We start from the raw sequence: 144,179 nt of genomic DNA on the forward strand, positions 1-144,179 counted from the left end.
ACTCGTATACGTAGATGTGTGTGTGCATATGTATGGTGCCTTTTTTACATCCTTTGGTGCTCACAGAACATAAACGCCTATACTCATTTTATACTATACAGGTACGTGTTTTATGGGGCACTTCTTATTCGCTAGCTTGCATTTGTTAACTTTCTTTTAGTTCTTTTGACTAACATAATATGGACATACAATGACTTAAAGAATATGCACTTGGAACATGAATTACACTGGTCAACAAAATATTACAAAAAAAAACATGGCATGAAATTGTGTAAAAAGCATAAATCATAAATCATAATCAAAAAAAAAAAAAGGACAGTCCAAATATAATAAAAATTGATTTCATTAAATCAAAATTAAATGTTCACTTGTTAACCTAAGGAGTTTGACCCAATTTCTGGATACTAAATATCCAATGCCAACAATAAAGCACATTTAATAAACAAAGCCGTTTTTATTTTTAATGCCTCAATTCAGGAAGTGTGTCCTTTTTTCGAGAAATGAATAAAATACGAGTGACTGATTTCTAGTATTTACCGATAAAAACAGTATTAAAGTAATCATTCGTTTTAATCAACAATATTTTTTAATAATATTTGCAGTCTCAAAAAAAAATTTTATTTACGTATATTTAAATATAAAAAATAATTCCAAGACTATTGATGATGGATACTTGATAATACTTGAAACAGCTGGATGGTCAGCCAAAAATTTAATTTATTGAAATAATATAAGAAAAATCGTTTGTTGTTGTAGTTCATTACTTTTCGCAACGTCTTTATTTTTTGATAATAATAAAAATATTCTATGTGAAATAAAATATTTATATAATTTTATACAAAATTTATTTTTAAATTAAGAAAATTTCAAATTCTATTTTAATTAGCAAAAAATTAAAAATTTTATTTATTAGCTTATGATTATAAAATATATAAAGTAATATATAAAGTAAAATAAAGTAATAATAATCTTCAAATGCTGTCTTAAAAACGTTATATCATTATATTTCATTGCACTACAATGGACTATTTTGTGAAAAGAATTGAACTGTCAAAGTTTTTTCAGCGATAGATATCCTTATCAAAGAAGTTCTTGAAAGTAAAAAAATATAAATAATTACACAACAGTTTTATTGAAACTTAAATTTCTGTTCTCAATCATGGAAATATAACTAAAAATAAGCTTAGTGAAAAGTAAGCAAGACTCCCTAATTCCTTTGTAGAGCCTCCCGAACAATTCCTCTTCCTGCTTGTCGCAGACACAAATTACGTTATGATCTTTCTTACAATGGCGCAACAAAAATGAGTCCAATCTTTAGCAGCGCGATCAAAGGAATTATAAAACACGAGCTGGAAATATGGAATTTTTGATTTGATCCATATAAACAAGTCTAGAATTATATGGGTACTCTTTGAAATTCGGATACAGAGAGATTTCAGAGATACTTTTCATTCTAAGACCATATCGTCAGTGAAGGCGGCAAATTCTATATCCTCATTGTAAGTTCTTTTGTTTGGAGAATTTTTTTGTAAAACATGATTTAGTACGAGGGACATAACTAATAACTATGGGTAATCCTCCATGTATTACCAAAAAAAAAATCTTTTTAGAATTAATGATTACTACAATTAATTAGTTATTAATAATAAGTTACTCTTGTTTCTCCCATTGTAACCAAAGTAGAAGAGTAGAATCATTTTATCTATTCTCAGAATAGAGTAGAATAAAACGGAATATAATAAAAATAATTTAAAATCATTAAAGGAGAGGGAGTTTTCTCTTACAATAACTAGCTCTCCACTCTAATGTGTAGCTTACTTACTTTCTCACTGCTGTCCTACTCTCCTAAGTGGAACATATGGCCTCAGTGTGTAGCTGCATTGTTCTTCTTTAATTGCATTTTAATGTCATCAAAATGCAACATTGTGTAGCCCAGTGTATCAGCTTTGTTTAGTTTTTCTGGCTTGTAAATTTAATTGTACTTTCAGCGCGAAGTTGTGACGAATGACCGCAATTTTTCTAAAGGACGAGAAGAAATTAAAAAACAAATGAAATTTAATTCTCTTTCTTTTAAAATAAATTCAAAAGTAATTAAGAACAGAAAGGAGAAACCCCGATTTATACAAAATAATAAAGATAAAAGTTATTTGAAGCAGTGAGAATATAAATATTTAGAATAATGATATGGAAGTTGTGGGTATGCTTGGAGTAATATTTACCTTACCAGAGAAAGGACAAAAGCAAAGCGATTAATAAATGAAATGAAAATTAAGGGAGTAGAAAAGGCAAGTTATTAATTTTTAGATATTTTAAGTAGTGGGTGTTAAGCCTGAGCCGGAGACTATTACTTAGTTTCTGTCTTTGTTGTGAATGGTGATTTTTCACTGACATTAAAGCTAATTCCTCCTACAACTTATATATGAATAGTTCGAATGTTCTTAACTCTCAGATCAGATCTTTATGTTGAGCTAAAAAGTGTATAGCTTCATTCTGAATTAGCTTTCTTTTGATCACAACTATAGTTCCACCCCACCATTGTAAAGCAGTGTGTACCCAAATTAAGCAAATCTATCAACACATTTCATATTTGAAACAACAGATAAGTTGAATAAAAATCAAGTTTAGGCATATATAACTCCTCATTGTAATAAGAAAATTATTAGTCTTTCATTCTCAAACTTTAACCCAATCGCTTCGAAAATATTTGCATTAATTAACCTAATTTGTCTCCTTGAATGTATTGAGTAATTCAGTATTGCTATATAGCATTATAATGCTACATTATACCACTTTTCGAAATAATTTTTATATATAAACCATAAGCAGTAGTAAACAACAGGATATAGAACCTTATTTTGATATAAATGAGATCAAATACTATGAGTTTATTTTTGCCACTTTCGTTCGACAATTATTATGAAGTACTAATTGCTTTTTGATTTTGATTTATCTCTACAGACATATTTGATGGTTGGAAAATAAAATTAAATTATTATCATCCATAAACTTGTGTATATTTTTCCAACAAGGACACACATTTATGTTTCTTGCTCCGGTCTCCAACTATTTATATACATCATCTTTATATTGTTATAAACTCCAACTTTGCCACCCTTTTCTTCTTTTAATATTTTCATTGGGTATACATAGAGTTCACATAATTACGATTTATTTAAAATAGTATACGGCATGTGTATATCAACCCTTCTTTCTGTTTGCCTCTTATTTACATAAACAATAAATTAAAAAAATTAGTTATGCTTTGACACCTGTGATTCGTGAAAACTGCTCAATTTAACCCTGTAATGCTAGATATTTTTTTGCAAAATTATTTATTTTGTTCCAAAATTCAAAAACATAACCAAATAAACTTTTGATAGCTGTTTATATAAAGCCCGCCTTGGAGTGGGGCTGGGCATTAAAGGGTTAATGTCAACGGCAATACTTTTTACCTAATGGGTTATTAAAATCAGTACAATGGCCATCAACAGAATATGATGAGATGAAATTCCCTTAAAACATCTGAGAGCAATGCACTGCCAATGGTTGCAAGACAAACGATTATTGTGTAATAAATGTCATATCAAGAATTTTTGTCTTAATTTAAAGAACTTTAACCGTAGAAAAAAATGGATTAGCAGCGTCTATCAGAAGGTGAAAAATATCCTTATTTGAAAACCTTTTTTCCATTCCGACGGTCTGCGTGAATAGATTGCATCCATGTTTTATGAGGGTGGTGAATTTTATAAATGATTGATGAAAACTGTATAAATAACAATCAAATCAATATTTTTCTAGAACTGTAAACCTACTAATATTTATTTTATTTTCTCTATTTTCAGGTGTGTGCCTCACTTATACTTTTTTGATGTACAGAAACCCAACTTCCTTACATTTCATGCTATTCTTAGCGAGATTATGTGTAAAATAAGTGAAAGTCTAAATACAATGAGTGCTTATCTCTCTTATAATGTACTCTATTGGACACATTAAAAACTTGTTCGTAGTAGTCGATAAGGACTAGTGTAAGTTAATTATAGCTATAAATATTGTCAACATTTCTTAATCTGAGTGTCAACACTTTTTAATTTTTTCTACATATTTTTTAACTTTTTTAACTTAACGATGTGCAATGAGTCTATCTACAATCCATCCAAATTTGCAATGTCGGCATTATAATTCTTAATAATTATTGGTATTTCTATATCTAGTTTATTCTATTCTTAGTCACTTTGCTTTGGTAATGCATTCTTCTGCTTTTGCCGCATTTATTATAAAACTAGTAGATGAACGGTAAAAAAGTCTAAAACCGCTGAATGTTAGTACTGCAGTACTTCTAGTACAAAACACAGAAAAAAATATTAAAACTATACGGATAGGTGAGGTTCCGCCAAGCTACAAGTTAGATACTTAATGAATACTGCATAAATAGAGTGCTATAAATAACCTATATTAATTCAATCTATATTACTGGTTTATTAAAAATAGACGTAGAAACCAGAGAACCAGGGAAGAATATGGAGAAGCTAATATTCCAGCCGACTACAATATGTTTAGGTCATTGTACCGGAAAGCGAAAATATTGTATTGGTAATCCATCTAGTTATTAAGTGAAAATGTATTTGTGAATAATAACATTAGTCGACTACCCGACAGATTCAAAGCTTTTACAAATCATCTTTACTGACTTTATCATTTCATCTTATGCTAATAAATAGAAATTTAGCGAATGAAGTCAATTTGAAGCGAATTAGTCAATAAAATTACAGAAAAGTCCTTGTGGTGAAGTCACAAGAATTATATTTACTCTAAGCAATGTTTTTAACAAATTCTGAATATTTTTCTGAATATATTTTTTTATTTTTAATGTTTGCATAAAACTTGATAAAAAAAAGCTTTGTTTATAAAAAATGAAACTCAATATTTAAAGCTAAATATCTTTGCAATTCTACAATATGCTTGTTCTTTGCATAACCTAGTATCTTAGTTCACTAGCGAAACGTATTGTTTGTATGATAAAACCGTTCGGATTTCTTTTTAATTTAATTAAATTTTTATCTAGTTAGTTATGACTTGGTTCATGGACAGCTATGATTTCTATCCAGGCGATATTTACTCCTTTGCTTAAGAAAAATGGAATATAAATATTTTTTATGAACTTGAATAAAGGATTTAAGTGACGAAGTCCCACAACTGCAATCTCAACTCCCAATTCACAATTCTCCAGGATATCAGTTGACGTTTCGAATGCAATTTACTTCGTTTGTATATCAAATTGTATTTGAAGTAAATAGGAATCTGCTTTGAATAGATTTTAATTTAGTTTGTTTAGTAAAGATAAAGTAAAATAATATTTTCCAATTGGATTACGTTTAGTTTTCATTTATATTTTTATTTAAATTAAAATTGAGTTTTTAATTTAACTCCACGATTGCCAAAAGCAGTGCGGGTGGTAGAAAGAACTAATCCAGCCAACTGACAACTAAAACGAATGTGGAAAAGTGTTCAAAAAATGGTGGAAAATTAATGGAAATTGTGGAGAACAGCAACTATTTGACATTGGCAACATATTGATAAGTTTTATTTTTATTATTTATTTTCAAACTAATTTATTTGAAAGTTTCTACCATTGTTGGAAATGATAATTTATGAAAGTGAGTTTTATTTAAATATTTTTAATTCTCATTAAAATCACCGCAAGATTTTTATTTTATTTTTGTCGTTTTTATAGTGGGAAGTTATCAAGTTAAATTTTAATGCCAAAACCAAAGCCAATGAGTCATTATTTGTTGTCCAAAATGTATGTAGCCGTATACGTGTTCGGCTTTAATGGCGTCATTAACAAAATCATAACCATTTAATTGGACCGAGCAGCATGTCCAGTCTTGCCTCACTGGACAGTAAATTCGGAATTATTTCATTTTTATAGCATACTTTAGTGCGCTTCAGTGCAGCACTGTTACCACCGACAGAGGCATCTGCATGCTGCATGCTGCATGCACATCAAATGCGCTTGACTTGCTATGACATATTTGTGCGTGTGTATGCTGCCTCCTTTGAGTTCCCTGAATGCATAAAAACTGTGTGCATAGGAATTATTATTTGATGGATATATAATGTGGAGAACGCTGATGCCCGTCAGGAATATTACCATACAATTTATTCTGTGCGGGCAGGCATACATGCAATGTGAGCACTTATGTATGTATAAATATGCAAGTAGGAAGCGACATGGTTTATATTTGATCTAATATGTTTTATAGAATTCTGTATATTAAGCTCAGATAACATGAGAAAACTATATCGCATAAAGTTTGTGATTGTTCTGAATAGTAGTGAGGATTACTAATACACCATTCTATGAAAAAAATCTGCTGAAAAGTATTTTGAGGTGATAGAACCAAATGCTCTAAAATAAGTTTATAACAAACTCATATATATATAGATAACTTTTAATTATCAAAATCGTGTGTTTCCTATTTGAGATTAATTCACAATTTTAACGACATGTATTTTTGTATTGCTACAATAATAAGCAAAAAGAATTGAAATCAAAAACTTTATGATGAAAATATATCATTTTGATATAATGCATATATCTATACTTATATTCAACAACGGCAAGTATTTAATAACTTCTTTAGGTATATGTTTTTGTACGGTATAATTGGTCGACGATTAATAACATACAACTGTTAAATTAGTTTTAAAAATACTTTTTTATATTAATTACTTATATCGACTATAGTCTATAGTCTCTATATCTTCAAGATACCTCATTATGAAATGAATATTTCTTGGCTAAATAATATGTAGTGCTTACAGTTTGGGTAAGTTGTGCTTCCAAATGAAACTTGACACCATATCCAGCAAGTAAACCTAACACTAAAACATTAAAGAGTAGATAGACAAACGACCGACTGTATTCGTTCTGCTACCACTTTTTGGATATTTTCGGTCACAGAAATATTTGTCAGACAACTTCTTCGAAGAAAATAGAATGTCAGTTCATTTCCAGTTTGGATCGGATATACATAAAACATCTATCCTTAGCTGATAAAAAAAAAGTTTATTTAGGTTTTCATTTCAAGCGCTGAGCACCTTCTCTTCACTTTGGGTCGATCGCTTGCATTAAAAACCCACCATGATCATAACACTTAACTTCGTTAGCAGCTCAGAAAACTTAAAACTTTTATTTTAGTACAATTTTCAGGAAAGTATCTTTGTCGGAATAATTCATAACAAATGTGAAAAAACTATTAAGTGTCCTAAAGTCCTAAAATTCTATTACTAGGAGAAATACAATAGTCTTCGGAATGGAACCACTCAATACTCTTCGGAGTAATATGGATAATAAGTTTCACTTGCGGTACCGAAGAGTCAGGACATAAAGCTGTCCAATTGAGGGTGGCACCTTTAATGGGAGTATCGTGCTGGCTGTGGTTAAAACTTATTGTGGTATGACTGTATGCAGATGGTATGACTGTGTACATTCCATTCATTTGATGTAGATTTGCATTTTCCAACCAGGTGCTGTGATCTAAAGAACAGCACAGGTATTAGGTGAGCCTAGCTCTGTTATATGAAAGAAATTATATCCAATTAGTATCGGCAGAGTTCCTTAGGATTCCAATAGGAGTGTTTATCGTCGTATTATTCTCATACCTGTGTGAAGAGTACCATCGTGTTAAGCCTTAACGGCAGGTAATGACATTAAAAAACTGTGGACTCATTGTCCGTACATTATTCCACAATTATCTAATCTGAAATAAAAGTTAATATTCGCCTTCTGTTATATTATATTTTTTTTTGTCGGCTATATATTAAATCATGTCTCAAAAAAAATAAATCACAGTTAAATATGAACAATTTTGCGCAAATTTTTAATTGTACGTTAAAGTGTGAAGTAGATGTATATCTACCATCATTTAGTAAAAGACGTGACTGCAGTAAGAATTTTCATGGAACCAATATCTTCAAATCTAGGACTGATTGTGTGAATTTCAATTCTCTACAATTAAACTTCACAACTATAAGGATTTTTACCTTTGAATAGTTATAAAAATGTAACATTAATCTTCGATTTTATTTGGTTGAATGACAGATATTGTTCTCTCTTCATTATAATTGTGTTTAACGTACTATCATTTTAAGAGCTTCCTTGTGTAATATAGTCTTTACTTAACCGCCATAACTTAAGAATATTTATGGAACATTAAACTATCCCAGCACCAAATTTTCACATGTATTCATAAAATATGTTTTGTTACCAAAATGTAATTTTGGTAATTTCTTTCTTCCCCCACCCTCTTTCATCCACTTCGCTATTCATGTTTACAAGCGAAATTATGACACCATTTATTGTAGATTTTATTTGAAATCTGATAAGGAACATGTAAGCAGGACGAAATGCAAAACGCAAAGGAAATAAAAATGGCGGTAATTATTGTGATCATTTGGATAGGTCAACCATGCGTGCCTCTAACAAGCGCATATCCTTAATTCCACAGGACAATAGACATGCGAAAAACTTAAATAATGGATGAAAGAAAAGAAAATGCCATGCATTTGACATGACAGCGCTGTCGCTCATACGATTACCTCATATCCTTAGTGCAATATTTTTATATAATATTTTACTGTCCTATTTTATTTATCTATTTTTTTTTGTGTTGCTCCTTTTTTAATATTTTTTTTAATTTTTTTTCATATTTTTTTACTTGTCTTCATAAACGTATGAATAACATTTATATTATTATCTTTAATAGACTGTCATTTATTATTAATTAAAGCTCATGTCTTGCAGTTGATAACTCAATGTGTATAAATTAAGAGGACATGACATAAACGTTCTAATAAAATAACAAACAAAAGCCGTAAAACTAATGACAATTATTAAAAAAAAGAAATGGGAAAACTGTAACTGAGACTGAAACTAAAAAGGAGTACGAAACGTATTAAAAAGTGGTAAGAAGAGGCAGATATGGAATATATATCAAAATGGTCAAAACCATAATGGTGCTGTTATGACACAGGATGGCAAACTTCCGCTCTATTCGGCATTTGTCGCAGCAGTTCCTTCTTGCCGTTGCTCCTGCTCCTGCTCCTGCTTCTACTCCTGCTCCTGCTTCTACTCCTGCTGTTATTGTGTATAATTGGAAACGGAAATGCTTTGTTTAACCATTTTGCCTGTACTTTTTTCTGTTTGCGTACGTAGGAAAGCTGGTGTGTGCGTATGGAAATTTTTATGGTTATTTTAAGCAGGAACTAACTCACACAAACACACAGACACATATATATTTACGCACACATTTCTACAGTGAAAGCATTAGTTTTGCATGTAACAGCCGTAAATGTAATCGCATTCATAGTATTCGATATCGTCAGTCGTGAGTCGTCAGTCGTGAATCGTGAGTCGCGAGTCGAGCGAGCACAACAATCACAAATGACAACTGCCAGGATATGACAGTATTCACATTTCTATTTGAATTTATTTGGCTTGTCAGTTAATCAGCGCATTGTCCTTGTGCCGTTATATGCGTTCTTCATTGTCCTCTTGTATTTCGTATTGTAGTTTTTGGCATTCACTGCTGTCACTGTTTTCTCTTATGCTAAAAATCCTGCACTGATTGACGTCAGTATTTTATTTAACTGCCTCTGGCTCGGTGTGGTTGGTTGACTTGGGTTGGACTAACTGAAATCAGACTGAAGTGTTCTGGTTTGAGTGGATTATTTCTCGGTTTGTCTACGTGCGTTTATGGTTTTCTTCCTTTGTACTCTTTTCCTTCTTCTTCTTCTTCTTCTTCTTCTTCTTCCTTTGTCTATTTCAGTTTAGGCACATTTTTGCCCAATTAACTTTCAAGCAGGAAATGTGTTAACTGCTGTGTGGCACATTTTAATGCAATAAATGTGGAAAATTCAGTTGGAATATTTTCATCCTCAACAGAGAGAATACTTTTGGTGAATACCTATTGCACAAACAATTATTTGCTTTGAAATGCAATGGCATTAAGGAAATATTTGATGAAATATTAGTTTGAATGCAATTTTTTTAAACTGAATTAAATCTCAGAACATATTTTCTCTAAACCATTTGGATGTAAGATTTCTTTGAAGTGTGGTTTTTGAAGCAGGAATTCAGGTATAATGGTCATGTGATATGATCTTCCATATATGAAAAAATCTTGTCCTTTTCAAAGCATTCTTTTCAAATAATATTCTATTTGTTTTGTGTAGGAAATTCTCATCCACATATTCTTAATAACTTCTCAATGCTCCTTGAAGATTCGATAACTAACAAAAGTGTTTAAATATTAAATGAAAACTCGGAAAATATTCTATACAAATTTATTATAGGGCTTTTTTGAAGTAAAGTATTCAAGTGTATAATTCTCTGTATAGCAAAAATTTAGGTATGGTTGCCATATAAAATGATAATCCATGTGGGCAAAAAATCTAATATTGTACTTTTCTATGCTTTCATTGTTAATATAATTTTATTTATTTTGAAAAGCAGAAATGTGGACGACATATTTTTAATAACTGCTCAATGATTTGCTCAAAGATGCAATAACCGACCTGTACGCCATGATTCCTGATCCCATATTCCGGCTAGGTATTGTGCAAAAAATTCATCTAAGTATGTAAGCCCTTTATATATATTTCTGTGCCAATAATAATAAATAAATTTATTATTAAATTATTTATGAATATTTATATGTATTAAAATAATTTTAATTATTTACTGATATTAATTATTGTTAATTTAATTTACCTAATATTATGTTTAATATATTTAAATATTATTACTGACATCGATAGGTCAACTGCAACAGACTTAGTATTACCCTATGGTAATACAAATTGATAGTTACTCGAGACGTAGTAAAATTTAAACCAAGTTCGTCTATTTAGAGCATAGTAAGGTCATAGAAGAGGTCCACTTAGGAGAGCAGGACAACAGTAATAGTAAAAAATCTGTTTAATTTAGCTTTCGGACCGCGTTACGGAATATGCATAATACAATTGCAAATTTCTATAACAATAACAATAGCTACACAGAAAATATGAATATATATTCCTACTTATATTGTTTTATAATATACTTGGCACAAAAACTATACGTAATTTGTACAATAATTGCATTGCTAATATCATATCTCACAACTACATCTCACTCGCTTAATCCATTAATATAACAAAATATTTCCTTTAAAAACTTTACAGTGGTGATTAAGTCCTAAGATAACTGCCGTAACTATATATCGTTCTGCTCCAAAAATGGAAAAAGTTCCTGGGATGCTTAAGTAAAGCCAAATCGAAGCTTTTTCGAAGAATATTCACTTACACTCACTATTACATTACGTTAAGTGCAGCAATGTAGTTTTAAGTGCACTTATTTAGCACTTTTCTAAATAATAAGTATAGTTTTAATATATATAAACTGTGACAGTACAAGTGATTTTTACAAGTGATTTTTAAGCTTTAAGTTAATACTGAGTATATGTGATTCATATGGAAATAAATCATTACCATCGTAGTCAACTTATCAAAAAGCGAGTATGAACTGCAGATTTGGTAGGGTAGAAACTATTTAAGTTTCTTTATATACTTTAACTAATTGCAGGAAATACAGATTCTAGTCTGTTGAAGTGTTTGATAAAATGTTGTAGTTCTGTCAGTTTTTTTTTTTTTGCAAACTAGACAAGGCTCTAGTACTATATTTGAAGAAGTCTTTAATTTACTATATCCCTAGTTATAATAGAACTGAAAGTAAAAGTGCAAAGTAAATAATTGCACTTTTATCCGTAAAATGTAATTCTGTTATTTTCTTATTTAATTTTTTTTTACAACAATATAACAGAAGCAGTGGGGATAATTTTGCTAATAAAAGTGATATTAAAAGAATCAGTTAAGGAATATGCGATACGGTTTCTCAAAAGATAGTTATTCGTATGCTAAATGCTTCAGACTCGTGTCTCTGAAATGGTCCTTTTGAATTGGTGGACGAAAAAAGTGACTTATTCGTCATATTACAATATACTATTATTCGTGTTTAAGTTGACTTTGGTGTACAATGGTTTTACTAAAACTTAATCTAATCTTATATGTGATGCGGAAATATTAAGAAAAAGATCACCCAAAGCAATTTAACGTAAACATACTGTTCAAAGAGAACATACCGTCCACAAAATAAGATAATACCTTAAAAAATAAGAAGATAAATATTAATACTTTAATTATCTGTTAAAATACACAGATTATTTTAAGTCAGTTTTATTTAATCCTTAAGTTAAAAGGGACATAGACATATATTGTACAATCTTTCTATAGTCATCTCTATTTGGTTACGTACCTCTTGTTAATTATAAGTAATTATCTGCCCTTAATCTATAACCAATCTATTAGCTATAACCAACTTCATTTACGAAATCAAGCTTTCGAGTTGTTTTTGAGAACATTTAATGGCGTTAGCCTCTTTGTAAACATCTTACTAATGATTGTAATGCCCTTAACGGGTTTCATTAATTTTTTCGACCTTTTTATCACGCAACGAATAGTATTATTCAATTTAGATACCAGATATACCCAACTCATAGCAACCACTGTGCTAACACAGCTTTTTGAAAACTTATGATAGCATCAATATATTTAACACTAAGTCCACTAAAATGCCTAAAGCTTCTTTCAATCTCCTTTGGGCAGTTGACATATTTTGTACTATTGCCAACATATCGGATGTTATTCAAGTGACGCATCTGCGACAAATCTGGAACAAATTAGCTCTTCTATAAAGAACTGTTTGCGAAGATGTAGATTCGCTAGATATAAGTATCATTTCAGTAAGAATTTTTTATGCTCGAAACTTTTTTCTTGAAAATGAATCTTATCATTACATGAGGTTCATTAAGAGCCATTGTTGGAAATAAACTGACAGTTCAATGTCAAGTGGCTTCTAAACGAAGAATAACCATAATTAATAGTAGTGTTAAACAACCTAGTGCTAAGTAGAGCTAAGTACTTCTCAAGTATGCTGCATAAAATATCTATTATGCCAAATTTCGAACTAATTTGTACATTTAATGCCGTGTAACCTTTAAGGTATTTATATTTTAATTAAAATGTTATTTTCTATTTATTAAAATAAGTACATTTTATGTAGATGTTCTACTGCTACTCTTCATTAAATTTTATTATCCTCTCCTGACATGCCAATATTGTTTGCTAGCCATCAACTTCTAAGCATCCTTAATGATGAACATTAAAAATTAATATGAAAATTAACTTTTATGTGTTTTTAATAACACAAATTTTCACAAAAACTTATCTTAATGAATACTACAATGTACGTGCATTACATGAAAACTACAGGACGAAGCAAGTTGCACTGCTTTTGTGATAATAATAAGGAAAAAGGATTCCTTATTATTCCGACTTCAACAAATTTTACACAAACTTGTTAGTTTTTAGTATTCATTAAATTAATGAATGGTAAATTACGGAAAATCATTAAATACAGTGTTGTACTAAAGTAGAACTTAATAGTGCACCCTGTATTTGGCTGCAGCTATTTGATCCTTTGAAAGTATACTTTAATATATTTTCCAATACGACAAAGTGCAACAGAAATGGTTTCCATTTTGCGCTCATTCCTAATTTCTGCTAAGTGAGCTCGAGTCCGTATTCCATTAGCAAGAAATGGAATACGGACTCGAATTTTTAACAGTTTTTCCCAAAAGTTCTCAGCTGTCTAGCAAGGATGTGTATGCCATAGAGTATGTCTATTCGTATATAAGTAAATATTCAACATATAAATGCATTTCTGTAAATCCTTAGGAAAACGTATTGTATCCGACTGTCCACCCGTCTCCCTGCCCCCTGTTTGTTTGGTTGACATTTACGCAAGCACTAACATTTTTGTCCAGCACATTGGTTCCGTTTCCAGCGTTTATTGTATTGCACCACTCCATGGTGCCACTATTGCCAAAGCCTCTGACCCGAATTGTGTTACTGGCTTTTAATTAAAAATGTAATGTATGCAATCGTGCTCGTTGTACATAGAATTTCTCCTACAACAGTTCAAGTCAATTAGGGTTTCTTAAATTATTTGAGATATAGATTTTAGTTGAAACGAATGAATGGCTTCGGTTTTTAACACGCACACGTGTTAAGTTCATGAAAATTGAAAACTTGAAGAAATATAATTTCTTGAAAATTTTTTAAAACGAAAGCAGATGGAAGCAAGTACCATTAACTCGAAGTTTTACTTGTTTTGATTCGTATAATATTATTTAGAAGGGAATGCATTGTCAGATTTTATCCAAGAAGCAAGGAAAGCAAATATTCTTATATGTTTAATAGAAAAGATTTTATTAGGCCAGATGTAAACTACTAAAAGCGAACTAGATATCTGATATTGCTGCATGCAACCGCGGCTGATAATACTGCAGAACTGGCAATCGATTAAACAGCGGAAAATTCAACGAAAATGGTATTAAATCAGATGAAGGAGTCTAAAAGTTAATAATAGTAAGTACACAACGTGCTATTACTATTTAACACATAAAAAAATATAAAGTATTGCCTGTTATATGTGGATAGTTTGGATTTACCACACTCAAGGCAACGTTTTTAACCTTGCCATAGTACTATATACAAAATAAGATTGTGGAACTAGGCTTGGTGTTCCCCAACTCTGTATGGTATTGCGGTGCTAATGCAGACTAACTAATATACCACAACGATTCAAAAAGAAAATATTTTGTCATATGGTTGAATTTTATTAAAAAAAATTGGATCATATAGTTACTTTAAATGTTCCAGCAGTCTAAAAAGCTGGAACAAAGATCTCCAAGCACCAAATAAAATGCCTTGCAATAACCGCTTCCATTTTATCAGACAAAGGTCTATGCCTTAGAGCTATGAGCGAGAGAGTGCCTACGTAGGGGCACTCAAGGTACCAAAATATGCATTTTTTCGGACAGCCAAGCAGCTCTAAAATCTGTAGCAAACTTCTCATTCCATTCAAAGTTGGTCTGGGAATGCTTTCAACTTCTCAATTTTATTAACTCTTAATTTTCTTTTAATAGCTAGTTTAGGATGTCATTAAATCAAAATAGTCTGTTTAATTTTAATCTGTTTAGATTATATGAGCGCTGGTTGGATAAAGATTACTAAAACGTAATTGTTTTAAGAGCCTCAACTTAAATGATGAGAGGCTAATGGCACGCAGTTCATTATGGCTTTTGTGAGAGATTTTACTTGCTTTGGGTATAAAAAAACTCTAACTTCCTTCCACTTATTTGTAGCATAGTTAAAAGTCCGTTGCACATTTGCTCCTTGACACGCACGAACTGTGTCAGGTGCAGATGACTCAATCCTAATGATTTGAAGAGTTTAAAACTAGAAAGTTACCTTTTACTCTGTGTCTGTAGGATTAATTAAATAAAGTTAACCGAGAAGAGCACCAAACGATAAATGGACGCTTCTGCCGAAATAGATAATTGTAGAAAGTGGGTTTAAAATGGATTTAGCAGTTTAAACATCACTATTTATCATAACTCACCACGTTCATTTGTATTGAACCTGCTCCAAACCTCATGATGACCGTTAACTTCGCAGCCAATTAACAGCTTTATTTTAAGTTTTTATTGGACATAATATTGTTCATCTAAATAAACATATTTTGAGATATAGAGGTTTTTAAGACTGTTTCTAAAAGCTAACTCAATATGTTATATATGGAATATGTTTACTGTTATTACCCATAACTTCAATCTTATCTATTGGATTTGTTCGCTTGTTAGACATATATGTCTAACATATATATAAATTTTAACAAAATTTATATAATATAAAACGTAGTTGATTTGAACTATCTTATGAAAGTGATAAACATCAAACTGCTCATGATAATTAAATGAGTGCTTCACAGTATCTCCTCAAGAATTGGGCTAAACTTAATGCTGCAGATAAAGTAAGAATGTATTTTCAAATATACTACTCAATAAATTTAATCGCAAAATCAATAGTAGATAAATTTATGAAAAGTAGATAAATTTATGCAAACTGTTTTGTGAATTCTCAATAACTCCGTGTGGTGCTGTGTTCTTCAAGCTTCAAGAAGTCCAAGTCTACTTCACATCAGTTCAAAAATATTTGCTAGTTTGTCTTCATCTTTCTTCTCATCTAGTTATATGAATTTAGTGCTGCAATATATCTGTAAGGTGTCATATTCCTTCATATTTCTAAAAAAAATTCATAATTTATATATATAAACTTATTAGACATGATTGAAAATGTCTAACTTTCTGTTAATAATATAATTATCAACTTGGTTTGATTTCACATCACATTGATTGTAATTCTCTTTGCTAAACCGAAGGCAGATGATGATTAAATATTGTAAAGTAGTTGAAGTGATAAAAAAAGAATCCTATTAATTAATTGCTTTTTTTAATATAAAAATATTTTCAACGACGAGTTCTTAACTTTCCTTTGTTTTATACTACTTAACAACTTATTGTTTTATTATTTATTCTTCATTTTATTCTTTACTTTTAATTCTTTATTTACTTTACAAAAATACAATTAACCAAATTATTAGTCTATGAAAAAATATATAATGGATTATAATAAATTCATTTACACGAAGTTCTTTAATCGAATAAACATACAAAAAAATTCTTACGGATTAGGTCTATGTAACCTATTTTTACCGATGTGTTGACTCTGCTTAAACTGCAAAATTGAAATAATTTGTGACGTTTAACGATTGTATGCCACAGATCTGATTTTCAGATAACTGGCATATTCATTCCAATTCAAACATCTTTTGGTTAAAGAAACCTCTTTAACTTTGTGTTATACTATTTCATCGAATTTCTCAAGTCGATGTTCGTTCACATTTACCACAATTTTCCTTTAGTGATACATTATAATAAAGAAGTGATATAATCCAGCACTTTTGAAAATAATGATTGTACTTTTATTGCTAACTTGAGAGAATTACTATTCATTCATATTTGCTACTTTTTTTCTGTTTTAATTTAAAAGTTAAGTATATATATATATAAAGTACATATATATATAAAAGTATATATTGAGTTGTGCATTAATATATTCACAAATCCTTTCTTTAAACTTTATTCCAGGAGTGAAATTATTCACATACATAACACAAAATTCAATTTAGAAGACTAGTGTTGGGCCTATAATAGGAGAATAATTCTCCGTTAATCTCTTAACAGCCTAAATTTAATCACATTTTTTACATAGTCTCCTTTTCAAACGGTTTTTGTCTCCTACGAATCTTTGAAGAATACATTGACTCAACAAAACATTTCTCTTCATTATGTTTCCGGACATGGCGACTCTCCAGAAAAATGCATCTGGGGAACATACTCATATTCACATTCAACATATGACTGGTATCATTCGAACAATGATTTAACCTTTTAACCTTCAGTTCAGTTAGTCTTAAGCTTCAATTACTCATCTGAAGAGTAACTGACTCAACTATAAGAAGAGTATAATCAATTATGAGACTGACAACTTTATGAAGTATCTTAATCAGTTTGTCAAACTTTTTCCTATTTAATAACACCTGTTTATATATTAAAATTTGCTAAGTTTCTTTAAAATGCGAAGATAATGTTATACAAAATTTTCTTAAAAATTCTCATAATAAAATTAATGACGATATACAATAATACGTAAAGGTGGGAACAATAGTTTCATCTGCTCAACAGCTGCAAAAATCGGCTATATAACATCATATGTAGGAAACTATGCTCAATTAGTACTAGTTCTGTCGTTGAAGGATTGAAGAAATATCATTGGCGAACAAGCGAAATTTTAGTTTACCAGCGGCATACTCATACAAGATAGGAAGTATTTATATCGATATAGGCAGGAAAAACAAGAAACTAGTGACAAAGGAGATTATGGAACATCTCATATATTCTGCTGCTTAGCTACAAATATGCTTTGAAGCTCAACAATGTTATGAGTTGGAAGATGTTTCATGAATAGATCTTCAAACTCTCTTCAGATTCGCAGCAAAAGACATTTCGTAATGAGCCTTTTACAAGGCTTTACCTCTGTTTAGAGGTGAAGTTCTAGCTGAGACCCAAAGATTTATGTGGAATTAACGAGCGGCCAAGTTGACTTAGTATAACCTTTGTAAAAGACGTACCATTTGGTGTTGTGATGGTACTATCTGATCATGAGTTTTAATTCAATTTATGTTCATTATTTATTGTTTTTAATTTAAAAATGGTTGCACAAAAATTGATTTTGAATTAAGATCTTTTTTTTGAAAATAAGATTTGAAGCAGATATTAATTTATTGCCAAATAAAATTTAATTTTGACTTTTAAACTTTTAGTTTTCAATAAATATCATATGAGAATATGAGAAGTTTCATCTTTGTTTCCCTCTGAACTCGATATTACGGAAACGCAATAGTTTTAAAATTAAAAAGATTTTATTTCTTTCAACTTTAATTTAATGAAAACCGAAATTAAATTAACTTCACCTACCGTGCATGCTCAACCTTAATCCTGATTTCGCTTAATCCTTTCTGCTCGTATGCGATTTAATATGGCATTTACCTCTTCCCTCTCGCATCTTGTGCTTCTTAATTAAGTCAGCATTAATCATGCATGAGACACCACTTTTTCCTGCAAAAAAATGTATCTTTTGACATTTATTATTTTATGATGTGTGAGCTACTTTACTTTTCAGCGCATTAAAAAGACGGAAGGAAGTAAAATAATTAAATAATATTTTAAATTAGTTATTAAACTTTTGAAATGAAAAATTCTCTTTATACCTTGATGCATTTATATCCTTTCATCTGCGAATTTTCATGTGTAAGGTAGCTTCTACTTTTACTTTGGGCAAAAATATTGTGCGGATGATTAGGATTCAATGAAAGAAGTTTTATTAAAGTTTCAACAGAAACTAATAAAAATTTTAATTCAAATTTTAGAATACAACCGATTAAATTTTAATTCGTTCTCGAACATAATTTATAGTATTCTTAATCACATGTGATAATAGTAAACAGAAGATGGTTTCAGACTATATGAAGAAATGATATACAAATATTTTTTACGTGCCTGAAATGACAAATAAGAAAAACAAAAGAAGAAGACATAGTATTATGACACGCCTTTAAGTGAAGCACCAAGGAATAGTTGTACCAAGAATCACGTTCCCAACATTTTTTCACTTATTGAAATTGCTTACCCTTAACCGCTCCAGTAATCATTTTTGTGTATTCTAACAATATTTATTCCTATGTATAAATATGTTAATGTATGTTAGAAATATATGTATTTCTAACATATATTCTGTGATTCTTTTAATTAATATGCGTTATCAATGCCTACCAAAAAAAATATATGGGGTTTACCTAATTCAACACTACGTCCATTATGCAGTACTAACAGCTAAGCAGCACCGACGGCATACGCATATGAAACCTCTGAGATTTTGCCTCTGATGAAATTAAAAAGCAATAGTAGGGATATTATAGCAATATATTTGAAAACTAAAGTGGCTACTGTAATGGACCTCGAACATCTCATTGTGAATACATTTTTGGTGCCTCCAAGCGTTATATAATGCCCATGTTATGTACATATGAGCCAGAGGTGCCCTCCCCATTCACCAGATTCAAATGTCTTTGACATATTCGTATGGAACATTTTGCTAGCCACTGTCATTTATTAATATAGATGTAGATCGACGGACTTTTCAATATGACACATGGCGTTATGCAAGCCAAAATCAACACCGATATTAACCAGAGTTTTGACATGGTCAAGTCAGTTTTTCTTCATGTAAATGCATAAAGATCCTGTGGGTTAGTATTTATGCAGCATGCAACATATAGCTGCATAAATTAGTCGACGGCCATGGAGTCAAAATTTACGCCATCATAAATTATTAGAAAATCGAAGTGAAATTTAGGAATTTGATCAATTTTCAATATTGGTTTGGTTTGTTCAATAAAATCAAGTTAAAAAAAAACTCTGAAATCTGAATAGTTTCTATGTAGTATACTCTGTCACAATCTTTTCACTGCATTAACAGGCAGTAAGCCGATTCCAAAAAAATAACATATTTAAAATGGCATTAGCTTGATTACATGCTTCAAAAGAAAGTCATTGCATTGCAATGGCACCTGTAGTGCTCGTTCTAGAAGATACTGCAAGTCTAAAATTACTGACTGACAGACTAAAAGAATTGACTCAAGCAAAAGAATCGTTGGCGACTAATCTAGTAGAAAATCTCACTTATTTTTGCTCTATACTCTGTATAAATGAAGTTAAATACTTCATATCACAGCGTATAAAATATCTTGGCAAATGCTATACATACTTATTTTTTGACAAAATAGAAAAAAGTACAATGTAATATATTTATCATCATCTTCGGTAGGTTTTATTTAAATTCGAAGCCTCACAGTGTATTTACTATTGCGCTATATGTAAATCGAGTCATTAGGAATGTAACATCCTTCTGACATTTTCATTGTTCAAGTTGTTCAAACAGGCTTAGCCGGCATAAGACTGCTAAATAGTTTGCTTAAAATATGATATTAATATTAATCTAATTACTATTTTCATGGTAATGATTTAAAGTTTAAGGATTTCACAAAAGATTTCCAGTTCAATCAGTGCGATCACACACAGTTCCAATTTCAGCAAGCACTATTTTTCTATGCATTTTTGATGTCTTCCACGTTGTCTTGCGAATTGTGGGTTTCAGGTCAGTGGTGCATGGCTTATGTGATTAAAGGTTTTCGAATTGTCTTGTCTTAGTTTTAACAGTAACTAGCCATGCCTCAGAGAAGCACAGATTTAATATAAACATAAGTTGTTTAGATCTTAGTAGAGTATATGTTATATTATATATTAAACATATAATATAATTATTAGAATTATTGTATAATATTATTATTATTATTATATTATTTTTAGTGTATTATATTTCGCAACATGGGTCAATGTCGAATGGGTCTTTGTTTACAACTTCCAATATCATGTTTTGCTTTGTCGTCAGTTGAAAGCACTGTTTCCAAGTTAATGGAACAGCTGATATATGCATTGTTTTGAGCCAAGTAATATCAAAATGATTGATATTAAATTTTTCAGAATAATAAAGTTACCGGAAATATTACACCATAATCAATTTAAAACTATTTAAAAACAACATATAGTTTTTTAGCGAGCCTGCAACAAATGATCATATCATATACCGAATAAAGACATGAAGAACTAAAAGAATACATGATTATTCCGAAGAAAGAGCATTTGAATGTCATTAGAATAACAAACAATATTGTCTAAATTGAAGCAATCAAAGCCGCAGCAATTGTAAGTCGCGTGGCGACTCAAGAAACCAACACAAAAACAACCACAGGCAACTCACTAAAGCAGTTGCTAGCGACTAGTTACGTATGCATGCCAGCCACCTCCAACTGAGCCAGCAATTCTTACCATCAAATATAAAATTTAGTGTGCCTATGTGTATGCATATATATATATATATATATATATATATATATATATGTGTGTAAGAAACTACTGCGTACTTGTGTACTCCTTTATCAGCATACGTGTTTTGATGCCAGTATTGATATTTGCGTTTATGCATTTTTAACGTAAGCCAAGAATAATTGACATTTCGAGTGTATTTTTAGTCCTGCAACTTCGATGTGATGTAGTCATAGGTACGTATGCACTGCTGTTAATAATGATGCCTTGACTGCGCTCTTGCCAATGTCACATCGTATACTTAGAGTCCAATGAATGGTTTTATTATCGTATATTGTTACGGTTTATGCTTACCATTTTAGCTGCGCCCTAACTTTTATGGCACTATTAAAAATTTTTATTAGTTTTTGTTGACTTTTCGTTTGGTTGCACTGCACCTGAGTTTTACGACATTCCACTTTCTGTATAACGCTACTGTGTTCATCACCCATCACCACCCACAGATGTTTACGGTTTTAATGCAACAACTTCCAATTGACTTGTAATTTATTACGAATTGTTAGTATTTCAATGAAGTCAAGAACTTCATTGCTTGTAAGAGCACATTTCATAAAAGAAAAACCATTAAAATTTTCTAAAATCCATATCTATACCCCGTATGTGAAATTTGAAAGAATTTTTTAAATGAAATTTTGGTTATTATCTTACGCTTTCAATATTTTCCAAACAAGCAAAATAAAACGCAAATGAAAATCGCATAAATTGCAATCTCTTTGGATTTCCATAGCACGTACCATTTTGATTTATTTGCAATCTACCGTCATCCATTTACTTCATCCAATTCCCACCTTTCAGCAACTCAATTTACTAGTTTCCACAGCTTCCGCTGTGCTTGATACCTTTTCATTTGCGGAGCACACTGCGAACAACATCAATTGATTGCAATGGCATTTTATATATGTTGTTGACCAACAACTCAACATCATCAAGCCACCATCATCAACAGCACCGCCAACAGCAGCTGCAGGTGCAGCACCTACCGAGGCAGTAATAGCATTAGCCATTCCATTCACATACACATACACACACATAAGCTTATGCAACTGTAACGGAAGTCCGCAAATGAAATCAAGAAAAAAATGGCGGCTTGTTGCCAGGCTGACTCTGGTAAATTCTAGTAAAATATCTTAAATTCCACGTTGCACAATATTTTGTGCATAAAAAGTATTCTAAATGGCTTAAAATTTCAGTAGAATTGATTTAATAGTGAAATAAAAAACTTATTATACCTAGGTATGTCCTTTCAGTAGGATAACAAATAATAAGAAATTTTGAGTTAACACATTGCCGTTAGCAATAATTTTTGCTTGAATTTTTGAAACACAAGTTGTTTCAGTAATTCAATTTTAAATATTTCACATTTCACATGAAAATACACACTTTCACAAAAGAATCTTTAACTTTTCCAGAATTTTTGAAAGCTATAGCTTATGCCCAATCGACTTCAAGGCTGCCAGTCTTAACCCATATCAAGTATCCTCGCACCATTTAACACAACAAAATATTTAACAACTTAACAACAATTCGAAACTTTTCAACAAGATTTTCACTTGCAACTCGCATTACAAAATAAAATCAAAAAATACCTTAAATATCAAAACTTTAAGAAAATTCTTTTAGAAAAATATAGAGGGAAATACAATGGAAGGAATGCAAGCTGCGAGAAGGAACGCAGTAGAACGGTAACAACCCGAGAAGTTTGCCGAGTACGAAACTCAATTAATTACTCCAAAAAAAACAAAAGGACGTTATAATTTTTTATCACCTGCCAACGTAACAAGCTTACGGACAACAGCAACAACAACAACAACAATAACACCAACAACGGCAACAATAACAGCAACAGAAATGAATAACGGCAATAACTACAACAACAAATAAAGTTGTTATCGTTCCACGAAAAAAATCTGCTAAAAAGTGTGCGATTAGTTGAATTTTTTGTAAGCATTTCCGGGAACTTTTTAATTTTATTGTTTCATTGTTAATTGGTCGCAAATTCTGTTCCATTAACGGTAACGGAAGCCAGAATATATGTAAGGACTTAATAACAATTAACAGATGTCATAAAAACAATTCCGTGTGAAATTGCACTTCCTGCTAACGAATGCATCCCCTGAAGGTGGAACGGGAAAAATAAGCAGAATAAAAGCTACTTGTAGATGGATACGGCACCTCCATCAATGAGATACAATAGATGATTTTCTATGCTGAATGGTGTGATTTCATATGAAAACATATATAGAAACAAAGCGTAATCCACTAAATTGAGTTTTCATTACGGGATTCCGAGAATAAATTTAATGAAAAATAATTGACAAAAAAACACAGTGGCAACAACACTAATGAAAAATTTTTAATAAAATCTGTCAAAATTATTCCAATTATGACATTCAAATGATTACGCATTTACTTATAGCGGGCTTAGTGAGGCTAGTTTTCATATTTTCAGAATAATGAACTCAAAGAAAATTTTATGTTTTGATTTTTCATTGATAGCTTAAGCTTATCCTGCTAAGTGCTACCCGGACTCAGCAACATCGAGAGAAATGGTAGAGAAGTGGTGGAGAAGTGGTGTGAACGCGTTAACCAGACGTCCAAAATTTAGTATCGAAACTTTAAAAAATTTGATTTTTGAATATTAAAATTTTATCATTATTACCCTCATTTCTCGTGACAAGACACAGAACTTTTAATAAAAATAAAAAGGATGAAATTCTACAGTTATTGCTGTACAGCATTATACCGCCATCATATTTAGCGGGGGCAGTATGCCACACTCTTTTATTATGAGTATTACTTTTGACATGCTTTTAGGAGGCGCTTCAACCTATATGTTTGGGTTGCTTTAACAATTTTATTCATGTAAAAATGATTTTACTTTTTCGCTAACTTCCCTTGAGATCGCTGCAACTTCCGTTTATTGCCGTTGCTTTCAGAATTACAACAACTGGTGTGAACAAGTGTGAAAATATGAATTAATTGAAGAGTTAATCAATTGCCTTTGACAGCAAAAAACAATGCAATTACACTTCATTACAATCCTTTGCATTTCGATCAATTTTCATTACAGCATGTACAACTATCGGATATCAGGATATCTCGCATACAGTAAAGGACAACTTATCGATTGAGGCGTTAAGCGAAATTAACTAAAACTAAATATGAATGGATTTGTGTGAGACTCAGTGCTTGACGATGAAAATATTTTAATCAAATACCACGTATCATATCACGCCCATATCAATTTCAACGCCTCCTCCGAGTTTGATACTTTCGTTGATTAAAATATTTTCATTGCTGTCGCTGTCGCTGTCGCTGTCGCCATCGCGTTGTTGCTTGGAAAACTTTTTCAGTTTTCCACAATCGCAAAAAGTCGGAAAATCGAAAAGTCTCTCTATGCTATTGTTGTTGTTGTGGTTGTTGCTGTTGTTTTGGTAGTTGTTGTATCTGTTGTAATTGTAGTATCCCATTTGAGAATGTTTCATTTATTGTATTTAACATTTTTATATATTATTTATTTTTTATTTGTATTTTAGCTCTTGACACAAAATTTGCGTTTCGCCTTCAAACTGACAAAAGCAAAACATTGAATCAAAAATTTTAAATACCAAAAAAAATAAATAAATAAATAAAAAAAAATTACAATAACCAAAAATTACTATAAAAAAGGAGTAGTGAAAAAGCGAGTATGAAAAAAGGACGAAGGAGGATAAAAAAAGCAGAGAGTACGAGTTTTCACAAAGAAAAGCAAATATATTAAATTTATGGCTTTTGATGTGTAAATCAAGTCAAAACCACTTTAGGGAAAACATTCTGGAAATTTCATTAACAGAAAAACAATATTAAAATGTTGGAGCATATCACCGTGAGCATACACAGTCACACATTCACACACGGTCATACATGCTCACACACGCATACAGACTCAAACATATGCAAAACAGCAAAGCCAGACATCTACTTATGCAAAAGAAAAAATTAAGTATGAAAATGGACGCATTATGGCTTACAAAATGGCTTTAAGTATCTATATCTGCATTTGTATCCGCATCCGCATCCGTATCCGTATCCGGTACTCATTGTTGAAATCTCTGAATCGTAGTATGTGAGTGTGTGTTAGAGTTTGTGTTTGTATGAGTTTTGGTGCGCTTATGGCATCAACCCAAAAATGGCACATTTGCATTTAAATTTGAAAACAATGAACGAAATTTTCTATTAAAAAAAACTTTTTGCATATTTTTATTTGATTGTTTTTTATTCTATTTTACGCTTTACACATTTAACGCTAATTTAGTTGATTTATTAAACTGGATAAGCCGCTCCTACCAAACCAAAAATTCCATAATATCATGTTTTTCCTCTGTGTTTGTATGTAATTGCCGTACTCAGTTTACACCATTTTTTCCAGTGCTTGTCACACAATTAGTATAAAATAATAGATGCACAATAGAACAGTGAAAAATCGTCCTTGTTTACAATTTTGCGAATTCATTTAAGATAACAAAAGAAAATTTTAATATGAAGTATATTATATGAGGTAAACATACTAAAAAAATCCATTCTTTGGGTTTAGGGTAATAAAATTGCCGTAACATATGGGTTAAAGGAGTAAGGAATAGAGATAATATATAAGGTATACGTTTTGGTGTAGGGAAATAGGGTAATAATGTAAAGTATGGTGGTAAGAAAATCGCAAAACTGCTATAACTTAGTTTAACTCAACTTTTTTAAATTTAATGTCCTGCCTAAAAGTCTATCTATTCTGTTTAGGGTCTATTAGTGGAATAACGACTGACCAAATAGAAATTAGTATTGGTTTCTGTAAACTTGCATGTAAGTTCTACCTGTATAAGCTTGTTGGCCCGTTACGATACCACCAATTCCCACTTAAGTAATCCCTCGTCGTTCCACAGAGTCTGGCTAACATCGAAAAGTAGAATAAGTTCAACTTTGCTATTTCCCTCAGATTATCGAAGAATTCTTTCCCTTATGCGAATTTGGCATAAAACTGCATAGTTAAAAAGTGCATGTTCGATCATACCCTCATCATAATCATCATGGAAGTGTCAATCATGGCCAATCATGGTCAATATTAAAATTAATCAAAGCTGATCTACAAAAGTTTATGAAATCTGTAATCATTTATATCCTTGAAATACGAATTTTATCAAAAAATTATGAATACGTTTCATAATCATTATCTTAGAGCAACAGAACTTAAGTAAAAAACAAAGATGAACTAGATGGACTAAGATGAAAGTATGAAACTCACTACTGGGCATTTAAGTTGAAACACTGGGTATCCAGTATTGAACATTTCCCTATTGAAAACACTCTCCAATTTTTTTAACTCATTTTTGTATCAGTAGCAATGACAAAGATCTACATAATACGTTAGAGTCTGCATTAGTGTAGCGTATTCTAATAAATGCACTTTCTTGATTGCTTAAGATGGTAATGTTAATATCAGTTTAATATCAGTTTATATTAAATAAATTATATTTAAAAAGTTAGGTTATGACATGTATGTTCGAAAAGTTAGGTTAAGAAAGTTAGGTTTGAAAAGGCATTTATATTATAGCGTCATTAAAGATTCTGAAAATTTGTATAGAGACAGAACAATTTTTAAATAAATCACAGTTATAATCTGACAACCGTATTATGACTGACAGCAACATTTTACTCTAAAGTAAGCAATTGTTGAACATCTAAGAATATCTTGATGTTTAGGAAGAATTTTTTTTCTTAATATTTTGCTTAGAAATGGACTTCGAATTACATTTAAAATAAGTAAACAAAATGTTAGTTTTTTTAACGAATTTTAAAAAAAATTTATTCTGCATCAGAACTCATCAGAGATATCATTAAATCTAATTTGACAGCAAATAAGCATATAATAAAAATAATTTCCCTTAGATCGCTACAAAGACTAGAAGAAATAGTCGAAAAAGTGAATAGAAAAGTTTATCAGGTAATAAAATAAAAAAAAATATCGATACCTTTAAAAATTAATTATTTAAATTAGAATTAGAATTATCATACAATTGCATTTCTGTCTTATGTGAAATCATTCGTTATCCACTCCCACTTAAAGGTGCAAGGTATACGTTTTTAAAAACTTTATGATTTCGATCAATTTCTCAATAAATCAATTTTCCATTCGGAACTTTATAAATTCGATATAGTTATCAACTGTCCAATCCTCTACAGTTATTGCAGTGCGTTACAGTGTAGTTTGGATATAATTTTTTTTTTAAAGTGTGTCATACAAACATTACATAAACAAGTACGTTAACTTAAATGTGAAAGTAAACTTGAACGTAAATGTAAACGTAACAGTACACGTTAACGGATACGAATCCGTAATGTCTTTCTATTGGCCTACACTGCTGCATAATTTTCACATGAATAAATGGAAAATTTTCGTTGCACGCAATTCGTATGCAAATTCAGCAAAACGGTTTCGTTTCCATTTTCGTGTTTCATATTGAATTAATGTTCGTTTCATTGCTGAGAATGTTACTGTTCTTCTTCTTTTTGTTGTTGTTGTAAGTTTAAGTATTTGAAATTGTTGTTGTTGCTGCTGTCTTCATACGTGTTATTTTTGTTTGGGTTTGTTGTTTTTGTTTCATTTATGTGAAGCAAAAAATTTAGTGCACGAAAAAACAAAATTAAGAAAGAAATACGAATGGCATTAAAATGTGCTTGCCTAGTGATTTCGTTTTATAAATTCGTGCATGTAGATGTGTAGATGTGCATGTACATAGGAATGTATGTAGATATTTGTTGCTTTTTTTTTTGCTACATCATAACGACTTCTTATTTGCATTTGGACATTTGTAGACGTCAACGTAACGCTGTGATAAGACAATAACAACATTAACAAATGCTAAAACAACAACAAAGGCAACTATAAAGTAGTAGAAACCAACAACAAAAACAATAGCTCCAATAATAGCAACAGTGTTGCAACAACAAATAGAAGATAGAATAAATAGAAAAAATAGAAGCAAAGCAAAACAAAGACAATATTGCCATAAAGTGCACGTAACCTCAAACGTATTCCTTTGAATCCATTCAAATTTTGTTTAAAGAAAATTGAAATAACTGAAATACTCATACTCGTAATGCGTTTAATGGCGTTTGCATGTATGCTTAAGTGCTGCCAAAGCGAAAGGGAGGGACTTTGCTCTGATCATGACATGAAAAACAATATATCAATGAATTCATGATATCAAATACGAATACAAATAACAAAGCGCCCATGCATGACATGCGTTTGTATGGATTTGAATCGAAATTGAATCGAAACTGAAACTGAAATTGAGTTGAACTTAAGTGAAATTGAAATGCATTAACTAGCAAGACAGCAAAAGCGGGCCAAGGTTAAAAAGTCACTCATACGCACTGTTGACTGTAAATGATTAACGTGCAAATCATTTAAAACGTTTTTTTCTTTGTAGAAATGTTAAAATTATTTGAAATGCATTTACATAAGCAAATATATCACTTACACAGCACTTCAAAAAAATAAAACTAAAGAGTGTGCCTGTGTGTGATTATGAAATCATGTTTTCATATATTAACTTTTAAAATTATTCATGTAAGATAATTTTTTTTATAAAGTTTTATTTTTTGTTTGCTTTAATAAAAAATGATCTTTATTTATTTTTTTTTTGTTTTGGTTAAATGAAGAATTTTTAATATTTCAGAATCGTACTGAAAAGTTAATTTTTACAATTATAATTTAATAAAAAAATTAAATTAATTTGATTATTAATTAAATTTAATTAAAATAATTATTTAATAATAATTTAAATAATTTCTGTAAAGTAAATTTAAACATTTTCAATATCTAAAATTTTTAAAAAAATATTTTTTTATTTAAAAAAATATTTATAGGTACGTTACCTTAAATTGGGTCCGATAGAGCAAGTTGTTGCATACACACATCACGTGCTCTATTTTTTTTTTATTTTCTGCATATAGTATATCATAGTTATGATCTTCAACCAAACCCAAAGCCATTTTGGGCATGTTATCATATGACAGTGTCTCGTTAGTACATTTATTTTTTGCAGTAACAAACAGAATCTTCAAATTTACACTGGACAAAAAATATAATTTACTCGTAGTAAAGTATTCCTTACTGATCTCTTTCTCTGTTTTTATCTAATAAAATTCTAATTCGGCAGGTCATCAGTTTAATTCCTAGTACTTGTAGTTCCAAAAAATTATTTACGAATAATTAAATACAAGAATTGCCAAATGGCAATACTTGAAACAGCTGTATGGTCAGCCAAAAATTCAAATAATGAAAATAATATAAAAAAAGTATTTTTGTTGTTGTAGTTCACTATTTTTCGCAAAAGCCTCTTAATTAAATATTATAAAAATTATAGGTAACCATATATTCGTATTATCAACGTTTTCAAATTATTGTAAATCACTTAATTTAACTCAATATTTTGCTAAAACTTAATTATTCTACGCCATAGTTACTTTAACAACTCTGTTGTGCACATACATGACATTGCGCTCACTCACACACACATACACATGCACATACATATCCTTACAATACTGAGCGTGGCAAAATGATTGCTCAGCTCAGGTGCTCACTCGCCCATATGCAAAAATCATGTTTATTAACACAGCGGAAAGTGCAGCTAATGAAAACCCTGGAGGCCACTTACCGAACACATGTCAACACAACAATTGCAACAACAACAATGACTCGTTATGCTTTTGTTGTAATTAGTTCAGCGGCAGCAGCATATGGTTACGTTGAGTAGAAATTATGGCAAATAAGCTAGTGCTGATGTTGTTGTTGCCATTGTTGCCGTTGGTGCCGTTGGTGCCGTTGTTGTTGTTAAACAAAATTCCACACAATGCAGAGTAATTGGTTAAAATGTTAACAATATCCAATTGGAGAGCATGTGGTCAGTCATACATGGATCCTATTATTAATAGGAATTAACAATGATGAAACTATTTCTATGGGGAGTTGCAAAACAAATTTAATAACAATTGAAATTCTGAAACATTAATAGGAAAATAGCAGATGTGGGAGTATGTGTATGCATGTGTGTGTGTGGTGGCGGCTTACCGCATGTATGTAGCTAAATTAATTATTGCATTTTTTTGAAAAAATGCAGAGAACAGGTGTGGCAGAAAATTAGTTTTAATAAGAGTTCAAGTAAATTAAAAAAATTAAAAAATTTATATTAAAAAAAACTTAATTTAAAGACAATAAAAACTTCAGCTTTAAATCCACTCCCTGTCAATGAGTCGTACGTTGTTAATTCCTAAGTGCATAAACCTACAACTTAACAAGGCGTGAAGTTGAGAGTACCGAATGTCTTTTATATCGTTGGTCACCTGGTTCGCTATAGTTGTGAGCATCCACTACTGCGTTTTTCACCAGCTGATACTGAATTAAAAACACCTTTCTAGCTTCATGACCAATCTAGCGCAGTCTCTAAATTATTACACGCTTTACTTTGTTGATGTTGCGATACAGCTCGTATAGTTCATCTTTCCAACTAATTCAATACTAGTTGCCAAAGCATTAACGAACACAGAACTCTCGAAAATCTTTTCCCTCATATACTCCTAACATCTTCTTATCACTGTCGGTAATTGTCTAATAAAAGCTTATGGACCATACAGAAAGACAGGTATGATAAGAGACTTGTAAGGTGTGAGAATTATGCTTTTTTTCACAATTGCCTACTTAGCTCAAAGTATTATCTGTTAGCAAGAGTGATTCTTCGTTGAGTCTCTAGACTAACATCATTTTTGGTGTTTAAGCTAGTTCTCAAATACACAAAGTTTCTTACAACATTTAACTATCGAAAGAATGGCCTAAACAATGAAAATATTCTTACTTAAGTCACTAGCATTATTGTTGGAGCAAAAAGAAAATTAAATCCAATTCTCACTATCCAGGAATGTGTACTCCAGACAGCATTGGCAATCACAGTTGATCCTAAATTCTATAAGGATGAAACTAAAACCATGTAAAGTAGAAGAAGCCCTCAAAATATGAGGTGAGTCTAGCACTCAAGAGTTTCGGTTTTGAACTAATAGAGAGTTGCAATTCAAAAAAGCTCTACCAAAAGTGTGCAGTTAGATGGAAATATACTAAGGACAGTACTAATTATACTAACGAATTAGTTCAGCCTAAAAAACCGTATTCCAAAAAAATTAAAATACTCGTAAAAGGTCATTTAAATATCTTTAGTCTAAGCTTAAATGTATTTAGAAATTACATTGATTCAAATTTGATTCCGGATTAATTTTTTTGAAAAGCTTATTTATCACTAAATGGTTTAACATTTTTTCTTCGTTTTTCATATATCAATATTTTATTTTCTTATACAGCTTTCTTTTTTTGAAGAATTGTTCATTTGTCTTAGACTGGCTTCTTGCAAACGCCTTTTGACGCGAGCTAACCTCTGGACTCCTCTCAAAAATTTCTCAAATCAATGAAAGTACAGTTTTCAAATATGTGTAAAACAATTTTAGCAAAATCGAAAAGTCGCTAATGTTAATAATAAACAATTGACTACATTTGGTATATTCTATATCAATAGACTTCATTAAAAATGAATCATCAGGAATTATTTTTATACTAAAACTATATGTATTACTTTACTAAAGTGCTAGTTTGTATCATTTTAATTCTGTTAAAAAATACTTAAAGATAGTGATACATAATATCACAAATCTTTTTAGATTCATAAGAAGAAAGACAACGAACATGCCCTGATATCATCTGGAGAAGTAATGTTCGAGACAAAGCACGAAAATATGTCTTGTGACGGGTATAGACAATGTCGCTCAATACTGGCGATCTTAAGGATCCACTTAGACAAATTAGCTCATTGTGATACCGTTAAGAAACTCAGAGATTTAAAATTCACCTTGAACCTTTGGTAACAACTGAAAAGCTCTTTAGGAGGACCTTAAATTGACCAAGAACATTAAAAACAAATACATGATACCATAGCAAATATGAGATTCTTTCATCGTTTCCCCACATTATTTTTTAATAATGAGAGACCTCTTGACGTCTATGTGTCTCTAGAGCGGAACTCGATATTAAAATAAAATAAATTACTTTTTAAAACCTTCAAGATGATTTTGATTTATTTAAATGAACAACATTTGAACAAAATCTGTAGTAAAATTTGAATTTGTATCTTTACTTGTATTTGGACTTGCATTCTTGTATAATAATTATAAAAGACCGTTCAATTACGATTGAATGAATTATAGTATTAAACAAATGGATCAAAATGCTTTATCAGTGACCTGACACATGATTAATTGTCTTTACAACACATCATTCACAGATCATCTCCATCATTTACAGAACCTGAGATACACAGGTATTACAATACTTAATTAATTGGCTTTACAACACATCATTCACAGATCAACTCCATCATTTAGAGAGCCTGAGATACAGAGCTATTTCGATTTTAAAAAAAGGACTCATAGAAATCATAAAATTTCTTCACAAACAGAGGTGCTAAAATCAGAAACTGTTTCGCTTTTTATAGAATGACCCCGTGTTATAAATTTCAAAACTATTAAGTTGAAAGAATTAAATAAATAATTATACCACGGAACTTGAAATTAAGAATTCAAGAAAAGAAGCACTGCATTCAGTAATATACTAATAACCTTCGTGTATTGACGTCGTCTCCGACCATATAAACTATGTAGCTCTTTTGACTAGTCAGAGTATGAGTGGTTCCACTTTTGTTTACGATACATCCAAATACATCCATAAAGAAGGCACAGCATGATTGTCTTCATAGACAAGTGACAAGTAAGTCGATCCACTTCAATTTCGATTTAAATTAATAACCCGCTGAGAACCCGCAGTGACTAACTTCAAAGTCCTCTGCTCTACACTGTGCAATTATAATTATTATTTAATTAAATTATCCTGGAGTTGGAGCAACTCCATCTCACCACTCATTTGCATGTTAATATATTGCTTAATATTAACTTTCAACTTTCAAATGTCAATTAAATGCTGAGTGTAAACAATAAAACTTTGTGTTCAACTGTCGAAAAAAAGTGTACCCACTGCGAAGCATGGCTTATGAAAGTTCACTTGACAAAGGTCAAAAGGTAGCGAAGCGTATGTCTTGTATACTTAAGTAATTATATACAACAATTACACCCACAACAACAACAGCAACAACAACAACAGTAATAAGAAGAAGACACAGCATAAATAATACTAAATCAACAGTTTTGAGTAAATGAAAGTGCTGCCAATGTTATTAAGGTTGCGAGTCATGCTGGTATTGCTCGTGCTTCCACTGTTATTGTTGTTGTTGTTTTTGTTTTTGTTGTTGTTTTTGTTTATCAGTTTAGTTGTTGTTTGGCATTACTGGCATGTAAATACGTAAATTTTGGCATTATCGTTAATGCAAATATGCTTGACATGCCTCGCAAATTTGTGTAGGCCGGCACATGCCATATGCCACATGCCACACTCTCCTACCAGCTCCGACTATGGAAACCGAAACCGAAACCGAAAACGAAATCAAATCAAATGAAATGATGGCAGCAAGTGACAAAGCGAATTCGCTGCCCACTAACAGAGTGCCAATAACAGAACCAATGGTAAACGTAAGACACATGGGGAAGGGAACAGAGTATCGTCAGGTACATCAACAAAATTTGTCAAATGCTAATGCCACCAACATGAAAAGCCTCCACTAACTCCACTAAATCCGGTGAGTTCGCCGCTGCCACCTGTGAGCTAACAATAGCGTTAGCGTGCCATTCAACCATGTTGACAGGAGCAGCACTGCTGCAACGACGACGCCCACGCGTTGCCCACCTCGCCACCTCGCCTCGCCTTGTTAGCTTTGCTTTGCTCTTGGCGTAATGCAATTTGGCATTTCACATTTTTGAGATTTGGTTAATTTTATTAAATTTCACTAAACAAGTCCCGGCGTTTCGCTTTGATGTACTTTTGTTGAACTTTCTTCATCTTTAAATTGGCCATTAAGTGTACACAAATCGTTTGGCTTATGAATGAAAAGGTATATCCTGTAAATTTGTTTGTCATGACCTTTCCATATGTTGCTAAACTTCCAATATCAAATTTAATAAAATCTCAAGGAAAACTTTTACAGTTTGTTTAAATATATATATTTTTAGTTGAGTTGAGTTGATATTTATTTGTTATTAAAGTCAGCAACACTCTTCACTTCCCGCCCGCATATTTAGTGTACTTGAAAGAATTTTAGGTTTTCCTTTAAATTTTCGCTTTTGTTAGCTTACTCTTTCTGATGAGTATAAATATATATAGCTTAATCATTAAGAGTTTAAGCTTCACTTCGAGGATATCTTAGTATTCTGACTTTTATGAATTCATTCATTCTGTGCAAGCCATTTGAGATTGACGTCTCAGTATATGGAGTATATGAAAAGAATTTAAACATCGTACATCGTAATATTTATTTTCTTTAGTTTCAAGACTTCTAAAAATTTTATGTCTGCTACTTAAAAAAAATGGCTTGAAAGTGTACAGGTTTTTTTCAAAGTGCTTAATAGGATTTAAAAATGATCCACCTTCAAACCAGTATAGACACTAAAAATTGTTGCAAAAATAGTTTTACAGTTCACCGAATGATCGAAAGATATTAAGTAGAAGGAAGAGATAGAAATGCTGTTATGCCTTAATTCAATTTTCATTTTTTTTTTTCAGAAGTATTGTTCATCTGTCATTGACTCTTAAGAATTTCTCAAATCAAAAAAGTACAGTTTCCCAATTTAAAGCAATTTAAAACAATTTCAGTGAAATCAAGAAATCGTTAACGTTAAGAATAAACAATTGACTACATTTGTAAATTTTATATTAACATTACACTTCATTATAAGTAAACCACAATGAGTTATTTTTATACTAAAACTGTAGGTGTTACTTTGCTGAAGTGCTACTATCTATCGCTTTAATGCTATTTAAGATAACTTAACGATAGTGCTATAGAATCACACTAGATTTGAGAGAACATATTCCGAGCAATAAAATAACATTTGTGATTGGTTATTTTATTAATCTTAAGCAGCTTTCTAAATTTTGTGAAAACATCTATTAATAATACTACCCTAAACTTACTTTAATAACATAGCTTTAATAGTTACATGGTATATGCATAGCACGAGCAAAGCTTGAAATGGGAATGAGAAGCTATTTTTATTCGAATAAAATAGTGAAGCTATATCTTCAATTAAATAGCATTTAAAAAAATTGGTCGTTGCCTTAAAATGAAAAAACCGATATTCAGTATTGCATTAATATTGTACACTCACTTCTCTGTATTGTTTCAGAGGGACTTTCTAATCTACTTCTGGTCTCTACTCTCACACCCACCCATTAATATTTTGTATTGAAATAGGCTTATCCTCTACTATTTCCCTTAATTGTAATTGTCATAGTGGTGTTGAGGATTATAACAAGATTTTAACTTAGGAGGTAACGAAGAGATTAATTGATTAAATATGATTAAAATGCTTGACACACGCACAAGTAATCGTTTTAAAGTATTTATTTAGTATTTTTCCTAATTAACTTATTTTAGGGAATAATTTGGAATTTCTTATATTTAACAAAGCTATTAAGTATTTATATTAAATTTGTGTTACTAATATTATAATTACAAAAGCCACATTCACAGCCATGCTTAATTGATATCCTGTAGGCAATTCAAGAAATTTTGGCAACTTGGCAAACATTTGTCTTGGCTGAGTTATATGAAATTCGAAATTAATTGAATAGTTTATTTGCAGATATTATACCAAATGATAAACATTTATCCTTTACAATTGGATTATTCCATATATTTAGAATTGGAAATGCAATTCAATTTCGGACATTCTTGGAGATTTGACATCTTGCGGCTAGTTTTGGTTAAGTTAACTGACAAAAATTATTGTCAACAACTGTCAATAGTTATTCCGATTCACGAATTTTCTATTGATGTCAATTAATTTATATTTCAATCTGTTACAGTTCGAATCATCCTTCCATCACAGTCTTGGATTCGTCACTGTCATATTGAAAACCTTGAGCGAAAGATTCGAAATGCTGTTAGCCACATTTATTTAACCGAGAAATGTTTTCAATGCAGTTTTGGACAAGTTAGTTGGAGTAATTGAACGACTTTTTAATGATGTTGACTGCACATTGATTGCTCTTGCAATGAATCAATTGATTTCAGTTTCTCCATTTATATGAGAAAGTCTGTTCTGTTTAGTACTTTACTGCTTTCCGAATATGTTCAAGTTTTTATGTCCGTAACACTTCATTTTTATTACATAAAATAATACATAATATTAATTATTATTAGTATTAATGTTTTATAATTTGGCTCAAAATTACGTATATGTGTACCGCTTCAACCAATATTTTAAGACCAAGTATTGATTTCACATCATAGATGTCCCACATTAAGAGTTCAAGGAAATATGCATTCTAAAAACACATTTGGAGCATCCCCTTAAAAGTGATTTTCGATTTGACGGAAGTTTTTTTACAAGTCTTCGTTTAAAAATAAAAACACCCGTATCTCTGAAAAAAATTATAAATCACAAAATCAGAAATACAGACCCATGAGGTTTTGAGAATAAAACAGTTTTTAATTCGCCATATCTCAAGATCTGTAAATCTCAAGATGTACAATTTTGTGCTTTGTTATAATAATTTATTGAACTTTTTGTAAATAATATAGTGAAAAATTATTATTTATAGCTTAATTCTAGATCTCTTCTATAAATTAGTTCTTACCTGTTCTGCTTAAGTTAATCATTTAATTTAACAGTACAGCTCAGAAGGGATCTTTCTATATACCACTTGAAACTCAAACAAAAAACGTTTTCTTTGAAATCCAATCAAGCAAAAAGCATCTTGACTCGGTTACTCCATGATCTCTTCTGTTTAACATTGTTGTAGACAACCTATTTCTTGTCCCCACTGTTGATGGATTATAAAAATTAGTAATTTTCGTGACATTTAAAAAGCAAATCACAAAAGCGACGTTATAAATTTCTTCCCGTAAGAATATAAGTCATTAATATGCCGAGCTTTGAGATAAGTGTATACATTTCAAATGGTAAGGAACGTCCGAATTTGATCAATTTAATTTTTCAACGGTCTCACAAGTTAGTAGCTGCTGATTTTTATAAATTAATATCTTTATTTTGTCTTCATCAACTTCCACTGGTCTTCTAGAACTAGGTACATTTTTAACATTAAAATTGTCGGTTCAAAATATTGTCAGCCTATTTTGACAGTGGTGTTCTGTCCATATTATTATTATTGTTACGCGATGTGGCAGGGCGACCGTCGGGTCTATTGTGCCCCTTCTTGATTTAGAGTAGGTCTCGAACCTTTGTCAATAAAAAGTAATATAGAACCTACTTTACAGAGTTTTATTGCCTCTCCCATAAGAATATACATACCCAGGAGCCTATTCTGGACTATATGCATTAGCACAGGGCATTTTAACAGCACATGTGTGGACGACTCCTCATTCTCTTTACAGAATCTACAGTTTGCATCCGTAGTTCTGTCCATATATCTGCTCCACAGATATCGGATCCGCTTTGTAATACTTCAATAATATTTTTAGCTTTTCAATTCTAAAATAGTTAAGTTCCATGAAAGTTTTTGTTTTTACTTTTTATATTTAAAAGAATACCAATTAAAAACTGTTTAATAGAATCACTCCGATTTTAATTTCTGAAGTCCCATTTAACAAATAGCATCACTTTTTTTATAAATATCGGTATTTCAAGTGCTTTGAACTGGTTCATCTTTTTACTTCATATCAAAATATATAATGATTATGCAGCTTAAATGTAAAGTTATTGGGAAAAAGTAAAATTACTATATTAGGGTGTTTTGGCAGGAACAACAATATATCACTTAGGTTTGGATGTACAGTTATGACTTCTGAAACCAATAATAAGAATAATACAATTTATTTATATAAAATAATGATTTCAGAAATTCAATTTTTAATTTTTTACTCTAAATTTTAATTCCAATCTCTTTGGTTCTAATTACAGAATAATTCTGTGACATTTGTTACAATCGTGCGATGCGAGTGGATCTAAGAAATCAAACTGAAACACATTATTGGATTGTAAGTATTAGCCAGAAATAATTGCATTAAATCTAAATTAATTCATTACAAAACTCAAATTCTTCCTAATGACTGCATTGTTGAAAAGGAACCGCCATTTATTATCCTAGCTCTAACCAAACGAAACCACATTTACCTAAAACCATCATATGTATATTATAAAAATTATTAACCTGAAGCGGGGCCAAGGAAACTTATCGTAAATGAGTCCAGCAGCCAAAACCTTCCAAGTACCACAAAAAAAAACAGAAAAGAACGAACACGAACTCGTTGAGAGCCACAATTATTTAGTGATATTCTTATGAAAGTATGCAAAGTTGTCTGTATAGCACCTTATTCTTCATCTGCCGTCTTCGTGATTGTTGCAATATTGGCCTCCAGCCAAACACCAGTGGCAAACAGTACCACTAAATACACACTTCGCTATAGATACAGTCCACATTTGCCACAGTTGCCACACTTGCCACACTTCGAATGACTAAAATTATTAAGCGGCTCAAGCGCCGATAAGCAGAAATAAGGAATGACACCGCTAAACTTGGTTGAAGTGACGATGGAATATCATTGTTTAACAATTTGTTTGAATTTATTATTTTCATTTAGATTATTTTTTTTAATTTTGTTCTTATTTCTTTTAAATAATTTTATTGCATATTTTCCTTAAATTGAATTTCATATTAATTTTGAAAACATTTTTGGCAAAGGTTGGTGTCTGTGCTGTGTGCTGCTCCGCCGCTTCATTGCTTTGTTGTTTTGTTGTTTTGCCATCGGCAGATGCTCCAGCCAAGCGGAGTGTATGGCCACATGCAACATGTCATGCCAAAGACTCGACTACGTAATGAAGTACCTCGCATTTATTTGCATTTGGCATTGGAAACGTTGCCTCCGCAAAGAATCCGTTTGTCACGTGTTCGATTGTTGCCACTTAACTTTTGATCAAGTGGCATATTTTTCAATTATGACAAAAATTTTTAAGTGCGGTTAACAAAAACAAAACGAAGACAAAAAAAAATTAAATAAAATTAAAATAAATTCTAAAAGTTGTTTGACGTTTTACTGTTGCACGAAGAATAACGATTCCAGCTTCAACAGTTCTTCAAAGTTGAATAACTTTTTCAACTGTCAGATTATAACACTATAGCATGGAAGTTTATTTACATGGTGCATGTCATTTTTTCTTTTTCTTTTGTTGTGTTGAGCAGGTGGAATGAAACCGACCGTAGTCGAAATAGGGTGTCCGACTCCCTAACATTAATATGTAGTGTATACGGACTAAAACACCTCATCTCTTCCCTCTTCGGCGAGACGTATTACCCCTCGGAACCGCTTTCGCATTACTTCGAGGAGGGTCTCTTTTATGTTGGCATTTCAAGCCACGCTCTTGCGATTTTCGATCATGGTGCATGTCCTTTTGTGACTTTAAAATCGAATTAATCTTAAATGGAAAGTAGTAAACCTTTCTTTTTGATAGTCTTACATCAGAAGGTTACAGTTTTGATGTTAAATTCAATATAAGAACAATGTAAATAGCCACTTGCTGGTGCCTTTATTTTACAACATCTTAACTTGTCCTGAAATATCGTATATGTTTCAGCAGCAAATACAGAGTCATGGAGTTGTTGCTGAAATATGGAGTTGTTAAGACCATCGAGCAATTTCTAACATCTCTTTTTACACATATGATATTTTATATATGAAAAGCTATAGAGTCAAACTTCCATAACTCGAACTTCTATAACTCGAATTTCTCTATAACTCGAACAAAAATATTATCACGTGCCGATAGAAATATGAAAAAGTGCATTATTTAAGTCAAATTTTTGTTTTAAGTATGAATCCATTTTGGTGTTAGGGGAAGTCCCTTTTTCCAAACCAATCGATTCAATTTTTTCTTTCTAATGTTGCTTCTTTGTGCAAATGCCAGTTGCTGATAAATGGTAGTCAAACGATAGCGCACTGCTTTAACAAAGTTGAACTTAGCCAATTTTCTGCATGAGAGGAACAAGACGAGATTCCTTTAATATTCTTGAATAACATTGACGAAGACCGTGAATTAATGTAAAAGTAAAGTAAAATTGAAGCAAATAAATAACTTTCACAGCTACTCTTAACCATTATATAATATTAAGCTCCCCTATCTCAATATAGGGGACCCCATTCCAAGCGCAACGGAAAGTAATGATGAGGGTTCGGTTGATGAAATTGTTCATCAGCTTTCCAAGAATAAAGTAGAAAACTAATTCAGAATCCTGAATTTTTATTTGCAAACGAATGATAAATTGGAATCTCTTTTTACTAAATGTAAGAAGAAGAAAATTTTTAATCCCAAACCCTAATTTCTGAATATTTTACTTCACTATAACTTAAATATCTTAAAATGTGATTCTAGTTTCTTTCAATCACACAAAAAAAAAAAAATATTTTTTAACTTGAAGTCTCCATAAGTCGAACCTTTTTTTTTCAAAATGGTACTACGAGTTATGGAAGTTTGACTGTTTGATTCAGTTTAGTCCCATGTATTTTAATATGTGTAATACTTATTGTATAGCAGGCTAGGTAGCATTTGTTCTTCATTTCAAGACATATGTTTTTCTTCAATTTTATGCTTTTTGGATCATCTACAACAAGCATCTGAATTAGCTGTGACCTTAATATGTAGTCGTCTTACTCTTTCTCTAAGTACTATTAATATTATTTTTTGCTGCATATTATTGATTGCTTTCAGTCGACCGCACGAATTGAAATAGTCTTATTAAAATTGATCTGGATATGGAGCCAAGGGGCTATACAAAATTCATATGCTTTCAATTATTATTCTATTAATCTTATACTTAATGCTGCAAACCTAATAATATATGGGATATAAATAAAGGGATGTACAAGCTTAAAAAAACAATTTAAGGAAATGTAGATAGACTATATAATTGTATTATGATGGTACAGAAACTCTCTACATTGACGTTATGTTCTTGTACCAGTCCATAAGCAAATATGTAAGAAAATTTCGGAGATATTTTTTTTACTTTTTCGACGAGTCACATTTTTCCGTAAAAGCTAAATCGATATCGTTAGATATCGATATAGTTCTTCTTTTTTAAATAGCATTCAATAATCCATTTTTAGAGTTTTACCAAAATTCTTTCTCAGTAATGGTTTCTCCTATTCCAAGGAAAATAATAAATATTATTCCGTACTTATCTCAAATAAATTGCATCATATATTCAACCGGCTGTTGTGCCTTGATTAAATCCAAACATAGTTGTCTATACTCAGTTCTGACCCAGAAATGGTTTCGTGCTTCATCCATAGTTACGTGTTTTAGGAAAAAAATTGTGTTTCTTAAGCTCAATAAACTCCATTATTTTTCCTATTCCCAATTCAATGATGTCTGCAAATTCCCAATCACTCGAGTAACCCAATTCCAGATCAAGTAATTAATTTTTTTTTTGTCGCTGGAGCGGAATTTCACTTCTTCGTTTTTAATTTAGCGCCATTTATTATTTTTCACTTCCATAACCTTTTGCTAATTGAAACAATATTTTTTATTAGCAAAATGAGCAGTTAACATGATTTCTACCCCTGCCCTTCAGCGGTGGAACTTCGCAGTTAACAAACATGGGAATCCATAGAAACAATTCGAGTTGAAATTATGGATTCGCACGCGAATCATGCGTTGCGCACATAAAATAAAAAACCCATTAAAGTATTTAATAATTTTTGTAAATTATGTACATAAATTTCCTCTTAAAACTTTTTTTAGTAAAAATTTAATTCAGATTTATCGAAAATGAATTAATTTTCTTTCCCCTACAAAATATAGTTGGCACTTTTAGTTCCAGAAGTGATACACTTCACTATATGTGTTTACTACAAAAATAGCAAATCATATTACTCAAGAAGGCAAAATACACTGTCCGAATAAATAAGAGATAGGGGAAGGAAATTTTTTCTCCTGGAAACCCACTTCGTAGAGTTCTGTAACCTACTATGCAACATTAATTTTGCATTATTTTTCTTAAAACATGAAGCGTAAAGAAGACGTTGAATGAGTTTTACAGTCCCAATGCAGAAGTCCTAATGAGAGAAGTTAAGGAATGTGACGTAAGGTTAAAAAATAGTACTTACTAATAAAAAAACGCATTAATAATACCTATTTTATGTCCAGATCTGTAAGGTGCCATATAAATTGTAAGGAATAACATATCATCTCAATGGCAACCATGGTTTTGTTGATATATATGAATTATTTGTGAAAAGGTTTTTGATCTAATCGTCTTCGATCTTAAAAATTTTCAATTTTTTTCCTAGCAATTTACATTTTAACAATTTGAATCTAAATGAATAAATATTTTTGATGGTATATATTTTAGAAATTATTTTAATTAAAATTGCGTGGGTTTGCGTAATAATACTTCTAAAGATAACGCCATCAGAATATAAGTCAATTTTGTATAAAATTTTCTAATGAATATACATTAAAATGAAAAATAAAATTTCCCATGTTTATTTAAAAGAAAGATTTTTTAGCAAATAATATTAAGTAATCAAACGAAAGAAATTTTAATTTAATTTAATTTTAATTACTGAAAACATTTCTGAAATACTTTATTAATTGTATTTCTAACAACTTGTTTCAATAATTTACAAACCCCGAGACTTGACCATTTTAAAATTGATCTATGGTATAATGCAGATTCCCAAAACCCAATATAACCCCTCAACACTTGTCAACTATGGCAATACAAATGAGCGTTATTTCTAGTCTATCTCTCGAACCACATATTCTACAGAAGACGCAAAGTAATCAGAAATTCAATCTGAATCAGCTGAAAGATCAACAGGCAAAAGCAGTAAATAATAGGGCTACAGCCTCATTAACCCCATCACAGTTCAAACCAAACGCAATAAAGCAAAGCACGCTAGGACGCAATTAATCAGTGCAATATCCGATATCACTCCAAAATACTTCACAAGCACTATGGAAATCTCTTCCACCTCTTTTATACCTCATAACTTTTTCGTTTTTCGTTACGTGTATTTTTATTTGAAAGAAAAGACCTCATATTTTTTTACGATTTTATCAGAATCGCAGGTAATAGAGTGAGAATATAATTTTCTTATGCGGAAATCTATTCTCTTCAAATAGTAGTCATATTAAAACTTATGGGCCAATTTACATAATATTGAGATATTAAATAGATGAATTCCAACATTTTTTGTCTTATTCTATGCTACCCCGTTCAAGTAAATGAAGAACTTATTTTAGGTATACAAATATATATGCAGATACACTCGAGTTTACTTTCTCCTTAAATGTTGAGCTTAAGTCTTTGTAACAGAAATTCTTCTTAAATAAAGAAAGAACAGAAACTGGAGCAGGGGAGGTTTCCGTTTGCGAATGCAATTAGAAAACTAAAATGGTTTTCGTTTGCATTTCGCACTTGCTAACACATTATAATGATTAAGTAAAAAAATAGAATGGAAATTCACTATACGACTATGAACTTTTCTGACAGCGTCATTCAAAAAAGAAAACTCAATTCTCAGCGATTTCCATAATTGGATTTCCGAAGTTTGAATTGCTGCATGCAAAGTTGACGTTTATCGACAGCATTTGTACTGCTCGCCTGCAATTAGAAAAAGTTGTGTCCTTTGAACTGAAATTCCTTAGACATGCACACATAACAGCAATTTAAGCTTTGTTCAGCACAAATTTAAAATCTTTTATTCTTTTTTTTCAGAACTTTGGTACAATTTAGTAAAATCTTCAAGATCAAAAACATTATTTTTTTAAGGCTTAGTTCTACTTACCACGTGAAGAGAAATGTATGCTTATATCTAAACCATATTTTATCAGATATTTGAGGATTAAGGAATCAGATAGTGAAGTAATCTAGTCGATAATCATGATTTATGAATGTATGAATGGAAATCTCAATGGGTCTCTGCGGTGTACACTCTTTTTTCTATTTTTCTCAACCACTTATTAATTTTTTAGCGCTGTAATATAGCATATGAGTGCTGCAATCTAGAATTTTTAAAACAATGATTGCAATTTCATTATAAATACAGTGTTTAGTATTACATAATTTTGATGATATGTTTTAATAGAATTTATTGCCTTTAATCTGGCTTTACATGGCCAGATTTGTCATATTCCAAAATACCATATAATAAAAGATATTAATAATTTAGCAAAAAGACAAAACGGATAATTTGTTTTTATTAAACGAACAATTCGAATATAATAACAGTTTGCCATAATAAATTTCCGTGAATTTGTTTCGGATATTAATTACCCTGTAAGCGCTTTTTTATAAAGCTTAAGAGAAAAATCGTAATACTTTCTCCCAACTAAATACTTAATATATGGGAGTAATCAGTGTTTAAAGTATCAGAAATTTATAATTTAAAAAACTTGCCTTCTTTGATTGGTTGGTTTCATGGGCGTCAGAATTTCCTGTTCTGCCTAAGTGGCGTATGAATTACAGCAAAAACCCAGAGGTTAGTATTAAAACCAACCGGCATTGTTGATAAAGCAGATTTTTTTATGCGATCTATATTTGAGGCTTATTAGTTTAAAAATTTCAGTAATGAAATATCCCAAAGTTTCCAGACCTTAGAACTTGCAAAGGAAGTATTTAGTTATATCGTTTGTCGTCTGATTTACTTTATCTTCTACATTGTCTTCCAGAGGCAAATGTTCTAATTTTTTTCGTATAAATTATATTTGACTTCTGTATTTGTATTCTGAAAATGAATAGGGAGAAATATAAGAATAGAATGCTCATATTTATACATTATCAGAAAAAATTATTCGAAATTTTTGAACCTAAGTGACTTTTAATATTCTCGAAACTTTAAGTATCTAAAGAAAAACATTTGAAGCTGACTACAGCCATAAGGCGTTAAAGTCAATATTTAAATCAACTTAGGAAAACTGTGAACTATATATAAAATATTAGGGGAAGTTCTGATGTTGGAACATTTTACGCAAAGGGATCTACTTTGATGGCGACAAAAGAGCTTTTGTTTGATTGACGATTTTGTATATCACATGTAATAGCTAAGTATATTTTCCACACTGAATGGATGTATATACTGCGTTAAAATTCATAGATTTTTTATTGGAAATATAATTTATCCATTATACCAAAGAATCAAGCTTTTGGTTAATGTCGCTTTGAACCCTGACATTGTGTAGGTATGCATCTTAATTTCTAGTAATGAAACAACATATTAAAAAAAGTGATATCTGCTTAATTGTAATTATAATCAAACTAACATTAAGAATAAGATGGACTTAAGTAAGCCTGTCCCCAATAAGCTAAGAAAGTCATAATGATTCCACATTTTTTGTAATAGTGGGTAGAAAGATTGGCATATTAGAACCAGCCGAAAGCATTGATAAATGCAAGTACCTGGCCAATATTAATACTGGAAATATCGGCAAGTGTATTAAAGAACGTTGCGCCCACATCAATTATTATTTTCAATTTATTAAAAAAAACTTTAATATTAATACAATATTATTTTAATGCTGAAATAAATTTATTTTACAGGTCGTCTTTTGGTGTCAAAAACATTATTTTTTTAAGGCTTAGTTCTACTTACCACGTGAAGAGAAATGTATGCTTATATCTAAACCATATTTTATCAGATATTTGAGGATTAAGGAATCAGATAGTGAAGTAATCTAGTCGATAATCATGATTTATGAATGTATGAATGGAAATCTCAATGGGTCTCTGCGGTGTACACTCTTTTTTCTATTTTTCTCAACCACTTATTAATTTTTTAGCGCTGTAATATAGCATATGAGTGCTGCAATCTAGAATTTTTAAAACAATGATTGCAATTTCATTATAAATACAGTGTTTAGTATTACATAATTTTGATGATATGTTTTAATAGAATTTATTGCCTTTAATCTGGCTTTACATGGCCAGATTTGTCATATTCCAAAATACCATATAATAAAAGATATTAATAATTTAGCAAAAAGACAAAACGGATAATTTGTTTTTATTAAACGAACAATTCGAATATAATAACAGTTTGCCATAATAAATTTCCGTGAATTTGTTTCGGATATTAATTACCCTGTAAGCGCTTTTTTATAAAGCTTAAGAGAAAAATCGTAATACTTTCTCCCAACTAAATACTTAATATATGGGAGTAATCAGTGTTTAAAGTATCAGAAATTTATAATTTAAAAAACTTGCCTTCTTTGATTGGTTGGTTTCATGGGCGTCAGAATTTCCTGTTCTGCCTAAGTGGCGTATGAATTACAGCAAAAACCCAGAGGTTAGTATTAAAACCAACCGGCATTGTTGATAAAGCAGATTTTTTTATGCGATCTATATTTGAGGCTTATTAGTTTAAAAATTTCAGTAATGAAATATCCCAAAGTTTCCAGACCTTAGAACTTGCAAAGGAAGTATTTAGTTATATCGTTTGTCGTCTGATTTACTTTATCTTCTACATTGTCTTCCAGAGGCAAATGTTCTAATTTTTTTCGTATAAATTATATTTGACTTCTGTATTTGTATTCTGAAAATGAATAGGGAGAAATATAAGAATAGAATGCTCATATTTATACATTATCAGAAAAAATTATTCGAAATTTTTGAACCTAAGTGACTTTTAATATTCTCGAAACTTTAAGTATCTAAAGAAAAACATTTGAAGCTGACTACAGCCATAAGGCGTTAAAGTCAATATTTAAATCAACTTAGGAAAACTGTGAACTATATATAAAATATTAGGGGAAGTTCTGATGTTGGAACATTTTACGCAAAGGGATCTACTTTGATGGCGACAAAAGAGCTTTTGTTTGATTGACGATTTTGTATATCACATGTAATAGCTAAGTATATTTTCCACACTGAATGGATGTATATACTGCGTTAAAATTCATAGATTTTTTATTGGAAATATAATTTATCCATTATACCAAAGAATCAAGCTTTTGGTTAATGTCGCTTTGAACCCTGACATTGTGTAGGTATGCATCTTAATTTCTAGTAATGAAACAACATATTAAAAAAAGTGATATCTGCTTAATTGTAATTATAATCAAACTAACATTAAGAATAAGATGGACTTAAGTAAGCCTGTCCCCAATAAGCTAAGAAAGTCATAATGATTCCACATTTTTTGTAATAGTGGGTAGAAAGATTGGCATATTAGAACCAGCCGAAAGCATTGATAAATGCAAGTACCTGGTCAATATTAATACTGGAAATATCGGCAAGTGTATTAAAGAACGTTGCGCCCACATCAATTATTATTTTCAATTTATTAAAAAAAACTTTAATATTAATACAATATTATTTTAATGCTGAAATAAATTTATTTTACAGGTCGTCTTTTGGTGTGCCTTAGGTGCCATTATTTTGGGTGGAATCGTTTTCATTTCATATTGGATACGAAGATGCAGGTATGCATACTATTGTTATGTATAAGACTACAGTAAAAACGAATATTTGAATATAATATAAATAGCATTAAAACATTTGTGTATAGCTTATAGCATTAGAAGTGAAGAATTTTAACTTAAGATTTGTACTTATAAAGAAAGTACAATTTTCGAAGTGAAAGCGCAAAAAACTTTCAAACAAAATTGCGATTACCGAAATCTAAAAGGTAAAAGGAATTTTATTGAAAAAGTTACTGCCAAAGAATGTGTAAAACAAAAGATTTACTTAACCTTTGAAATGTTAAATGTTCTAGAATATAAATGTCAGGCATGCGGTATTGACTTTGTGGGTGCGAGCCGCCTTAGCCGCTTCAGCCGCAAAATGTAAATGCGGCACAGTGCCTTTTAAAAGTTACTCATACGCCCGGCGTCATTTGTGAGCAGCAATTTTGACGCCCACATTTTGGGGCCAGAAATAAACATCATCAAATGAATTGAAAAATATGCAGGTTGACTGTGTGTATGAATGCAGGTGCGAATCGGCGTGTGTGTAGAGTCGCTTTCATGTGGTTACTGATAATAGGGGCTAAAACAATACCTCACAAACATACAAGCTCTTTGCCTCCGATGAGCGTGCACAAATAGGTACTTTTGTATGCACCTAAATGGGCCTACAAAAATAAAATGGATTGCTGTCTTAAGCTCCACAATGAGTACACGTGACTGAAAGAAATACAAACACATTTACACAAATAAACCATAAATAAATACTGACACCCGCCGGACACAGCTAAAGTGCATTCAAATCGTAGTACTGTACAAAAGCGTTGGGGGAGGGAAAATGACTAAATAAATATTTGCATTTTAGTGAAGAAAATTGGCTAAGTGTCCAATTTTCCAACGCTGTATTTAAGTAAATGAAACAAAGCAAAAAAAACAAAAAAAAACGAATATTAATGAAACAATGAAATGAATTACAAGAAATAGGAAAAAAAAAATAAATTGAAATAAAAACAAGCAGAGTGAGGCAACAACATGCAACAAAATAAAACACAATCAATTATTTAAACTGACAATTTCCACACGAATGTGAATGTTTTATTTAATGTCTAAGGCCATCACTTTGACTACATACATATTTACACAATCACACAATTACACATTTACACAATAACGAAATTAAACATTCGAACAGAAAAGCAACAAACGTTCAAGGATATAAATGAGCCGTACTTATGCTAGGCCCCAGCTAAGGCAAAGGCACTGTGTACTCACATATGTAATTGCACACAAACAAATACATGAACTGTCGTAAAATATATCAAATGACATTTAGTTTACAAACGCCCCTTTAATAAGACCCCTAACCCAATAGACCATAAGTAAATATTTAAATGTGTTATGTACCGTTCAGAGCAATTGTTCTGTTTGGAATCTTTGTAGCACGCTTCAGAGTGTTACAATACTACAATATTCGAATAGTTCGCGTACTTTTAGATTCGAACAGTTAGAGATCAAACACATATTCATAAAAAATTTCTACTTCGTTTTATTTTCACTATGTTTTAATAAAATTTGTATAACAGAAAATATTCGAACATTATATGATATTCGAATATACTATGACACACTATGCTCAAGTCAAAATGATATCAAGTAGATTCAAATTTGAATATTAAGATTTTATATTTTGAATATTCGAAATTATTCCAGCTGCTTCATTTTTCTTTTCGTTTTCGAATCTCAACATTAAGAGTTCACACTTCCAATATTCGAAATTATTCCAGCTGCTTTATTTTTCTTTTTGTGTTCGAATCTCAATGTTAAGAATTTCCACTTTGAATATTCGAAATTATTCCAGCTGCATCATTTTTCTTTTCATTTTCGAATCTTAACATTTAGATTTTATACTTCGAATATTCAAAAATGTTTAAGCTGCTTCATTTTATTTCGTTCTGCTTTTTTTGTTTTATACAACTGCATATAACAGCCAATATTCGAACTTCATATGAAATTCGAATATTTTCGAATGGCACGCTGTGGTCAACTCAAATCCTCCAACAAAAATATACTTTAATATCAAACTGCATAAAGCTTTGAAGTAGTCAAAGAAAATTTGAACCCCTAGTTTTTAGGGTTAACCTTAAACACGTATCGAAATGATGGAAAAATATATATACCCATAAAATTTGTTTTAAATTTCATTAGAAAAGAGAAACTCTAATCTTTAGAAAATACACTACCATTCAGTACCTGCAGATCCTGCAAAATAAAAGGTACCTCCGAGTATTTAACTAAATAAAATTTTTTAAAAATTAAATTTTGCAGAGAAAAATGTGAACACAGTTTTATTTACATTCGATTTCAAATTTATAAATATATACCTAAAAACTTAAAAAAAGACAATTAGTAAAAGTAATGTTAAATTAATTAATTTATATCAAACAAAATAAACTATTCTTTTTTTCGATTGATTTTCAAACTGATTTTTTAAATAATTTAACACATAAATATGCAATAAATTCAATGTTCGATAATTATGGCAACCCTTAGCGCTCTGGTATTTAAGTGCGCAACCCTCCACCTTCAATTGGGCAGTTCAAAAGAAATCCGAACTATCAACTTAACACATTAGAAAACCATAAGTGCTCATGCAGCAACAGCGGCAGTAACGGCAGCAGCAGCAGCAGCAGCTCCATAAGTTTTTAACAATACAGCGCTTCACCAGCAATAGTAAAAACAATAACAAATACAGAAAGCACAAAAACAATAACTGTATATGTTTTTTGTCTTGAATTTCATAGCGCAACTTTTTTACGACGTATCAAAACAAGAAACAAAAACTAGCAACAGCAACAACAACAACGAAAACAAAAACAAAAACACAAATACAGTATTATTAGGAAAGAAATGTTAAAAAGCCCTTTTAATGCTTTTTACAACTTCAATGGTTGCTTTTTTTCTCATAATTGTTGTTTCCATTTAAAGCAAATACACAACCAAATGCAGGAGTATGTGTACATGTGTAACTATTATGCGCATATACACACATATATGAAACTAAACTACTTGCTGGTTTATTGTTAACATTAGCTGAACTTACCAGTGAAAAAGAAAATACTTATCACATTGAAGTAAAGAAAAAAAATGTATGTTAGTTGTTAGTGTGTTTATGTATTGTATAAGGATTTGTTGTTGTCGAAACGTATTGTAAAATAGTTGCCCTTTGAGTAATCGACAGTTCCAAAAGTCTAACTAACGATACAGTGGATCAATGCTGGGAAAATAGTATACAAATGTATACGCATTATAATCATTAAAATGAAGGAATAATATATAAAAATTCAAAAACTTTTATAAATTATAAAAGTCACAAATAAATATATATAAATTATAGTATATAATAAAATTAATTAAACTGTTCTATGTATAAATATGTATGAATTATATATATAAATTGAAATAAATTATAAAACAAATGTGTACACAAAATTTAATTAAACTATACAATCAAGTATAATTCGCAATCCCAATATATAAAACTCAGCTTAGTAAAAGTATGTATGTATGTATGTTGATCCTTTTTTCGAGTCAGCGCAACTGGGCACTTTTACTCTTTGATAGCTGGGGGTACTACAGGGTCCCACCCATCTCATTGACTAATTTATGTATTCCTTATAAGTTTCATGATTATTCAGTGATTGATCTAAGATCTGTGTACCTCCCCGTGTGGAGAGTGATTACTCTAAGATTAGATAGTGCTAAGTAGGATAGCCTGTCAGTTTTCGCATATAACTTCAGGGCTCTGTCCCTTATATATATTTTGATCGGGTCTATTCTAAGATCTCTTAGCATGTCGTTTGTGCGGACATGCAAACGGAATTGTGGAACGATATAATATTATATATGCTATTAACAACCATAAGTTGTAGGTAACTAGGTAGGTAAAGTGGAAGGAGAATTAAATTCTTTTCAATTAACTAAGAAAGCCGTTTTAATTCCATATTCCTCTTAATTGTGCGTAGAAGGATGGGCATATTAAAATTAGCTGGACGTATTGATAAATGTAAATATCTAGCCAATAATAATGTTGAAAATATCGGTGATTGTGCTAAAGAATGCAGCGCTCAATAGCTTAAGCCTGGTATTAGAGAAATTTGTACATGAGCACAACAATTACTCTAGTATCTCCTCTTCGAGCGTTGGTAAACATGTACTACAGGTGGTTTGACAAGACAAGCCAATCCTACTTTCACGCCGTCCTGTAGTTCAGGATCCCTTTAGAACTCATATACTAACTTGGATACTTTCTATTCACTATGTTCTATGTATTAAGGTTCATGTAGATCTTAACCTGGCTGCTAAGAAAATAAAAGCCCAATTTGTTTTTTTCTGTCGCAATAAATGGTCGTAAATCCACTTTCATCTTTGGGTGACACGAGCAATTGAAACGGAAGTTTTCACAGAAAATGCACAAAATCTTGGAAGCAACATTAGAATAACCAGGAATTCAAATTAAAGTTTCCTTGGAGCCAGTGCCTACTATGTTACATCGTCTATTTTCATAAACTATTTTAGACAAGAAGTAGACTACTAAAATAAAATTTATAGCTGCCTAATTATCAGTGATAATGTAGAGTTTTTTTTTTTGAAAGTTCATGCTGGCAGTAAGAGAAAAAGCTCCTATAATGGCGAAAACTTAGTCTGAAATATGGAGGTAAAGTTTCCAAAGTAGTAGGATTCACAAATCCCTAGATCCACAGAACAAATTCCGGTTCTTTTGCCATTATCCTTCCTTGATCCGTTAATATAAACAATTTTTGGCCTCACTTGTGTTGTGATCCGCTCTTTCTCTCTATCCCCTTATAAGGGAGTTCTAGTGGCAAAGCTGTTATCAAAGTATAAGTTATGAATTTAAGTTGTATTTTTACTTCTTCTTCGATAGAGTTTTTTTCTTCACGTGACCTTATAACTCTCGTTTTCATTCCCGGAAAATGATAGATATGGCAAATAGATGCCATATCCGTCGATTTCCTCACGATTATATACATTTCAGAAATTTTCATTAGTGACATAATGTGACAAATATTTTATCTTCCCAGCTCAACTTGGACATTAGCTCTAATGGTAGAGAACGAAAAGTACATAAATGGTCGCAAATTGCAATCATTATTATTTTTGAAATTTTCCTCACTGTGCTCATCAGTTTCTCAATAGTTGAAATGCTCTGGGCACTTGACAGAAAAATTAAAAATCAATTTTTTTAATCCAGTTAGGGATTTGCTTGCTTCGCCACCAACTCAGGCCGCTGGCAAAGGTGCACTCACATTCACTTAAAGCTCAACATCGATGAGAAGTCCACTACTACATGTGCGGCAAGCAACAGCAATTGTAATGTACAAACACACGCGCAAACACAGCAAAGGAAAGTGTAAGCACACACACACACTAACACACAGGCCAACAAACGGACAGACAAGCTCGTCGACTAATAGCAAATTCAATAGTTTTTCCGCTTGAACCAAAAGAATTTTCGAAATTCTCTTTCATTGTTAAATGAAACGTCGCGCTGCGTTGATTTTTACAATTTTCACAATTTTTCCGATTTTTGTTTTTCGCTTTTCCAATTTGTTTATTTGTATTAGTCGCCGATTACGTCAACGTTTGAAGTGCAGCGCCATTTTCTTCTGATGAAATAAATTTTGTGTTAATTTTTAATTAAAAAAAAATTTTTTTCAATTAAAAAATAAATAATTTTTTTTAATTAAAAAATAAATAATTTTTTTGTGTGAAAAAGTTTCATTTCAAAAAAAACCCACAACTTAAAGTGATATTTAAGCGGAAATTTGCCTTCATTGTTCGCGCCAAACAAAAAGTTTATGAAAAAAAATTTAATTATAAAAACATTAAATATGTTTTAAAAGGTTTTTAATTAAATTACATTTATAAACTGTAAAATTTAATTATAAAAAAAAACTTACACAATATTACAATGGCTTAAACCATTGCACCGACCAAATGGACAGACAACCGATCGTACCTACAAACATTTTATTATTTTACATAAAAAATATATATATTAAAGTTTTTGTTTTCTTTAAAATATTTTAAACAATATAAACACACAGATGGAATAAGCACTTAATTTAATTTTTAATTTAATTTAAATTGAATTAACATATAAAAATTTTAATTTATTATTTTTATTTTTGAAACCGGCTAAGTAATCAATTAGTCAATGTTTCAAATAATACACAATACTTAAAATTATTTTTGAAAATAATATTTTATTTAAGCCAATACACTATAATCGAAATATTGCTGAAAATAATATATAGTTTTTACAAGTAATTTAACAAGTTATATGTAGAAATTAGTCCGTTTTAAAAATAAAAATAATAAAAATTTTGGATAAATTTTAATAAAAATTATAAATTAATTTTTAATAAAATGTATTGAAAAATACACAAAATATATTCTAATTTATTAGATCTGATCAAATTGGTTTGATATTAAATCATTTAAGGTCATAGCAAAAATAATAATTGTATATTTTATTATACAATAATATTATTTTTATATATTATATTAATAATAATTGTTGTTTTATTTTTTATATGTAATATAATTAAAAAAAGTACCAGACAAATTAGATTTTATTTTAGCGAAACTTTAGTATTCTTTATTTATGGGTAGTTGAATTGGTCTCAAATCGGATCTTTTCTAAATATTTATTTTACACATATTTATCTTTTTGTTCGTATGCTTAATGCGATGGTATGGTATTGTGGGGCTTTGGCTCCTTTGCAATGCGATTATTTATATCAAAGTAATTTAATTTAAATAATTTTTTATCTGAACATTATATATTTGATCTATAAAATAGATCAAGTGAATTGTTTCATATTTGAATCAGATGGGCTTAGATTCATAAAACTTTTGACTTTTGCTATTCAACACTAGAGCAACAACTTCATTAGCTCTAAGGTAGTGGTTCCATATAAATAGACAGACAAAAAGCAACGCTGACAAAGAGCTAGACAAAAAATTAGACAAACATTAGACATACAGCCCGAAAATCTGAACAAATCTATTTTATCACGTTTAGAAATTTATGATAATCTCTGTAAAATGCTACCCATCATGTCTTGAACATGCAATTAAGCCAATCACTTAATTTTAATGGACCCCAAAAATATGCAATTAAACTAAAATTAATTCAAATTAATAGATCAAGTTTATGTAATTTAATACAAATTTATTGCATAACAGTTGAATGAGTAGGAGTAAAATCCTTACAGAGAGAGAGTTGTAGGAATGTGATATATACACATTTGAAGATAGCCAAAACTGATAAAATGTTATATTTTGAGGGACCAATGCAGTAACAAAAATAATTTTTAATTTTACAAACTAAAACTAAAAATTGAATTCTAATAACGATTAGACCATTTAGCCTAACAGCATTACGAGATGAAAGTCTATAACTAAGAGAGTTGCAGAGAATTATGCTTCTAACTCTGGCTATGTATACAAAAACTTAAAACTATTAAAAATATATAGAGTTAAAATATTGTTTTGAGAAAATAGAAAAGTAGTAAATTTTATATAATATTTAATCTAAAATAAACAGTTAACAATCTCTAGTAAACTTATCTGTCTTTTTATCATAAAAACTAAATTGCCTACTTTCTATACATCTCCGGTTATGCAGTACTTTGCGCCTATTAACTATATCTAATTAAGATAAAGCATAAATCAACGTTTCCTAAATTGAAATACTAATGATATTCTCCTAAGCTTTTCTTAACGCAACTCCATTCACATAGATACTATTAATCACATATTATATATCAATTACATTGACTTGTATCTCAAGAATCTCAAAGATTGTTGATTTGATATTTTCATTTAACTGTCATGAAAGGAGAAAGAAATTTGAAAACTTTAACATTAACATATTTTGAGATTTATCGATAATCCTCCTCCGATAATCCTCTTTTTCCGTGTATCGTGAAAAAATTTTCACAATTTTTTTTCTCAAGAGTGCGGATCCATAGGGTTTTATATATATTTATTTGCATAGGATTTTGAGAGTAATATGTTTATTTCTTGTGGCATTTATTTCGATTTCTTTTATAAAAATTATTTGATTTTCTTTCTATTTCAGTTATATATTTTTATTTGCTCCGTGACCGGAATGATAGTTCAAGAACTAACACTTGCCTGCATTCTATAATTTTTATTATTATTAATAACTTTAGTTATGATATATAAATAATCAATTTAATAACGAAATCTACGAGAACTAGATATCTGATCAATGTTATCAATATTAATAGTTTAGCTTAACCCATTTCGGACCGCTGTGTGGTATACACGGCTAGTTTTGAATATTTTTTAATATTCAAAGAATATTTTATATTTTTTAGGTTAAAAGAAAGTGAGAGTAATCTCTCATATAAATATTAAACATTTCTCATCTACTAAAACTTGTTATATTTTACTATGTGCATAGGCATATAGATTTTTATCTTAATTTTTGAATATGAAGAATCAAAAAAATTATTATTATCTACATCCGAACGTTTCCATGCAATGCTTCTGCATCTCGTAATTTTAACTTTCAACTCTTTGATTACTGCATGTAATATAACTTCACCCCTATGGGTATAGAATAGGAATCAGTGATAGGATCCAGTGAAATGACATGAGGTCCAGCCCCGCTTCAGCACTTGCTAATTTTATAATGCTTTAAAATTGTATCACTTAATCCACTTAGATTTGATTTATTCCTTCTACTTTGATCCCTAGAAACTTTCATCAATGGTTTAATTAATATGATTTTAGAAACCACTTTACTAAAATAAATAATTAGTACCTATTCCGTTACACTGAAAGTTTTTTAACGGTTTAATAGTCGGTATTATTTAGCTTAGTTTTCTAAATCAACGTAAGCTGTAACATTAGATACATAAAAATAACTCATAAGCTTCTTAAACCAATCGTTGTATTATATAACGATTACAATACTTTACAATATATGACTTTCAACTATTAAGACTACATCCAAGTTTTGACTGATCGATTTAATATTTGGTAGAACTTTTTGAACTAAGGTGATTTACTCAATAGCTTATTTTGAAAAAATACGTAAAATTCATATAAGAACCTGTAAGTAAAAAGGCACTTTATCTGTTAACTTGAACTAGCATCCATTTAAGCAAAATTTTAAGAAATTAATCATTTAAATCCCACAGATAATGTAGTCTTGCAGTACCCGACACAGCTGTGTCCTCAGTTTAAGATTCACTGAAATAAAATTAAAACTATTTTAAGTCGATTCCTGTACTACGATTCCTGCCACTCCTTATTATAGTCATTTGAGATATGTTTTAGTCATTTCCAAATAAGTACCTTAAATACCTTTAAAGAGAAAAACGTTTATTAAACAAAAGTCCGTATATCTTCTTTATTTCCAATATAATTAATAATATTATAAAAAGTATGACAAGTTCATCATACATCTCATATTCAAAATATAATTATAAATAGTAGTATAAAGTACTTCTTTTAATAATTTAATCCTTAAATTAATCAATAGAATAAATGTCAAAAAAAAATATTTCATGTCCTTAACACCATTTTTGTTCATATATGCGATTAAATATTTCGACACCTAATATTTATTTAGTGAATTACAGATTTACATGTCCCTGAATCTCAATGTTATCTATATCTTAACAATGTTATCCTTTCTAAATAATTACAAATATTAGTGAAAAAAAAAACAAATTATTATTTAATTACATTACAAAAGCCGTGCCACTTGTGACTTATCTATAAAGGACCCCTTGCTACTAAAGTAAGTCCCTGTAGTCGTTCATTAACGATGAATGCTCGCTATTCGGGGAACATAGGCGCTTGCATGAAATCCCATTTATTTGCATTGGGCCTGATTCATTTCTAGTCGTACATGCCTTGAACTGTAATTTGTACCTCGTCATGATTAATGGGCAAATGCTGCCAATGTCGCTGTTACCAATATTAAAGCTTCATTAAGGTTTTATTACATAAAATAAAAATAATTAATTGCTGTGTTTGTGTTTGTGCTTGTGCTTATGCTTGTGCTTGTGTTTGTGTTTGTGTTTGTGCTTGAATATCCTTTAAGGACAAATGTTTGGTGTTTTGGTTACTATTGGCGACAATTTACTTATACTGACCTTTGTCAAATTGCGATAGTTAAAGCACATTTCGGTGTTTATATTTTCATACTGCAGACCTAATAAAAGGACATCGTCTATTTACAATGTCAGCAACAAACTCGCAATATAATTTCACGTGGAAACATTAGCATTTACAAAAAGGATTGGTTTTGAAATAGATTCTTATTTTTAGATAAAGTGTTATGGTTGGTGTTAAATATTAATCGAGTTCTTATATACATTTTCTAAATATAATAATTTCATTTTTTCAAATCAATTTTTTAGCACATTTTACAACTAGAAAAATAGCTAAAAAGTTTAAAGGATACGCCCAGCCATAAGTGTTATTGAACCACTTTTTTGACAAACTTGAGTCACCATCTAGACAGGGAAACGATAGTCTTTAATGCAAACTAGTATCTTACAGCTTATATATTACGATTTTCGAAAAATGCATGTATGTTTAAAGATAATGTTTGTATCTTTCAATTTACATTTAAATAATTTTTAAGGATTAATTTTAATACATACTTTGATAATGTTAGTCTTTTTAAAGACTAATGCTTTAACATTTTTAAATTGGTCATAGAGTGAATAATAATCGCTGTAGTTAGTCGTAACACTCCGAACCAATTACTCAACTGATTGTCACAATAACCATTTAAGTGATATCTTATACTTCAGCTTTGCTTTCTGGCCTCATACTTTACACAAGATCCATAAATACCTATCTAAACTCACAAAATACTGAATGACCCAAATTACTATAACAGACTTGAAACTGTTATAACCACGAAGCCATCAAACTGGTGACAACACTACATCTAAATTTTCAACGATGTTTTAAAAAAAACTCAGCTCGATAAAATGAAGGAGTTGTTGTGCTGGCAGGAATTGTTGTGCGATAATTTACGAAATATTATCTCTTTTTGAATAAATCTTTTTTTGAGTAACTCATAAATGAGGAAGATTATTCAGTTACCTTAACAAAAAGATAAACTAAAAAAAAAATAAAGAGGAATTTAAGTAATTCGCTGGTAGCTCTCTACAAATATTTTTAAATCTTGAAATCAAACTTAACATAAATAAAAAATTTTGGAAGAAGCTCTAAAGTAAGTCAACATTTTGGTATGAAGGAATGGACATTTTAACAAGATTTTTTACTATCATATAAAGCATTTCTCTACCCAACAGTGCAAATAAGTCATAGTAAGCTCCAAAATACGGCATTTTGAGGTTAACGTTAGCACTAGAAAGCTTTTGTCTAAATGTATAAAAATTATGTTGGTACGCACTAAAACCATCGTTTGTGGTAATGACATCCATAGATATTTTTTTCAAACACAATCGCGTATTTGAACGCGTTCCGACAAATACAATTGAATTAGATCAGATTGTTTAATATTGATCTCTCAAGAAGCAAGTATTTACTAAAGATATTTTAAGTGACAATGTTCCTTTGCCATTTCCTTTCTCCTTTTATATTATGTTTTTAAAGATTTGCAGAGTTTTCTGGTAATAAGGACTAGATAAAATTAGATTAGATTTTAAAACAGATTGGAAATTTGTCATCACGTCACTGCATCCTTTGTGGATTATTTTGACATACCCATTTTAGTTCCATAGACAAGTACCAGTTAAGAACGGCATTATGTCCTTTGAAGAGATGTTGTCTAATTCGGTTGTAAGTGGATTGGGCAGTGGATAAGTGCCGAAGTCTGAGTCTGGCGATACTATCACAATGACACAGAATGTGTTCTGCTGTTTCCTCTTCTTTGCAACAAAGTCTGCACCTAACATCTCTTGTAGTATCTAGGTTTGATGGATGTTTTTGCAGGTTTAGCATTACCCAGTGAGAAACTCTGTGACAAGTCGGATGCCACTTCTGTACAGCGTAAGTAGCTCCCTAATGCTGACTCTTGGCCGATACAACGTGGATTGTTTAGCTTGTATGCAGGCAATTGTATTATCCCAATCAGTCTGAGCTGCTCAAGGACTATATTAGGAAACAATTTCCCTACATAATTTTTAAATTAAGGTGCTATGCAACCACTTTATAATATAAATTTTATATTATAAAATACAAATTCTACATTAATATTCTTATGCTACAGCGGATAAAGAAATCATTTTCATAGAAAATTGCATATGAAATATGCAGAAGTGAGCAGACGTGAGCAGAGGTGAAGGAATTTAAATTCAATTTATTCCCAATAAGCTGACGAAGACAAAATCTTTGACACTGCAAATTGACATCTAAATTTAAAGCATTGAGTGAATAAGTATTGTGACAGCGACACAGCAGATCTTGACTTTTCCACTAAACCCTAACAAATCAACATTTGTAAGACTTCATTGACATGCAAGCGCACACAGCAACATTCATAGTAACACACTAGCACACTAACACACTTCCACATAAAAGAAAACTCATGTAATGACTGTAATACGCTAAACCATTTTGTATGCACTCGTAAAAATTCTAACAAAAACATACAAGCAAAAGCAAATATGACAAGATTCTCAAAATGTAATTGATGCTTATTAAATGAGGCCGCCGAAACACCAACACCAACACAACACTAACAACAACAAATATGGAATTGATAACGACAATCAAACTGAAAAGGTATGTCAAAATCAATAAATCAGTAGCAACAACAACACAGCTGAACCAATAACAATGACAATCACAATAACACACATTTACACCTTTTCTACAAATGGACAAATGGGCAAATGGACAAGAAAAGATATTTGGATTGGTCGATTTATACAAGCTTAAGTAAGTTTGTTAAAAATTATAACAAAAAATAATGCAAAAAATAGCAATAACAACACACAACAACGACTTACAAAAATATAGATGCTAAACAAATCGACGTGTTCATATTCAACAGAAGAAAGACAGGAGAAGAAGAAGAGGGCAATTCGCATTCCTAAGCTTAGACCAACAACAAATCTACACTGAAATAGCACAGCAACAATAAAAACACTAACAACAATAAGAACGGCAAAAAGTGTGCACATATTCTGGTTCGTTTGCAAGAGCCATTTGCAAACATACGAAATGTCAGTGACACAAAACAAAAAGACAACGTAGAAAAAAATGGAACGAACGAAAATAATAAGAGCAAATTGAATATGAACACATGTCACGTATACGTCGCGCACTTTACCTGTATTTGTAAACGTAAACGTATCGAATTATGGATCAGAACGGCATGCCTTGCGGTTGCCTATAAGTACCTTAGTGCGTGTGGGCATCTGTGTGTGTGCTTGCTTGCATTCAAGTGTATATGGCCTAAATGTGTATGTGTGTATGTGTGACACATTTACTTTCATGCATGCTTGTTTGCAATAACTTCGGGCAAAAATTTTCATTTTCAATTTATGCAATTCAATTTACAAAATTTTTCCTACCAATTTTCTTCTTTTATTTTAATCTTTTCTCTTTTTTCTTTTCACTATGTGTTGGTTGTCAATTTTTTTGTTCACAGAAATCAATTTGTTCGATAGTTTTGTTTTTGTTTTTTAATTTATGCACCTTACATGAGATTGCATATGAATTTTAAGTGACATGCGAAAAATAAATTAGATTTTAATGAAAAAATTTGCGTCTGTCTGTATTGCAAGGTTAAAATGGTATTGAACTCAGGACTTTTCTTATTTTCGTTGGACACTCCACGTATGGGCTTGTCTACGCTGAAGTTATTTCAAGACCCTACTTTCTGGAGTACCTCAAAGATTATTAACCTACCTTATTGACTTATTGATACACAAACGGATGGACTTTCATAAATCGATGCATCTGATAACACTAATCAAATTAGATCAATGATTGATATACTCTGTACCGTCTCCGTCATTGCAGTAAATTTCAAAACAATTAAGTAACCCATTTTCCACAATATACACTCCACCTGTATTCATCACGTTCTTACATTACAAGTGCAACTTACTTAACCTATTTTAAAAGATGCTAGATCATTTAAAAAAGTTAAAGGCCTTTTGACTATGTAATGATCACCGAGATACATAAATGTAACTCACCATGTATATGTCTTCTATGTCTACCGGAAATATTTTGAAATACTATATCCTTTAAAATTTATGCTGTATACTATCATCGAAGATATTAAAAGATAAAAATAGAAATAGTGGCACTTACTTACTACTTTACTTACTTAAACGGCCATAACACCACATTACCATGTTTTAGCCTCACGCAGCACTCCTCTTCAGGCTTCTCTGCTGTCTGTGCACCTTCTCGGATCTCGTATATCAAGTCCGTTGCTGGTCCCTCAATTTGATCACTCCACTAGAGACACTGTCCACCTCTATACCTTCTTTCAAAAACTACCGCTTCAAATACATTATTCGCCGGAACTTAACCATCCATACTCACGACATGACCAAGCAAGCAAAAGCACTGATTTTTAATTTGCTGAATTGTATCAATAACGTGTTAAAAAGCGTACAGCTTGTGGTGCATTCGGATGTGGTCATTGTCGCCAACTCCTGGAAGAGCAAAGATCTTCCAAAGAACTCTTGTCTCGAAAACTGTCAGTGCTATTATATCATTTTGATGTTAATGAACAATAACAGTTTAAGTAAAATACAAATATCGCTTTTTCATATTTTAATTTAGTGAACTCATTGCTCAGCATAGTTATGAAGTAATTGAAGACACATCAAACTATTGTTTTAAGAAGTTACATTTTAATTTAAGCTAAAACAATATATTAAGGAAATCTAAATTTTCAATACATTATTATTTTATACGTGGTGGTTAAATCATCATATAATCACAAAGTAAAAATCAGGATAATATATAAGTTCCATGATTATGTTACTAACATCAAGTAAACTCTTTTTCCTGCGACTTAAAAATGGAATACTGTCAATCAGGTTGTGGAGTCGTAAAGTACCTTGCCTCTTCTCTTATAAACCCACCATATATACTTGATTCTAAAAGCTAACTGATATAGTGTTGATGCTATCAACACTAGTACTGAACTTGTCGATTTTTTATTTTACGTTTGCACTACGCCTGCGTCTGAACATCCCTGTTTTGAAACAGTTTCAATAATGTATCTTACGGGAATAGAATATAAAAAATATGTGTGTTATTATTGTTTAAAGTTAAAATTTATTTATAATATTTAATTGAAATATTAATAATAAATATTGCAGATAATATGTTTATATACTGAAACATTTAAATATAAAAATAATGCAAAAATGCTTACTAACATAAAGAAATGGAAATCAGCCCAAAATATATGCTTCGGCTATTTAAAAAGTGAAAAATAATTATAAATATAAATGTAAAATATTCTCAAAATATTCTATATAAAATATTCATATAAAAAAAAACTACTAAAAAACTTTAGTGTACTGCTGATTTAGGTGTCATGTATTGGAGTCTTACAAGTATTATTCCGACGCTCGGTAGGTATTGAAACCAAGCTTAAGTCATTATATATATGTTGATGTGTTGCAAAAACTCGTTATCACTAAGCAACCTTATATTGATAAGCAATATGTCAATCAAACTTTAAGCCAATCAGTCTATCAATCTGTCAAACAACTAATCAATCAATCAAGCATTTTCGCAATTAATCACTTTTCAATAAATTCAATAATTAAACTTAATAAATTCATATTTTAAAATAATTTTAAGGTAATTGGCATTAAATTCATCAAATAGCAAAGCGCAAAATCATTTTAAGTCCATTTATCGTTCGATATAATTATTAAAACATTAATTTCCCATTTTGATTATTTAAATTTTTTCTTTAAAATTATAGTTACATTTATTTTTGTTAATTTTTTAATTAATGAGTTAATGGAATTTTCTGTATTGGCTGCAATTTACATTTTGTATTCCTAAATGAGCAAGCGTGCAAAGTATTTTGAATCATAAGCAATAATCGAAGCATGTTCCATTTGATTTTAATTGCAAAATTAATTAAATTATAATTTAATTAATAAACAATTTATTTTTTATGACTTTTATTTAATAACATCATTTTTTTCTGTTTGAGGAAATGCGTAAATATTTAAAATGCTTTTGTGATGGCAAATTTCCAAATGTTTTAATTTGAATGCAAGCAAAATTTGTACCAAAAATTAAACAAATTTAATATAATAACTTTAAGCAAACATAACATTTATAACCATCGTTATCGTTACATATAAAAACTAAAACATTTAAAAACAACAACAGTCAAATGTGAAAAACCAACGCAATTTAATACTTCATTTAAAAAAAAAAAAGCACCACTCGCAACACTTTTCTGTGTTGCCACATCAAAGCAAAGCACAAAGAACACAGAAAAAATCGTTTAACGGCGAATTTAGAGCGTAAAGTGCATAAAGTACAATGACTTGCGATTAAGTTTCATAAAAAACGACTCTTTTTACTCTGCAAAAACCCATACTGGGTTAAAGTTCAATCACTTTGACTTTTCGAGATTTTTGCTTACTGATGAAAGGTCAAAGCAGTAATTTAACAGTTAAAAAAGCTAAAAGCGAAGCACAAAAGAATAACATATAAAATAGAATTTTCAATATAATCACAATAACACAACACCCACAATCACTGTTAGAATCACAGTCACTGTTAGTATCACTTACCCCCTCCCCACCACTCACCTCCACTTCATGACCAGAGTAACCCACAACATATCTCATTTGAAACTCAAAAAGGAAGTTATTAATGTTACACATGCACCCCCTTCCACCACAAATCTCCTCATGCTCAGTGGCTTTAGTGCAACAATTTTAACGGCTGCAAGTGCGCAATTTTCTTGTATGATTTTTCTTTTTATGTGAAAAACAATAAATAAATGCAACAAAAAAAATTAATAAACAAAAAGAGAAGCAAGCAATTACAAAAACAAAATTCTGCTTTTTACTGTGATTTTTTTTTAGTTTTATAATGTAAAATATTTTTGCGTACATTTAAAAATGTTCTTCTTTTTCTGTTTCTTTTTCCAACTGAAAAAAATCACAACAAAACACACACAACACTGCAAAAAAAAACGAAACAACTGAAACAAAATTCCCAACAACAACACTTTTTTAACAATGTTGAAAAACGAATTTGTTGTAATTGAACGTCTTGTAAATGATTACAATAACAACAACTGCTGCAACCACAAGGATATCACAAGTGAAGTACCGCCACCACATCCGGTGTGCTCTGACGAAGTCATCATCAGTTGTCGTCAATCACAGCAACAGTCTACACATCAACATCAGCAACAGCAGCAGCAACAGCAACAGTCAAAATTACAGTTGCAGTTATCAAAGGAAACGCAATCACAACAATTGCAACAACAACCACAACCACAACAGCAACTACAACAGGAACAACAGGAACAATCGCAATCACTACTATCAACAACACATTATAAACAACAAAATCAAAAAGTTATCACAAGATCACAATCATCGAAAGTTATACAGGAGCTGCAACATCAACATTCGGCGCATCAGTTAAAGCAACAGCAGTCGTTGCCAACAACACTGCATCCACCAGCTGGCAACGCTAATAACGCACATCATCCGCACACCTCAAAATCCGTGTCGATATTGGTTTACAAAACCCTAAATACGGTTTTCAAGAGTAGCCGCAAAATAATTGTACGTGTCTGCGAGGTTGCCAGCGTTAAGAAATCCTTCACCATGTTTAAGTTTAGTAAGGCCGCCGCACAGAATCGTGCACAGGATCGTGCCAATGCGTGCACTGGTCATGATCAATTTGTCAAACCACCAGTCTCGGACAAGTAAGTTGAAATGTGTACTTTAATAAGAAAGATTCATTTGGAAAATACTACTGTGGAAAAAATAGTTTTCTTATAGGACCCATTTTATGTAAACGATATAGGTGTTAGCATTTAAAAACAATGGTAAATATAAATGGAGTGGAACCAAAGGTAAATATGAAAGAAATAGACCTAATCCTATTGAAGTATAAAAAAATTTTTTATTTGACTATAAAAAATTCTTCTGGTAATCATGTTATTAAATCCTTGTCATAGAGTCGATATCATTATACTAATGGAACTTTTAAAACTCAGCTGTCAATTAGAATACCGGACCAATTAGTCCGATTAGTTAAAATAATACTCCATTGTCCAACAAAAGCAATTCGTTATAGAGTTATGGAGTTGATTATTTAAAACCATACTAAAGAAATTATAAAAACTATCGCTTTTAGTCGGCACATAGGACTAATGTCTTTGCATAACTTCAGGTTTTGACTTTAAGTTATAATACAGTATATAAGAGCGTGACTTAAAAAATCAGCTAATTTCTTTAAAAAACGGCTTAAACTGTTTTTTGTTGATTTGGTGATTAGTCAAGTTCTAGTTTAAGATATATAATATCTTGTAAAATATGTAGTTTCAGGAATCCTTTCTAGACAGTTACCTGTGTATCATGATTTGATAATGGAATTTGCTAAAATCTGCTATTTTAAGAAACTTTAGGCTATATGCCTATACGTCTATTATATGTCAACAAAGATAAATAGCTGAGATGTGGGGCCTTGAAGTTGCAAATTTTTTTTTGTATAGTTAGTGTATTCTTTGAATTCTTCGTATAATAATATATTTTGGTTGATGAAATGGTGTGGTAATACTTTTAAATGCAATTTTTTTAATGTATCCAAAATTTAATTCGTTTATACATAAATAAATTAATAGGATCACCAATTATTTAATACGGCATCACAATGGGCCAATAGGCCTAAGTGGATCCACTAGGGATCACCGGTATAACCTAACCTAACCTAACCAATTATTTAAGTATTGGTTGTATTTAAGGAATTTTTTATCAAAAATAATATTGACATTCCCATTCATGAAATTACTTAACACCATTAAAATCCCAGAACTTTTAATGAAATAATATTGTCTTCTTCACTTACCAAACTCAAAGAATTTGAAGGCATTAATATTGTATGCTCTATGAAAATAAATTCAGTAGTATTTGATAATCTGTCATGTAGCAAAAATTTCTGAGGATCCTCCACAAAATTTATTGTGCAGCGCTTTTACTTCAATTTATCTACTTCTACTTCCAATTAGTAATGAAATTAGCATACGTAGACTTTATATGTTTATAATGGTAACAGACCTACAGACTTAAAAGCCAATTGACAAGTGGACTGAAAGATCTGAAGATATTTGCAGTTTAATTGAAGAAATCTGGTAGACCTTTAGAATTTTAGCTATCTAAAATGTTAATTTGAAATGGAAACTGCTTTGCGGCTATATCACTTCAAATACTTCCTCAAATAAATATGAATTTAAAGGATGAGGTTTGACTTGAGCAGAATACTCTGGCACGGATCATATGAATTCCGGTTCACACTAGAATTTTCGGCAATAAAATTACTGATAAATTTGTCAGGAAAGAGGCAGCCTCACTGAAACTCAGAAAGCTATACTGCCGTATTCTAGCCGAGCTATTACAATCGAATTTGCATATAGGAACAAATGACATAAAGGAATTTAAGTACTGTACATAGCTAAATAAAAACAATTTAAAAACCATCACAGAATGTCTGACAGGGCACTGTAGGTTGAACTAACCCATTACAAAACTGGGAACTCTGATGGAACTTTTAGTAACTTTGTAAGCAAGAGAATGAGACCCCAAAACATATGCTCGGAATTCGCCCGGCATTGATTCATAAGCGAAAGAAGTATCTATGTAGGCATCGCTTGTCGACCTCTATAATTAATGGAGGAAATTAGATTGTGAGAAATACTCTAAGTCTGGTCATAGTGCAGATCTAGTGCAAATCTCCTAATAAAATTAAAATAAACTTAAACTAGAATAAGGAAATCAAAGTACAAAGTACAACCCTTGTTTTCCACACTAATTGTTTAGTTGTACAATTTATTTTTTCTACGGTAGTATTTGACTTTAAATGAAAACTCTTCAAGTTTTCGTTTGAAATCTACTTCATCTCTTCCAAAATGTTAATGTCTATTCTGTTCTGTTATTCATTTTACTTAACTTCCGCAATTTGTGACATTTTAACACAACCTAACCCACTTTAACTCCATACTACACTCTCTCACTTCAACTCACACAAACTCCTACAACGATTTCCAACACAAACCCTACTCACATGTTGGCTTACTCTAACGCACTTAACCACCAAAAGAAAAGCAAAGCACATCATGAAAAAACTATACAAGCAAAATGGACTCAAACGCTCCAACTCGGCCATTGAATTCGATGTTTCTGCCTTAACTGCAGCGAATCGTCGCCAGATTTACAGTCGGTAAGTAGAGAGTCAAAAACAAACTCGCTAACTAACTTATGAAGAGTTTTTAAGAGATAATTATTTACTAATTATTACTTTAAATGTGAAACAATGAAATATATACATAGATATATATATGTATATCTATATATAAATATATATATATATATATATATATACGTATATCTATATGCATAAAAAATGTAAGAGCAATTTTGCTTTTTATATTTTGATTTCATTTTTTATTTTATTTTATAAAACTTTGTTTGTGTCTTACAGCAATCGTTCGGCCAGTTCGGAACAAGATAATTCAGATCATTCCGAGCACTCGGAGAAATCACCGCTGGTTAGCGCGAGGTTAGACAATCTAGCTAGGCTATTTTTTAGCAAATCGATGCCAGCGGAAACCGGAAGTAGAGATACCATAGAATCAGTGCTAACAACAAGGTTGCATTCTATTATTATTTTCTTCATTTTTGTCTTTTTATTTTTTATTTTTTTTAATTTTTAATTTTTAATTTAATTTTTTCTTTCTTTCTTCTACTATCTTTTTCTCTACATGCATTCATTTTGATATTTTTATTGTTTATTTTTTTTTTTTTAATTTTAAATTTTTAAATTTGTAAGATTGCTAACAAAACTTAAATTTTATTTAATTTTACTGAGTTCACATCGGTTTGTGTTTTCCTCATGTTTTCTCATCTCATGAAAATCGTTTAAGTATGAAATTAAATATTTTATTTCTTATGTGTGAAACTCTAACAATTTATGTATTTATACAAATTTATCATTATTTTTATATTAAAATCTTGAATGTGTAGTCGAGTTAGTTCCGTTTGCAGGCACTTTTGCATGCATGTTTAAAGATTTTTTATCTCCGCTTTCGATGTTGTTAATTCAATCTAAAGCTTTTTACATTTTATTTGGATTTCAAATTAAATTTATGTATTTCTGTAAATATGCAAATATGAACACATAATATACTTAAGTGCACTTCACATTAAATGACCTCTATTCATTTCTATATATATGTTTTGCATAAAACGTAAGATATTCATATATTCAGATATAACTAAAAATTGCCAAAATAATTTAGGTAATGTGTGATATCAAAGTATTTCAAAATCTTAAATTCATTTGGTTATGGTATAACCAAAATACATTTAAAATTTAATTTAATTTAATTTAATTGAAAACAAAATAAATCTGTACTAATCTGTTCGAGGGAAAACTTACACTCACGAATGCTTTTCACAGGTATATAACAGGAAAAATTAAACGCAGGTATGTTCTTTTTTTCCTTTAAATGGTTAATGGTTAACTAGTTTATTATTATCATTAAATAATAAGCTATGAATACAGCCCGACCTAAAAGATCTATCGTGCGCCTAAAGGCGATTCAAATCTACACTATTTATTAAACTCATAATTGCTGTGGGCCTAATTTTACCTATTTGATTTAGCACTAAGTTCCCGCTTCCAAGGTAGTCGAGCCTACATCTTGCCGCCGCTGGGCAGTTGCATAGGATATGTACTGCTGTTTTTGTCCTCTTCATTACAGAGTCGACAGGAATCACTTTCTACCGCACCTATAATCTTCATGTGGCAATTAAGTCTACAGTGTCCTTTAAAAAGTTCAGTGTAGATTTTAATATCGTTTCTGCTAAGGCCAAGGATAGCATTAACTTTGATGTGTTCAGGTTCAATGAAACTTCTTGACTGCCGCATGTCTTGTTGGGCTCTCCAGTGTTCAAGTAGATTTTGTTCTCCCGTTCACATAATAAGTTATTTCTAAAACTATTTGTCACCCCGCAGAAGAGCTCTGGACTAATGAAAGGTATATATGCACCCTTCTTTGATAGGGAGTCTGCTATTTCATTGCCCTCTTGCCCTTCATGTCCCGATACCCACATAGTTTCTCGATGCTAGGGTTTTGAGAAGTTGAAAACACTCCCAGACCAACTTTAATTGGAATGAAGGGTTAAATAGATAAGTGGTTAACTAAAAGTTTCAAAATTTAATACTAATTCAAATTTTTACATTTTTATGACATTTGATTACAACAAACATAGAACGTGGTGTAGATTTAAACTTTTAATTCTGGTGCTAAACTCCATCATGAGTCATTGCAAGATGTTATCCAGCTTAACATATTAAGAGTTAAAGAGTTAAATATAAAAGGTAAGATTTGGGATGCTGATATAAAGAAACGATGAAGCAAAGGCTGGATATGCACAAGCTGACTTTAATCAGTTCAAGATTTTGAACTCTGAATACCTAAGAAAGACATAGCCAACGATTAATCGAATTTTTATTGTGTCATGAGATTATTGTTGCTGTGCAGGAAAGTTTTAGCTTTTATAAAAAATCCACCTCCTTCTCTTCTTCCTGATTTACAGTTAAAAGAATTTATTTTGAATAGAACACAATTTTTGTGGGTTTGAAGTTATATTCTAAGCACTGCTTCAAATATAAAGTTTAATATGATGAAATTTTAGTCCGACAGCAATTTTAAAAAAATCTCAAAAAAATAAGCTTTTAAGCAAAAATTTATATGTATGTCTACAATCTCTTCTATTCTATCTATCTCTTTCTCTCTCTTAGTGTGGAAATTGAAATTGAGTTTATTTCTAACCACAGAACAAGAACGGACTTTTATGTTTCCTTAAATATGTATCAAAAATAAAGGAAAATTGAGCAGAAAACATCGATTGATATGAATATAGATTTCTACAAATGCTGAAAATTCCATTTCAGTGATTGATAAAGATATTGTGATTTAAACTACAGCCGTATTACACGCTTGTATATAGAAAAGACAGTATAAGTCAAAAAAAAATGGAACGACATTGCTTGTGAATATGCTCTGTGATGAATGTTCTCACATCCATAACTGAAGAGTGGAATTGTGTGGAAAAACTGAACTGCATCCTGAGGGTACTGGACTAAGTACTGAAGGGATTTATGATTAATTTTCTGGAGTAGTTCAGCAGAAAGTTGCGAAGGTCGAAGCTACGAAAGAAACTTACTGATTCAACTAAACTTGCGTGAGAAACTGAATTAAAAAAAAGAGCTCGCCATCTGCTTAGCGTCTATAGTTCAAACGGTTACGAAATTTTTAATATAATTCGTTCAGAGGGAACTGATTCCAGAGCAAATTAAATAGACATAAGAAGGAGAGTAAGACAGGCTCGCTTTTTATAATGCAGCAATTTTAGCATTAAAATCGTGATGCTCGTCTCGGATTCTCCGTATTGTCTCCTGAAGTTCAACCAAACTATGTTTACTATTTTTTAGATGCAATTGGTAAGGGGCGTCTCACAATCACAACTTTCCCATCCATATTTTCTGCATCACTGACAAGGTTATAAAAAATTCTCAAGATCTGGGTATAACACGAAGTATAACATTCTTCTGAGTGTTAACATATATAAGCTTTTGTCTATTTTATTATTCAAACTTAGTAATTGTAAAGTGAAGTCATTAAAATTAATATTTTAACCAGATTACTGAAGCCCTTCATTGTATGGTTCATTTGCAATTTAAGTATGCATTTAATTTTACCTTTCCAATAATATAATTATATTATTTAACTATTAAATATTATTCATTGATATGAACATAAGTTCGATCTATGTTATTCTATTATCCCTTCAAGTTGGGTTCCCGTTCAATTATATTCTATGCTATTGTGAAATCCCAACTGCCCAACTGTCTGCAACAGAACATTATTCGGATGGTTCTTTGAGGTATATTAACATTGCACTATTATATTTTTTAATCGATATATAAATATCGATTAGTTATTTATATATATAAATAGAACTATAACGGAATACGAAATGCTAAATTTCAATGCTTACAATTAGTATATAAAGAAACCCAGTACGTTAAAGAAAGTTTATTTGTAAAACTTTAAAATTAAGAAAAAAAATTTTAAAGTGAATATAAAGAATTCTATTAAAAATTCATTTATGGGATTAAATAATATTATTAATACATGAGTGCTTATATGTGCCTTAACTTTACCTTTTTTAAGTACGATAGGGAAGAGTACTGCAATCGAAGCCATACAGAAAATTTTTAAAAATTCATCAGAAACTCATAAACTAGTTTAATGGTAGGAAGGATTGTGGCAGATTGGTAAGAATTGTCGAAAATCTATAGAATTTTTATTTTCGCAAAAAGAGAGGTAGCAATGTTATTGAATTTATATATATTTGTGATGGTATGAGTATGGTTACAAAACAAACAAAAAAAAAAAGAAAAATGCATGACTGCAGCAAACTGCACTAGATAATGCCTGATATGTACCAGAAAAGTATGTGCAAGAAATCAAGCAGAAAAACTATTGGCAATTTGTATGAAATTTTTTTTTATATTCTGCAATTGCACTGAAAGGTTGAAAAACTTCAAAAATTTCAAAAATTTCGAGTAGTGAATTTTGGCTGAAAGTCGAAAAATACAGAAGCACAAGAGCGCACTAATTAATAAAAATCTTGCTAAAGAAAAAACTGAAAGGAAAACTCTATGAAAAGCAAGTGCTTGGTAAATAAATTTTTGCAAAAAGTCCATCAAAGCTCAGCCGAAATGCTTTTCAAATTATTTTCATGTTTTTCTTAATATTTTTTGCTTTTCTGGGTTTTCATCTTTTTTGCAATATTTCATTATATAAAAAGCTCAAAACGCAGCATAGAGTGGACGTTTACTCTTCACTTCATACAGTTTTTTTCTACTTCTTGACATAATATCCTTTTTTGAAAACTTTTCGTAGCATAGTTCAAGGCTCTTCAACCAAATAAATAATTCAAATTTGTTTCTCAACACAAAACTTTTGCTTTAAAGTTTATTTGTATGGTTTTTATTTGCCAAGCTGTCTTGCCGCCGACACCATAACACCTCGCACACAAAAAATCTATATACCAACACATACCTTCGCATATTCTCACTTACACACACCCATTGTCCAAGTCCTGCACTTACAAAAACGTATAAATGGGCTTTTATTAGATGTGTGACCTATACGTGTACCCGCCTTATTGGGCTCACATGTGTGAGGCTGTGAATTGTCAACAATTGCAATGTGTGCATTAAAAGCAATGGCAACTACAACTGCAACTGCAACTGCAATAACACTGATCTGTTATAGCGACAGTGACAGTGAGCAGAAAAATTGCAGACCATATCTTTGGCAGCAACAGCATGAACTTTAGTGCTGCAATGCAGCACATCACAATGCAATTGCAGTGGCGGCATTATTTTTGCCCTTAACGCACACAGCACATTTAAAATTTAAAATGGCACCTAACATACAAACACTTGCATAGATACTCGGCTCACAACGAAATCCTTTCGAAAGATATATAAAAGCATCAAATGCACAAGAACATCAAGGACATCAAGTCGTCACAAAACCAAAGCAGCCACATCAGCAACTATTCTAGTGATTCTTCTTCGCTGTTCTGCCGTTCTTGGCTAGCTTTCACCGCAAAATTGCAGCTCAAGCACGCACAAGTCAAAAATAGAAGCCAAAAATAGAAGAACAACCACAAAGGATAACAATGTATCTGAAGAAAAATATCACCAAATGCTGCAGGACACACTTGTACATTTTAAGATTATTATTTTTATTGCTGTTGGTTCCTTCAGTCGTTGTTGCAATTTAAGCAAATCTAATTTGTTTAGCAAAATACTTTCTTGCAACTGAAATTAAAACGAAAGCAGCCAACGCAGGACTTAAAGCTACTAGGACCGCAGCTACAGACACCAAATAAAACACAAGGTTTTCAGTAAATGCGTGTCCTTTCTAGGGCGCATGCACAACAAGTGGTTCTGGACGACTATCCTTTGCAAAAACTTTTTAAAAAATTGCTTAAATTTTTTTTTAAATATTATATCCTCAACTCTTAATTATTTCACTTATTTTACTTTATTTTTTCATTCTCAATTTTTACTATTTTTTGGTAATTTTAATTGCTCTATTTGTGAATAGGAAAGTGTTCTTTCTGCACTTTTATTTACTTATAATTATGCTTCGACATCTTTTTTGCTTCCACTTAGTACTTATAACTTTTTATCATATCTTTACTTAAACAATTTTTATGATATTTTATTTATTACTATATGTGTTCTTTGACTTTTTCATTTCTCTCTTTTCTTGAAAGATTCAACAAAATTTATTAAAACGTAAAGAAAAAATATAGCTGAAAACAACAAATGAAATTGAATCTTCTTCCGTTTCCGCTGAGTTAAGTTTGTAAATGCAACCCGTTACAAATCTACGAAGAGTAGTAAAGTATGTGTTCAAATTGGGAGAAAACCATCAAAAGCCTATCTCAGAGGGCAAGTTAAACCTCTAACAACTCCCATCATCTTATATGAATGAAATGGTGAGGTCAGGAGGACGATATGAGCATAAGGCTCTAGCATCAGTTGGTTTGTTCATCAGTTTCTTTTCATGAGACAGCGAAATTTCTCACTCTCTTGCTCGATTAAACTGCTTGCTGAACTCTTCTTGCGAGTTCCGTGAGCGAAGTGAATCAATCTTCTCACCATTGCTTCCTGTATTTCCCGTCATTTATCGCTACCTTCACAAATGTGCATTTGCCACTCTGGGATAATTTTTTTCACCATGCACCATTTGTCGATTTTTTCCTCCAAGTCATTTGCATTTCAGTAATTCATGATAAATGCCTTCCACCTCAAACGGGCAGATGTGTCAAAAGGTGTTCTTAAGGTGTTTAAAATGCAATAAATCTTTTTTAAACAGTCTTATCCACTTAACAGTTATGTAATCTAATAATCTGATGTACATCTATGGTATATATTGTGTTGAAACTAGTTGAGTCAGTGCAGTTGAGCACTTTTACTCTCTATGGTAACATATTAACTGCGAGGCTTCTTCAAAATCCCTCTCTACGCCTTAACTTGATTATTGTTTATCACTTCATCAGACTAAGCAATAATTGACTTCAGATCTGCATACCTCCCCGAGGAGCATATATATATTTGTTTTTTTTGTTTTTTGATTGGGAAAAAAGCTCGGAAGCCTAGACAGTGGGGTATTTCAACCGCTATAAAAACCACCGTAAAGTTTATCTTCGAGTCCGTCTAAGCATTTCTACTTACATCGGCAGTTGATGTCAATCCATTTTACCTTGTTTGTTCAAACAAAATGACTAATAATCGGTTTGAATTAAAAGTCTTTTTAATATTTATGGAAACAAAATATACTCAATTGCATACCTCTTTCAGATGCAACTAACCTCAGTCATTGTTTTTCATGCAATAAGAATAATGCTTACTTTTCAATCGAGAAAGCCTAGTTAGTGATCACTTCAAACTCGAATTTATAGTCATTGCATGAAGTAAATGAAATTATTGTGATTAGTGCTCAAACTCATTGAGGTCATTGACAGCTTGAGCGAAATCTAATTTGCTGAATACTCAACATTGGTTTCAATGCGTCTCAAAGAGTTTTATTAGAAGTTTTTAGAAGTTTTATGACCCTTCAATAATGATAATGGTCTCAGTTTTTTGAAAAGATGCTCATTTTATTTTAAAAAAATTTTTCTGAAAAAGTATTCAGAACTGATAGGTAAAACCAATTTTTTTGTCATTCGAAGATTGAATTCAAACATATCTGATGTAATCCATTCGGTATCAAGTGATTTGTAGCTTTTCAATCTATTTACTGCAATTACTACCTCAGATAGGTTCTCTCCGTTTTTTTTTTTTTGGTTATCTCTTATAAGTCATGTTCTTGGATTGACAAAAATATAATGAAATATTTTGATGTATAACATTAATTTACCATTTGGTATGATATCTCTTGATCTAACATATAGACAGCTAATCATTTTTTCAGAAATTTTTCTAAATCTATTCTAATCTATATGAATTTAACTTCAAAATTTCTGAAACACTTGGAAATATCGATTTTTTTCATTAATCGTCAAATGGAATGAAAAGACGAATTACTTTCCAAGCTTATTGGAATATGGTATGATATATGTTAACAGAAATTATTCTAAATTAAGTGGTGTCGGGATTCTCTAATTATATATATGAATAATGTGGACATGAATTAGTGACGAAATAAATTAATGGCAATATAAACTAATAATGATATAAATTATTGATGAAATTAATGATTGATGAAATAAATAATTGACAAAATAAATGAATAATAAATTAGTTAAATATTATAATTAATATTAATTAAAATTAATATATTATGCAATGGGAATCTGAGATTCGGAGACGAGTATATAAGAAGCAAATAGCAACTGTATATGATATGACTTCTTAAGAAACTTTTTTTTTTGAATAAGTTATCGACACAGATCAACATTTCTCTGTTCTAGGTATTCGGTCACAGGAAGATCGCAAGCATATAAAAGACTGATAAGGTCCACCAATTGATTTCTGATTTTCTCGGAAAAATTTATATGTAGCTTTGACTCTTTATGAGTTTTATTTCAATATCTCCAAAACTCTTAGAAATCTTTGACTTTTATTTAGCTCATTGTTAAACTGTATGAAAGCAGACATTACCCATGGATGTAAATGTGCGACCAAAATACTATGGTATATGATAAGGAAAATTATTTTAAATTAAGTGATGTTGACATTATCTAATTGCATATATGAATAAATGATAAAATGAATATATGAATATATGAATAATGAAAGTAATAAAATGTGAATCCGACAATCTGGGATTCTGAGAAGAAGAAGAAGAATCTAAGAAGCAAATTATAATTAAAATGACACTTAAGTAAATTGTTTCAAATTAATTCAAATGAGAATTTTTTCTATTTAAAATAAAAATATAAATACGAAACTGAAAATATTCACAAGTCCTGAAGCGTGAAGATGCAGAAGCGTTAAAGCGTAGCTGCTTACGTCAAAATCTGCATTAACAAGGATGACAATGAGGTTTTCATGGTCTCGTTGAGTTGAAATGAAATGAGATGAGTTGGGATGTGATGGGATAAATTAGACTGGATTGGGTTGGGTTGTAGTAGAGGGCGTTGCTTCATGACATGTTTCGAAATGAGTTGAGTCGAAACACAGTTGGTGCTGTTGAAATTTTTCATATATTTTCATTTCACATTTCATAAAAATTCAGAAATATAATAATTCTTGCAGCTCAAACAAAAAGTGAAACTACATGAAAAAACCATTAAATATAAATAGAGTTTATACGTCAATAATATATGATATCATATATATGCAACATAGAAATTATAGAAATTACAGTAATCTGCAATTATTTTAATAATAATAGAAAATAGTTCAGCAAAATTAAATTTCCCAGTTCTTAGGTGTTCATGTTATACATAGTACATATGGTATTATATGTTAATTAATTGAAATTATATGTAAATGTTTTGTATTAAAATTTATATATACAATACTTTAAAAATTATATTTTGTATAATACATTTATATAAATGTATATCTTAATGTATTTGTACATATCTGTATGTCGTATATTTAATAAAATTTATTATTGTACATAAGTTATCGAAATTCAATTTCTTTTCAATTTAGTTTAGTTTAGTTTGTTCCTTAAAAAGTATATCGTTACATTGTAGTTTCATAAACTAATATCGAAAAACTGAAATATTTCAGACCAAATCTCAAATATCAATATTCAGCATTAGACAGTGGCAATGGAGTTGTGGAACGAAGTCCGCGTGAACGTGCGCATCGGGAGCGCGCTCTCAACGTGGTCACACAGGAGTGGGTGCAGAATTCGAATGGTCGCTATGAAGTAATTGCTCATTTGGATGAGATTGGTTCGCGACATGCAAAGAATTGGTTTTTAGTAAATGATGCATCGGTGAGTTATAAACAGCTATACAGACCATTGTGGTGAATAACTTAAATTTGTACCATAAATACTTGACCGGTTTTTGTATTCACTCCGAATTTTTCTTCGATTCTCTTCTAGGTACGTACCGATCGCCTAATGACTTTATTACCGCTACCACCAGACTGTGTCGCCTTAGAAGATTTGCCACCAAATGAGAGTCCAAAGGGAATGTTAATGGAATTACTTGGCTCATTACATCATCCATACATCTATCCAGTACTGGATTTGGGGTTCTTACGTTCGGGTTCGATGAATTATGCTTGTTTGGTTACACCATTCAATTCACGTGGTAGCCTGAAGGATTTAATATACAAGGCACGATGATAATATAAATATTATTGACAAACACGTAATAGTTTCACTTACAAACTAATTAATTTGAATTTTTTCAATATTACTAAGTATATATTTTAACTACATTTATGGCATAATATGATGAGAGAAGGATTAAGGAATACTTATCCACTGTTGCAATTATTAGATACTTAATATGATCAAAAATAGAAACTATTACTTTACTGTGATTAATTCAAAATGCATTTGTATTTGTTAAAAATTTTACTTTTAAAATGTCAGTACTAGATAAGATATATATATACACTATCAAATAATCACGGTCCTTTAAATGCCTTTAGTTTTGTCTAGAATTACATCTAGAATGGCTTTGTATTGCTAAGCAACTCTGATTGAGATATCGGTTCAGTCATACATTTCTCTTCTGTAAGCTTGCAGTTATAGTGATATCTCAGATAAATGCAAAACGAATAAACTAGTCTTAATGTATAATACAAAGTAGCTTCCGATAATATTCAGATACCAATAACCAATTATATATGATATATTTCCATGTAGTCCATAATTAAAATATGAATAAAACAACTTCTAATTAAACTTTTTAAAAGCTAGTCAAAAAATAAAAGTCTATTCAAAAAATTTATTGAAACCATGAAACCGAAAACTGAAGCTTTAACAACTGCAATATTCTCTTGCCTTTCGGTTTTCATGACTTCACTCCCTACTTCATTTGTTAGGGTACATGCATGTCACTATTTTGACCTGACATTAAAAAGCCTTTAATTATACAACTTTGCCTAAAATTAGGCGCGATAGCAAGTGTTGCAATTACTTTCAGATACCAAATTGCATATAAGAACCAAGGTATATGTTTTATACCAAAATGTTGAAAGCCATCAATTTAGAATTTAATAATATCCTTTCCAACTTTTTTATATAAATATTTTGCTAATTTTTTCTTATATATTTTGCTGCTAATTCTATTTACAGGCGCAATGGAATGAACCTTGGGTGCGCAAATATACACGCAAGCCAAATGGCCTACCAGTGAGCCAAGTACAACGTTTAGGCCGTCAAATACTTGAAGCATTACTGTTTCTAAAAGAGCGTGGGTTTCCCTTGCATGGACATTTGCATAGCGGAAATGTTATTCTACAAAATGGCGCAGCTCGGTAAGTAAAACTGAACAAACATATAGTACATACCTACATTAAGGGATGCCAAAGTCAAGCATATATTGTATAATATATTTCATACATTTTGTAAAAACAAATAATAATGCTTTTCAAGTACAAGCAAAAATAAATTTAAATGCTTAAACTGCAATTTTGTATCGTGTGCGCCTAAAAGTCTGCCACATAAAAAAAACCAAAAATGAAGTGTTCGATTTATGCAAAGTTGCTAAGCTTTGCAATAGAGAACTTTCCAAATTTGATTTCTACTTTCCAAATATTTTACCCATTTTTTATATATTTTTTTCGTGTTGGCTGTCTAATAAAATATGCAAATTTCTATTGGGTCTAAAGTTTAAAAAATATTCTCTCATAGTTCTTTTTGTCGAAAAAGTAGGTTACGCTACGAAAAATTAAAGTTTTCCCAGAGCATTTCTATTAAAAATGAACTTCTCTAGCAGTTTTCGTATGTCGAAAAGTAATTTGAGTTCCTTTGCATAAAGTTTCCTTCCATTTTTACTTTGCCTTCCCACTTTTTGATTTGAGTTTCTTCGCATAATGCACAGAAAACCACGGAACATTGTAATCCTTGAAATTATGAATACACTTACACTCATATTCCCATTAAAAAATATAATGATTTAAGTTCTCTCTGTGCCTATATGTGTGCAGAAGGATGAAGAAGCAACTTAATTCGAGGATATTGTAACCTCAAAAAGTCATGGAGGCAATTATAATTAAAATTTTTGTATATTCCCGTCTCTCAAATCAGGACAACTAACACAAACATTTTAAAGCATATATATGTAGTTGAGAGGACAAATAGAAATTTAAGAAAAATAATTTTAATTAATGTGAAAATATAATTGTAGGCATACCAAGTAAGTCATTCTAATAATAATTTGCGGAAGTTGGAAGAGAAGTGTAATGAAAGAATAAACTACAGAAGCGAAGAAGCAAAGATATTGCGACAGAAATAGAATTAATATACCTAAAAACATTCATCCGAACACTAAACATTCTGTGTATTTAATAAATATTTTAACTTTCTTTGTCAAGAAGTTCATAATTTCTGATTCGATCAGGATTCCTCATCCCACCTCAGAACAGAACGCAAATCGTGATGGTTTAATAAATAACTTCTGACAAACTTCCTTAGTAATGCTAACAAGCAATGATTATCTGTAAATAAATAGATAAATTAAGTAGCACCTATTTATGCTATTCTATAATTTCAATTAAATTATCAGTCAGTATCTTTACACATATCAGGTTTCAACCTGTAGAACAGAATGGGTGACTTGAATCTTATGAATTCGTTCGCAGTTTATTTGTAAATAGTTTAATTATAATCCGATAATAATGTTAAGGTGTTTTTAATGATAAATAAACTTAATTAAGGTGTTATTCAAGCTCGTAGATATCCTTCCCTAAGGATATCTTTAATTTTTTGTTCCATAATCAAACTTTCAAGATATGTTGTGTATTTCGGAAATTATTCTTTGTATTTTGTAAACAGATTAATTCTTTTGAACTGTATCCACTGTATAAGCAAGCGCTATGGTTGGTTGGTTGCATTAGATTAGCGATTTTCCGCCGTTTTGCTACCACATTCCTCTCAAGAACCCTATTACAGAAGAGTAGAGATTAAATTTAGATAATTTAATAAGTCTTTTGTTTTCACCGATGAACAATCTGATAAACTGTTAAAGAAGTAACTTTCTAAGAACCTACGTCTTCTGGACGCCAGAGCCAGGCATTCACAGAGAAAATATATTATGGTTTCTTTTTCCTGTGGGTTGCCACAACTTATACAGTGAGGATTATGGGGAATGCGCAGTTTCTCTTCATAGGTTCCTATACACTAGTGAACAGAAAGAACTGCAGTAAGCCTTGTAGTGTTCATGCAGTCTCTTTTGATGAGTTCCGCGGATCTATTTTTATTACAGGTGGGCCACGTAAGCCTGAAAGTTGCATATGACTTAGGTGCCTTCCATATGGTATTGGCAAGTTGCAGAAAGTAGAGGAAAATAATTCTCTTAATGGTCTCTAGGGTAATATAAACCGGTACCGCCAGTGACACATCCAGGGAAGCAGCACAGCGGCCTAAACTATCAGCTTTCTCATTCCTTTCGATGTTTCTATGTCCAGGAACCCAGACGAGAGTGATATTAGTCAACCCATTGAGATCGTCGATTGCTTCTCTACATTCCTTTACTATCTTTGATTTTGTTATGAAAGATCTATTGTAGTTATAAATCACAAAGTGCTTCATGCTACGTACTTATATCTTTATCATTTTTATCTCTAATATTGCTTGAAATTAATAATCACATGCAATGATTTCCTTGAAAGATTATATACGAAGAAGAATTGAAATTATATGAACTTAAATTTTTAAATACTATAAATTGTAAGTGAAATTGCCTTTCAATAAACTCTTCTACGGGGAAACGACATACCTATAGCCAACTGTGATGCACCATATTTGTACATTTGCATTTGCTTAAGTCAAATAGCTCCAGGAATATGTACATAAATGCGCTTTTATGCATTTTAACGGATTGGTGCTTAAATTCATTAAGAGATTTCAGCTTTTCAGCTTTTTCAAACAAGTATTTTCAGATTAAATTGATTTCCGGGGCACGTGAACAAACAAAATTTAACTCCTCGCAAATGAAAAGACTCGGAATACAGGTGCAGGTGGGAAGACAATAACTTGCACTTTCGAATCGCATTCGTGCACTCTACACTCTACACAGTTCGATAACGTCAGTTAAGCCAAATAATAATCAAACCAGAGGAAAAAAGAAGAATTATTTAAGATAGAGAGAAGGAGTGGGAGTAGGAGGAAGATACGGATATGGTTGCGGAGGCGAAGGCGAAGACGGAGACGGAGACGGAGAAGGAGGATCAAGTTGAAGTGAAAGTAGAATATATATCGGAAAAAGAAAAATCTTCAACTTATTGCATAAATAAATTTTTGGATTCGCATTCATGAATCGCAATGATTTAAAAAAACAAAAATTCAATGGAAAACGATTTGTTGCAGTTCTTCTTTATTTCATTTATTTTTGCTGCTTTTCTGCATTATTTATTTATTTTTTATTATTTATTTTTTTTTGTAGTCTATGTATATTTTTGTGTATTTTTGCACTTTATCCTTTAGCTTATTATAATAAACGTTGAGCTCAATTTTATGAAAAATTCATACAGTGAACAGCTTAAGTGAACTTAGCGCGGAACAAAACTGGGTCAATTCCGTTAGATTGAGTGGGGGTGTGCGAGCGGAAGGCGAATGCTTTAACAAATTTTTGTATGAGATACTTGTGCGAATTTTAAATGCAAATGAAATGTTTTTAATTTTAATTAATAATGCAAAAATATACCTGATACTAGATACAGGTCTGATAGCGCTCCTGCGCCGCGCTTCCTGCAGAGAATGTGCTGTTAAATTCAAACTTAAGTCAGAGGATATAAAATGCTAAACGCTCTTAAATTTTTAAAGGCATTCGCGGTAATCAATGCAGACAGACACACAAAATATGCACGGACCTGTGCGGCTTAATGCGAGGTAGGCAGAAATATGTCATAAAGGATTCGTAGTTTTCACTTGAAGTACACTCTGCAGCGGGAGTAATGAATGGGAAAATCTGATAAAAATGCAGGAGCTCTGCACAAAGTGGTAATGTGAAAGGATGCGTAGTGCTGGAAATGTTGCAATTCATACAAATATGACGTTATAAAATGGAAATTGTTAATATCGCTACCACCACTCTGCCACCACTCCACCTAATATCTGAAGAGCGTGGTCATACTTATGAACGAAGTTCACAATGCAACTTTCGCATTTATTGAATTTCCACAGATTTATTATATTTATTTTTAACTTTTATATTTTCTGTCAGAAAACTTTATTTGTGCAATTTAATTTAATTTTTTTCTTTTCTTTCTATATCACAGGCTATCCGGGCTGGAGAATGGTTTGCTGGGCTTAAGTTCACGCATAAATGCCGTTATATGGTCACGCTCCACAACGGAAATTGAAAATGTCGATATAATTTGCTTTGGACATTTATTATATGAGATGTGCACAGGTCAGGAAATGACCACACCAAAACCGTCCATGAGAGTCCTCGAAATGGAATTAGAGCATTATCCACAGGTATAATCAATTGCAATAGAAAATGTTTAGTAAAAAATGTGTAACTTTTATTTTTGAAAGAATCAATGATAGGCAAAATCAACTTATTTTTTTTGATTTTATTATAAAATATGAATTATCAGATTTAATTCTTTGATAAATATAATATTTCTATAAGTTTCAATTACTTTTTGTCTTGTCTCACTTTTCAAAATAAAAAACAATTCTTTGCTCCTACTCCCATAAATATTTATTAATTATTTATATCAGTGAAAAGAATACATTTTTATTATTTAGTTTTTTCCGCACCGAAAAATATGCAACGAAATGAAATTTTAGAAGTTAAAATTGTTCATATACTGAACACGCAAAAAAACAAAAAGTGTTACCAAAAAAATAGGGAGTGTAAATTATACTAATTAATTTTTATTAATATTTTATACATTAATACGTAATAAACCCTCAAGTCTTAATTTATTTACTATGTTAATTCATTATTATTTAATAAAGACGATTATTTAATAAATACGTTTATATTTTTCTTGCAGATTTTAGATATATTAGGTCTTATTTTTGAACCGCCGAGCGGTATGTGCCCCTCCGTTGAGGAGCTTGTCTTATGCGATCTTTTCAGAAGCATCGACTTACGCGAACTTAGAGGACCCTGCTTTAGTGTAAGTATCAAAATTAAAATAAATAATTAATTATCTATATAATAATTAATTTTATATTTATTTATTATATCGACATTTAATATTAAAATAAATTCTGGATTAGCTTAAGTTTATTCGCTTTGTCCTGGTATGTGAATAGAGTGCCATCTTGTGGTGTTTTTAAATTCATATTTTTATTATTATTAAGTGAGAAACATACTATGACTCAGGTGATTGCTTCAATCGATCATTAAGTTCAGAAGGATTAATTTTGTTTCCTCAAGTTGTTAAGTTAAAAAGTCCATTTAAGATGACTTCATCAATCTAGCAAGCTAATTTATGGAGCGAATAATTTCCATTGAGATTACATAATTTAGTCTCAGTTTATAAAGGAGTTATATCTTCGGGTTACAAAGTTTAGGTTCGGTTGATTAAGTAATGTTTATTACATTTTGCCATAGGCAATAAACATCCATTTAGACATAACTCAGATTCGGTTGGCTGAGAGATAGCTATTATATTTTTTTAATACTAATTAACATCTATTCGGGCTATTATTTTTTTACCAGAACAAATCAATGTCAATTTCGAAATAGCTAGGCTCGATTAGCTAAGGGTTGGTTATTATATCTTTTTATTGTCACAATTAACATCTATTTGAACAGTGTTCAGGTTCGTACCTTCAACATACTGTGAATATAATATTTATTTTTTACCATAATCTATTTAGATGACAGAGCTTAGGTTGGTTGGTTAAGGAGTTGTAATTGCTTTCTACTTTTTGTGGCCAAATAACACTTATTCAGGTTCGATTTCTTAAGGAGTGGATAATATGTATTTACAAAGCTGATTAACATCCACTTTAGTTGCTTAGGGTAGGCCAGCTGATTAAGGAGTGATAAATATTTCTTTGTGTGTCCAATTAACATCTATTCTAATAATATAGCTGGCGGTTTTGTAGTCAGTCCGACAGTCTAATTGTGCTTTCCTGAATAGTAAAGCAATTTTTTATTTCAAGTATTCAGAAATTTTTAATTGTATAATATACGGTAAGTACTTTTTGGTATTTCTCGACAGGTTAGTGTGGATCTCACAATTATTTTATATAGTATAGTTTCTTAATTTTTAAGTTTCAACCTGTTTATATTAACATAATGTATTCCATTGTTGTGAGCTGCATACCGCTTCTTCAATCCGGTGCATAGATACTTCACACTATGAATTTTACCAGCTGCGTATTCGTCTATTATGTTTTTAAAATATCAAAATAACTCGGCTTTTAAAGTTTTCACCTATTTAGTCTTTACTATATTAATTTAAAATCTAAATATACTGACATGTACATCAATCTCCGAGAAGAATCGTGTATATATTTGCGATATCAAGCAATACTTATATGGTTTTTTAAAGATCAATACATAAAAGTAGATGCATATATTACTTATATATATTAACTCTTTTTGAAATCTTTTTAAAATCGATAATGTAGGGACTATTTCTATGTCCAAATCAATATTCGTCAATTTGTTGGACTAATATTCATCTTCTGACTGTTCTTCTAGAAATATAATAATGTTATACGTCAATTCACACTTATTAGATTTCCACTGATATTGAAAGTATCTCTATGTGGTATCTAACTCTCTCTGAGGGCATCTGCTTTCAACTGATAGATACTTCTTATTCAGATGCACCTAACTAATTATTTACCCATATTTCTTAGACTTTCATAACCAGTTAGTTAATCAGTTAGTCTGAAGATTTTTAATAGTGTCCCAATCTGCTTATATTTTTAATTCCTACAATTTATTTACGTTTCGGTTAAGCTGTCGCATGCATCTACCACGTCTATTAATAGATTCCTTTTTGGCCAATATGGTTCCTTGAAAAATTTACCATATTCAGTACATTGATGAGAATAATTTCTCTTCTCTGATATTGTTTTGTTTATATTGTGGAAAGATAATAAAAAAAATATTTTAAAAACTTTCCAGACAATCAAACCGAGCCTCAGCAGATCCACATTGAATTTATTGCATGCGGTGAAGAAACGTCAGTGCGCGTCATTAGGCAATTCATTAAGTGAAACGAGCTCCCCCTGCACACCACCCTCAACGCCACGAGACAGACGTTCTGGGTAAGTTCACTTCTACTAATTGAAAAAAAAATAACATTAATTATATATAAGGATTTTATTGAAATTTATTCAAAATATTATATTTTTTTTAAGTTATTTAACTTATTTTTTAATCATGACTTATAAATTCCTCTAATCAAGTTATATCAGTGTCTTTATGTTCTTTCTCTTTCATATCATTTTTCTGTCTTTCTCTCAATAAATATAACCTATATTAAATGTTTTCTGTATTCATGTTTTTATTTTTTATTTAAGATTAATGGAAAGCAAATAGGCACAAGTACCAAGCTTAAAATATTTTACCTGAAGATGCTGTGATTCTCGGAAGTCTCACTATGTGTCACTATGAAATTAATTAATTAGTTAATAGCATTTAATTTCAATAACTTTTATTACAAATCTTATAGAATTTAACAAAAATTTTAAAAATTGTGATTATTAGTCATTTATGTATTCCAATAAACGTAGTGATATTGGAATAACCGCAGATACATTAATATTATTACGACAGTTATTTAGCATTAGCAATTGTGGAGAGGCTGGGGAAGGAGAGCTATAATACTCAGTAACTTCTTTATATAATGAAATATGCCAATAATATAATATGCCAATACCATTGAAGATAAAATATCTCACACTCGTACTGCTAGTATATTATTTATCTAATTAAGATAGTTTAGTCAATTTAGTGAAGGAATTTCCGCAAAAAAAAATTATGTAGTTAATAAAATAAGTGGCTCTTGTCATCTCTAGCGAAATAACTTCGGAGATATTCCTACTTGCAATCTCAATGTTTCTCATATATATGAAAATAATATAAATTTATGTGATCAACGTTCAGTTTGTTAAACGCAAGTAGTTTTTGACTAGAAATGCTAGATACACAAAGCGTTAACGCAAAAGATTTTCACATTTTACTATCTTAGACACCACAAACTCAGCAACCAAAAAAATAAAAATCTTGTTTTGATGCATACAACCATGGAATTCTATACAGACCATGAATATATAAAATATTCATGTTTCTCCCCAGCGATGTGACCAGTGGCCAGAATTGTGCTTAATGTATTTTTAGCAGTATTTTAGAAGTATCCAGGCGACGATACATCCACTGGACATAACGTTTAAATGAAAATGAATTAGAAAAAGAAGAATGGCAGACTTGACTTTTATAGACACAATTCTACAATCCAGTTTACCATAGGAGTAACAGTCGTCTTAAAAATCTCAAGAATACAGTGGTGATATAACATTTCGCCAAACAGCTCAGTCTGCCTACTCACTCTTAGTTGTTATAACACAGACGATGATTGATGATTAGAAGTATACCCAACATATAGGGATCACGATACGCAAAAATAAATAGAATGAGGGTCCATATTTTTATCACATATCGTAACCTACAAAATGATAATGATAAAATATATACATTAGGATAAATATTTTTTTTATTCTTAGCCAAACTGTAAGTCAGTCTTTTGCATATCACAACAGTTAATATTGATAATATATTTTTTATATATAATATTTATTATCAAAACACATATTAAGGAAGAGATTTCCTATGTAAATAAATATTAAAATCATATGGAATAGTAGTGATATAGGCTATCGAGAGAGAATCATTCTCAAAACTTTATTATAATATATATAATTTATTTTAGGAACAGATAATAACTTTTGGTGTGTAAAATGGTCTTTAATTTGATAATTATTTTATTACGAGTACTGCACTTTCCGTAAATCAATGCTATTTATATATAACTTTTTTATAAAGATTATTTATTTTATGACTATGACTAAAACTTCAAGTCTTTCACACTAAATAAGTTCTTCGACACCCTATATTTGGGTTGATATTCAAAAAGGGTCTCTTCTTATTTAAGGTTTTTTTTTTGTTATTTGGATCAAAAGGTTACCATCTGTAATTTATGTGTATTTCAAAGCAAATATCCTATTTTATACAATAGAAGAAATGAAAATTGGAAATGAAAAATAAATCAAATACTTTGTTTGTGAATAAACAAAGTATTTTGGAAAGAACTGGAATGAATAATGAAAGATTAAATAATGAAAATAAGTAAGGAAAGGTTTGCCAAATGTTTTCTAGCCAAAGCCAATACGTGGACCAACGCTTGACTATACATATATGGATGGCACTCGACAAAATTTTATAGAAATCAATAGTTATGCCGCTATATATATAACATATTAATATATATGAAAAATGTTGACCAAGTTTTAAGACCTTTAACATTGAAAAATTTGTGACATAAAAATATTTACTATAAACTTACCAAGTATTTATTAATTATTTTTACAAATTTGTTAGTCGATAAAATCAGTTAATATATATAGTATACGGATATATTTACAAATGTTATCTTTATTACGGCAGTTATTTTTTAATAATATGGTCAGATACTTAATAATATTGCAGATACTTTCGAAATAGATAGAGTTTCTTCCAATTGATCCAAATAATCGCACAAATATGAAAGACAGACGTACACTGGGATTCGAGTCCTTTCATTCTTAAAGTATACAAGAGGATCATTTACTGTTTACATTGTCTCCACTCTAGAACTGCAAATATAACTACACCAACAATAGAACTGTGAGTGATATTTACGAATGAAAACATATATAATATGAGTATTTGTATTATATGATATTACATAACAACGAACAAAATATTGCATTATATAATTGCTGTCTATAACATATTGCTATATAAGTGTTTGTAAAGGTAAAAGAAATTCATGAACAACAGAATTATTGACGGATTACATCCAATAGTTAGTTCATATTTCTTATCGAAGTTCTTAGCATATTTCTATTTGTATTTTGTATGGATTTTGTATAAGAAATGGCACATATTGCTGTATATTTGTCAGTTAAGTACAATAGTCCAAACATGACATAAGATACACAATATATTTATAATATTTATTTAGTAAAGAATGACAGATGATAGTGTAAAAAAATATACATAGAGACCTTTTCCAAAGAACTTAATTATGTTAAATACCATATAACCATATACCTATGAGATGAGGGTAACTTCTCAAATATCTAAGCTCTGCAACTGGTGCCTTTTTGCCTTCTCATAATCAACATAGCTACCATTCTTTGTGCAAATCTGTTCGTATTACCATCGTACGAGTATGATGTATCAACGCCATGTTCATCACCATCATCAAAATCGCCAAAATCATCACATTCATCACATTCATCAGTGCTTCATCCGTTTCTGTTTCCCAAAATAAACTTTCTGTACAAAATGTTATATATGTGCCATCATGTATTCATAATTTTGGTTTGTTAATAACTCTCTTATGTTCCCCCTCCAACCCAACTATGCATAAATTCGTTTTGTGTATGTTTTATGTATGTAACTGTAATAAAATTCCTTATATATGTATTCTGTATACAACATATATGTATCTTAAATAAAAAGTTACAAAATTTTGAAAAAATTATACATTAAAAATAATAACTTTTTGAAGCATGTTTTGTTACTTAATTGTTCATTAACAATATTTACGAATATACGTACTTTCTTAATTAATTAATATAAATATATATAAATTAATATATATACTCGTATATACATAAAAGTTTTTTCTTTAGATACTCGTACATAATTTTTTTAAATTTTTGTACCCTTTTTATGCCTTTTACTAAATTTTACAAATATTCCCATTTTTAATAAATTTTTTAAAAATATAATTTATGCAAAATTTTCATTTTTTTGTTTTATATTTTTTGAAAAAATTTTTTACTGAATATAGAGCTCTACCTGCGCCCTACGAAGTCTTTCGTATGTACTAAACTCTCGCAATGCTAAACAAATTCATTAAAAAAAAAAAAATTAATGTAAAACCAAACATATTTTAAAGGATATATTTTAAAATAACAAATAGTGTAAATTAAGTGCAGAAAAAATATAAATTAATTTTTATCTAAAAAAAAATTACAAAAAAAAATAATTAAAAATAATGTATGTACTCACAACAAACCAACTAACTCACAAAATAGCAAACCACTCAAAACTTAACCTAAAAACTACTACCTACTTCACTTGTAAAGGTTTTTTGCTGGATAAAAGATATTTTGTTATAGAGCAAGTGGTAAGTGGCAATTTTTGTTAAGCAAACACTACCACACACGAAACAATACCAATACACTCAGACACAACAGCACTTAGGCACATATTGAGCACTCATCGAGAATGAACAATAACAGAAAAACTGAGCTTGGAAGGGTGAAGTCGAAAGACACAAACAGATAGGTCAAAATCACACAATCGAACATCGAGTTAAGCTCCATGTTACACAAAGTTGTTACGACACAAACACGTAGAATTACACAAAAGAAGATGAACACCAGAAGAACAGAAGAAGAGCAGAACAGAAATGACAATTTCAAGTAACAAGCCTGACACAAAAAAATTCCAAATCTTAAAATAAATTTAATTGATATATAAAAATAAAAACATTTTAAATAAACTATAAAACAGCAGTCAATTACACAGTAACATAATTCAGAAGACACAAAAACAAACAAAAAAACGGTTCGCGTTAACACAATCAAACTACAGTCTAAACACTTACCATGGACTTATCGAACACATTTTTAAATGGATTTAGTATGGATTTTGTATAAAAAATGACGAATATTGCTGCATATTTGTCGATAGACGTGCAATTGTCTGACCATAGCATTAGTATTTAAAAAGAAAGAAGTACAAAACTTTATTAATACAGAGGTTCAATTACACAATATTCGATCGTGAAACATATCTAGATTTAAAGAGAGTTCTAAACATAACACAACATCTTGAAAATGTGTTTTTTACATATATTAATTGAACGAATTTTAAAAGAAAATATAACTTTATGGTAATACAATGTCACACAATTACACAATATTACAAATAAAATACAATACATAATTCGGCATTGAAAGCATTTTATTGATTAGCTTTATATGTGTACATCTATTTTTCTACCCATGTTGCTTGAGCCATGAGTCAAGCAAAATAATTAGCAAAACTCTAGCTATTTTGAACTAACCACTGAAATTTATTAATATATTTTCATATGTTTCTCTGTTCCCGGAACTTATTGACAATACGATAATAACACAATAAGAAGTGATACATAAACTTATTATTAAATACTTTAAAAAAAAACTTCCCTTAAATATAGGACCCATGCCCTACAAGCCAACACATTATTATTTATTATGTTCTTTAAGAATTATACTAAAGCTTATATTACCAATTATTTTTAGTATACGTCACATATACCTATACACGATATACCTATACTATATTAGATTGGACTTTAAAACGGGTTGGGAATTTGTCATCACATCACTGCATCCTTTCAGAATTATTGTAACATACCCACTCGTTCACTCCATAGACGAGTAGCAGTTAAGAATGCCATTATGTTCTTTGGAGAGATGTTGTCTAATTCTATTATAAGTGGATAGGCAGTGGATAAGTATCAAAGTCTCTGTCTGGCGAGACTATCACAGTGATACAAATTGTGTCACTAATCACTAACTAATATAACTATCTGTCTTATTACAAATATATCTGTTATTTTAGAAAGGCTGTATAGAAACGAAAAAGGAAAGAAAAGAATAAAACATAACAAAATTTTCAAATAAAACAATAAAAAAATAAAAAAAAATGAATTGTACAAGAATTTTAGAAGACAGAAACAGATAAATGAAGAAAAATAGAAGGAAAAATGAATAAAAAAATAAATAAAAAAGCCAAGAATTGAGAAAAAGTACAAACTTAAAATGTTATAGGAGAGCTGTTATCTTATAGAATTTAAATGAAAAAACTATTAGGAAAGTAGAAGCAGATTTTAAAGATCCATCCAAATCGATTTATAGGAAACGTGGATATTTGAAAAGTAAAAACTCTTATTAAAGTAAAAAGGAATATACTAAAAGTAAAAAAAATAAAACTGAATTTTCCATTTAATAATATGGTCAGTTAATAAAAAGAGGACTTCTGCAATACTGACATAATATTTTAAATTACTTTAACAATCTTATTACGTTAACAATATAAATTCAACATAAATCGTTTCAAACGCTTATATACTTAGGTTATGTTAGTTTATACCGACGATCCTAGGGGGATCCATTTAGGCCTATAAGCCCATTGTGCATATACATATATATTAATTTAAATAACATAATCTTAAGTTGTGGGCATTGCTAGTAGTAGATCGTGTTTTAATATTTTCGAGTTTTAGCTGCTAAGATTACAAGAATTGTATATTAATGAAAGCAATCACTATGACAGCATATTGTCCCTTTAATTTATAAAAGATTATATTAAAAATAAAGAAGAATTATAATTACATCACTTTCTCAATGATTACTAAATTGAATACGAATTATATTTATTATTCTACCATCCAACATTTTAACCAATTTATACGTATTACACTCTATTTATATATAATATATGAAAAGGAGTTTGTTGTAGCCGAAAAATACTATATGGTTATATATGGAAAACCATTTCCATCTACGGCTTAGATTAGGTTAGGTAGTACCGACGATCCCTGGTGGATCCACTTAAGCCTATTGGCCCATTGTGTTACTGTATATGTGATGAAGCCTAAAATGCTATTTTGTGTCAGGTCTTGTAATTGATCATGATAATCTAGAAAGGGGGCTCCTAAAGTGTTTATTCGCCGTCGTGCATAAGCTGGGACGGCCAAGTTTACTTAAGTTTACTTAAGCTGGACATAAGTAAACTTGCCTAGGAAGAGGTTAGCACTACTCTCCCCTTTTGACAGTAGGAGGTTCTCAATGGCCGACATTCTGGCTTTCATTCGGAAGGCGGAGTATCTTCTGTTCGGTTAGGATATGTTGCAGCACAAAAGATCAACCATGGTTACAGTGTTGGGAGCTGGTACCCTGTTTATCTCTATTCTTGTTTCTAAGTAAACTTAAAAAAAAGAACGACAAAACACGAATTTGTTTAACAAAATAGTTCATGTACACAAAAAAAAAATTACGTGAACAATAATTTTATATTAGAGTAAAGATTAATAACTTAAAAACGCCAAAATAAATCAGAACCTTACCACATATCAAAATTAATAAGTTTATGTAATTTTTAAGGGATCTTTCATTAATAAAATATTTGGAGACACAAATGGAATTTAAAATAATTTCACTTAACTAAAATATAATATAAACATATATCATGCAACATTAAAACCAAAAATATATATAATTAAAAAACACAATTGCACAAAAATTGACACAGACGAAAATTACTAAAGACACAAAAAATAAATAATTTAACACTAAGTATATAAGCCGATACTTATATATAGGTTTCCATAGACCTATATTTAACTCACAATCTGCTCATATTGAAATATTTATATATCAAGAATAATTCATATTTTTATTAAGATAAATCTTATTAGCTATTACACATTACACAATATTCAACTCAGAGTTCAATTATACGAAGTCTTTTAATAAATAATTAATAATAATAATAAAAGTTTAATAATTATGTTGTTCATTAATGAATAATTTGAGGTTGTTACCCCTTATCAAAAGTCAGTAAAAGTTATATATATTTTTAGGGAAATGCACATTCGGAAACAATCTAGCACTTAGACCAATTAATCATTTAATTAACAAAAGCCGAACTGTAGTTGTACTTGTAAAAAATATATAAATTATATTTGTTAATACTACACACAATATTTACATCACTTGGACGTATGATTACACAAACACACAATTTACATTAAAAAATGCTGGAAGCACTACAAATCAGATAATATACTATAGGTACCTATACTAAAAAGCTTTTTATATTTCTTACAATTTTTAATTTCAAGGTATATATCAGAGTCAGAATTTAATATGAAACTGTTTTATAACATATAACCGTTTTATGTTATATGTCATATATGTCATATAACATAGAATTCCGCACTGACCACACTTTCTGACGGCGCCCCACAAAAAGTGTGTGCCCGACTCGCACGGACTAAACCACTCCTCCTCATTCTTAGAGACCTTGGTCTCTATATTATTAATTTTTATATACTTCTATTAATAAAACCGTTTATTTAAATTGCACAGATTTTTAAAGAACATTAAGTATATTTTTATGATCACTCCATGAGGTTCATGGACTTTAACCATTTTTATTCCTGATTAACTTCATTAAGTTCATTGATAAAAAAATGGTTAATTGTTTATCGTTCAATTCTTGTAGAGTTTAAAAGGAGAAAGAGTTAAGCGCCAAAGCTTGAAAACTGTTGAAATTTAGCCAATCTTTTTTTGATAGATGACAAATACATGGATATAGTATGAACGGATTGTTGAATATAGCATAAATAATAAATAAAACTAATAATGAAATTATAAACCTTTTTAAGATTTGTAGAGCTCATATTAATACTCAATACAGAAAATCAAAAAAATATTTTCCAGTGTATATTTCATTTTATTGCATTAGAAACGAAACACCCATACATACAAAACTCGAACACTACAATCAACTCATATATATATATGAACACACCCTGTATAAGTACAAGAAATAGTTATATTGTGTAAATTAATACGCTTCATAGGCTATTTTGTTGCTAGTATTTGTTGTAATTTTTTTTTTTTGTATTTGTGTGTAAATATATATTTGTCTTATTGTAATGTTATTTAAATAAAATAAAAAATAATTTTTTCTTTATTAATGCTTAACAAGAACTTAGTATTAGACCTGATTTACTACTCTGTTAAGAGTATAGAACTAAACTTCCTAGAACTATTATTATCATAAAAATCTATATATTCAGAGGAACACGTCTCTTTTAAACATTTGCGTCTGCCCTTCTAAAGGCTCATCGCTAAAGAACCAAGACACAAGATCCAAGGACAGGACAATACTACGCATTATAACCCTAAGTGAATTCACAACTATTTCAACCTATAATTTTAAGTACACTTAAAAGCTCTGTTAAATTTTACGTAGAAGATATATATGTAATAATATATGTACAGAAAGGAGTAAGATAAAATATAAATTATATTAATATTATAATCTAAATACGTTGACTTTTATTAAAAAAAAATAACTTCTTCACATAACTACCTATCAACCTACCTACCGAGATACTAAATATCTCTCATATTAGAACTGCTTAAGTATCTCTAACATAATTGCTACTAACTTTGTTATCTTTTTGAAGGTCTTACGATTATTCCTGTCTAATGCATTTTCAATACATATAAAGACACATCAACATCACCATAATTTTTTAAATAGGGAAATGAAAGGTAATCGTATTTTAGAATAAAGTAGTTACAGAAGTGATAGACCTAATACTTAAAAAAATTCTAAACATTGTACAATTTATCTAAGGGATCAGAATAAAGGCAACAAAATACGAATATAATATATAATATTTGCGGAAACTAATTACTTGATAAATGAAAAGTTCTTGTTGCTAAAATTTTAAAATTTTTGTTGTTGCCTTTTTATTTCTATTCGAACCCTTCTAAAGTTTTTTCTTTGCTTATAATCTACAAACTTTTCAAATCAATTATTCAAATTAAACCTTAAAATTAAACCTTTCATGATCCTAATAGTGAATTTATTCCCTCCCTTGTTATATCACCCTAAGATTATATTAATATATTCTTAGCTGTAAAACATTATATCTCACGATTAAAATCTTTGCAGAAATTTACTAGGTATATAAGTGTCAAAAACTGTAGCAAAATTAGTAGAAGAAGAAGTAGTAGAACTCAAATAGATTCATAATTATTATATCTAGAATACTTTTCTTGGTATGACATTAACGTCTCTAAAAATCCTAAATGATGATTTCCTAAAGTTTGCCGCAAAAATGTTTTGATAGCACAATCTATTCTATATAGTGAAAATGATTGAACCCATTAGTTTAGTTTGGTAAATCGTAATATCTAATCAATGTTGAAGGTCCTTCTTTAATGAAAAGCTGAAGAAAGCTTTTCCGTTGCCCATAATTGTACATCTCAGGAATAAATCCATAACTATAGAAAGCTTTAAATTTATTTTGTGAATTTCTTTTATGAAACACATAAATCACCCCATAATCTTTAAAAACCTGTAACTTATGTACGTCTCTTATGGGTATTATATTTAAATCTTAAAGCACCATAAGAAATCTTTGTTTAGGGAACATTTCCAATTTTCTATACATTATCTTAAATTTTCCATTTATAAAAAATTCTATTAAAAAGTTGTAGATTTAGATTAATTGTATCTTAAGTTATTTTTAGATGGAGAAATAGAATGCTTTTTATTCCTTTATTATTGGATGCAAGTTTATGTAAATATTTGTATATAGTAGTTATTATATATATATTAATTACAATGCATGTTAGTTTTAATTATTTGTTTACTGATATAGTCAGTGCAACATATTATAGTAAATGTGCAAGAGCCCCGTCTAAAGAATTCTTATCAGACTCATACTGTATTTATAGTTTATAGTAGTTTTCACGCAAACAAACTACCATTGTTACTATTCTTAAATACTTGAAGAGAACAAACCATTTAATAAGTAAAATAAGCATCTATTAATTCCAACTAACTTTGCTAGAGACATCATGTTCTCACTATATGCTATTCAATAATCATCGTTGAATCTTTGAATATATTTGACTATACAGTTTAGTATTGAATATTTAAAAAAAAAACTTTTTACTATTATTGAAGATCATACCCCAAAGTAACCTGAATAGGTCTCAGAGTCTTCAGTATGTTAATAAGAAGAATATTGTAAATAATAATAATTTCTCGCAAAACTTATCTTTTTTTGTATGAGAAACCTAAACGGGATAAAGTGTTATTATGTCTATCACTTTTGTACCAGTTTAATATTGAACTTAAGGGGTCATTAATTTCTCTATAAAAACTTCGTATTATACATACTTTTCAAAATAGTTCCATAATTGATTGCTTGCGAAAGATAAAATCATTCTAATGGATGATGTGTTATATAGTTATATAGAGCTAAATTCTATTTCTATTGTCAATGCTTTGTGGCCAGTAATAAATGGTTATATTGACAGATGTCGAATTCTTAAGGGTATCACAATGGACCTCATGGTCTAAGGGCGTCTTCGGACGACCCCAGTAACCTAACCTAACCTAACCTATATAGTCCAGTTCAAAGTAATTTTCTCACTTAAAATATTTTTAAATCTCTTAAGAACGACATGTTATTTCCAAATGTATTATATTTTAATCGTACTCATAGACCATATAGAAATATTGTAGATATACAATGAAAAAGTATAATAATACAAATACTTTTACATTGTTTATGGTCAAAATTATTTCTATTTTACTTGAATACCAGAATACTTAATTAAACTCCATATGTAATGAAATAAATTAACCCCAATATTAATATTTTCAATAGAACCTTTTTGATAATATAGAGTCAGTTATTTTTACTCCAATACTTTCTATTCTAATGTATATAAGTACTTTTCGTACTACTTACTGTAGTAGTTAATAAGAAGCCAACAAAGAAAATTTCAGAAATGTATGTATATTTTTGGATCTAAACAGCAATATATTCGATATACTAAATAATTCCATAGTTCTCACGAAGGGCCGATTCACGAGGGCCGATTCAATGATGTCTGAAGAGAATTCCCGTCCTTGATGGCTTCTCTTTTAATGCATGTTGCGTTTTCTGAAAACATTTTTTTCTTGTTGTTATACTGCATATCTACTAGCTTTATTTCCTACATAATTTTGAAATAATTAACATGTAAATTTAAAAGAGAATAATTATTTTTATAATTGCTTTACATTAATTATGTTCTTTGATTTTTGTTCTTTGAGTTTATATAAATATTGTACATCATGTATTGGCTTTTTACACCTGCACAAGAACAGCAAGTACATACACATTAATTATTACATAAAATTAAAATTCGTTAACTAAAAAACTTAAAAAAACAATCTATTGAAACTTTACTTAAACAAAACCAAACAATATATACAAAATTCTATGCCGAACAAAATTTTATTGCTAAACTTTAAACCAGTAAATGCAAATAATACGATTTTATGCACTTATTTCACCTTTTAAATGATTTTTCTTTTTCGTTTATCAAAAATGACAGCATCAGCCGAACAATGGACTCATTTGACATCTCGAGTGACTCCGAAGAAGGACTGCTCGATGAAATAGTTGTCGGTAGCAATTATCATCAAGAGCACTTACAAAAATTGCAGTACTATCAGCAGCATCTACAGAACACAGAGGAGGCATCGACATCGGCTCCAAGCCCATACTACTATCATCAGTACATGCAGTACATCACTCTCCAGCCACATTCACAACAGTTAGAGCTACACCATAAACAGCAGCAGTATTATGATGCAATTCAATCACCAATACATCATTGCAACACAGCAACACATTCGGATGACAATAGCTGCAGCACTCAAGAGCATCAACAACACAATTACCAATACCCACACTCCAGTCAACACCCGCCATCACAGTTACAGTCATATCCGCAACATCATTCATCCCAGCAACACCCACAATCCCAACCACATCAACATCAATACCAACAACAGCTGCAACAGCAACAACAAGCTAATATATTTCTACGTTGTAGCTCAAGTACCAGCAGCAACTTGAGTTTATCACTAGGCGCAGCTGCTGGGACAAATGTCGAAGACACGATGCATTTAGCTGGAAGTAGCACAAGTATTAGTTCAATAACAGCGCTGGCAGCTATCGGAGTAGCAACAACAATAAATAAATCATATAATGAAAGCGATGGCTCAGTAACCCGTTTGCCAGCAGGTCAATTAGAGTTTGAAATATCCGATAGCACAATAAACAATGATGCTTCACCAAGCAATGTCACAGAGACATTCTCAGCTGCTGCTACTGCTGCGGCAATACCACTAGCTGGCACAAAAAGTGGCTCAATATGCAATCTATCTGCATCGACTTCAGCTGCTGCCAGCGCCAATGCTTCGTTCAATCATCAGTTGACAGCTGATATGTGCAACTACAAGAACTCGAAGAGTCGTCGTTTGGAATACTCTCTTAAGTGCCTAAAGTATGGGCGCAGCAATCCATCACAGGACTCTGCTTTCGGTTCGTTAACTGACAATGATCTATCGATAGGTTCATCCAGTTTTCGCTTAAGCAGTTTTCAATCGATTTCATCACCGATTGATGAAGGTGTGGAGGATATTATAATAGCTACCACAAGTACAGGTAATGAAACCTGTTTAGAGTTGGCAACCATACCGCACAATATGGTTTCACAAGACTCGGCCAACTCTTCGCCTTGCCGCGAATCATCACCCAGTAACTTTCTCAATATAGATGATGGTATATCAGGCGGCTCATATTCAGGTGGTTCTAGCTCATCGGGTTCAACCAGTAACATACGTCCGCAACAATTTCCAATATCCTTGTCACCAAAAATACTGGTTACTGCTACTACAAATTCTAGTAACTCATCATTAGCTTCCGCCAGCGCTGGTCATCAACAACACCAACTACAACAATTCGATCCACCCAAAATATTAGTCAACGATCAAAATTCAATTTATACAACTTCGCCATCGAAGCGTTCTGGCACTATTGAAGTTTTCTCGCAGAAATATAGAGTTAGTTCATTCGAAGATATGTCGCCAAATCAGCGATGTAGCTCTGCGAACTCGGACAAGCATCTCAGAAATGTCAATCGAATGGCATTCCGTTCTCTCGAAGAAGAACGCCGTATAGACAATGCATTTATGCCAATAATTGATCGTACAAATTCAGACAATCGCGTCAATATGCAGAGCGAAAAGTATAAAAAACTTACGCACGCTTCGTTCTGTATTAGTAAGACATCCAGTCAAGTTACCGTATTCGATACCTCGCCTTGTCAGAACTCAAATTCTATTGCTGGCTCAACGACACTAATAGCGGGGTCTGTTGGCGCTTATGTAGCCGAAATACAGCGACCAGCTACAGTGGCTGGAACGTCAAGCACTCGTCAGATGGTATGGCGTGATAGCAAATTCTATCGTAAGAATCGCATAGCCAAATCGAACGATTCCTTGCTTGAAATTTCACCCAATCATTCGGCGCGATTATCACCATCGTCCTTACGCGACAATCAATACGATAGCTGCTCATCGTACGGCAGCCGCAGTCACAGCCGTCATTCGCTCTATCGTGGTTCTTCGAATGAAATTTGTGGCTCAAATCAAACACTAGGCTTAGGGTTGGCAGTTACGACAAGCTTTTGCAGCAATGGCAGACGTTATTGCAGTTCTAAGAGTGAAGATCTTGGTGAATCCATCGACTACTTACGTGTTATGGATGCACGTAAATCTTACTCAGAGCGTCATCTTGTCACTTTAACAAAATTGAAACAAACCGCAATCAACAGCACGAGCTGCAACGAAAAATATTACACATCCGAGGATGAAGTCAGTTTCACCGAAGACAATAATTCTTCCAGACAACCGCAACAACCGCAACAACACGAACAACAAATACAACAACAACAACATTTAAATCAGCACCAGCAACAACAACAAAAACAGAAACGACAATTCTTGCAACAAAATTCACAAACTCAACAAAATTTTATCAAACGTTCCCATCCAAATCAATTGAGCTGGAGCACTTGTTCCATCAATCGCATTAAGACGACCAATATAAAAACCACCTCCCTGGCTACTCTTTCCTGCCATCCAAATTTAACAAGCGCTGCCTCTACGCACATAACTGCCGTTTCATTGAAGACCCCAACACCCAAAACAACGACTCCACTAGCTGATGTTGCGGAAACTTTAACTTCAGCTGCACTTGCGACCGGCTCCGTACATGGCAGTACTGTCACTAAGGTTGCCACAGCTGCTGTTGTTGCTGTATCTCGTAGCTCAGCCTTCAAGCTACTCAATCATGCCTTGAACATCATCGATAGCGGAGGCAGTGGCAGTGGTAGTGGCGCAGGCAGTGCAACGTGCACCACAACTGAAGAGAATAGCAGCTCTACCGATGAATCACCATTACATCAAACTCTCAGCAGCGCTGAGCTGTCACGAATTTTTGCCATGGACGACGCCCAGGGCAGTAGTTGCAGTGAAGAGAAAACACCGCTGCTGGACAGCGTAGAAATGTCACCAATAAGTCCAACTGAACCGGACATGGAACGCGGCGAACAAATGTGATACACAAAATTCGATTAAAACATTTACGAAATGGAATGAGAATTTTAGTGGGATGAAATCCAGGTATATGTGGGAAAAATAAAAGATAACCAGTAGTTAGTACAGTTAAGAGATACTACGAATAATTTAAATATTTAAGGGAAGAATAGAAATTTAGAAATCGAAATTATATGAAACCTAACCGAAAGCAGTAAGCAAAAACAAATTCACGTTGGTCTTAAGTACTCTTTTTAGCACATTAAAGAACTGATATTTTCAGAATGGCTCGCGATTGCGAAAGAAAAGCACTACAATAGAGAAAAATAGGAGGAAGATGGAGACAGATTGAACAAAGATTTCAAAAAAATTGTAAAGGAATATGAAAATATGAAAGCGATGACATGATCATAAGAGTAATAAACGATAAATTAAAAAAATATACACACTAGTATTAAGGAAATAAATTCAAAGAAAGGAAGACTAGAGAGATAATACTGAAGAAAGTCAGATAATAGTCTTAGAATAACAGAGAAATGCGTAAAAAAAAGTCAAGTTAATAGAAAAATAAAAAAACAATAGTTAAGGCACAAAAAAGAAATGTAAAGTAAAAAATTTAAAAAAAAATATTAGAAGAATGGATGAGTAATACAGAGGGAGTGACGAGATAAAGTAATAAAATCTTAAGTAGTAGAAACTTAACGCAAAAACGAATTATTAGGAAAATAGAATTTTACAAAACAGAATATGGAGCTATAGTGGAAATCCAAAAAAAGGTATTTTCAAAAAAGAAAAATTTTTAAGCAAGAAGAAAAAAGATAAAAGACAAAATATTGGAAAAATGAAATATTACAAAACAAAATATGGGGATTTCAAAACAAGTATTTTCAAAAAACATATTTTTTAAAATGAGAAGATAATAGATAAATAGTTATCCTTTTAATAATATACAAATAAATTTCTTAAGAGTTAAACAATTTAAATGAAGAATTAGTAAACGAAAGTAAAAAAAACTACACTAAATTTATTAAAAATCTTTTAACAGAAATAAAAAAAGCTAAAACAAAAATATTATAAAATAAATGTTGTACGTCATATTTTCAAAAGAGTTGCAGGTAACTTTAGAATGAAGATTATTTAACCCAAAACATCAAACATTGATTGATATCGTTAAAAACCCAGGGGTCTAAGCAGGGTGCTAAGTGCCAACCAATTCAACGTAAGCTAACCTCACTCGAAGGGTAATTCGTAGATAGTAGTAGTTTATAGGATTTTTAATTTTTCAGAAAAAAAAATTGGAGAAATAAAAAATTGGATCGAGTTTCAGAATGACTATCTGTATTGCAGATGTTTCTAGTCGGCTAGACAATTGCATATTCAATTGATATAAACTTTCCACAAAAGATCTCGTTTAGTGAATATTAGTATTTTTAATACTCGAAATTTTTCTTTTTGCTTTCACATTTTTATGATACCATAGACAATGATTGAAGAAGAAGAATTTCTTTAAACTCCTGAATCTTTATTTTTATTTTACTATGTGTTGTTCCCAAGGCATCCTGAAACCAAAGCGGCTTTCGTGGCTGCAAAAATTCGACAGTTTGCTATTTTAACATCATTTTTAGTGGCTTCGTTGATTCCAACAGATATCATCACATTAAAGTTTTATGTTAACTTTTAACAATAGATAATTAAAAAGTTAAACTGTCTAAAAGTACGATTACAATAACAGTTTCATGTTCTAAATATCACTAACTGGAGTATATAGCCAAGCAGTAGGATCCTCAATTCTAAAAATCGACTAAAAACCGAAACAAAATTTAAAAACTAATTGTAATAATCAAGTTTTTAATTCATTAATTAATATATAGTAAATCCGCATAACTAAACTTAACTGGCTCTCCTCTCCTCTCCTCTACTCTCCTCTCCTCTCCTACAATATCTGCAGCTGATAACATTAATATCACAAGGGTCTAGGCATGGCACTCGGTTTTTATTTCAACTTACCGCTCTCGTATAATTTGTGTGGAATGCTTCTTCTTCTGCCTCTTCATTCTAAATAAAATTGAGCAATTGACCAGAAGATAATGAAATCAGTGTTTTAAAAAATGTGGCAGCTTTCTTTATCGATAAGGAAGATAGATGGAGAAATATTATCGAATAAGGCTATACGCAATGGCTTTCGTAATATTTTGAAAATATCAGTTTTTAAAACAATATATATAGCAAAGAAAATTGATTGAATATTAAATTTATGAAAAAGCTTTCTTCGAAACAATAAACTTAAAATTAAATTCAGATTTCGTAACTAAAAACTAAATCAATAAATCAATAAATAAAAAAAAAAAAAAAAATGTTATATTAAAATTTTAAATAGAAATTAAAAATTTAGCAATTATTATTTAAAGTAAAGATTGAAATGGTCCATTTATAATTCAATTTTTAGACTGTTAAGACTTAAAACTACTTATGTACTCACGCGCACTACTCAATTCACTTCTCCATCCTTACGATTATTTATAGGTCTTAAATCGAAATTCAAAACTTAAGACTTAAGCTTCGAAATGCGAAAAAATATTTTATTGTAGCTTAAAAAGTGTTTTTCAAAATTCATTATATATATATATGAAGTCAATAAATATATACACAAACAATATATAAAAAATATAAAAATTATACATTCTATTGCAGAAAATATGATCAAATTAATAAATTACTAAAAATTGTATAAAATTTAGGGAATATAAAAGTTACTTCAAAACAAACAAAAAACAAAAAACAAAAAACAAAAAAGAAAAACAAAAAGAAAATAAAATTCGCTATTAAAACAATTAAAATAAATATATTAATATTTAGAGATAAATATAGAAATCTTAAACAGAATGAAGTCACTTTTTTCCGTAGTAGAAGGACATAAGTATTTATTTCCGTTAGCAAGTAAGCCTTAAAATGAAAAAAATAAAAGTGGCATCTTCATTTTGTGCTTAATTAAGTTTAAGTGTTTAAGTGTTTAAGTTTGGCTCTTGGCACATTTCGTCGTTGAATAATTGAATAATTGAATAATTGAATAATAGAGTACGGAATTTTGATATATTAAAGTTTTCAAATTAATGTTTAAGAATTTAAGAATTAAATGATTAATTGATTAAATGATTAACATATTTCAAAAATCTCATATAAGTTTTAATCGAAAACAGATATATGCACTATATATACATATATATATATATGAGACGGTTAAGTAGTGAAAGCAATAAAAATCGTATCGGAAATCGGAATTGTGCAACGAACAATCTTCTCATCTACCCTAACCGTGATATAAATACATATACATATAACACAACACACACACATACACACACATACATACACAAATAACAAATAAAAATCCCAACGTAAACATTTATTATATAATTATAGTATATGCACTTTTAATTCCTCCAAACTACAAGTTAGCTGAGACAAGTGCTTAGACGCACCTAAAAGCAGCTCCCAAGAAATTCCAACCATCACCATCACCTAGCGAATAAATAAAATACGTTACAATTAAATCAAATCAGCAATATATCTTTAATAAAAAAAAATATCTTCTTTTATAGTCCTGCTATTGGATACAACAATTATATATCAATTACAAAATCTCTGGAACTGACAACACTGAATATGTTGTGTACCCATTACTTACTTTTCGAAACTGCTCCATACATACATATATATATCATTAATATAAAATTTTACTTTTTTATTAATTAACAGTCATTAATTAAATTTCAAATCCTCTTTCCTTTCATCATACGCCATAATTTTTAAGATTTTTTTAGATTTAAAAAAACGGGTTGGTAACTTGTCACCACGTCACTGCATCATTTGAGACATATCCACTCGTCCACTCCATAAACGAGTAGCAATTAAGAACGCCATTATGTACTTTAGAGAGATGTTGCCTTATTCCGTTATAAGTGTATAGGCAGTGGATAAGTACCGAAGTCTGAGTCAGAATGTGTTCTGCTGTTTCCTTTTCTTCGTAACAAGGTCTACAGCTATCGTTTCAAGTAATACCTAGGTTCGATAGATGTAAGATTTTAACTCCACAATGCCCAGTGAGAAACCCTGTCACAAGTCGGATGCCACTTCTATTTAGCATAAATAGTAAATTGATACGGCATGGATTCTTTAGCTTGCCAACAAGCAATTATATTATCCCAATCAGTCTGAGCTGCTCTTTCCAGTCACTCAATAATTTTAAGTTTGAAAAAGCTCCATGAAGGAACGCAGAATGGTAGTGGTCCAATATTATATGAAGTGCCCCTCAAATCCGCTGTGCCCTGGGATCGAAATGCACTCTCTATACATAAAAGGAATGCACCATATTAAATGAACCCTGTTCCTTTCAGCAAGGTACTTATTTACTTTTATTAAATGCTATTTTCTTTCTACCTGTGCTCTCTCAGTTCACTTCTTTGCAGTTTCTAATAATGCATTGTCTTTTAGCAACACCCCAAGGAATCATTTTTCCTTGGGGTGTCTATTCGTTTTGCTTCAACATTTTACATTAATCACAATGTCCCTTACAGATGTTGTTCTTCTGTTGACATTTACTATATCCCTTCTATAAATATCAATATTTAATAATATCAATATCAATTAACATTTATTTTAATTTATTCTTGTCTTTACCGCTATCTTGTCTTATTTCTAATTTGGTTTTTTAAACCTCCGGCTGTTTTCTCTTATCTTCATCTAAATTTTTCTTACTTACTTGGTTGTTAGTTGTCATGTTACTCTTACTCTGAAAATATAAGAAACTAGACTAGAAACTAGACTCACGGAAACTCTTCAACATCTCAAATGTTTTCTGTTTAACTCTTTCAGAAACCCGATTAAAATTATTTTAAGCCACCAATTTTAAGAGGTATATTTAATACTAATTTTTCGTATTTTATTCTTAAATTTCTTTAATATACTGTTTTCTTGCTCACTCCTTAAGCTTCCTTTGCCATATGGTTTATTTATTTATTTTTTTTTATTTTCTTCATTTTAATCTAATTTTTCACAATATCTCTCTTCGCACATATCTCACAACTCTTTGTTTCAGTGTATCCTTAGTCATACCAGTTCCTTAATCATGCTTAGAAGTAACGACGAACATTTAAAAAAGCCCATTTTCAGTAAGTTCTAACTATTCAAAAAGAATTATAGTGCAGCCAACAGTAGCCTAACTAACCCAATGATATATAGCATTAGGAACAATTTACTATTATAATTTAATCGGAAAAAAATTAGGGCATACTGGGTTCAAATTTCACAATGGTCTGTTCTGATTATGACTGTAGCAAAAAATGGAAGAAAGAGAGAATATATAAAAAACAAAAAAATAGATCTTATTAATAACATTTTAATTTTTTTTCTTCTCTTTCGATCAGAAGAATGAATATACAAAGTAAAGCACCCTTCTTCACTCGTTGATCGGTGATCGGAGATCGGAGAGGGCGTTAAAAGTAATAGAGCTAGAAGAAGTAATAGATGAGTATTTACAAAAAAGAAGATATTTTTGATTTAAAAAAATGTTTATTTATTTTTGGTCACGAAATAATAAAGTTTAAATTTAACAAAGAATTGTTTAAACAAAAACAATCAAGAAGTAACTATAATTAAACAATTTATTATCAAAATCAAACCATAAAGAAACGATTAAAGAAATGTAAAGTATATATGACGAAATTGAAACCATAAATAAAAACAGAATAAATTATTGTCTAAAAAAATTATAGTAAAAAAACTAATGAACAAAATAAAAATACCTTCACACGTATGTATGTATAAAAGAAAGAGATTAACTTAGTCAAATATTTATTATATTATAATGTTTTATTATATTATACAATATTATTTAATAATATTAAAAATAATAAAAAAATTATTTTCTTTAATTCTATCAATTTTGTACACAATGTTTTGAAGTAAATAGTTTGTTTATGTATATATACATATATGTATATATTCATATATATATATACTTTAATGTAAGAAGTGCTTATATAAATGATTTTGTTTGATATAATATTTTAATTATGTTAAAGTTAATTAGTCGAATCGGTGATATTAATAAGGAGATGTAATCATTTGAACAGCAACAAAAACAGATATTAATTAATAAATAAATAAATAAATAATATATACATATATTATAAAAACCAAACTTGTTTTTTAATTTCCAATAAAATAATCAAATCACATTCCCTTCTTAATTTTTATTTCTTAATTTTACTTTATTAACATTGCAATATAGACAATACAATAAAGAGGATCATCATCGTGATCCTGATGATGACTCCCAAGGAGAGTGTAAATATAGAGTATATTAAAAAATATTAAACAAACGTTGAATTATTTATTAAAAGTGACCTATAACTGAATAAAAAAATATATACATACATACAAACTTTACGACAGCCAATCTGTGTTGACAAAAAGTGTTTATGGGTAGAGCCCGGGAGTAGTGCTCCCAAACGACCACGAACTCCATAATCTATTGGAAAGGTTTTGGCATTTGTATTTTGAGATTTAATTGGAATAATTTTCATTGGCTATTTGGAAAAAAGAACAACAAAAACAACAGACTACTATTGGATTACTACATTTTTGGATCGATCGAATAAGGAAACCAAGATAAAACGATCACATTTGTTGAATAAAAAACTTTTGTTTTTGCAGCATAACGCGCCTGCTCACATGTCAATTAAAACCATGGCAAAATTAAATGAATTACGGTACGTATTGCTTTCTCACCCACTGTATTCTCCAGATTTGACACCCACTGACTATGTCTGCTTCCAAACTTAAAAAGAAGGCTCTAGAGAAAGAGATTTGCATGAAATGATGAATTGGAATGTGAAATTGAAGTAAATTTTGAAGGACTTGATAAGTCATTTTATTTAAAACTTATCCAAATGTTAAAAGATCGTTGGACTCAATGTATCGAGCTAAAAAGGGACTATATTGAAGCATAAAATATAATTTTCCAAACAAAAATGCGTTTCTATTACTTAGGTCGGGTATTTATCAAACCACCTTGTAGACTTTGAAATTGCTAACGGAATTCCGTAGTGGAGTTTTCTCTAAGAAACTGGACACATCAAAATATAATAGCTTTCAAGCCACTGCAGTGTCTTCTAGCAAAACCCCTTTATTAGACGTTTCTTTTAAATATCTACAGTGTCAAATAATAGAGATTCTTTAAACTATTTGAGTTCAGCGCAAATTACAAGTACTACCGTTTTTTATTGCAACATATCTCTTCTAACCAATATTCCAACACAGTATTTTACTTCTTTGTATTTCTGACTACAGGGATATTACACACATTAGTCAGACAGGTGAAGATTTAATTTTACATAGACATTTGTGGAAGATATATGATATAATGAGTATGATGATGGATTACTGTCAGTCAGAAATCGTGGTAGGACATTGATTATTAGTTTTAACTGTAGCTGCCGGAATGATAAAGTACAGTGCTATACATCTATTTTGTTATTTCCTAACACATACGTAAATCACATTTAGACTTGCTTTTTTGAAGATGATCTTTTAGCTGAAAGATGCCACATTTAATAACATTTTAAATACATTATCACTGGACTTAAGATATACCGGATGAATCTTTCATGAGTTAAGCTTTAATGACTGGTATTTTATTTTTTTTAAAACTTTCAGATTCCCACATTAATTCAACGTTCTCCCGTAGCAAATAACTAAAACTAAAAGTTCTCACATTATTTAAACAATTATTTTTTAAAGTGGAGCATATTAATCTTATCAAGCGCGTCCAACATATAATGTTAATCTTATGAAGCAATAAACCCGTTTAAAATCTTGCGAATACACTAAATATAATATTTCTAATTCTTGTTCCTGAACATATAGCTGGTAGCTGGAAAGCAGTTATGGCAAGCTAGCATATGAAGAGTTCTCGATTTTATTACCACACATATTATTATGGACGGATTACACTCGCTTCTAGCCCCAGTTTTATATAAGATTTTGTTATTTATCACAAACTGCTGTGGTTGTGTTTTTCATTTTAATATGAAAACAGCTGAAAAGTTTAAGGATGGCTCTTATGGTTGTAATCATAAGAAACTTTAGGCCTAAGAGCAGAGTTCACAACCATTAGCGTAACTGTAAGATCAAGCGGAATTAGATAAATAGTCACATCTACTGCAAAGGATGAACTTGTAATTTCAGAGCCACTATGCTATAATCTATATGTTCCCATATAATACGAAAGACTTATCAGATTGGACACAGCAGTATGATAACAATATATCAAATTGTATATAATATGTTCTTTGAGGTTATCTGGGAGTCCCATGTCAGCTAAGAAATATGTTTTTCGTTCTCTTGTATGTCTTAAACGGACACAATGCCAAAAACCCTATAAAAATTATATATAATTATACATATCATTTTTGTATACAGATTTTTACTAAGTTCGGATAATAAAACAGAGAACAATTAAATTTTCAGTTATCATTGACTTCAACCAGTACGGATGAAAACCTAAAAGAGTTGTGACTAAAGAAAAGAGAATCGTTACGATATTGACGCCCAATATATTTTAAGGACGGACAGACGGACAGTGTAATATACTTTAGTTTTAAAAATACTTTTTATATATTTTATGTAATGCCTTGCAATGTTATTAACACTTTTTTAACCAACGCTTTCACGGATATTAAGAATCCTTATTGTATTCATACTTTTATATAACGAACTCCTCCGTTTGTATTACCTCGCCTTGAAGATTTAGTTTTTTCCAATTAAATATTTTTTTCAATAGACAATTAAAACAACCAGTACAATACCTATTTCATATATGAAAAATAAACCATTTAAAGCAGTTAGTAAAGTCCACCTTTTACCTTTTTTTGATATAAACAGGTAGAAAGATAAGGTGCATTCACACCAAAGACAACGCTTGTGAACGAACGAACATTCGCAGTTAATCATACCTGAGGTGTTCATCTACATAGCAAAAGATTGTTTACCGTGCATCTGTTCGACCTTTTATTTAGTAAAACTCAAAACACTTTTTGAAGCCTTTGGTAATACATTTTTTATGTGTAGTATTGTATTTAAGAAGAATAATTAGTTACCACCTTTCCATTATTACATATGTCTTCAATTTCTATGCTCTCATACGTTCTTGTAGTAGGATTCAAGTAAAAAGTCACTTAAATTTTATTAATCTGCGTTCCCGTTAAAAAACTAGTAACGAAAGAGAGTTTGTGAGAGTGAATTTTCATTTTGACTTGCTTGACTTTTACTTGATAAATCTTTTCAAGTAAAATACAAATCAGGATTAAATGTTGATTACTTATAATTCTCTGCTTAACATACAATAATTTTCAGTCATACTGTTCTGATATGCAAATAAAGCATTCCGCAGTTGTAATTAAGTTTAAAATTGAAACAATAATAGGTGTGTTATACAAGTTACTCGTAGTAAAACACAAGTAAAGTACAAACTGAGAGCGTACCATAAATAAAGTGCCAAATTACGCATAGATTTCAATAGATTTTGCATAGGTTTTAATGGAACAATACAAAAATTTAAATTCAAACCAAAACAGCTGATTCACACATCACACAAATTTTTCTTAAATTAAAATGTACGAGTAAAGTTTGTGCAACATTTTCAAAATTCGACAGAGACGTTACGCTCTCTCAGATGCTCTCATTTACTTGAAAATTTGCTGGTGGTGGAACGCACTTGTGTATAAACAGTGTTACTCGAAGTTACTACGAGACGCTCGTGGAACAGACCTATTATATGTAAAAACAAAATCGTGTTTTTTTATTAAAACATAATGTTCAACAAAAGTAGAATCATTTAATATATTATATTTTTACTTAATAGCGTTGCAGTACTTCTTGCGTTCCTCTCAGAAAGGATATATGATATTATTTTCATTATACATTAGATTACATATATATTAGATTTTCACTCACCATTATAAAAAACTATAATTTATTGCAGCATATTTATAGAGTTGATTTAGATAGTGTAAACGCACTCTTATAAACCTGTTATATCTCATATTTTTTGAAATGCATACCTAAAAAAATAAAACGTTAGAGTTGCATAATTAATGTAAGCATTCAATACATAATCTAAAATAAATGTTTAAATACATGCATATGTTTATATACCAAAATTTAAAAATTAATATTAATATGTAACCTCATTAAAGTAATTGGACAAAAATTATACCAATTTATTTGTTTATACCTCTTACTATTTACCATAAGTAAATACATATTTTTAATAGAACTAAACTGTTAATATAATTTAATGCCATGTGCGAGTTCGAGTAAAGTAATAAATAGTAATAAATTTCAAGTAGGGTAAATTAGATAAAAATTAGGTGAATTAGATGTTACCATTGTAAAAATTTTATAAGATGTTTAATAAATAAATTTGTAAACTTTTAACCAAAAATATAAATAAAGGCAATAAATAATTAAATAAATATTTAAACAGGTGCAGTGCAACAAATCGCTAGGAAATTCAATATAGTTTATACTTCTACATATGGCATCCCAAATGTTGTTTTCTCACTGCATTACAAAACATACAAGCTGGCAACACTTCGTGATTTAGCTGTCAGGCACCGCACGGAATCATGCTTCAGCTCTATGTACTCGGCGAGCGTAAGTAATGCAGAGGCACATTATGTGTACATTTGCGTTTGACAACTGCGGATATAAGAAAAGAAAACATTTAAAATTATTTGTTAAGTGGAAGAGTGCGGCTCAACTTGCATGGGCTTTAGTTTAAAAAGAAACGAAGGTGTTGCAGTTGTGAGTAATAAGTAATAATTAATATCTCGGATAGCAAATGGCAAAGTAATGAAAAATATAAAAGATACGTTTAACAAGTGAAAAGCTTCTAACAGAACCGTCGCGGATTTGCAAATTATAAAAAAAATCGTTTAAAAATAGTCAGCCGCTAAAAGCAACAACTGCTCATAAGTTTTTTTTATATTACACAATACTAAGCGCAGACATTCTGACATAGTATGGATCCGCCGCCCACAGCTGAAAATGTTTTCCGAGGGATCTGTGCATTATTCCACAATTCGGACGCAGTGGAAAGAGAAAGAGCCAACAAATGGTTGGAGGAATTTCAGAAATCGGTACATAGAAATATAAAACTAAGTGTAGCATATTGTCTGAAATAATTTTTTTCCTGTTTGGTTTTTAATACTTTTAGATATATTCTTGGAGTGTTTCGAATGAATTGTTGCAGCAAAAACGAGACTTGCACTCATGTTACTTTGCAGCGCAAACAATGCGAAACAAAATACAAAACTCATTTATAGAATTGCCACCAAACTCACATGAATCCTTGAGGGATTCGTTGATAACGCATGTAAGTCAAATAACACCTGAAACGGATCAAGTAATAGTAACGCAACTTAGTTTAGCAGTGGCAGACTTAGCGCTGTTAATGAGTGAGTGGGAAAATCCTGTAACAGATTTAATACAAATGCTAGCACATCATTCCACATGGCCGTTGCTGGAAATACTTGCGCACATACCTGAAGAAATCGATTCTCGATATTTGCGTTTGGGTGCGAACAGAAGGCAAGAGGTGCACAAACAGTTAATGGCGAGCACTCCAAAGCTATTAGAATACTTGTGCAGTTGTTTACATACGACAGATAAATCAGACGAGTTGATACAGAACTGTCTGATACACTGTTATAACTCGTGGATTGCCATACATGCAATTGCGCCCCACATTTTTATTGAGAGTCCATTAACACAACAGGTTTTCTGTATATTATCACAACCAGACACAATGAGAAAACTCCATGACACATCTACAGATTGCCTGTGCAGTTTTCTAGGTTGCATAGAAGCAGCGTGTGAAACAAATAGCCTGGATGTACTCGTATCGGCGAAAATTTACAATGGAATTTGTTCTCTAGAATCGTCATACCACACGAGTGTTGCTAAAGAAGAAGTTGACAAAACTATGAACTACTGTCGCATATTTACGGTAATGTCCGAAACATTCTTCTACCAAATGGTGGCATGTACTGAAATTCCACATTATACAATCGGCGGACTGGATTTACTATTGATGTGTGTTGGCCACTATGACTATGAAGTCAGCGAAATAACTTTCAATTTTTGGTATCGCTTAAGTGAAGAATTATTTCATCAAAACAATGATAAACTCACTATCAAATTTAAACCACATATTGAACGCTTATTGACGGCTCTATACAGGCATGCACAAATGGACTCGGATACCGATGGCTTGATTGACGACAATGAGGGCTTTGGAGTGAGTATTATATGAAATTTTATGTTATCTTAATGCAACATCATGTCAATTTTGTTATATTTTGTTATGATATATGTAGACGTCATCTTTATACAAAAATTATTTATTTTCTTAATTCATTTTTATTTATTTATTTAGGAATTCGCAGTCAGTGACTGGAATTCACGCACGTGGGTGAAAAATCAAGCATTGCACTCTCTATTAACATAGAATCCGTATTTTATATGTTAGTCTCCTCCTGTCCCTTTGATATATTTTAGTTTATATATTGTATTATTATTTATTATATTAATTTTTTTTATTAATCGTATATTATTAGTTATTATAATATTTTGTATTATAAGTTGTTTTATTTATTATATTATTTTTTTGTTATTAATTGTAATATTATTTATTATAATATTTTTTTTTATTAATTGTATTATTTATTATATTACTATTTTTTTTATAAATTGTATTATTTTTTTAAAATATATTTTCTGCTTGCTTTTTATGTTGTTGTTGTAGTCCGTAGAATCTGCTTGTAAAATCCCTTTGGGGTGATGAACGACACTTGGTCGTCGAAATCGACGAGTGCGAGAGTGGATTGTCGCACTTTATTAATTATTATTTAATTTTTAGTAATTATTGTTATTATTTCCATTTTTATTTTTGCCTTTTTAATTATTTTTAGAACTTTTTTTTAATTAAATTTTAATTGCTTATTTGCTTAAAATTATTCAATCTTTAAAATCATTCATGAACACGAACCAATTGGTTTTTTTTGCTTACTTTTAAATAATTAAGTTAAAACAGAAGTCATAATTATATATTCATAATTATATAATATACAATATATTTTTTGAGTATTTGTTTATTCATATATAAACACTGCAACGTACAATATTGTGCATGAATATTAGAAACCCAATGCTGTCTTTTACCCTTCCCACATAATGTAAAATTGGTGCAGCAAGTCGTAAAGATGCTTGTAATCCCAAGAAACAGACATCGAAGCATTTATATTGTTTGCTTGAATAGTTTATAGACAATCATATGTAGATAGTTGTGCATGGATTTGTTTCATCTAAACTAAACATATAAAATCTTGGAAAAAAGTTTTAACCATTTACTGAAATGAGTGGAATTAAATTAATATAAAACAACTGCCAAGGTTTTAACTATTTTTTGTAAAAACATATTAACAAAATAAATACGTCAGAAGCGCTGCTTCCGTTCATTTAAAATAAAATGCAATCACATTGCAAAAAAAATTTATTTTTTGCTGATTAACTGTTAACACATCATCATTATTATTTCTTAATAACATCATTAATATTTCTAATAATAAAAAAAAAATATTCTTATATTCAGGATTTTCGACGTAAAGTAGCCGATCTAATAAAAGATGTAGCATTTATTGTTGGATCGAGCTCGTGCTTTAAGCAAATGTTCGTCATTCTAACCGCACCGGATACAACGTGGGAGCAAACAGAATCCGCTTTATTTGTTATGCAAAATGTGGCGAAGAACCTAGTAACGTACGTATCAAATGAGGAGTTCATATTTCAGATCAAAACCACAAATACAAGTTAAGGATTTTATTGATTTCAAAATGATAACACGACTTGACTGAGTTCTGCTAATGTGGAAAGAATAAAAATTAATCAGAGTATTATATGAGATAGATGCGGTCGATTGCAGGCCGGGTGTTCGCCATCAAGTGGCTACCAACCCGTCTAAGGGATAATTACTATTCGCTGTGGAAGCTCAATAAGCAGTCAATTTAAAAAATGGTGGCACAGTGAAGAAAGTTACATCAGCAGCAAGAGATAAGCACATAATCTTTTTTAAACAAATTATTGAAAAAGAGATAGCTCAACTGTAAGTCTGAGTTTTCACTGGATATAAAATGTTAGCAATGTTAGGAAGTATTTTTCTAATATTCTTTTAACTTGCGCACAACTTTTCGGCAAGTAACTAAAGCAATCAGTTGCCTTAGTCTAATCTAAAACTAAAGGAAATAGAATAATGTACTCGAATTTACGATGTACCTTTATATGAAACATCCTTGACATGACAGACGTGAAGTCTGTTGCAGTGGGTAATTTAAGTTCATACTTTAAAATTTATATACTTAAATTCACTGCCGCTTATATTACATCTAAAATTAACGTATTGTACTTGTACGTATTTGATGTACTTGATGATGTACTCAAATAGTTGATGTACTTTAACGTTTATTTCCCGACACTTCTGTCGAAGTTAATAAATTATTCAATTTAAATAAGTCAGTCCTAAAACTTAATATGAATTCTCATCTCAAGATATTATAATTAGTTTATTCTATATATACTTATATTGTTAGGTATATGGTAAGCTGTTGTCTAACAAAGCAAGTCGTATCTTTATTTTTTTTTTCTCAATTCAACTCTACTATATGTAGACCAAATTTTTAAAGCAATATACTATATATAAAAATTAAAATAATTATTTAAATAAAATTTTTTTTTATTTTTAATTTAGTGATGAAAACGATACTGTGCCAAAAGTAATTGAAGCTATTCTGAATATGCCACAGAACTCTCATATTGCGGTGCGTTACACCTCAATTATGCTATTGGGCGAATTATGCGACTGGATAGAGAATCATCCCGACACATTAGAAGCAATATTAAATTTCCTCCATTATTCTATGCAACAGAAGAACGGTCTGGCTTCTGCAGCGACAACAGCATTGACATTGATTTGCACAGCTTCTAAACAAAAAATGATAATACACATAAATGGACTTATGCTAATAGCCAAAAATTTGGACATGATAGACGTGAGCAACGAATTAGCAATTGGCTTATTGAAAAGTTTTGCACTTGTGCTCACACGCTTACCACGTCAGCAGCTGGAGACAGCTTTACGGGAAATGGTATCATTTCAACTACAACCGCTTGCGCTGATGGTAGAGGATCCTAATGCAACAATAGCGAGCATAGCAAAAAATGAGCGTACCGATCCCACCTATTGGATTGATCGTGCTTGCGTTATCATACGACACACCAATCCAGATATATCCGACAATGATGTGCATCCTACTAAACAGCTCATAACAGATTCGTGGCCACTCATATCAAGTTTATTAAACAAGTACCAATCCGACGTCCGCATTATGGAACGCGCCTGTCGTCTATTGAGGTACAGTATACGCATGGTTCACAAGCAAGCAGCTCCCTTAGTTGAGCCTTTGGTAAAACAAATGATCAGCTTATATGGTTTACATCATCATAGCTGTTTTCTGTACTTGGGTTCAGTACTTGTGGACGAATTTGCTCGTATCAAGGAATGTATACCAGGTACGCGTAATTCATAATTCCCTAATTAATTTCATTATTAGTTTTTTTCTATTCTTTCCTTAATTATTATTTCTTATTGAACGTTTTTTATAGATATTATATGTTTTTTATTTAATATATTACATTTTCTTACATATTATTTTTTTTATTTATTTTTTTATATTTTTTATCTATTTTTTTTTGTTTATTAAAAGTTTTCATTAATTACTAATTTTTATTTATTATTTATTTTGGTTTGTTATTAAATTTTATCCCATTACTATTATTATTAAATTATAATATCTGTTTATAATAATTTTAGTTTGTTTTTTTTTATAAAGCTATTTAAAAGTTTTATTTTTAATTGTTTTTTTTTTCTTATTTTATTCAACAGGACTATTGGAAATGCTCCAAGCATTTATTGAGCCAACATTCTGCATGCTTCGTGTGGAAAATGGTTTAAAAAACAATCCCGATACAGTCGATGACTTTTTCCGGTTATGCTCCCGTTTCATCGACAGTTGTCCATTACCGTTCCTGCAAAGCGCACTTGTAACTCCCATTTTCCAGTGTGCATTACTAGCATGCACTCTTGACCACCGAGAAGCAAATTCTTCAGTTATGAGGTTTTTCTGTAATCTATTAAAATGGGGGCGCATATCCAATTTTAGATTAGCTGAGTGTCGCCCATTAGTAAAAGATATTGCAGAACAAAATGGCGAGGCTTTAGTTGTAAATTTACTACATGCTTCCGTATTCTATCTTCATGCATACATGCTACCGGAAGTCGCTGAAGTCTTATACGAATTAAAAGGCACTTTATGCGAAGAATTACTGAAAAGGTTCCTTATTAATGCACTCAATTTGTTGCCAAAGAAGAATAGTGGTGGATTCATTACCGCAACACAGGAACAATTGGACGATTTCACCAACACGGTATTGACGTAAGTATCTATAAAATTTTGCTTGCACTTTTATATTAAAAATTATTTTATTTTATTTTATTTTTTTTTTTTTTTAGTGCGGATTGTACTAAAACAATTTCTGTTGCATTAAAAGCTTTTACGCGTTTATATCGTTAATCATTAATCGAAGATTTAAATGAAAACTACAACATTGGACTGCTTGTTTGGTATAAAATTTATAATTTACTTCGGTTTAACTATCTAATACGTGAGGAGTGATTACCCAGCAAGTTTTACTAAAGGTGTGTTCTAAGGCGATAGTGTGAATGGAAATTATATAGAATCTTAAATTTTATTTAAGTAGTAAAAATTATTATAATTACGTAAAATTTACAATTCAATTGGACACATCTATCCTAAAAATGATCTTAAGCCCCATCTCTATTCAAATTAAAAAAACCTTATCAAAAGCACTGTATAAATTATAAGTGAATATCAAAATTGAGATTATAATTGCTAGTGCATAATACAATTTCTTTATAACTTATATGGAATTACTTTGCATAGTACTATGCATTTCTTTTTTGACTATATTATTATTTTATTAAGTATTCGAAGCCAATTTAACTTAAGTTAAGTTTCGGTATTCAGAAAGTGTATATTTTTTAAATAATTTTTTTTTTAAATAATGATCTATTATGCAGAAAATCATGTTTGTATATGCATAATATAATATTCTTATAAGTATATATGTATATATATAATAATGTATTTATCTATATAATATATTTATATATAATGTATTTATATATATGTTTATATATAATGTATTTATATATATGTTTATATATAATGTATTTATATATATGTTTATATATAATATATTTAGATATATGATATATATTTATATATACGATATATATTTATATATATGACATATATTTACATATATATGATATACATTTCTCATATAAAATATATACTTTTTAATTGAATTTTGTTTGGTTTAAATAGTAAGTCATATTAAATTGATACTATTAGAATTTTTTTTAATATTTAAAATTGTGTAACTATATATTTGGACTCCGAAATGCAATTGCAATTATCGTGAGTACAAACCTAATATCAGACATTTTAACTATTTAACGGAGTATATACATTATAATTCTTATAAGATGTAATTGATTAAGTTAATATAAAAGTGTAATGAATATTCAGCATATTAAAGTACTTATATGTTAAATTATAAATGTATGTGGATGTTTGTGTTCTATTGAAGTATAGATTTAAAATAAATTAATTCAAGAAAGAAAACCTTAAATAATTTATCTCATAAACGTCTACTTATTCATCTTAACTTTCAATTCTTCCCACTGAGTTCAATACTAATATTGAATTTAATTACTATTATCATCATTATAAATTTTTTTTCAATGAAAAATTATATAAAATTATAAATATAAGTTATTTACTGAATAATTAATTTAACTTATTAAGTCATACTTTGTACAAAGACCATTTATGAATTCAGACAAATGAAGCATGAATATCAATAGAATAGGTAATTATTACATACCAGTCATGAAAACAGATTTAAAATATGGACTGATTTAATGATTAGCTTCTTCTAGAACTAAACAATTGAAAATGTAATTGGAATTAACATAAATACAATCTTAGAGTATCATGAACTCTCATAAAGTTGGCTTAATATTAGTATATGGTATACATATAAATATTCTTGGATAATTGAATTTCTTTGTAAAAAAAACTTATTTATTTTTTATTAAGATTATTTATAATTTATTAGTAATTATAATCTCAATAGTTTAATTTTTATCCAATAAAAGTTATTTTGCCAAAAATTACATTTAGTATTGAAAAAGAAAAAACAAATCTGCTAGATATTAGGTATGTAGAATTTTCCAATTGAATAGTCAATAGTTGATTTCTCATCTAACTATGTCGAGTTTACTAAAGGCTCAACGAATAATAACTAATTATTTTTGTTTTAAAACATGCAATAGATGAAGTGTTCAATCAAAAAATATTTTATATAATAGTTCTAACTGCAATATTTGTTCAGTTAGAATTATTGCTGAACATAGTAATCTATTTTCTTTATTAATGCTTTCATAGTTCATAATGGTTGAAATTTACAGTACAATAGGTAGACATAGGTAAAATAGATTTATGTAGTAGAAGTGAATATTCCAGAAATATAACTAAAGTTGACCAGATTATATTATAAATAGAGTAATATACAGAGTAAGTCAACAAATATATAATATCTTATATACAATATTATTTAATTGTAGGAAGAAGTGCAACTTAGATTTCGGTCGAAATTATTAGAAAGTTCAGCTTTCGGTTTAAAAATGGAAAAGTTGAAAGAAATTCAAGTCATTAAGATTACCTGTTGGTTCAAGGTATAACAATCCTGCTTCAAAAAGTCACTATGAACATGGAACATGGTTTCGGTGTGACGGATGGTTCACTAGCAAAGGAAATTCTACGATTTGGAACGTCAAAGAAAATTCTATGATTTGGAAATTCAAAGAAAATTCTACGATTTGGAAATTCAACGAAAATTCTACGATTTGGAATGTCAAAGAAGATGTAATAAAAGAAGATAAAAGATTCATATATCGAAGAAGATCTTAGAATGATGAATGTTGAAAATTAAAGTGGAAAACAATTAAAAAAATAAAATAAATTCGATAAGTTTAAGAATTGTAGTATGACAGAGTTGCTTGGAGGTGTATAACGGATCGTAAACGCTTTGATTATTATGAAATTTTTATTGATTATTCACAAAACTATATAGATACGGAAAAAAAAAGTTATATCAAACATATGGGTAGTGAATTACTGAATTAGTCCTGTATTAGCAATTATTTTACTCAATTTTTGGCAGGCACACACATTTTTTAAAGCCGACCTCAAGTTCAAAAAATGTGTAAATATTACGAAAACTAACCAACCATTTTATAATTTACACGACTTCAACACTGGTTAGGTTTGGACTTAAATCTTGTGCAACAAAGCTCACTTGCGAACCAATAATGGTTCATTGTGATACCACCGGTAGACTTAAGCAAGATTCTCATGTTCGAATATAAATACATATTATTTTCGAATTTTTTTAACCAACAAAAACTTGTGTGGGTTAGTAAAGAAGTGAGAATGTGTGCCAAAGCCTGGACGTATAAACGCAGCATGGTTTGAAGGATAGCAGTGCCATAGACTTGTGCAGCAATTTTGATTAGCAAAACTAAGGACGTGTGCGAATTTTTTTTTATTAGCGAAACGCATCCTCACACAAAAAGTTATCTGTAACTCAAATATTTGCTCTTTTCATAATAAGAATATCTTCGATTGTCTTAAGAATATAGTCTATATTTGCATTTGTCTATAGTAGTCTCCGTCGATATTTGTTTATGTATCTGGTTTCTGTTCGTTCAATATCTTAGTCCTTAACTATTTTGTTTTTGGCAACCAACAACCATCCATTGATGTAACCTTTGGCCGCCCTTTCCTTCAGCTTCCCGCACACTACTCAATTATAATGTGGTTTAGACAGTAAATTATCATCGATTCTAATTAGATATTTCGAAACTGTCCACAGATGAGCACCGGATCGAAGTTCTTATATATACAAAGAATAAATGGCAGCTGATACCAGATAGTGATTTCTCATACACTGAAAACGTGGAAAATAATTATATTTAATAATAATAGAATAAATTATCATTGAGGTATTCAAGTGCAGTTCACAATTCCTATTGAAATATCACCTCTCACAAAAATAGACTTTGTTAAGAACTATTCAAATTAGGGCAATTATTTATAAGAAACATTTAAATTATTCTTTACACTATTGTTGAATTAATGTTGGTGAATCTATGAAAGACAAAATAATTTATAAAAAGAAAGTACATTGGTATTTAAAAAATATTCTTCATAATATGCCTAATTAATATCGGTAAGAGATCAACGGCAAGAGTTTACTTTCTATATCAAAATAAAACTCTGCGCTCAATAATAAACACTATCTATAAAGTCTTCTGAAATAATTTTACTTTTAATTTATTGATAAACGCATTTTCATAATTAACTTGAAAAGAAACTTATTTAACAGTTTTCATATAAAATCCATGCAAAAGTTTTCGAGATAATTGCAGTAATTTTATAATTGCCTTCTCTTCTGAGAATGCCAGTGTTGATAAAATGCTATTCAGACCGAAGCATTCAGGCTGTGTGCGAGTTCGAGTAAATTGATGGTAAATTGAGGCAAATAGTTAATTATGTGGGTATTGCAGCGAATATTAATAGTTACCAGAATTTCGAGTAGGGTAAATTAGATAAAAATTAGGTAAATTAGGTGTAAAATTTTATAAGATGTTTAATAAATAAATAAATAAATTTGAAAACTTTTAACCAAAAATAATAAATAAGTGCAATAAATAAATAAATGAATATTTTATGTAAATATGCAGAGCAGTGCAAAAAGTCCCTAGGAAATTTCAATTTACTTTACTTCAATTTACTCGAACTCGCACACGGCGTTATTAATTACATTTAACTTTAAATAAATTTTACTGAATATTTATTTCTGAGAACAAAACATCAGGTGCTTACGTACGGACTAATTGCATTTTAGAGTAAAGCGTAGAGAAATTTTCATTTCGTTTCTACTTAAGGTCTTACCGCACGTACCAAGTAACTGACCCTTTATACATTTTTTCTCTCCGCTTTACCTGTGTTCGTTGGAACGTTTTGGCGAGAAACACGAAACGAAAGCAAACAGCAAAACAGCTGCCATGTAGCAAATTATCATAAAACAGATTTGACGAGTGTCGGACATAATTACCAGCTTCAGTCATATTTGATTGTTTTTTATATACAGAAAACAATTAATATATAGCAGATGGCCAACACGGATGATGAACACTTAGCGGCAATAAATAACAGCGATTCAGAGGAAGCCGAATTTGCTGATCTTAGTCCAGCATTTATAGAGTTGGTTAAACAAGTTGAGGATTATGTGCCAACAGTACCAGATGCTATCACCGCTAGCTTCTTAAACCGAAATGGATTTGAAACCGTCGATCCACGAATTGTTAGAATAATATCTGTTGCTGCACAGAAATTCATATCAGATATAGCTAACGATGCGCTCCAGCATTGTAAGACGCGGACAAGCAATAATCAACATTCCAGCAGTCATGGAGCTAACAAGGTGCGTTATAGTCTCATAGTTATAGTAAATAGAAATCTTTGTTTATGGAGTGACTTCAATTCTGTATATCTTTGTAGGACAAGAAGCCAAATAAAGATCGCAAATACTCTTTGGCAGTGGAGGATATATCTCCTGCACTTGGAGACCATGGCATTACGGTGCGCAAGCCGCATTATTTTGTTTGAATTTTTATGTTCAAACAGAAATTTGGACTTATTTAAGCAGTTGTAGTGACGACATTTTTTCTATTTCAAAATTATTGCATGCATGAATTATATTATATTAATTACTTCATAATTATTTTCTCCCTACGAACTGTTTAAATAATGTTAATCAACATACAACAAACCTTTTTAACACTTCTTTACGGAACAAAATCATCCATTACTCAGAATTATTTAAGTGGAATATTAGTCGTAAGTCTTGTATTGTTTTTATGTGTATCTGTTTAAATGTAATAAAAATATTTAGAAATCTTGATATAATGTGAATATATTGTCAGAAAAGTACATCGTCAGCAATAATCCGCAGTGTTTGCCATAGTTTAGTAATGAATTAAAAAAAAGCAAATGCTTATAAAATTTCTGTGGTAAGGACTACGCGTCTTAACACAGTGCTCAGTAAAAACTAGTAATTTTAAGCGTCATTATACATTACTATACTACAGTGGTCCCATATGTGGTTTTACATTTAACTGGCCCATATACATATATAAATCGTTTATGATATGGCCTAAGCAGTGGTCTCGGTAACATGAGTTAATTTATTAATTTTTTTATCATACTCTCAATCTTCCAAATCTTAATCCTCTAGTCTCGGAAAGATTTGCATGTATTAAATGATTTACTTACATAGTAAATTCTATAGAGTTCCACAAAGAAGAATTTTCAAGATTCATAAAAGGCAATAAAGAAGAATTTTGTTTTAACAATTTCACGCCCATTAATTCTAAAGTGGGAAGATGTTACCTGTCTTTGCCTGTTAATTACTTTATTTCAAGAAATGGTTTATGTATCTAAAACTTTCTACCTGACATGGAGTATACTATCTTACTCATACTATCTTACTTATTTTTTCCTTGGGTTGATGCGTTTAACTTTAAATAAAAAGTAGGATTTGAGAAGCTATTGCAAGGGACACTTCATATGGTTAATAAATTAGCAGGTAAATCCTTACTTTGTTTTAGAAGACTCTATTCTGTTATGTTCCATGAAGGACTAAAAATTCTCATAAAATCTTTAATGTATTATACCCTGCAGTGGCGGAGCTAACCCTGGACGTCGGCGACATCAGAATTGCGAGGCCCCTTTTATTACTGTGCTATAAAAGTAAATAATTTACGATGTTAATTTTTTCTTGCCGATAGTGGCGTGTCTTTATAACGAAAAGAAACTATTTAAAAGTTAGACGGATTCGAATAGCAAAGAAAAGACAAGAACAAAAATTTATTTAATTTATTGAAATTTGGCTGACCATACAACGCTGTTTCGAGTATTGCCAAGTACTCATCATCAGTGGTCTTAGGAAATAATCGAATTTAATTAGTTTATAGTCCGTATATACTTTGGACTGCAAGCGCCAGACTTAGAACTTGACAAATTATAAGCGGTGACTAATCTTGTTTATCCGCAACTAGCCAAGACTGCACAAACTTTCAATGCTCAAGTTTCAGGTTTTTCTAGGTAAATAATCTGCATTCACAATTACAGCGAAGTCTGTATGAAAGTTTTATTGGTAATCAAAATAAAATAAATGAATTTTCCTATTTTAAGCCTCACTGAATTTTTTTCAAAATTATATTATAATTTTGCTGCAATTAATAGAACTGGCAATGCAGATAGTCTCTCTTGGCTCATCATACTTTTCAAATAGGTCTTTATCAGTTTTAACTATATGAAGCTTCCTTTAGCAGAGGCTGTACTGAGTGGAACTGTGAGTATAATTCTGATTACTATTTAAATATTCGGACGTACTTCCTCTAAATTATTTTCCTTAATATTTCAGATGAACTGCTTTTTATCGTTGATTAAGTCTAGAGAAATGTTATGTCTAAAGCATGACAATGCTTGACAAGGTCTTCGTTTGATATACTTTATGATTAATGTCACATAAATTGTTCAAAATAAGTGCTTTGAATCGACAATCGGTAGCAATTAAGATAGCATCTATCATTATGGTAAAAAAAGTTTACTTTATTCTGCATTTCAACGGATTATATGGGCTCATCAATATGTTCATAACTGAACAATCGTTTCTTCTTAGTTATTAAAGCAAAAATCTTTAAATTCAGATGTAATTTCTTAACTCTTTTTTTCTACAAAGAATTGGGATTGTTCAACGGTTTTTCAAATCAAGTATTATGATATTCTTTTACCCACGTACGAAAGGTGTGTAGACTGTCAATAGCGATCTTCAAGTTTTCTTTAGTCGATTGCTATAGTTTATTTATAGTGTTTACTGGTCGTAAACTCAAGAATTAGCATTTGATTCAGGACTGCTTCACAATCGCTTAGAGGTTCAGAATCATCAGTTTTATTTCTTATGTTATTCACCCATTCAACAACATCATCAAATTGCAAAAATATCGCTTTAATTGCTTCGATTCTACGCTCCCATCTTGTTTCAGAGAGAGAAAGAGAGAGTTAAGGTCAAAGTTCCCAACGCTTACGCCACTTTGAAAAAATTTAAGAATTTTATCGAGACGTTGCATTTCACCGTTATTCAATTTTCGAAAAAAAAATATCTGTTATTAAAATCCTTAGGATAACTTTTATCAGATTTTTCTATGTGTTGCAGGGAGCCATTATGATGCTATCATGACGCTATATAGCCGTTACTGGAAATATCCACCTCTCCGGATCTAAATTTCGAATTTTTCGTAAATTCATTGTTAAAAGATTCCCTTATTCACTTAAAAAAAAAAACAAATAAAACCATTTTTTCTCTGGTAATTGTCGTTAAGCTTTTAAGGAATTTGTACAACTCTTTGCGAGACCCCCGTGGTCATCAACGTTACCGACGCCTAGCGCCGCCACTGATTCCCTGATTATTAACCAAGAAATATAATCGCATAGTTTACAGTACTTTCCAACTAATAGGGGAATAATTCGAAGAATTGGAATATATCAAGTATATTTCATCTTTTGCGACACGTACAAACTCTGTCTCTAAAACTATCGAAGCCTCTTAAATTTAATTTATTGGTTTACGCGAGTTACACACACATTTATTGAATATTGAAGGTACTATAGGGTTGAAAAATCAATAAAATGAATGCTGTTATTTTGAGAATTTATCTAAACACTGTTAAGTACAAAAAAAAATAAAATTGATGTATTCAAAGTGGCATTAGATGATGTGATAAATAAAAAAATTTTTGCCAAATCTTCTAATACCGTATTCACACGAGGGTTTTGTTTGTAATTGAAATGATTTGTATGAAAATTTTAAATTTTGATATTATCATTGAATTCTAATATCAATAAAATTAAATTGATATCAACTTGAACAGTTCACAGTAGTAAGGCATTATTCAGTATTATCTTATGCTATTGTGAATAGTTGTGAGGAAGAATAAAGATTTTATGCTGAATAAGATAACACTGTTATCTGTCATATTTATAGTGCAAAGTAAATATATCAAGTAAGTACAAACATTTGTTGTCGACTCTTTATCAAATTGCAATTCTTTCTGGTTTGTTTTATTTAAACTATTTATTTTGTGGGATGTCCGATGTGTTTAGTAATAATTATCAGCATTTTTACAATGTTTTGATACTTTTTGGTTGTGCCTAAATTTAAAAGGAAAATTAGATATGCTCACTTTCAATTTGCCACCAAAAATATCTAGCAAGAAAAAACTCATAGAGGCTGTAATAATGTTAATGTATTATTATATTATACAGTATTTACGCCTTTGTTTAAAATCGGAAAGTGTGATAATTATATTATTAGCGATTTTTAAAAAAAGGTTGTGTTGCTTACGCCATTTTTTCGCCAAAATTTTCATTTAAAAATTAAAATGAATGCAGAACCTGAGCCTGCAATTTTTTCTTTATTCCTAAATTTCAAATTCATATTTTTGAATTTTGTTTGCATATGATTTTTTGACATATGATTGCAATATTCGTTGGACTTTCCAATGAATATTCACGATAGTTTGCTTATTGCGTTGGTAGCACGTTCTTCTTTACTGGCCGGAGTGTGTGGCTTAGATAGAGAAAGTAGTGTTGTTGTTTTGCATACATTTTGACCAGTATAGGCCAGCAACTTGCTGTTTTTTGCCATACTTGCGAGCCACCGAAAAGATCTAGTATAGAAGATCGACCACAAAACAATTGTAAACCCTTCACGTAAAGTTTTTTTTTTATAAAACACAATATAAAATTATTTTGAATCTATATTTCATTAGTGTTTGAGGAGGAATTAATGATTTTAACTTAAGAAAATTTTTACTCATTTTTTCATGTAAACAACGTTATCTTCTGTTTTAATTTTTATAGAAATCTTTATATTATCTACACATTATATATTCATTTTAATATATTTGTTCATAGAATAATTATTTTATTGCGTCATTTCGATATTCTTATAAACATTGTAATTTTTATCAAAAAAAAAAAAAAAATTTAGCTTATCATATAATAGAATTTTTTGCTTAAAATTAAAATCCGCGCTGGCAGCCCTGGCAGTATAAAGGTGGGATATGCAATTTAAATTTAATTTAAAACAAAACACCTTGTAATACAAAAACAAAATCATGTGTCATACGAGGAATAGTTTGGAAACAGAACGTATTTATCATTTGTTTGTCATTTGTTTGTCATAGAAATTTGTGTGAAGAATATTTCAGCCGGCACACAACAACTGTCTGGCATTTTTAAAAATATTGTAATTTCTTTAGAATTAATTAATACTTATTAAGTGTATTCAAATTGATTTTAAGATAAAAATGATGATGTATGAAGATAGTGGTGAGGATGTTGCACCCGCAAATACGCTCGAGCATTTCACGGAAGTTGACCAGGTGCTTGAGATGATTAATACGATGAAGTCAACTGTTGAGGTCGGTTTTGAGAAGGAATTCGAGAAGTTTAACAATGTCCTTTCGCGGTAAGAATTCCTGATTCCTCTGTTATAATTGATTTAATATAAGAATATAAGTGTTTGCATAAAATATAAAACAGTTTAAGGTTTTAATCAACAAAAATGGATTAGCCATTTGAAGCTAAATATTAATTTGTTTTTGCAGCTATCAAGAACAGCCACATCTAATAGACCCGCATTTAGAAGAGATGTTAAAGTTGCTATTGGGCAAAATTCAATGTTCTGGTGCGTCCACTCCCGTCATCAATGCCGCTTTTAAGTACATGTACATAATATGCAAAGTTCGTACATACAAAGTGCTGGTAAAGTTTCTGCCGCATGAGCTCAGTGATTTGGAATTTGCACTTAATTTGCTTGAGCAGCAAGATCCCACTGAATTCGAAAACTGGGAGACACGTTATATGTTGCTGCTTTGGATGTCCATTTTAGTGTTAAATCCGTTTCATATGTCTCGTTTAGATGATTTCGATACGAACGTGCCATCAGTCAATGCCGCCATTAATCCTGCTGAACCCAATTTATTGAACTCAGTCCAACAAAAGTCCAAAATGGAACGCATTTACGACTTATGCAAACTCTACTCTGCCTCGCACGACACATGCAGTAGCGTGTGTGCTTATCTTGCTGCTAAGTTTTTGGTCCGTGCTGATATAAAGGAATTGTATTTGGAGAGTTTTTTAGATTGGGTAATTTCTGAGAATAAGACTGAAACAGTTGAAGTTAAGTATGGTCAGTTGTCAGCAGTTGCAGCAATATTGAAACATGGTAAACGGGAGGATCTATTGCCTTATGCTGACAAGTTACTCCATTGGCTAATATTGTGCGATTACAAGAGCAGTTCTAATTTCCTTAAATATAAAAATTACATGAAAATTATGCAACGCATTGGTCTGGTGTATTTGAAACCGCGAGTCGCGTCTTGGCGTTACAACAGAGGTAAGTGTGTTTAGCACAATTTCCTTTTTTTTCAGGAAATTAAAGGCACTTTAATTTATAGGTACACGTTTGCTAGTATCGAATTTGAACTCATCCTCGAAGACAACTGATGAAGATCATGAACATGTATCTCAAAATCAATGCCTTGATATGGATGATGATGTTTATGTGCCGGAAAGTGTTGAAGAAGTCATTGAAGAGCTTTTACAAGGTTTGCGTAGCAGTAGCAGTGCTGTGCGTTGGAATGCTGCTAAAGGCATTGGTCGTGTTACAAATCGTCTTACGAAGGGTATGGCTGATGAAGTTATCGGTTCAGTAATCGACATACTAAATCCCTTAGAACCTCATGAAGCTTGGCATGGCGCTTGTTTGGCTTTAGCAGAATTGGCTAAACGTGGCCTGCTACTACCTTACCGTTTAACAGAATTGGTACCCTTACTTATGCAAGCCTTGTTTTATGATGAGGTAAAAGGCTATATGTCAATGGGGCAGCATATACGTGACTCGGCCTGTTATATGTGTTGGGCATTTGCACGTGCTTATAATCCAGAAGATTTGGCACCTTTTGTACAGCAAATCTCATCTGGTTTATTGACAGTAGCTGCATTCGATCGTGAAGTGAATTGTAGACGTGCTGCGTCAGCTGCATTTCAAGAGAGCGTAGGACGTTTGGGAAATTTTCCGCACGGCATAGAAATCTCTACTTGTACCGATTTTTTTTCGGTAGGCTTGCGTCACAACACTTATCTCTCCGTAAGCTTTTTAATTGCAAAGTATGAAGAATATCGCAAGCCTTTAATCGATCATTTAGTGGAACGCAAAGTTAACCATTGGGATACAGCCATACGTGAACTCACGGCCGAAGCGCTACACTCATTAACGTTTCTTGCGCCAGAATATGTAGCCGCGGAAATATTACCAAAACTTTTCAAACTAGCCGATTCGACTGATATTAATGCGCGCCATGGTTCAATATTGGCCATTGGTGAAGTAACGACAACATTAAGGGAGCTGGAAAAGAGTAAAAATAACCCCAAAACTCTAATAACTGATGAGACACGCATTTATTTAAACCAGTTATTAGAAAAGTTTTTGTTACGCGATTCCTTCAGAGGAATGAGTGGTGAAATCATGAAGCAATGTTGCACGGATTTCATAAGAAACTGTAGCGCAGCTAATTTGACTATTACGAAGACTTGCTTAGTTAGTTGGCAGACAGTTATTGATATGTGCTTGATAAATAAGTCTGCTACTATACGTGACTCCGCTAAAAGAGCATTTGCTAAATTTACTTTAGCGTACTACACATTGAAGGAGTACGAAAAGATTAATACGGATACAATTCATGCCTATATAGATCTAGCCAACGAACAAGTAGAAGAGTCTAGACGTATGGGGTATTTGGGTGCACTTGGGGTTTTGCCTGCTTATATGGTATTTAACGAGGTAGACCTGTTGCTGGATTGTTTAATAAAAAATGCATTACCGCCACCTGGTGTAATACCTTCTTGGGATATAACAGCGCAAGCTTGTACGATTCCTACTGCCATGTGGAGCGAGGCACGTCGAGAAAGTATAAAAGCGCTTAGTAACTTAGTAAAAACTATCGGTTTTGTTGATGACATGAAAAAATGCATGATACGTAAGTATAAAACGCAATATATTTAATAATCTAAGTAAGAAAAAAATAAAATTTTACATAAACAGCTTCATTCGGGCACCAGGATAGATTTGATAAAGTGATGGATTGCTTTCTAAAAGCTATGAACGAATATACTTTAGACAATCGTGGCGACATTGGCGCTTGGGTAAGGGAATCAGCTATGACTGGTGAGTGTGTTTCCATATTCAGTTTATTTCTAATTTGAGGTATGTTATCTTAATAATTGCATAATTGCAGCAATGTATGAGCTTATAACTTCATGCCCCAGGCATCTACTTCAAGCTAAGCATATGCATGAAATTATGGTCAGCTTAGCTCAGCAAGCTGTTGAAAAAATCGATCGTACACGCGGCATAGCTGGACGTATTTTTTGTGATATTATTACTACAAAGCCAGAGTTACCTTACATACTGAATCACCAACGCATCAAGGAGTTGTTGCCTGAAGATTTAAGTAAGGTTTTATGGCTCTTTGCTGATCAAACATTCCCAATATTTTGTTCGTTTTTGGAATTGCCAAGCTATTCCAAACGCATACTACTTGGTGTCTGTGCTAGTATTGGACAATTGACTGAATCTTTAGTAAGTAACATATGTATGTGATAAGATAATTAATAAGAACTGTTAGGGGATTTGAATTCTGTGTCAAATAACTCGCATGGTTACGCTATATTTACAAGTTATCATTACTAAAAGTCATTTTTGAATTGAAAATCTAGTTTGAAATCCGTGTGACCGCCATGTCAGACCCTTGTTCCTAACTTCAGCACCTTTGTCATCCTTCTCTAAATATTCTTGTTTATTTGTCTTGAATTATTTACTATACGCCTCTCTATCTTTTCTTTTGCTATTAATAACATTTCATTTTGTGTATTATGATACTTCTTTGGATTCTATAGGAAGGTCTTCAACAAACACAAGAATTATTAGTTAAGGTATACGGTACGGTAATGTGTCGTATAAAATATCCTTAAATATGTTTATTTTTAACTTCCTGAACAAGCAGTATTGCTGTTATTCTCTAGATATGAGATATTGCTTTTGATGGTTGGCACTTGATCTGGACGTATGACAATTGTCAAGCACAGATGACACCGGTGGTTTGAAGACCAGTTTAAAGTCCTTCTTTTTTCGAGATGGAATTGATAAGCAGTTAACGTAAACTAGACTGTTCTGGATTTTTTAACATAAATTACAACTGTTATTTCCTTTAAGTGAATATTGTGAATATTTAATTATAATTTAATTATAATGTTTAATTATAATTCTTTTGCTGATATTTTATTTTGATTTAATTCTTGTTGGATATTATAGAGTTTCGGATTCATACTATATACTGTACAAAAACTAAATATTAATGCGATTTTTTTTTCTTAATAGATAAAATATTCATCGAATGCCTTATTTCAATACCTGCGTTCACATCCTGAGGACGTTACACGGCTTTGTAAAGAAATTGTAGAAAACTTTGAGGAAAATTTACTGAATGAGCGTGTAACATATCCTTTGCTAAGTTTCCTAGACATATTAATTAGATCTGGTAAGTAATTCATTTAATAGTTTAGTATGTAAATTATCAACCTAATTATAATTAACAGTAATTTTAAATTTCGTTTAAAAATTTAATTTCGTTCAAAATTTTAATTTCGTTTTAAATTTCGTTAAAAAACTCCTAAGGAGAAGTCTCCATTTTTAATATATACCAACTTAGTCTCTGATAGAAAAGTGAATTGAGAGTGAATAAAGCCATTATTTGCACAGCACTATTGGTAATTGTTAAGCTAAAAACCATGACCTGTGTTAGCATCTCAAAAAGTTCGGGCTGTACGAAGAGACAGAATGTCGATTTTGCTTGGAAGAGGATGAGACCCTTTGGTCACATTCAATATCACTGTTAAAGCTTGATCTAGGCAAGGATAAAAACATTTAGCAAGGAACTTTTTTTCCTCTTTGATATAATGTTAGAAAATCCTCAAAGGATGGCTTGAAATGCTCAACGGGCCCGGTTTGTAGCACGAAAGATATACCATGCTTACAGCGCTTTACTCTGTTTTGTTCCAGTATCCTTTTATATTTTATTCTTTTCTTTTATAATCTATTCTAAAAGTAATAACATTTATTTCTTTGCCTTCAAATTGCATAGAATTTATTTGAAATAAATTAAAAATATTTTTTTAGGTACAATTAATTCAGTATTTCTTGATGAGACATCAACATTTGCCGAAGACATTTATCGTTTGGTAAGTGTAGAAATCAAAGGTCACAAGAAATTATATAAGTTCATAGCTGGCGTATGTGTTTATTGCCAACTACTACAAGTTCGTTCCATGACTAAGAAAATACTTTCCAAATTGTCGCTCATTCTGGGTCTGACGCATGTCCACATACGCAAGACTACGGCTACGAAATTATATGAAGCCTTGGCATTATATGGTGAAAATTGTGAAATATCTGAAGAGAGTTTAGACGAAGTTCTAACACTTTTATCAGAAACGGATTGGGGACTTCCATTGGTTGAGGTTCGACCCATACGTAACGAAATATGCGTATTGCTGAATATCAAGCCGCCAACGCCGGGTCCAACAAAGCCAGTTGCCAGCATAAACCATCAAGCAAATCAAGCAAATTAAAATTAGATTTACATAAAACTAAAAATTAGAATTAAACACACTTATAAAATTGTCGGTATTAACTCCATGTAAAAACATCTGTGGTTTATTGTTTAAACACAATTTGTTTTTTCATTTAACAATTGTTACAAAAATTTATATAAGAATAACTGACATATAATAAAGAACTAAAATAGAATGTTGTGTGTGTCCTGCATTTAAGATGTACCTATAATACTTTCGACACATTTCCGTCTGTCTATAGTAGTGCTGGTTCATAGCACTTGCACTGCTTTCTTGATAGTTGGTACATAACTGAAATCAAATTTCATTATTAAAACTCTAAATCCATATTAATTTTAGTTTTAAGTTTATGTTATATTAATTAATGAATTTATTAAAATATATTGTCATTGATAATAAATCCACGAAGCTTTATTTAGAAATGTTTAACTGTTTTATATTTGATAACAATTAACTTAATATCCAGTTACTATAACCTCCTTCCATAGTTGTAACTAGTCATTCAGACATTAAATTATATCAGTATTTATGGAATATAGACCTTTTGAAGTGAGGTGGGTGTGTTTTAATTTATTCTTATTTATCTGTGTGATCGCCAAATCTTTAAAACAAAATAATAACCCTACACTGATTAGCTTTCTTTTTAATAAAACCAATAAATATTAAAAAGTAATTGATAAATATTAGAAAATATGCATCCTACAATACAAAAATCATAACTTTTTTAGTCAAGTCTTACTTTATAAGATCCTAAGACAGTGTTTTTTCTGCTATTGATCTCCTAAATCCAATATTTATGATAAAAAAATAGACCATAGCCGACTAAAAATAAAGAAAATATTGAACAATACTGATAAAAAATGTATTGGCAATTATCAGTTTTCTAAATTAAACTATACAAGAATTACATTGAAGCTACTGCCGAGTTCTGAGCCCTATAACTAATGATCAAGAAGATAGTCTTTGGAAAGCAACGATATATTCAAAACGGCGAATACTGTCGTTCCAAAGAATAGAAAGCAGGACTATTCGCAAAGCATCTTTACTTAGTATTTGAGACAGATCTAGAATTTGAAATTCTCTACTCTGCTACCGATTATATTTTTGTTGTGCAGCTGGTGTATTAATTAGAAGTATTTTTGATCATGACCTTAAAAGAACCAACATACGTTACTCTAAAATCGGGTTGAGACCACATACATATTTATTAAATTACAATTCTCTAATGAGCCCAGCTTTTTGGACCAGACAATATTTGGAAATGTTCACAGATTCAAACACAGAATTAGATACTCATCAATAAGAATTAGAAAGCATTCATTATCTTCTTCGGATTCGCAATAAGAGCGAAGTTTCGAGGATCTGTTTTTTATAAGAATTTTTAAAGACTTAACCAATCGAATTTCTACATACATTTTTATTAAATTACAATTCTCTAATGAGCCCAGCTTTTAGGACCAGACAGTATTTGGAAATGTTCACAGATTCAAACCCAGAATTATATACTCATCAACAAGAATTAAAAAGCATTCATTATCTTTTCCGGATTCCCAATAAGAGTGGAGTTTTGAGGATCTGTTTTTTTAAGACTTTTTAAAGACTAAAACAATCGAATTTCCACATACATTTTTATTAAATTACAATTTTGTAATGAGCCCAGCTTTAGGACCACACAGTATTTGAAGATGTTCACATCTCAATCTTTTCCGGATTCCCAATAAGAGTGGAGTTTTGAGGATCTGTTTTTTAAGACTTTTAAAGACTAAAACGATCGAATTTCCACATATATTTCTATTAAAGTACAATTCTCTAATGAGTCCAGCTTTTAGGACCAGACAGTATTTGGAAATGTTCACAGATTCAAACCCAGAATTACTCATCAAAAAGCATTCATTATCTTTTCCGGATTCCCAATAAGAGTGAAGTTTTGAGGATCTGTTTTTTTAAGACTTTTTAAAGACTAAAACAATCGAATTTGCAGTGAACAGAAAACGGCTTTCTCTGTCTCTGCCCTTAGACATTGTATTGACCCCTATTGACCGACAAATAATAAATAACATTATTATATTTTTTTTAAAATATTATTTTATTTTGCTTATTTGTGACGTAACAAAAGTTATGCTAATAAGAACTTGAGAAACAAACTGGAACACAGTAAACTCCAAAATTCAATATTTGTTTATATAGCTTAGACTTAGAATTGTCTTCAGATTTATCCTATACAGTGCATGTACAACACTGTATGTCAAGGAAATGTTTGCAAATTAAAAAAGTTCAAATTTTCTTTATTATCGAATTAAATTTATGTTTTTTAATAATGAAATCTTTCAATTAATTTAAAACCAATTTTTGCTTACATATTCTTAAATATATATGTATCTATTTTTGTATGACAAACATTTTCTTGACAAACTACTATATATAAATATAATATTTATAAAATATAATATAAAGTTAAGACATTTTCTATTGAAATGAATAAATATAATAAGCAGTAAATATTTTAAATAATTATTAATTAGGTTGAAAGCAATGTAACAAAGCAATATATAAGTTATATATATTATAGAATCGGGTAAATTGCTTAATGGTGCAATAAAAATGTAATGATTACATCTAAGTTTATATATCAAAAACTGACTATATTATTATTTACGAATAATCGAATAATTTCAATATTTAAAACTCTAAAAACTATAAAGATTCTTATTATTATTAATAATAATTTATGTTTATTAATATTAAATTTAAAGCGAAATTACAATTGCTAAGTATATTAATGTTTAATGTTTCTCATTCATTGTGATATGGATCATTATTTATATTAAATTATTTGCATATGTATACGTATATATATATATATATATATTTATTACTATATTACTACTATATTAATTCGTTTATTTTGTTACTGTTATATGCATTTAAAATTTAAAATGAATGTGAGAATATTTTAATTTGACATATGTTTCCTTAATTTCGATTTTAAAATCTTGTGAAGAGCTAGACCTATTCAAAAGAGAACATAATACATATATCGGAAGACTAAGATTTCTAATTAAAAATTAAATATATTTCTATATATATATATATATATGTCTGTGTATGTAAGTATGTTTATTAGGTGTTTATATATTGTATAAAATATATATTATTAAAACTAAAATTGTTAAATATGTATATATATAAAAGAGCAATTAAATACCGAAAGTATGGTGAAGATTAGTTCCATAAAAATACGAAAAACCAACTTAATCAGTTGGTGTCTATTAAATAAAGAAAGATAAAGTTATAATGTTAGGTGATATACTACCACGACTCCGGTAGTAGTTTAGTATTGTCTACTATGCTAATATATGCTAAGGAGTATTAAAAGAATCAAAAGCGATTGTTTCTGAAACTATAGGAAAGATAAAATAAAATTTTATAGCTAACACATATTGCAGAATATTGTACATAAATACTCTTTTTCTATTTCTATTGATAAACGGACAAAAAAGTACATTTTATAAAGTTTCTCTCACTTTTACCTATTCCTACTTTCCTATCCTTACTTTCCCATCCTATCCCATTGTGAACACTAATTTCTGTGGATAAGCGGACTAAAAAGTATATTTTATAAAGTTTCTCTCACTTCGAACTATTCCTACTTTCCTATCCTTATATTCCCATCCTATCCCATTGTGAGAATAAGATCAAGTTTAATCAATTAATTTAATGTGTAGGATAAAAGTTATTTTCCCAGTTAATAGTTTTAAACAAATAAATATAGTGTTTTAATAGTGAAACTGATTTTATTTAATAATAAGTGCAAACAGAATCATTTATGGCAACCTTTAAGTGGCATTCTTAAGTTTTCCTAACAAAGTGGGAATAGTATAAAAGTATAAAGATTAAAGGTATTTTAGGTAGCGAAGAGAAATTAGTGTCGATGGATTGATAGAGTCAGGTGGTGTACGACCACAACAATGCCAAAATACCAAAATGTTTTGGACATCTTATGGGGATTATGAAGATTAATAAGAATGACTTTAGAAGCAAACAGGAATTGGCATAACTCAAATCAAGAAACACCTCTGCAGCAACAGTGGATAATTGGATAAACGGTTTTGAAGCTGCAGTCTGGGGAATAGATATAGCAACTATACTAATAAAATAAATGAAAACAATATTTTGTGATTTGCACTATTAGAAACTCAAAATCAGTTTTGAAAGGATAATTTTTTTATAAGCAAGAGGTTATAAGAGGTAACAGTTGTCTGGTATAAACTTTAAGCTGTGGTACATTTCATACGATAAATATAATTTGAAGAATAATATGTACGAGAAAGCAGTTTTTATAAGTAAAAAATAAATTGAACCAAACATACATGTTTACCTACCTAAATGTATAAATTGATGTAATTGGTTTTTGGATTTTTGATTAAATTGCATAATTAAGTAAACAATAGTTTAACGACCACTGCCATTAAGGTTCTTGTTGTAATAGGCTTAACTGATATTACAACGTCAAAATAACATTAATAAATTGATAGTTGATAGTATTAGCATAGGGACACATATGGAGGCACTGCATCCTGATAGTTATATCTACTTCTACTGACTTTAGGTTACTCGCAAGTAATTCTGCATGAAGTTGCTACTTTTATACGATATAAGAGTCCAGTAATGCAGTAATGCGAGTAGACTATCCTTGAAGATTCCAATAGAACTTGTTTCTTTCAACTTATAAACAGAATTTTAAATTAATAGTACAATTTATTGTCCATAATTATTGACATAATATGGCTTATTATTTCTGATTACTATGAATTTAAAAATTTAGAAACCCGCCACGTACTAAAAATACATTCTGATTCTAATAGAATAGAAATATTTCAATAGAATAGAATAGAAAAACAAATAAACGACAAATGCTAAAACATCATAATATGAAATCATTGTATGGTAGTTAGGCTGTGTAGTTATATTTCAAAGCTAGGATTGAGTGTTTAGTACAGCAAGTCAAAAGGCAAGACCCATTAATTGTGTGATAAAAGCATAAATAAGTCGTATGTTTTAGTTGCCTATAAGCAAAATATTTTGAAAAAATGGTTGTACTATAACTATACTAGAAGAATATAGGTAGTATAAGAGATGGATGTCTATTTAATGTATTAACTTCGTGAAGCTTGCAGAACTTGTATAGGCACGAAAATTGGGGCAGTGAATTTTAAACATGTACATAGTAAAGTAAATATGCTCGAATACATTATTTTAACTTAAATATAATCGATAATTTTAAACTGAAATTACATTTTAATATGTAAATAAAATAAATATATAATTCATTCGTAATAACACTTTCACTGGTGCAACCGTTACGAAAATTATATATACAATTTCAAAATATTTATGCGGGATTGTTTTTAATTTGTTTACATGCAACATTTTTAAATAAAATACAATTTTAAGCATAAAATTTTATCATTATTAATAAGTCATTTGGCATTGCAATAAAGTCCATAAATTTATATAGTAATTATTAATATATTAAATCATAAAACAAATTGATTTCATGTAATTTAACACTTCGATATAAGAAAGCAAAAATAATTTATTATTTTTAATTGAATATTCCTCTTTTGTAAATTTCGAGTCTCCATAGTGTTGCACAAAGCTTAAGTATAACTTATCATTTTAAAACTTACGATATTTATAACAATTGCTAATTACTATATATGAAATCTTATTGTGGCCACCATATGACATGGCTTCAGATGTGAAGTATTTAATATTTCAATGCAATAAAAATTTTACTTATAGATCTATAATAATAAGCTTTTCAATCATTTCAATAATAATTGTTTACATTGTTTTATATTTAAATTTAATAATTATAATATTATTCATAACATAATTGTCATTATAGCATATTATTATATGCATATATTTTTATATTTTATTTTTTCTATTAGATATTTTTGCTTATACAAATATAATTATCTACATTTTATACTAATTATTGTGATATATATCTACATATATATATATATATATATATATATATATATATATATATATATATATATAAATTTTTGTATCAAAATGTATTGCTTTAAAACATTTATGATATTATGAATAATTTTTCTTATATTTTGTATTGTAATAATTATTAAAAACTATATTCACATGTTTTGTCCGTGGCAACAATTTCAGAGACCGAAAGTGAGTTCTTAAATTAAAGCAAATAATTAAAATAAAACAATTAGTAAAAAATAAAAAAAGAAGTTTTTCGTTTATAAAATAATCAAAAAATAAACATTATTATTTTTTTAAATATAACAAAGAAAAAATTGTAAAAAATATATACTCGTATAGGTAACGTATATTTCTATAAACGTAAAAAATACTTTCAGTTTTTGTGTGTTTAGTCATCATTTTGTTGTTCAGTGTTATTTGTTGTTTTTGTGTTTGCTGTGTCAGTCTCAATATCTGCTGCATTAGTACCAGATGGGGTGTTGGAGGAACTAGCGGTACTAACAGTAGTTGCAATTTCCACAACCATCTCTTCACCCGAAATTGTTGTTGCAACGTCGTTGGAATCGACCAAAACTATTGAAATGGGGCTCAAGTTCTCACCAACAGCTCCTTCAAGTTCATCACAATCGATCGCTTGTTGCTGTATTAGTGTTGGCATCGTTAGAGTTGCTGTGTTAGTGTTGACGGGAGGAGAACCAGCAGAGCTATTGGTGACAACAATAGCATCAGATGTGTTCATTGTTGTTGTTGTCGTTGTCGTCGTTCCGTCACACTTTGTCACTTCAACATTTTCCAAGTTTTGGACTTTCGTGTTTTTGGGTTTAAAGGTATTATTCTCTGTGTTAAGTTTATAACTCTTGAAAGGATCTCCATACTTTACTTGACTGCTTGTACTATTATTGCCACGCAATCGTCTTTGCTGTTGATTATTGAAATTTGGACTTTCGGAACGCGCACGTTGCAATTGCGGGCGGGACTGTTGTTGTTGTTGCTGATAGCTATGCTCGTAGTCACGTGAACGCCCAAATTCGAAACCATTTTGCCACTGAACATGTACATTTTCGTAAGAAGGATCTTCATAGCGATAGAACTCCCGACGGTTGGTGTTGTTTGAAGGAATTTCTGCTTCACGTAGACGATTTAATGTACTATGCAATGGTCGCTGTTGTAAAGTGCTTTCCCGTCGTAAGGCAGCTGCAGCCGCAGCTGCGGCGCAAGGAGCATGCATTTCAGCACGTGCATTGAAACGTACTATATCCTGCGGCATCCTGCCTAGGCGTGGTGTACCATAGGGATTTGTTAGTTGTGAGGTTGACGTGGTACCATCACAACCAACACAATCACGTGAAAACATAAAGTTGAAGTCGATTACCTGCAACAGAAGAGAAAAAGTTTAATAGAACGTAGTTTCCAGAGAACAAGCTTGGTTAGGTTAACCTAACCTATGGGTCTAAGTAGACTACACAAAATAAATACACATAAAAACATTGTCTGTTTCAATACAAATGAAATATGGTTGTTGTTGTTATAGTAAGGGAAAATATATATAATATATATAACGTGATACGATAACGTGAAAGGAATTAGAAATACGAATACATAGATTAGGATGTGGTAGAAAAAAAGAAATGTGAAAAAGAAGTGTATTGTTTGAGAACAATTGTGAATTAACGATGAATGGAATAAGAAATGGACCTGAAATAGCATTAGGACATGAAAACAGATGGTTGGTAGATTTGCAGTGTCAAAACACCGTGGGAATTGACGCATTTATATATTGCCAGTAATTGTGTAACATATGGCTATATTCTGGCCTTAATTCGGCTAGGAGAGTTTTTTGCGCACAGAGAAGGCATTACTCTTCCCTGGAGGTTTTAGATGGCAGCCTGTTGAGAACTACGTTGCTATGCAACAGTGGTCTTGAAAGAGGAAACTGAATAAGTGTAGAGGACTGTTAGTCTATGTTGTATTCGATCTCACTGATGTTGGTGTCGATATAGTCATGACACGAAAAAAGCAATCGAGGGACACATTGCTGAGGGGGCTCTACTGATAAAGTAGAGCAATTGTAAAGTGATTGGTCATTCGTCAATTACAACGACCAAATGCTGTTTATCACTCGCAAAAAATACTATATGAGCAGAAATATAAAATCATTGTAGTTGGTGTAACAAAGCGGGTTTCATTACTTTTTCTATTAATTAAAATATGAAATTATATCTATGAAGATCGTATATTCAGTAGCAGCACTAATTAGTAGTTCCAGTGCAAAGGTTTGAGTTAAACTTAAGCTCTCATTACGATTTGTAATCGCAACCTGATGCGGGACTTGATCACAATTCATTGCTTCAAGTGCAGTAGTGTTGATAATAATTCATAAATAAAACACAATTGTTTACCTTGCAATCGGGACCTTGTCCAATCCATAAGGGTAGCCATTTATTAACTAGTAACCATTGGAGGCTCGATTTGGATATGCGATTCAATGTACCGTTATTGTGTTCAGCACTACTTTTAACTGAACTTGGTTGTGCGACCGTACTCGATGTCTTTTTATTAACAGCATTCTTGACGGTTATAGATTTTTCTGCAGTTGAAGTTTGGCTATTGCTTTTGTTGGCACTAACGTTTGCATTTTTGATTTTTGGTATTGCGCCAGTTTGTCGATTGGTTGTCAAAGTCTGAATCGCATCATGAACAACTGTGCTGGCTACAGCAGTTAAAGGACCTGCTGAAGCTGATCTAGTTTCACGTTCCTTAGACATATTAGGAGTACCTTAAAAAGTATAAAAAAATAGGATAACAAATAAAAAACCGGTTTACAGTAATTTTTAATACCATTAATCACTGATGCTTGTTGTAAAACATTACCGTTGGTTGCACCAGTGGTTGCTCTATAAATGTTACTCATGCTCTGAGAGTTTTCTCCGTGCAAGCAGCTAAAGAAAGATGAAGCACTGTTTTTGACGTTATTAGCATCTTTTTGATTTGTTGACATGACAACGTTGGCGGCTCCATTACTGACACTATTACTGCTTAAGACACTACTAGTTGTGCTACTACTTGAGCTATTATTACTACCAGCATTTAAGCGTATATGACCAACTGTGCCAAAGTGAGAATGCCCCAATACTGCGTAATGGCCGCCTAAATTGAAATGATCAATATTACCGCAAGAGGAGCTTAAATGCCGTTCAATGCGACCAATTCCATGTCCAATCACATTTAGACGACCATAAACGCGCGCCCCACTGCCTGTATTTCGGTAGATGGGCTCATCGCGTATTTGTTCGTAAATATTTTCATAACGTAGTGACGGTTGATAGTTTAAATTATAGTAATTATGTGACTCTGTGTCATCAAAGCTACGTTGGCGTGGGCAAGTATAAGCAGATGATCCAGTAGTGTAACGTGCTCCATTGAAACGATTCGCTGAGAAAATATGAAATTACAATTATATTATTAACAGAGACCGAAAATAACAGTTATTTCAAACATTTTTAAGAACAAAAAAAAGTAGGAACAAAAAGTTCTCTAAACTCATATTTAAATATATAGTTATCATTCTAACAACTTGTATCCTTCATAATATGCATGCTTTTTATATACTCATACACAGAACAATACAAAAACAAAAATCAAAAATAACTCTTCACGTTGGTGCAATGTGTTCTTAAACACATTTTATATATAATTACAAAAACAACTACCTTATATGAAAAATACATTTTATATTTTCATTTAAAAATAAGAGTTATTTTTGATTTTTATATTTATAAGGAAAAAATAACATTTATTTGTGCTTT

At 30.5% G+C, this 144,179-nt stretch overlaps 5 protein-coding genes across 10 annotated transcripts in view; 4 read left to right on the plus strand and 1 right to left on the minus strand.

Moving 5' to 3' along the window:
• Positions 1-38,673: 38,673 nt before the first annotated feature.
• On the plus strand, positions 38,674-103,019 carry LOC119687945. Its single transcript, XM_038102507.1, has 12 exons — positions 38,674-38,752; positions 48,118-48,194; positions 65,549-66,174; positions 68,568-68,687; positions 68,949-69,116; positions 78,309-78,519; positions 78,631-78,867; positions 79,837-80,018; positions 83,982-84,183; positions 84,711-84,836; positions 86,810-86,952; positions 99,151-103,019. The coding sequence occupies exons 2-12, from the start codon at positions 48,189-48,191 to the stop codon at positions 102,224-102,226; spliced, it is 5,097 nt and encodes a 1,698-aa protein (XP_037958435.1). The 5' UTR covers positions 38,674-38,752; positions 48,118-48,188; the 3' UTR covers positions 102,227-103,019.
• A 9,878-nt stretch (positions 103,020-112,897) lies between these two features.
• Positions 112,898-119,404, plus strand: LOC119687952 (transportin-3). 2 transcript variants are annotated; one of them, XM_038102515.1, is made up of 6 exons: positions 112,898-113,403; positions 113,481-114,563; positions 115,917-116,083; positions 117,069-117,889; positions 118,263-118,812; positions 118,890-119,404. In XM_038102515.1, the coding sequence occupies exons 1-6, from the start codon at positions 113,287-113,289 to the stop codon at positions 118,948-118,950; spliced, it is 2,799 nt and encodes a 932-aa protein (XP_037958443.1). In that variant the 5' UTR covers positions 112,898-113,286; the 3' UTR covers positions 118,951-119,404. The 2 variants fall into 2 exon arrangements, with proteins under 2 accessions (XP_037958443.1, XP_037958444.1); XM_038102516.1 differs by lacking the exon at positions 112,898-113,403 and having other exon boundaries at positions 113,571-113,639; positions 113,690-114,563.
• A 4,177-nt stretch (positions 119,405-123,581) lies between these two features.
• Positions 123,582-124,246, plus strand: LOC119688870 (transcription initiation factor TFIID subunit 10-like). The gene is made up of 2 exons (XM_038103530.1): positions 123,582-124,015; positions 124,093-124,246. Exons 1-2 carry the CDS (start codon positions 123,704-123,706, stop codon positions 124,198-124,200), a joined length of 420 nt encoding a protein of 139 aa, XP_037959458.1. The 5' UTR covers positions 123,582-123,703; the 3' UTR covers positions 124,201-124,246.
• A 4,390-nt stretch (positions 124,247-128,636) lies between these two features.
• Positions 128,637-134,675, plus strand: LOC119687724 (tubulin-specific chaperone D). Its single transcript, XM_038102149.1, has 8 exons — positions 128,637-128,713; positions 128,961-129,127; positions 129,267-130,057; positions 130,119-131,699; positions 131,765-131,887; positions 131,958-132,301; positions 133,100-133,259; positions 133,898-134,675. Exons 2-8 carry the CDS (start codon positions 128,967-128,969, stop codon positions 134,347-134,349), a joined length of 3,612 nt encoding a protein of 1,203 aa, XP_037958077.1. The 5' UTR covers positions 128,637-128,713; positions 128,961-128,966; the 3' UTR covers positions 134,350-134,675.
• Positions 134,676-140,683: 6,008 nt separating this feature from the next.
• Positions 140,684-144,179, minus strand: part of LOC119687060 (ring canal kelch protein) — a 10,399-nt gene continuing 6,903 nt past the window's right edge. For all 5 annotated transcript variants that reach the window (XM_038101226.1, XM_038101229.1, XM_038101228.1 and 2 more), the window contains 3 exons: positions 143,212-143,805; positions 142,773-143,149; positions 140,684-141,745 (listed from right to left, as the gene is read on the minus strand). In XM_038101226.1, coding sequence (XP_037957154.1) covers positions 140,762-141,745; positions 142,773-143,149; positions 143,212-143,805 — 1,955 coding nt within the window. In that variant the 3' untranslated portion in view covers positions 140,684-140,761. The remainder of the gene's footprint in view (positions 141,746-142,772; positions 143,150-143,211; positions 143,806-144,179) is intronic.

The sequence above is a fragment of the Teleopsis dalmanni genome, chromosome X, assembly GCF_002237135.1.
Source record: "Teleopsis dalmanni isolate 2A chromosome X, ASM223713v2, whole genome shotgun sequence".
Taxonomy (NCBI): Eukaryota; Metazoa; Arthropoda; class Insecta; order Diptera; family Diopsidae; genus Teleopsis; species Teleopsis dalmanni.

Excerpts from the sequence above, each read along its gene's own strand:
- LOC119687945 (XM_038102507.1), top strand. Across the intron at positions 69,117-78,308 it reads GAATCAGTGCTAACAACAAG|ACCAAATCTCAAATATCAAT; the intron begins GTTGCATTCTAT and ends GAAATATTTCAG. Across the intron at positions 78,520-78,630 it reads TTTTAGTAAATGATGCATCG|GTACGTACCGATCGCCTAAT; the intron begins GTGAGTTATAAA and ends ATTCTCTTCTAG.
- LOC119687952 (XM_038102515.1), top strand. The coding sequence starts at position 113,287 with ATGGATCCGCCGCCCACAGCTGAAAATGTTTTCCGAGGGATCTGTGCA. Across the intron at positions 114,564-115,916 it reads ACGACAATGAGGGCTTTGGA|GATTTTCGACGTAAAGTAGC; the intron begins GTGAGTATTATA and ends TCTTATATTCAG. Across the intron at positions 117,890-118,262 it reads TATCAAGGAATGTATACCAG|GACTATTGGAAATGCTCCAA; the intron begins GTACGCGTAATT and ends TTTATTCAACAG.
- LOC119688870 (XM_038103530.1), top strand. The coding sequence starts at position 123,704 with ATGGCCAACACGGATGATGAACACTTAGCGGCAATAAATAACAGCGAT. Across the intron at positions 124,016-124,092 it reads GCAGTCATGGAGCTAACAAG|GACAAGAAGCCAAATAAAGA; the intron begins GTGCGTTATAGT and ends ATATCTTTGTAG.
- LOC119687724 (XM_038102149.1), top strand. The coding sequence starts at position 128,967 with ATGATGATGTATGAAGATAGTGGTGAGGATGTTGCACCCGCAAATACG. Across the intron at positions 130,058-130,118 it reads GTCTTGGCGTTACAACAGAG|GTACACGTTTGCTAGTATCG; the intron begins GTAAGTGTGTTT and ends TTTAATTTATAG. Across the intron at positions 131,700-131,764 it reads CATGAAAAAATGCATGATAC|CTTCATTCGGGCACCAGGAT; the intron begins GTAAGTATAAAA and ends TTACATAAACAG.